Genomic DNA, 105,395 nt, shown 5'->3' on the forward strand with positions numbered 1-105,395 from the left:
AAAAGGTAAGCCAAGACAAGGTTACCCCTGATGGCTGCCACGGCCATCAGCCCTGGGGGGAGACCTCAAAGTCCGTCACTGTTGTCAGAGTCGCCGCCTTGTTGCCAGGTCAGCACCACAGGTTTGGCACGGCCAGTGGGAGCCCTGATCCCAGGGGAAGCGCCTGGCCCTCACCCCCAGCCAGCAAGCTGGTGCCTCTCGAGGTTTTCTTAACAGCAAAGTCAATAACAGACCCCAGGTCCTGAAAATCTTATTAGAATGAAAATTAGGGAATCATCTTAAAACCATGAGAAATTTATGTGTTTTTTAAATAGGACTTGTGCCCGGTTTTATGATTTCAAGGATAAACCCATACGTCAAAGGGCAGGCTTCCCAGGGGAGGATCCAGCAGTGGTTAGAAGCTCATGCTGGCTGTGGGCGCGAGCCCTGCCCACACCAGCTATGTGTCCTCCACCAACTACTTCACCTGAGTTCTGGGGGCATCACCTGACAAGTGGGACAGCCGTCAGGGCTGTGCATGCCCACAACCCCACTGGGAGGGCTCCACACTCAGTTCAACGCTATGGTGTCGCCGTGTTGAGGTTCCTAACAACTGTGAACAAGGGGCTCCATGTTTGCACTTTGACTGGCTCCTGCACAGGACAGCCGGCCCTGACCTCGATGCCCACCTCCAGGAGGGACGTGGGGCACAGCACAGCACAGCGTGGGGTCCAAGAACTGCCACTGTGCTTTCAGTCACTGTGCTGGGTCATGGGGAGAGGACATCTCTGTCCCATGAGCCCAAACCAGATGGGTGTCCAGACACTCAGTGCACCACCCTCCCGTAAGGAGGGCCCTCGCTGGGTGCCCACCAACAGTGAGCAGACAGGGCAGTTCCCAGCCCAGCCCAGGCACCCCCACCTAGTCAGCAGCCCTCCGAGGAGGCACAGAGCTGGCCAGAAGGCATCCCTCCTTCCTCTGGGGACAGTGGCTACCTTGGGCGCACAGGGTTATTTTAGCACCATTTGGATCTCGTCTCTGAAGGCTCTGTTGCCCCGCACTGTGGACGTGGATGGGCTGCGGGGGCTCTGTGACTGTGGGTCTCCCCCAACACTGCCCCAGCGCTCAGGACACCAGGTCACCTCCCACGATGGGAAGGCTGCGAGGACGGGGGCGGAAGAGCTGGGGCCTCCCAGGGCGTGTGGTTGAGAATGTACCTTAACCAAGGAGAAAACATACTTCCAGTCTTAAAAATGAGGAACGCTTCCGTGCCCAGTTTGTGGCATTTCATGTAGCTGCAGTCCAGCCCTCTTCCTGCCACAGCTGCCCTCTGCCCCGGTCAGGGTTGTCTTTGAGGCGAGCACCCAGGGTCCAGAGCCTGAGCAGCCAGGCAGGAGTGGGGGTGGGCTGGGCACAGGGACAGCAGCCCAGCTGGGGTCTGTGTGAGCCGGGCCCCCCACGTGTAGGAGCCGCCCTGCCCCTGACGCTCCCCACAAACCTCCCAGGAGGCAGGACGGGGCCCTCAGGGACGCAGAGACGTTTCCTGGTGAGCTGCTGTGGCTGCCAGGAGAGCCAGGAGGAGCAACTGGCCCGGGGTGAGAGCACCCGCAGCCCACGTCCACCCGGAACCTTGGGACGCGACTTCATCCGGGGGAAGGGTCTCTGCAGGTGTCACCAGGGACCTCGACATGTGATTATCCTGGGCTATCAGATGGGCCGAAAGTCCAGCGACAGCGTCCTTGTACGACCAAGAGGAGGCCACATGATGCTGGAGGCAGAGGGTGGAGGGATGCGGCCACAAGCCCAGGGACGCCTGGGGCCACCAGCAGCTGGAGGAGGCAGGGGGGACCCCAGAGCCTTTGGAGGGAGCCCTGCGGACACCGTGACTTGGGTTTCTGGCCCCAGCACTGTGAGAGGGTTCCTGTTGTTGAAGCCGACACCATGGGGTCCTTTGTTCCCGGGGCCCTGGGAAACAAGCACCTCATCCCACAAATGCAGATGATTCCGGCTCTCAGGCAAAGCCTCTGTGTGGCTGCCGTGTGGCTGTGTGGACCTACACCCACTCACTGTGCGTCAAGTTTCAATAACTGGAGGGTGGACGGAGGTTGCTCAGGCTTTGTTGGTGACCAAGAGTCGGGGTACAGCGTGATCCAGAACAAAGGGGTCTGGGCAGTGGCCACAGCCGGAGGAAGGCCCTCGCCTCCTGCCAGGAGATGTGTGAGGCTGCTGTGAGGGGCCCGCCCGGGGCGAGGAGAGCCCACATCTCTGTTTCCAGGATTTTCTACGTGTGGACTGGATGGACTCGGTGCTATGAACAGCACTCCGTGAACTCAGAACAAAATGTCTTCACAGACAACCAGTGACAGTCTTCATGAATAGGGCAGACGGTGACCCACCTCTGCCTCCAAGGGGCCCAGAGCAGAGTGCCAGCACCCGGTCCACAGGGCGGGGCCTCCGCGGTCGTGGCTCCACCTTCTTGTCCTGGCGCCTGCGTGCTGGGTCGCTCAGTGCCTGCGACAGGCCCTCTGTCCCCTCTGCCGCCCCCTGCTTTGGCTTCCCAATGACCCGGCTCCTTGAGCACGGCTGCTTCTGAAGCCTGGCCCTCACCTCCTGCTACAGTGTCACTATTGGCAAAACCACTGTGTTGAAGTCAGGTTTTGAAAGATGGACTAAACGGTCACCTTTAGGCTAACACAATGACGGGAACCTAACAATGAGCCACATTTCTCATTATCACTTGCACTGTTAGTAATAACTTTCAGGCACCCACAGGGGTGCTGGGGCCGTTTGGGACACAGAAGGCGCAGCTCAGCTCCTACCTGACAAAAGAGACGAATGAGTGACCAGAGCGGGCCTCAGGACGACCACAAAGGCCCCCTGTTCTTCCCACTCTGATTTCCTGGGCAGGCCTGGTCTCTGAGTGTGGAACTTTTCAGGAGAACCAAAATTAGACAGAAGCCCATCTCCGGACACTTTGGAGTGGAAGTAGAAGCCAGAGGGTGGAGACCCAGGACCACTGTGGGGACGGGGCGCAGGGAGAAACAGCCACAGCCTGCCTGTGCCGGCTCCCCAGTGTCAGAACCCAAGTCCTCTCACACATGAGCTGGCGGTCTGTGGATGGCCAGCACCCATTGCCCCTTCTCTGGTCCAGCACCCCAACTTCCCCTGCTGCCTCTGCAGGGCTCCCTGACCTGACTGAGATGTGAGGTGAAGCCCGACTCTGTGCTCCCACAGATTGCTGCCGGCACTTCTGATCCAGATGAGATGCTGAGAGCAGGACAGAGCCTGGGGGGCGGGTCCAACCACAGAGCCTGGAAGTATGCTTATGGCGGCGTTTCTGCAGCTGGGAGGGTGAGGACAGAGCCTGGGAGGGGGGGGTCTGTGGCTGGGAGGGTGAGGATAGAGTCTGGTGGGGGGTGGTGTGTGGCTGGGTGGGGGAGGATAGAGCCTGGGGGGGGGGGTCTGTGGCTGGGAGGGTGAGGGCAGAGCCTGGGGGGGTCTGTGGCTGGCAGAGTGAGGACAGAGCCTTGGGGAAGGGGTCTGTGGCTGGGTGGGTGAGGACAGAGCCTTAGGGGTGTCTGTCGGGGGAGAGTGAGGAGAGAGATGGAGTGCTGGGTTCTGCAGCCAGAAGGGGGGGACAGAGGCTGGAGTGGAGGGTCCCTTGGCCAGCCCCAAGAGAACCACAGCAATGAAGCTGGAAGTGACCTAAAGGCCACCGTCTCCCCGGAGGCTGTGCCTCTCAACGCCTGAGGACTCCTGCTCCACGGAGGGACCCTGGAGAATGGAGCGGGAGACCCTGCACCCCAAGTCCCAGCACTCTGCATGCAGTACCTCCAGGTCACCCCCGACCTCAGAACCTCCTGCTGAGTCACCTCCTGAGACGGCCGGGACCCGTCCTGCCTCCAGCACACCCGCTCGCCACCCACCGCAGCGCCGGCCTGGTGGGGACGGGGCAGCAGGTGTCCCCGAGAAAAGAGAAAGGAGGAGAAACTGGAGAGGCGCTCAGGATTGCTGCTTCTCAAAGGTGACCAGGGGCGGCCTCACCGTCCGCAGGAAGAACGAAGGCCTCAAGCGGGAGTTGGGGCCGGGCGGGGACGCAGTCGCTGCTTGTCCCCCGGGGAAGGAGGCCCAGCTGGGCCCGGTGCCCGGTGCCGGCACGGACCCGCCTCCCCGCCTCGGCCGACCCCGGGGCCCGGGCGCCCGCCGCGCGCTCCCGTGCTCCCAGACTCTCGGGCGCGGCCCCATCCCCGCCCGGGCCTGCGCGCCCCCGTGGAGCCCGAGCGTCTTTGCGGAGCTTCCCCCGCCGCCGCCATCGCATCCACCCGCGCCCTGCGGGGACCCTAGGGGACCGCGCCGGCCTTGCGGGGTCCGAGGGCCAGGTGCTGCCGCACAGGCGCCGCCCCCGGCGTTCCCACGCCCCTGCGCACGGGGCCGACAGCCGCGGGGCCTGCGCAGCGCTGGCCTTGTAAGGCAGAGGCGGCGCTCGGACCGGCCTCCGTGCGCCCGGCGCGCCCCCGACGGGAGAGGCCGGGGCGGGGCCGCCAGCGGGCGCGCGGGGCGGGCCGAGGGGGCCGGGGCGGGGCCGGGAGGGCCGGGACGCGGCGGGGGGGAGCGGGGCGGGGCCGGGCTCCGGAGGGCGGGGCCGGGCCGGGGGCGGCGGCGCGAGCGCACCGCTGGGCACCGGGTCGCGCGGCGGAATCGCGGAGGCGCCGCCGCTGCAGTCGCTGCATCTCCGAGGTAAGCGGCCGCAGGGCTCGTCCGGGCGCGGCGCGGAGAGCGCCCCCGCGGCGCAGGGTCCCCAGCCCCCGCTTGCCTGCCACCTGCGCCCGCGGCCAGGGACGCGCGACCCAGCTCCGGGCGCCCGCGAGCCCCTGCCAGGTCCGGGCCCGGCGCGTCCGTGCGCCCCGTGCCCCTGGGCTGCAGGGCGGTCGGCGCTGCGTCGATGCGCCGGTGTGGGGACGCGGGGTCCCTGGCGGGGTGGGGCGGTGCAAAGGACAGGTTTATAATTGGGCCCCAAATGAGGCGCTGTGGCCTTTCTTCGCGTCGGTGCTTAACGCGGCAGAGGACGCCCGGTCCCTCCGGGCGCCGCAACCCGGCCCCCCCCCCCCCCCCCCCCCCCCCCCCCGTCCAGCTACATAAACACTGTTACCGACGTCCGGGCCTGGGGTGGCGGCCGCCAGCGACGCGGTGGGAAATTAGGGCTTAGAAGATTTGATATGAAGCCACTGTTCTACAGCACGAATTTTAGGAGACCCAGGGCCACAGAAAGGGCCCAGAATGCGCGTGATCCTTCGGCAGGGACTTGGGGTCCCCAGCCTTTTAGGTCCGTCATAAACGTCACCATCGTCATCCCAGGTGAGAGTCAGGCCTCCGGTGTGCAAATTCAGGAGCTTCCCTGGAGGGGTCTTACGTTTTCTGGAGGGGTCTTACGTTTTCTTATCGCGTGTGAGCTATAACCCAGACATCAAGATAAAGAGGGTGGCTGCCAGTCTATTTTTTTCCACACACCTCTGAAGAGCAGAGCCCGCCTTCGAAGGAGGATCCAGAGAAACCCTTTATTCTGCGGCTTCAGTTATGTAAAGGGAGGCTTGAAATGAGGTGGGAAGAAAATCTGTTCCTCTGCCTTCCCAGTGGCTGCTGCTTTGATGGACGTTCTGTGTTCGCTGAAGATCAGACACCTTTTAGGATAAGCTGACTGTGCTGTCATCCATCTGTGTGTTTATTGGTTAATTTGCCTGGCATTTATTAGATACTTGCCGGGTCCCTGGGGGACGCTGATAAAAGGACCCTTGCAGCCTGCCTCCCAGACTCTCCAGGGCTGACCTCTCAGGGAGGGCAAGCTGGGGGTGGGGGTGCTCCCTAGAGCCTGGCCAGCCCCTGGCCCCTGACCTGAACTCCCTTTGCACTGGGACCACATCCGGGGATGGAGGGATAGGGCCGAGGAGGAGAGCTGGGAACAGGCAGGAAATGGGAGTTTGAGGGGGGCTGTGAGACAGACAGCTTGCCAGATTCCTTGAACTGGATTCCAAGAATGTGTGTTGGGTACCAGCCCCTGTTCCCATCACAGGGTCGGCATCGCAGGGCTTGGGGATGGGGGTTGTGGAGGTGGTGCTTGTGAACTTCCTGGGACCATCTGCAAAATGCGTGCCATGTGAGGGTGTGTGCCTTCTCCTGGGGAAAGGGTCTGTGGCTCTCAAGGTCCCCAAAGGGACCTGTCGTTCAGAAAGTCACCATAGTTTAAATGCTACATTAAAAAGCCCCTCCCAGCCATCGGACTGCCAGTGCTGGAGATTAGAGGAAGCTGCACTCGCGTATTCCTATCTCCCTGGCGTCTTTTGGCTGATCTTCCTGAATCCTTTGAAGTTGCAATAAATACTGTTTTAACCATATACAGTGCTCATTGTGGGAAATGTGCAAATCACAGGAGAATTTCATAGAGAAAATTAAAATCGTCATCACTGATTGAGGTTTAAGAGAAATCTTTGAGCAGCCAAACTATCCTCAGGGGCAGCGTCCACGTGGTTTTCCCTCCCCGGTGGGCAGTGGGGACACTCCCTGCAGCAGAAGCTGAGAATTAAAAGCTTCCTCGGGGAAAGGCTGTGCTGACTGAGAGCCAGGCCTATTTATAGCTGGTGATGTTGCTGGTGAGGCGGGAGGAGCATGGACGAGAGATGCCATCTGGGGATCTTGGGGCCTTGCTGCTCCTTGAAGTGTCAGGTCTTCCTCGAGCCATGTAGTCAGTGCCTGAGCCCAGCCTGGCGCCATCCAGAAACCGCCCTGGACCCAGGGTGCTGGGCACAGTGCCAAGTCCACCTGAGCCGGCAAACCCTGGACCAGGCAGACTCGGGGAGTAGGCAGGAGAGTCGACACACACCCAGCTCCGACTGCTTAAGCAACAGGTGTTTACTGGAAAGGAAAGAGTGGAGATGCCTGGGTGGGGCCCAGCTGCATTTGGGGCCCAGACGTGGTCTCCGCTCCCCAAGTGGGGTCTCCCCACTGTTCAGCCCCTCCCGGGGAGAACAGCTTCCTCTTTGGATGGGGAGGAAGCCACGGTGTCACCACCCACAGCATCCCAGACCACGGCATGCCTGCTCCACAGCCCCCACCCACCACATCCCGGCTCAGCAGCACCTCTTCAGAGAGGGACACTCCTGTGCAGCGTCTGCCTCTCAGGTCCTGGGCGTGGCTTTGAGTGGCCCTGCTGGGCTCGGGGGGAGGATGCAGGTTCTGTGATCAGCAGCCTCCGGAATTGCACGTGGGGGAAGGGCAGCTCCCCACAGGAACGCGGTATAGTCTCAGATCTCATTTCCTGATGGGAATTAAGGCTGTTTTCAGGTTCCAGGGCTGCCCCTTCACTGCACAGTGGCGTGCAGTGACTTCTCAACTGTGAGTTGTAATTCAGTGTCTAAACCTCCAAATACAGTCCCTTCTTTGGTGAAGAAATGCAAAAATCCTTTCACAGAGCACGAGGAAACCGCGGTGCTCTGACTTGCTCCCCACTCGACGTCTTGTCAGCCCCCATGTGCTGGGAGGCCTGAGCGGCTCTCCTTGGCCCTGGGCGCTCATTCCAGCTTTTTCCTTTTTTAATCGGCTTTGTGAAAGGGAAGGTGGGTCCTGACCACTTCTCAGGCCTAAACGGGGACCACCTGCAGCCCTTTCGCACACCTGCCTTCCTCTCGAGGCCAGCTTCTCCCCGTGTCCCCAGGGTGCCCGAGTCTCTGGTTTGCTTGGCCTGATAAGTGGGGCATCCCATGTGGGCTCAGCGTGGCGCCCCTGCCCTGGGCCACATTTCCCGGGGGCCCATCCTGTAACCCTGTCCCCCGATTTGTTCAACAAACGTCTGTTGAACAGCTGCCAGGTGCCAGGTGAGCCGGTGTGCCCTCCACCCTGGGAAGCTCTGGCTCCAGAGGAAAGGTCACAAAACAGCCAGCATCCTCCAGGTGACCTCGCTCAGGCCTCACACCCACTGCTGTCTCGTCTCCACTTGGGAAGGGACCAGCCAGGCCGGCGGGTTGAGCTCCACGGGGTGGAGGCTGCGGACATGAGTCCGGCCCCAGAGTTGGTCTTCACTCAGATGTCCCTTGTGTCTGCCTCCAGCAAGCTCCCGGCTCTGAGTTGCGAGCTGCCCATGGGAAATGTGTTCCACGCCCTCCTCACCAGTCAAGGTGGACGCGCTGTGCACGCCACTGCCTGCTCGCTGACCCTCAGCCCCACTCTGGCCATCTAAGGCTGTGTCACAGACCACCCCAAAACCTTGGGCTCAAGACAGTGACAGCGCTGGCTTTGCTCACGAATCTGCCACCCCGCAGGGCGTGGCAGGGACAGCCGTCTCTGATGCCCTGGCCCTCGCTGGGCGGGACCCTCCCAGGCTTCTCTGCTCCGTCACGTGCTAGGTTGACGCCCGGCCGGCCCTGCGGAGGCTCCTCTGTCTCTGGTGAGGTCTCTCCAGAAAGCAGGCTTCAGGGAACAGGACCCCTCACGTGTCAGTTCAGGGAGCCCCGGCTACAGGTCCCAGGAGAGAGCCGAGTGAGGGAAGTGTCACCTTGTGAGGTGAGCTCTGCAGTCAGGCGTCCCTCCTGCTGTGTCCGCGGTGGAGGCTGTTGCGCAAGTGCCCCAGGTTCAGAGGAGGGGGCATGTGGGGGCAGCAAGGCAGGGCCGCCGTTGCCCTGAAGTACAGCCTGCCCCTTCTCTGGATGCTTCTGAGGACCCCTCGTGGCAGACTCTGTGCTTTCCTGTGCCCTTGACCTGCACCCTTCGGTGGTCACCAGCGGCCTGCTCAGCAGTGCACCTCAAGTCCTTGAGTCCCGTCCTCTCCTCACACCCCACCCCGCTGGCCAGGCGCCGCCCAGTCCCTCCTGTCCCTGCTCCTCCCCAGGCCTTCTCTCCACAGCCAGCCGCTCTCGTTTCCTGGTGGCTGGGACCACCTCTTCCGGGAGATGCCCCATGGGCCAGCCTCCCCACTGCACCTGGTCCTGGCTGTCGCTGGCCAGGCTGCTCCACTTGGTGTCTGCCTGGTCCGAGGCTGCGTTATCCCTGGTGTCTGGGGGGTCACGGCCCTTGTCAGCACCCTGGCGGTCAGGTAGGTTCCCCTCTGCTGCGGTTGTCTCCACCCTAGCCGTTGTGTCTTCCAGCCGTCCTTGCTTTCTGCTTGAATTGCCGCAGCCGGCCTCCCCCCGCCAGGACCCCCCACCCCTCCCTGCACGTGGCGGAGGGTTCATCCTCGGGAAGCTTTCTCAAAGCAGCCCTACCCCTACTCCAGGCCCTGGGACCTGACCTCGCCCTCCTCCCACGCGCCCGCCGTGGGCACCACGGTGCGTCTGCCGAGTTCTCACGGGTGAGCCGTGGCACATGCTTGTCCTTCTCAAGGTCTGTCTCTCCTCTCTGCACACCTGGTCCCACTTCTCCACAGCCCACCACAGGTGTCTGCTCCCTGTGCCCCGGCGCCTCTGCCTCCTCTGCTCCCTCCTGCCTGCGGCCTGGCCCTGGCGCTCTCAGTGCGCCTGCCGATGCCTGCTGCCTCCGTGTCTGAGTGAAGAGCCAGCTGTGGACAGAGGCCGCGTGGGAGGATGGTGTTTCAGAAAGCTCACCTTGGCCTCATCTCCCACCTGGCAGGCTTGTCCCATCCCAGGCTTTGCTGGAATCCTTGGCCCCCAGAGGTCTCCAAGGCCACTGCTTCTTGTCCCTTTAGACGTCAGCACAGAGGTCGCCTCCCCGTGGGCGGTGCCTGCCCACCTGTCTCAGCCCAGGTGTGCGGCTGCTCTTGTCCCATTCCTGGGGGGACACCTGCTTTTGTTGTGGTCTTACCACCCAAGTGTGCTCCCCAGAACACTGGTTGAGTGCCTCACCTCATGTCTGTGGGATCACAGCGCACGTTCTCTTGTGCCGGCTTGTTCCGTCGCTGCTGTGTCTGCGCCGTCGTCCCTGCTACCTTGAGCAGCCGGTCCGTCCACGTCCACTCCAGAGCCCGCTGCCTTCTCTTTGTCCGCTGTGGGCGTGGGGTCGGTGGGGGTCGGGGTCACTTCTGTGTTTGGCTGTGGTGGGCGGCTGCGTGTCGTCCTGTGATGTCCTTTGGGGCATTGTGGAGGCTTTTCTGTCGGGTCCTTGGTCGTCCACATCTTCAGTCATCCATGACACCCAGCAGTTTTCCAAAGTGGCCGAGACCATTAGTCCCGGCAGCTCTCTGCTCCTGGGGCCTCGGGTAGCGCAGGCCCTCGTTCGGGGTGAGCCTGCTGGAGGGCGTGGGAGGGTCAGCCTCTGGCTTCGATTTGTGCGTCCGATTATGCTCATGGGCCCACACTGCCTGCACGCTCCTGGCGCTCGCATGTGCTGTTCCCGAAGAGCCTCCCGCTCTGTTCTGCAGCCACCTTTCTGGTCTTGGTCGATCTGCGGGTTCCCCACAGACTGGAGAGGGGCCAGTTGGTGTTTTGCGTGACAGGGGTCTCCTCCTACCTCGCAGCTTGCCTTTTCACTCCCTTAATGATATTTTTTGATGGACAGAAGTTCTTAATTTTAATCTGGTGCCATTTTAGAGTCTCTTCCTTTAGGAGGGCGATTTTTGCATCCTGTGTGGAGGCTCTTTCCCTGCTCCAGGGACATCAGATTCTCTGCTGCGTTGTCTTCCTGAGGCTTAGTTATTTTGTCTCTCCTGCTTCGGTCCGCCACATGCCTGGACTGGCAGTGTTGAGTCCGTTTTCTCTTTTTTGAGCACGTTCTCTTCCGCTTTCTTCTGCAGGGCCACCGCTGTTGCACGTGGCATCTGTGTGTGCTGGGGGCTGTGGGGCTGGGCGGCCCGCTGGCTCATCACTCTCCTCACACCGGCACCACACGCCACACCACGTTCATTCCCACGCTTTACGTCATCTCTGCGTCCAGTGGAGCAAATCTGGCTCTTTCCTGATCACTTGGTTATTCTGCGCCCTGTGCTCCTGCACATATGTGTTGTAGCCTCGGCTTGTCTGATACCCAGACATAAAAATTGTTGAGATTTTTCTTGGGATTAAATGAAAACTGTGGATGGATTTAGGGATAACTGACATCTTTGCATATTCGGATTTCAATCCATGTTTATAATATAATTCCTTACACTTTTCCTTTCAGTAATGCTTCATAGTTTTCTGTGTCAGTGGTCTTGACATCTTTTGTTAGATTTATTCCTGGGTAATGGATATTTCTTCATGCTATTTTATTATTTTATTTAAATTAAGCTGATATTTCTTTCCTCCCCAAAGCCCTGGTACGTAGAGGTATATTCTAGATGTAAGTCTTTCCATTTCTTCTATGTGAGCCACTGCCACAGCATGGGTTCTGACAGACGGGTGGTGTGGTTCCACACCCAGGAACCAAACCCGCCACCAAAGCCGACCACGCGGAACTTTAACTGCTGGGCCCTCAGGGCTGGTGCTCTCGGTGACATTTTCAATGGCATATTTCTAAATGCCTCATATTGTTTCTTTTTGCTGCTACATGGAAATAAAATAGATTTTTGTATGTTGACTATGTATCCAGAAAACTTGCTAAATCACTTATTGATTCTAATAATTTTCCTGGTATTTCTTTGGATTTTGTCTATGCACAGAGAAACTGCGAATAATGAGTGTTTCATTTCTTCCTTCCCAGTTTTTGTATCCTCACTTCCTCTTGTCTTACTGCACTGACACTGTGACTAGAGGCCAGGAGGGCAGGCCTGTGTCCTTGTCTTACCCCAGTTTGAAAAGAAAAGTTTTCAATATTTCAGGTGTGGAGATCTTTGTCATTTTTTGTAGGTACCTCTATCGAATTAAGGCATTTCCTTCTTTTTCTAATTTGCTAAAAATTCTTATGCTGAATCCCATCAAATGCTTTGTCTGCATTTGTTAAGATGATGTGATGGTTTTGGTCCTCTATTCTGTTAGTGTGTTGAATTTATTACATTGATTCATTTTCACGTTAAACCAACCTTGCATTCCTGGCATAAACCGGACTCAGTTGTAAAGTATTGACCCTATTTATCTATTACTGGATTCACTTGTTACTATTTTGTTTAGGACTTTTGCATCTGTGTTCAGCCCCACGGCCGCAGCCTGCCTGGGTGGAGCGAACTCCCGTTTCTCTCTAGGCTCAGGACCTGCCCTCGGCTGCTGTTCTTGTCTGTTTGGTCTTGGGCTTCTCCGTGCTGCACTCCATGGCTGCTCCAGCCCAGCCACCTTGCCCTAGGACAGGGCTGTGCAGGCTCATCTGAGACCCAGCCATCCCAACAGTGGAGCGGCCCCAGTCTGGAAGAGGCCATGTGGCATGTGCATGCAGTCCGACCTCTCCCTGAATTAACAGACTTCCTGTCGAGGGTCTTATGTGCTTCACCCTGTACCTTGTATGTGCACCCATTTTTTTCTCTGCCCAGTACTTCCTACTTGAGACCAGAACAGTTGTTTTTGAGGACAGGTGTCCTATGGCAGTCCCCTACTTAGAGCGCTTCCTAGCTTAGGGTCACCTCCAGGGGCCTCCAGAATCCAGCCCTGGCTGGCCCTCTGCCCACTCTTGCCCCCACTGGATGGCTCTCTGTGCCAGCATCAGATGGCTCCCCTCCTCTGGGCCTTTGCATGTGCTGTTCTCTGTGAGGGATGCTTCTCCTCAGGCCTTGCCTGCTGTGTGAGTCCTGGTGCTGCTGTGACAAAGGACCACAGATCGGTGGCTTAACAACAGAAATTTGTCCTCTCCCAATTCTGGGGCCAGCAGTCTGGAGTCAAGGGGTCAGCAGGGCCGTGCTCTCTCTGGAAACTCCAGGGGAGGGTCCTTCCTGCCTCTTCCAGCTCCCGGGGCTCCAGGTGCTCCCCGGCTTGTGGCCGCGTCACTCTGTCTCTCCCTCTCTTATCACATGCACTTGTCTGAGTCCCTCGTCTTCTGTCTCCTACAGAGACACTTGTCGTTGGATTCAGGGCCACCCGGAATCCAGGACGATCACATCCCGAGGTCCTTAGCTTGATCACATCTGCAAACACCCTTTTTCCAAACAAGGTCACATTCATAGGTTCCAAGGGTTAAGACGTTGACGTTCCTTTTCCGGGGCCACCATTCACCCCACTACACTTGCCCTCTGCATAGGGAGCCCGCTTGACCCCATAGGGAACTTGTGGGGGAGGGCGCCTGTGCTGACTGACTGAGGGGGCATCAGCCACCAGAAGGTTCCACCCGTGTCCTCATCGCATCACCGCACGACTCTGGCAGGAGGTGGGTGTCAGACCCCGGCGTGGTGGACGTCCGTCTGTTAGTGGAAGTTTCTCCGTCTGTCTGGGCGGCCGGATCATAAAACGTGGATCCTGGGACCATGTCCCTGCATCTTCATTGCAGTCCACTCTGTGGTGGGACGCATGCGAGTACTCTGTTGGTGGAACGTCCTGTGAGATGTTTTAGAAAAAGCGTTTGGCCCAGACGGTGAGCGGCAGGGATGTGAGTTAATTCTGAGGACCTTGAGGGTCCCTGAGTGGGGCCAGGCCTGTGAGCCGCAGGCAGTGGCCGAGCCTTGCTCCCGCATTTCTGTGGTTGCTCCGGGCCCCCTGACGCCGGTCCACCAGCATCGGTTGGGAGGCTCCTCTGGAACGGGGACGCCATTCTCCTGAAAGGCTCTCCCTTGGCCTCTGACCCTCACAGCTCTCATGCCGTAGATCCATGTGCAAACACACTCCACACGGCTGCTCCTGGCCGGTGGTGTGCTCAGATTTCATGCAGAACCCACTGAGGGAGACCAGCGCCGGCTCGGGGGTCCCAGGAGGCCGAGGGGCCCTGACTGGGCAGGTCCCCAAAATCCCTGGGTTCACAGTGACCCAGAGAAGTGTCTGCTGTTGACGCCAGTTCTTCCAAGGGGCAGGGGAGGGCGACGCTGGGGTCCTCACGGGTGGGTGGGGCTTGAAGATGCCCCCACCCCACTGCATCCCCTGCCCTCCTCGGTTTCCCTTCCTGGGAGGGCTCTGGGCCCACGAAGCCGTCTTCTGGAGAAAGCAAAGCCTGTCCCGGGCCTGCCCTCGGCCTGGCCGCTGCCACCCACTCCCAGCCTGTCCCCCTGTCCCGCAGCAGTTCCCTGGGTCCAGGCTTGGGGGAGGGTCCGTGCTGCGCTCACAGCGGGCGGTGGGGGACAGTCGCCGGGTGTGGGGGGAAGACACAGCTGCCCTCTGCTCCGCCTTCCCTCACATCTGGGAAGAGCTGCGTGGTGCCATCTTAGTCCCCAGGCTGCTCTGCGGGCGGTGACAGCCTGAGACCCTCAGGGACACCAGGCCTCAGGGCCAGAGTCCCAGCCCCTTGCACCTTTCTGGACCAGCGGCCTCAGGCTGCAGGACCAGGACCTGAGCGGCGGCCGAGGGGACAGGTGTGCCGCACGCCACCGGGAGGGCCCAGAGAGGGTGCTTCGTGGAGCCTGCGGGCCCAGAAGAGGCCGCCTGGTGGGGTCCGGCGCTCTCACCGCCTGGAACAGCCCTCAGCCTGGACGAGCAGTCATTCACATCAAGTGAATGTCATTCACATCGAGTGTCAGTCAGGGCAGCTGCCGCGCAGGGGCCGAGTTACAATTAAAAATGTGAACAGTTGCCAAAGGGCTGGGTTGTACTCAAATGGCCTCTGAAATCAAGAGCTGAAGATGCAGAGTAGGGGGAGGGCTGTGCCAGGCCAGCCCTGTGGCCCGGGGGCTCCTGATGGCCTTTGTTCCCTCAGGCGTTTACTCGGGGGTCTCCTCTCGGGCAGCGCCAAGGGCCGGGCTCTCCTAGACCCCACGGTGGGGCCTGCGTCTGTGCTGGGCCTGGGCGGCTGGCGCAGGTGAGAAGGGGGAGGCGAGGCAGGGGACACTGTCCCTGCCCCTGGGCTCTGGGCTGCCAGGGTCTTTTGAATTTACTGTCCACCGCCCGCCCCCAACATCACCTCAGCCACGAGTGTCTCGTGCACCGGAATGGCCTTGGTGGATGTCAAGGTGGGGCTGGCGGAGCTCAGGGCCCAGGCCTGGGACCCAGTGTGCGGAGCAGCCATGCTTGGGATCTGTTTGGGGCTGCGGCCATTATTCCCTCAACCCCCTCGGCCTCCTAAGTCTGCGTCTGGACCAGGCCCTAGTGGAGCCCCGGTCCCAGGGCCTGCCTGCCACGGGGCCTCGAGGGGCCGGGAGGCGCCCGGCTCCTGCCCTTCCCTTGACCTCTCTCCTCTGTACACTTTCTTCAGAGTCTCGGTTGCCTTTGAGAGTCTTCTGCTGTCTGGTAAGCATTCTCTACGCGGCCTGGCCCCCACGTGGGCCTCCTTCGCCGCTCTCCCGTCACCAGAGGTGCTCCCGGGCCACCAGTCAGCCCTGAGACTCCAGCACTCCGGCGAGGTCTGGACAGGAGCCAGCTCAGTCAGATCCCAGAGTGCGAGCATTTTCAGGCCCCAGAGCTTTCTTGCTCAGAAGCGGGATCTCAGTGCAGGCGCTGGGCCTCAGGCCACACCAGGGGACCCACGATGGTCCCTGGGCTCAGGTCCCTGCCCTGGTCGAGGGCGCCACCCGTGCATGCAGCCGGGGCATAAAGATTCAGAGGCCGCGGGTAGCACCACGCCCACCCTGAGCAGCTCAGCTGAGGCGTGGGTTGGGTGGTGCCCCGTGGGAGTGAGGATGGGAAACTGAGCGGGAGCTCCAGGACAGCCGGAGTGGCCCCACCCCTGGGCTTGCATCTCCAGAAGCTTCCTTCTGATGCCCTCTCTCCAGGGAGCCCTGTCCCGCCTGCAGGGCCTGTGGCAACATCTCGCTGGCCCAGACACCCCTCATTTCCACAGAGAGCCGCAGCCACCTGCCATTCTCCAGTCCAGCTTGCACCCCATGGGCTCTAAGGCCCCCGGACTCCGCGCTCTGCCTTTGGGGAAGGAGGTCAAGGACGAGAGTGCCAGCCAAGTGCCTGCCTGTAGTCAGCCCTCCAGCACCCGGGGTCACGGGCAGCTGCTCCCGGAGCTCGGGCAGGAGCAGCCCCACGTGACCCGCAGGCCTCAGTCACAGCTGGCCGCTCCCTTCAGATAGGGGCTGCTCCTGGGGGAAGTCCGCACCACATCCGCCACCAGAAGGTTCAGGAGTCGTGGCTGCAGCACTGGTCAGATGCCCGAGCTGGTTATCTGGCAGAGAACGTCTTGCCTCTCGGGCTCGTGGGGAATCCAGACGTCCGTGGTGCAGAGACTGGCCCTCATCACTCCTGCAAGACTTCCGAGGGGGACGCACGTCCCTTCATGCAGCGGCCCAGGTCGCTTGGGTGTGGGGGGTAATGGCTGGGCCCCCAGGAAGAGGACTGAGTGCCGGGAGGCTCAGAGTTGCCGGGTCAAGCAGGATGGCGCCTGAGGCCTGAGCAGCCACGCCACAGCGGGCGTCTCCCTGAGAATGAGCCCTGGGACTCAGCATGTCCCGCAGTAGGTGCCTCTCCTGAGGGTCTGAGCAGGGCCCTGGGCAGGGGGACCTGACAGAGAAGGCTCCTGGGGAGGAGAGGCTGGTGGGCCCAGTGTGTCCCAGAGGGGTCCCGGGGCGGCTGGTCTGCACTCCTGCTCTGGGCAGAGGTTCTCAGGGAGAGGGAGCAGTGGCAGGGAGCACACAGCTGCCAGGGAGGGCGATGGCAGGGTGAGTGGGGTGGGCGTCCTGTGTGAGTCCAGGATTCACCTGTGGCAGGTCCTGGCTCCCAGACACGTGGGTCCTGCTGGCCCCCACCCTGCCCCTCTCTGGTCGACAGCCCTGGCCCCTCACCCCAGTGTTAGCACAGCTTGTCAACGTGACCTCCTCCAGCGCGGCTTGGCCATCCCTATGTACCCAGTGCCCACGGGGAGGGCATGCTGTGGGCAGTGGCACCAGAGGACTCGGGAGAGGTAAGAGGGAGGACATGAGGGGCCTTGGGGGCTGAGTTCCAGATGTGGGTCCACTGGCCAGGGCAGATTTCAGGCAGTGCCTGCAGGTAGGGGTGTAAATGGGAGGCAGGATGTGGGAGCTGTGGGGCATCATCAATGAGCTGCTGAGGCCATGTTCTGAGTAGGCATGGGGGAGCCCAAGAGTGGCGGTGCATTCACACCTGCAAAAGCAGGTGCACACCCATCTTTACAATCTGGGCTTACCCATGTCCTGCCCCAGGAAGGTGGACCAAGAGAGCACAGAGCTCTTGTCAGTGCTGCCCTACTCACAGACACACCTGGATCTGCTCACAGACACACCTGACCTGCTCACAGACACACCTGACCTGCTCACAGACATACCTGCTGTGTTCACAGAGACACCTGCCCTGCTTATAGAGACTCCTGGCCTGCTCACAGACACACCTAACTCTGCTCACAGACACGCCTGGTCCTGCTCACAGACACCTGGTCCTGCTCACAACACACCTGGTCCTGCTCACAGACGCTGACTCTGGTCACAGATACACCTGGTCCTGCTCACAACAAACCTGGTCCTGCTCATAGACACCTGGCTCTGGTCATAGATACACCTGGTCCTGCTCACAGACAGACCTGGCCCCGCTCACAGACTGCCTGACTCTCACAGACACACCTGGTCCTGCTCACAGATGCACTTGGCCCTGGTCACAGACACACGTGGCCCTGTCGCAGGCCCACCACTAACATGGATTTCCATTCCTCCTGGTCAGGGTGCTGTGTGCTGAGGTAACCTGGTGGCTGTGACTATGGAATGTCAGGGTCTGTCCCGTGTCACCTTTTCTATAGGTTTTGCTTCTGGTAGTCGAGTCTTGAAGAGGTTGCCAGGAAGAATCATTCCAACATGGGGCCCCGTTCACTCTCATAAACTGGGCCTCGTCATGTCGCCTCTTTGGAGCCCGTGAGAGAGTTATGGTCCAGGACACCAGCACCACCTGATGTCTGGGAGGCAACCCCGCCCTGCTGCGGACACTCACGGGGCGGGTGTCCAGGTCTTGATGGGGCCGTGCAGCAGGGCTTCTGTTTGCTGCAGCTGCCCTGGGGCCACAGCCCTATCCTGCCTCTCCTCCCACTGGCCTGTAATTCCACCTGCCCGCCTGCCCCACCCTCCCCAAGTGTGACTACTGTCTCAGTTCCTCCTCCTGACCCTGAGGGGTCAGCGCGGGCCATCTCAGGCAGGACCTGGCCAAGGGCGCTGGCACCTGCTCAGCTCCCCCCACTTCGCCTGCCCTCCCACGCACTCTGGCAACCTCCCCTGGCCCTGGTTGCACACCTGAGCCTGAGCGGCTGCGGGCTCAGCAGTGGGTCTGGAGAGGGAGTGGTCTGTGGTGGGCTGTTGTGTCAGAGGTGGCCCAGAGGGGTTGGAAGCATCACTCGTCCCTCCTGCCTGAGGACCCCTGAGGCCAGCAGGAGTAGGTGTCCCAAGGGAGCCCAGCTCTGGGCTGAGGAGGCAGGTCCCACCTCCCTGTCCGCCGCAGGCCTGCTGCTGGCATTGCTGTTGCACTTCGCAGGTGCGTCCCTCAGCCTCGGCGGCCTCTGCACACCAGGGACCCCTTCTGCTCTGTGCGTCCCTCGCCCTCCACCCCCCAGATGTACACACATCCCAGAGGCTGGGGTCTTTCCAGGGAAGCAGGTGAGTGAGGCTCAGGAGAGAGACTCCAGGTTTTCACGGGGAGCTGGGCCTCCTGGGCATTGAGAGCTCCTGGACTCTAAAATACGTCCGAACTAGAGCCTCCTGGGGCTTTCGAGAGCTGTTGACAGTCCTCACCTTGAGGGAGGAGAACCAGGCCACGTGTCTGCTGTCAGCCGGGTCACACCCGTCATACCTGGTTATGCCTGAGTGACCTCGACTCCCAGCACACACTGCCCTGTGCCCTGTGGGGGGTCTTAGCCAGGGAGAAGTCAGCGCTCTTGGGAATGCTGGGCACCCCTGAGGGTGCAGGGCACACACCTGGGATGCAGGGTACACAGCTGAGGGTTTAAGGCACACACCTGGGGTACAGGGACACACCTGGGGTGCAGGACACACAGCTGAGGGTGTAAGGCACACTCCTGTGTTGCAGGGCACACAGCTGAAGGTGTAAGGCACACAGCTGGGGTGCAGGGCACACAGCCGAGGGTGTAAGGCACACTCCTGTGTTGCAGGGCACACAGCTGAGGGTGTAAGGCACACAGCTGGGGTGCAGGGCACACAGCTGAGGGTGTAAGGCACACAGCTGGGGTGCAGGCACACAGCTGAGGGTGTAAGGCACACTCCTGTGTTGCAGGGCACACAGCTGAGGGTATAAGGCACACAGCTGGAGTGCAGGGACACACCTGAGGGTGTAAGGCACACACCTGGGGTGTAGGCGCACAGCTGAGGTGTAGGGCACACAGCTGAGGGTGTAAGGCGCACAGCTGGGGTGCAGGGCACACAGCTGAGGGTGTAAGGCGCACAGCTGGGGTGCAGGGACACAGCTGAGGGTGTAAGGCACACAGCTGGGGTGCAGGCGGGCAGCTGGGAGGTCCTCCCTTTTACCCTGCGTGCTGTGGGGTGGCATTGTGTCTCCTGGGGCCTCTCTACTAAGCGAGTTTATTTTCTTACTGGTGGAGCAGCTGGCAGGGCAGGTGGGAAGGGCATGAGGGTCTGCCCCACCCAAGATTCAGACTCCCTGCAGCCCCAGAGCCATGGGGGCAGGAAGGTGGAGGGGAGCCCCGGCCTCCACGGGGAGAGGAGTTGGGCAGCCGGCCGTGTGTGCAGCTGTCTCTGCTGGCACAGAAGGGGCTCCAGACAGCCCCACGTTCTGGTGAGTCTCCACTGGAGCTCTCAGCTTTTTCTTAAATTAAATGTATCATTATTACATCATTTTGGCAGTAGCGCCTGGGTTTAATGAGGCAATTCAAAGAACTGAAAGAACCGAGAAGCATGTGCCACTCCCACCTCAGCCCGGCCTTCGGTCTGTCCTCTCTCCCCAGGGCTCCAGCCTGTGCAGCTCTTCCTTGCCCTTTTGCTGTTTTCCCAGAGCGGGGTGTGTATTTCTGCTGTTCACGTCCTGCTTCTCCACAATAATCTTGAGGATCTTTCCATGTCAGTACCCCTGGCTGACAGCAGGCTCTAATTCCTTCTGTTGTTTTTCTTAAAATAATTTAAAAATATATTTTATTAGGATAATACATGTTTGTAGAAAATCTCAGAAGGGAGAGCGTGGGCAGCCTCTGTGGACTGCCAGGTGGGGACCTTCCTCCCAGCTGGTTCTGGGTCTATGGCCACATCTCCTCTGTGGCATGGCCCAGCGACGGGCACAGCCTCGAGGGCAGGGGGCTCAGCGCCCCTCACCAACGCCCCCATTGCAGTCTTTCCTCCAGGCCCAAAAAGACGTCACGGACAGAGCCGCCCTGCACTCAGGGCCGGGGTTCCAGAGGAAATGTCGGATGTCACAGCTGCCCTGCCCTGCTGCCTGGTGGGAGGTTCCCAGGGCCGTGACCCCAGGTTGAGTTGATGGGGACCTTGCTTTTTCACACTTGCTGACCTTCTGTGTCATTCCCAGCACTGTGGGCTCCATCGTCACTCCTGTGTCCACACTTCCCTCCCCGGTGCCCCTCGGCCTGGGCCCTACCTGCAGTCCCGGCCTCCTGCGGCCCTCCCGCGACAGCCCAGATGCCTGCAGGAGCGTTGGCAGGGAGTGGGGTGGAGCTGAGAGCTTCTGCGGCCTCATCCTCCTCCCTCAGCCTGGGGCGGTGAGGTCGAAGCATTTTGCTCAGAACGTTTAGAGCACGGCTGGCCGCTCTCCCCTGGGGCCCAGAGGGCATCCAGTGGCAGGCCGCACCTGTGTACTTTCTGCTCTTTCCCACACAAACCTTCACGGCCCCTCTCCACCCGCCTGCCGTCTTGGTGGGGTTTCGGGGCTTGGAGGAACCTGAACTGCCCCACGGGCGCCAGAATGTCCCCTCGCCCAGTAACCCACACGCTGCCCGTCCTGTTGCTCGGATCTCCACTTTCCTTCCACCCAGTCCCGCCTTGCGTGCCTTGGCTTCCCCTCGGGTGCTTCCTGTCACCTGAAGTTGGAGCATCTCGTTTGTTTCCTGTGTCCACCTGGAAGGTCGGCCTCGGAAGGGCAGGACTTACTCAGTCCTTCTTGATTTTTAATTTACCTGGAGGCAGATCTGCCAGTTTGTTAGAACCATGTGCCCAGCACAATGGGCCCTGACGGCTCCTGCTGTGCATGGGCCGGTTGGTGCCCCTGCTCTCCTTGTCTGCTTTGTCCTCGGTGGGTCCCTGCTGAGGTTCCCAGGTGACCTGCTCTGCATGCTGAGTCGGTGTCCCTGTCCCCCAGTGTCCAGAGCACTCCTGGGAATTCTTTTCATCGGCAGCATCTGGGGCGCTTGGCCTGCCACATGCAGGCGGGCTTGCTGGGGCTCCCTGAATGCTGCCTCCCCCACGCAGGCTGGGCCCCACAGGCCCTAACTGTAAAATAGCACTTGTAGGAAATCTGCAAAACACAGAAAAGTACTTGTGCGTGGTCCCAGCACCCAGAGGCAGCCAGCCCCTGCCGTCACTTTGGTGCCATCCCTTCTCGGAACACAGTGTTCCTGGGCTGAGAACGTGCAGGATTTGAGCATCATGAGCAGTTTCTTCCTCGTTGACCAAGTTGAATACACGTGCTCCCATAAGTGGTTTGCACATTCTTACTAAACTGACTAATGCTTCTAGCAGTTTCTTAGCAGCTTTTCTTTCTTGGGCTGAGAGCTGAGAGATGCCGTGGTCAACACTGGGCCAGCCCATGGGAGGCTCCTGTTTCAGACAAAGAGACGGTGTCAGCGATAACACTGGAATGATTCCTGCTGACACCCGACCCGCCTGTCTCGCCTATGCCATCTGTCCTCTGGGATGGTCCTTTAGAGACAGCGCCACCCCCACCGGGCTCCCTGTCCACAACCTGGGTGAGGGGTAGGTGCCCGAGGGTAGTGCCTGCTGGAACATGGGAAGCCTGGAAGTTCTGATCTGACTTTTTCCCCCTCACGCATCTTGTCTGCTTCCTCCTGCCCCCGAGTAGTGCTCCATTGTCATGTGTCTTGGAGTTTTCTCACCAGCAATTGTACTTCTGGCTCCATCCTAGAGAAGAGGGGGTGAACGAGTGGGGGACCACGGCCCTTGAGAATATTCAGGCCAGTGGTCACGTGAGCTGCACTTGACTCTCTCATTTTTGGGGACCTGTGTGGTCTTGAGTTCACCTGTAGGGTCCTGAGTTCACCTGTAAGGTCTTGAGTTCACCTGTATGGTCCTGAGTTTACCTATAGGGTATGGTCTTGAGTTCACCTGTATGGTCCTGAGTTCACCTGTAGGGTCCTGAGTTCACCTGTAGGGTCTCGAGTTCACCTGTAGGGTCTCGAGTTCACCTATAGGGTCCTGAGTTCACCTGTAGGGTCTCGAGTTCACCTGTATGGTCTTGAGTTCACCTGTAGGGTCCTGAGTTCACCTGTAGGGTCCTGAGTTCACCTGTAGGGTCTCGAGTTCACCTGTATGTTCTCGACTTCACCAATAGGGTCCTGATTTCACCAGTAGGGTCCTGAGTTCACCTGTATGGTCCTGAGTTCACCTGTAGGGTCCTGAGTTCACCTGTACCGTCTTGAGTTCACCTGCAGGGTCCTGAGTTCACCTGTATGGTCTTGAGTTCACCTGTAGGGTCCTGAGTTCACCTGTATGGTCCTGAGTTCACCTGTACGGTCTTGAGTTCACCTGTAGGGTCCTGAGTTCACCTGTAGGATCCTGAGTTCACCTATATGGTCTTGAGTTCACCTGTATGTTCTCGAGTTCACCTGTAGGGTCCTGAGTTCACCTACATGGGTCTTGAGTTCACGTGTATGGTTCTTGAGTTCACCTGTAGGGTCTCGAGTTCAGCTGTAGGGTCCTGAGTTCACCTATAGGGTCTCGAGGTTCTTGAGTTCACCTGTAGGGTTCTTGAGTTCACCTGTATGGTCTCAAGTTCACCTGTACAGTCTCGAGTTCACCTGTAGTGTCTCGAGTTCACCTGTATGGTCCTGAGTTCACTGGTACGGTCCTGAGTTCACTGGTACGGTCCTGAGTTCACCTGTATGGTCTTGAGTTCAGCAGAGCCACACTCAGGACCCCTATGATGCCAGGTCACTATCTTCCTCTGGTCATAACTGCTGTTAAGAACTCACATTTGAGGGAGACTTTCAGTGAACTACAGAGTTCTGAATAAGCTTGCTGTTCGTGGCACTGACTGTCCACCCAGAGTTTGTTCTCAGCACTCGGTCTTGAGTCCCTCTCCTCTTACTAAACCCTGGTGTCGGTTCTCAGTGAGGCATAGACCGCTGCTCCTCTGGGAAGCCGCTCTGAGGGACCCACTGCCGATCTTTGCCAGGGGCTGGTGTTTCTGGTCCTGCCCTGGCTGCCAGCCAGTGGGGGAGGCATCCGTGCCCAGCCCCGTGCTCCCAAAGCCTGCTGGAGCAGCAGGGGCCCCATCTTCTGGGCCCCATGGGCCCCAGGCCCGGCTCTAGGGATTGGGCGCCTCCCAAAGGCAGAGACTCGTCGACAGGTTCAGGCAGGCTTTCCGAGCTCCTGACAAGCCCCACTGGCTGGTGGCTTCCCCTCTGCACACGTGGCCCCCACCCTGGTCCTGGAGTGCAGGTCGCTCAGCCCTGGCCCATGGGGAGACCCTCATACGTGCTCTTCGCATCTCTTTCCCACTGGCACCCGGTCGGCAGGCTCAGCCCTGAGGTAGGGCAGCAGCATGACCGGCTCTGGATCTCCCTCCCGAAGGATGGTGTCACCATGGACCCTGGAGGGGTGTCGTTTTGGGGGGTCCCAGAGCAGGTGTGGCTCAGGGTGGAGGCCATGGTGAGAGGAGTGATGGGGAAGGGGACTCTGAGCCCCCCGTCCCCCAGGAGACTGAGCTGGGTGCTCCCCCTGAGGTCCTGCCATTGCTGAGGGCTTTGACTGTTCAGGGAGGTGTCCTGGGCCCACCGACTCGGCGGTTGGCAGGGCACTGGCACTGGGCAGGGCAGTGCCGTGTCCAGCAACAGGACAAGCACTCACTGTCCTGCAGGTGCCACCTGGGCAGCAACTCTGCCGCCTCATGTCCAGGGCTTGGCTCCGAGGGGTCCAAGGGACCCTGCCACATCCTGGGTGCCTGCCGTGACACAGGCAGCCAGCCTCCTGTCCCAGGAGTGGGCCAGCAGAAGGGCCTTGAGTGGCAGCCCCAAAAAGGAAGACAACCTTTTTCTTCTCTCCTTTCCCCTCCAGAAACATGGCCGATAGCAAGGCCAAGCCCACCAAGGCCGCCAACAAGACGCCCCCCAAGTCCCCAGGGGAGCCCGCAAAGGACAAGGCAGCCAAGAGGCTGTCCCTGGAGTCAGAAGGTGCCAACGAGGGGGCGGCCGCCGCAGCCCCGGAGCTCAGCGCCCTGGAGGAGGCCTTCCGGCGGTTCGCGGTGCATGGGGACACCAGGGCCACGGGTAAGGAGATGCATGGCAAGAACTGGTCGAAGCTGTGCAAGGACTGCCAGGTGATCGATGGGAGGAACGTCACCGTCACCGACGTGGACATCGTCTTCAGCAAGATCAAGTGAGTGCCCCTGGGCTCACAGCAGAGCCAGACGCCCCGAGGTGTGCAGTTGGCTGGCCATGCGTTCTGGATCCCCTGGTGGGTCCTGTGTTTCCGCAGCCATGAGGAAGTATGATAATAAGGCTTCAAGGTCCCTCCCCTTGCAGAATAAGGCGCCTGTGTTAGGGCAGGCGGGGGAGTCCTGGTCGTGGAAACTGCCCAGCAGCCGACTGGAGCTTGGAGGGGCCAGCGGCCTCGGGTGAGAGAGCTGGCCCATGCCTGAGCAGCTCCCCAGCCTTTGGGAAGTGGTCCCACCTCAGGAAGACACCCACATCTCCACCTGTGGGCTCAGTGGCTTCGTCTTTGTGCGTGTGTGTACAGTACTCACGCACACCTTTTTCCCTGGACGCTGGGAAGCACGTCCAGGCATCGGTATGCACCACCCCCACCTCCCGTCCACCAGGCGTCTCTGAAGCGCGAGGATGCAGCTCAGGTGCCCGCACCCTCTGTTAGTGGCCTAGCTCCTCGTCCACCAGGCTCCAGCCCAGTGGCAGTGGGCAGTTCCCTCTTTGCATCCCCAGTGGCTGTGACTTCCTGTCACCACTTTGCTCCAGGGAGACATTGTCGGGGTATCTATGTTGTGGTGAGGTCTCCCTGACTCCCTGGGCTGAGAGTTGGTGCCTGTCCCAACAGTGACTCGAGCTGAAGGGGCCACTGTCACCACCAGAGCCAGGAGGTTATGCGGGGTGGCCTGGCTGGGGTGGGCGGAGGCAGCCCCCGAGAGCCAGCCATCAGGACCAGTAACGGGGCGCAGGAGACAGGCACCCACCAGGCGGAGGGTACTTAGCCTTTCTGCTCCCATGGGAAGAGGGGGGACCCGTCAGAGTTTACTACAGTCGGACCAGAGCCCCACGACACCACAGCTGCGGGCTCTGGGCTCCTGGTGGGCTCTTCATGTCGGCTTTGCCCATCCCTTCCCAAGGCCCAGAGTTAGAGGAGGAGAGGTGGGGTGCAGGTGAGGAGAAGAAGGGGTGCAGGTGAGGAGGGGTGCAGTTGAGAAGAAGGTGGGGTACAGGTGATGAAGGAGGGCTGCAGTTGAGAAGGAGGGGTGCAGGTGAGAAGAAGATGGGGTGCAGTTGAGAAGGAAGGGTGCAGGTGAGAAAGTGGGATGCAGTTGAGAAGGTCGGGTGCAGTTGAGAAGGAGGGGTTCAGGTGAGAATGAGGGGTGCAAGTGAGAAAGTGGGGAGCAGTTGAGAAGGAGGGGTACAGGTGAGAAAGTGGGTGCAGTTGAGAAGGAGGGGTGCAGGTGAGAAAGTGGGGTGCAGGGGAGGAGGAGGGGTGCAGGTGAGAAGGAGGGGTGCAGGTGAGAACATGGGGAGCAGGTGAGAACGTGGGGTGCAGGTGATGGAGGAAGGAGGGGTGCAGGTGAGAAGGTGGGGAGCAGTTGAGAAGGAGGGGTGCAGGGGAGAAGGTCGGGTGCAGTTGAGAAGGAGGGGTGCAGGTGAGAAAGTGGGGTGCAGTTGAGAAGGAGGGGTGCAGCTGAGAAAGTAGGGAGCAGTTGAGAAGGAGGTGTGCAGGTGAGAACGTGGGGAGCAGGTGAGAACGTGGGGTGCAGGTGGTGGAGGAAGAAGGGGTGCAGGTGAGGTGGGGAGCAGTTGAGAAGGAGGGGTGCAGGTGAGAAAGTGGGGTGCAGTTGAGGAGGGGTGCAGCTGAGAAAGTAGGGAGCAGTTGAGAAGGAGGTGTGCAGGTGAGAACGTGGGGAGCAGGTGAGAACGTGGGGTGCAGGTGGTGGAGGAAGAAGGGGTGCAGGTGAGAAGGTGGGGAGCAGTTGAGAAGGAGGGGTGCAGGTGAGAAAGTGGGGTGCAGTTGAGGAGCGGTGCAGGGGAGAAGGTCGGGTGCAGGTGAGAAGGAGGGCTGCAGGTGAGAAAGTAGGGTGCAGTTGAGAAGGAGGTGTGCAGGTGAGAACATGGGGAGCAGGTGAGAACATGGGTGCAGGTGATGGAGGAAGGAGGGGTGCAGGTGAGAAGGTGGGGAGCAGTTGAGAAGGAGGGGTGCAGGTGAGGAGGAGTGCAGTTGAGGAGGGGTGAAGTTGAGAAGGAGGGGTGCAGGGGAGAACGTGGGGAGCAGGTGAGAACATGGGTGCAGGTGATGGAGGAAGGAGGGGTGCAGGTGAGAAGGTGGGGAGCAGTTGAGAAGGAGGGGTGCAGGTGAGGAGGAGTGCAGTTGAGAAGGAGGGGTGCAAGGGAGAAGGAGGGTTGCAAGTCAGAAGGTGGGGTGCAGGTGAGGAGGGGTGCAGTTGAGAAGGAAGGTTGCAGGGGAGAAGGAGGGGTGCAGGTCAGAAAGTGGGGAGCAGGTTGGAAGGAGGGGAACAGGTGAGACAGAGGGACAGACCCAGGAGCAAAGGAACGCGAAGAGCTGTTTTGGTTGGGGAAGGTTCTAGAAAGGCTGGGAGGGAGGAGGGGAGAAGTGGCATGTCCAGGGCCAGGTCACTCAGCCAGGGAATGCTGCAGGTCCCCACACCCTGGGTGCTGGCCGAGGCATGCGCGGTGCCAGGGACAGATGCTGAGCAGGCCTTCCTTCCTGCACTCTTAATTCCTTCTGCAAGAAGTTGCTTTCACACTGCTGCATGGAGGCTGGTCCACACATACGTACACGCAAGCTCACAGCCCACACACGTGTGCACAGACATGCATGCACATACATGTGTGCACACGCACATGAGCTCACAATGCACATGCACACATGTGCATACACATGCACACACAATACATGCATGCACACTTGCATGCACATGGGGAGAACTCAGGCTCTCTACACCCTTGCTGGTGGGAAGGTGGCAAGTGTGGTCTTGGCTCATGTGGAGGACGGGTGCTCTGGACAAGCCCCGTGAGCAGGAGGCATGGGCACCCGCCGCCCAGGTGGAGGAAACAAGTCCTTCCTGCCTGTCTTCTCATCACATGAGCGAGCGAGCACCGAGAAGGGAGCCCCATCTGGTCCCAGTCCCTGTCCAGGAGGCAGGATGTCAGCTGCTTGGACACTGAGGGGCTGAGGCTTGGCTTCTGGCTCCCGGGTGTGGTGGGCTCCGCACTGAAGAGCCCCGGGCTGCTTGGGGACCCCTGGCATCTCTGCCTCAGCTCACTGTGGGGGACGCGGTCTCGGGGAACAGGCAGCTGTGGCCCAAGCCCAGCAAGGGGCCGTGGTCATAACAGTCCGGACCAGCCTGTGGCGGCCGCAGGGGCCTGGGCTGGTCACACTGTGGCTCCTAGAAGGGAGCAGCCCACATGCCCAGGTGGGCTTGCCAGTCACCATGGGGGTGCGTTGGGGAGGACTCACACCCTTGACCCTGGGAAAGGAGAGGTGGTCGGTGCCCCAGGCAGGGTTGTGGGGCCCTGCAGAGCAGGCTGGGGACCGGGGGACCACCGGAGGCCCTGCTGGGCAGTGGAAGAGGCTGTTTGGAATGATTTTATTTGGCATTGTGAGGAGCGTGGTGTCATTTGGGGACGTGCATGTCCTAGTTTATGGGGTCTTGGGAACACGGTTGCTCCACGTGGCAGCCACAGCAGAAGCACCTCACCTCGTGGGAGCCACAGACGAGGAGCCGCAGTCGCTGACTCGGGCAACCTACGGTGGAGAAGCCCACTATTTCTGTTTGCGGGCGGTTGCCGTGGCTCCGCGGGCGGTGACGCCAGCCGGGTATCTGCAGCCTCTGTTTGCATCCTGTCGCCATGGCAGCGCTTGTTTGTTTTGATGTTACTATGTGTTAAGTTTTAAACAAATTTCTCGCAGCTCTGTTCCAGGTCTCAAGTGAAGACTATTGTTACCTACACAGCCTCCTGCGCCCTCCCCCCACAGGCCTGACACAGTCGGTCTGAAAGGTTGACTCATCGAGGCTTAGTCTGCACAGCAGGGGTGCCACCCTGACAGCCCTGTTGGGGCCGTGAACGGGGCGACATCCCCTTCAGTGCTGCCTGCGATGTCTGCATGTGTCAGCACTGGGGTCCCCACCGCACAGGTGGAGAGGCCAGCCCGCGGGGGCTGTGTTCGCAGAGTAGACGGGTTTCCTGTGAGCCCTGTGCAGGGAGATGGTCCACACCGGTGCCGGGCGTCCAGGTCGCAGGTCAGGAGGGAGCAGGCTGTGGGGTCCCCTGCGGCCTGTTGGCCACCAACCTGAAAGCTGCCCTGTTCTTGCATACCTGCCGCGGCCACGGCCCGGAGACGGTGGGAACTGTGTGAGGCAGGGAGTGAAGAGTCGGCAGATGGACTCCGGGCTCTGTGGTAACAGACCTGACTGTCAGCATGCGCCACAGAAACTCAGCACAGACACACAGCCCTAGAGCCCAGCGCCATCCAGTGCCTTCCAGCGCCACCCAGCACCTGGGAGCAGGCCCGAGCCTGCAGGAGAGAGCCCCCAGGATAGCGTGATGTGGGCTCGGGGCACATAGTCCCCTGCGGGAGGGGCAGAACTCTGCGTGAGATGTGACGTCCCAGAAAGGCTGGCTGGCGACACAGTGACCCCGAAGGGGCCGGGAGGCCTGGTGGCAGGGGCGCCCCCACTCCCAGCTCTGCTCCTGGGCCTTGAGGCTGACACAGCCACACTCCTGGTGCCTACAGCACGGCCCAGGCCCCATGGATGGAAGGGTCATCGGTGTTCCCCACACTGGGCCTCTCCTGCTCCAGTCCCGCCCTCCAGGCTAGTGGGCGAGATCGGGGCAATTGGGGTCCCTGGATGCAGACCCGGGCTCCTCATAGAGTCAGGGTGGCCACAGCGGGCAGGCCCTTCTCTGCCCTCTCGTGGCCACCCGCGGCAGTGCAGGGCATCCCACGGCTTCTGCCCTGCCCTCGGTGGTAGGCCAGTGCGCCTCCTGGTGCACCTGCGGCCGAAGGTCAAGGCCTGGCAGGGCAGGAGTAGGGCGATTCCTCGCACATCGGCTCTTCGTTGAGTCAGTGTGGGCGTTGGATGCCAGCGCTTGCAGGTCTTTTAAGAGGATGACCTTCCCCAAACCCCTAGAAATGGTTTCAGTGACCTCAAGTGCGTCCATTCCCCTGCCGAGCCCACAGCAGAGATTAGGGGTAGCCGGGGGTGGCCCTATGCCTCTAGGGCCCCTGCCCTTCACAGGGTGGGAGCCCAGCCCCTCGTGCCCCCGTCCCCACGCCCATGCTACCCTGCAGAGGCAAACAGCAAGTTAGGAGGAAGGTAACAGCAGAAGAACTGTGTGTTGGGGTCACAGCTGCCCTGCAGGCAGGTTGGGGCCCATCAGCAGCCAGACCTGGGATTTGAGTGGCCTGTGCAGCCTGTTCCAGGTTCTCAGCTTCATCGTCGTCCATGGGGCTGGGCCCACACTCTGGGCACTCAGCCTGCTGGGGCAGGCGGGTAGGGGCTGTCAGCAGGAGGGGAGCCCTGGTCTGGAGCGAGGGGCCAGTGTCTGCCAGGAGAGCCTGCTCACAACAGCCGGGCCCTCCCTGAGCACAGCAAGAAAGCAGAGCCCCTGGTCCCGCTCGGGGCTGCTCGCAGGTCTGGGACCAGAGGTGCAGCCAGTTCCTGCGCTGTGTCCCCACTGCAGCTCCCCCGGAGGCCTTGTACCCAGTGGGCAGGGCTCCCCCAGAAGCCCCCAAGCCCCCACTGGTCCAGGGGCTGATGGGAGTGTCCCAGAGGCTCCCTGCTCTGACCCTCATCAGTCCTTAGGGCCCCTCAACACCCCACTTCCTGCCCACACTGGAGTCCTGGCCAGCCACTTTCTCCAACCCCCACCAGAAAGCTAACTGTGATGGTCCAGCATGCTAGCCGCCACCTCTCAGGGAGGGCCCCTGGGGGTGCCGCCATGTGCTCTGATTCACGAAGGGGCTGGCAAGGAGATGGGGGTCCTGTGCTCTGTGCTGGGACTCGTCAGCCCAAAGCCCAGGAGCCTTTGTGGTGTTGGCCCTGGAGGCACAGATGTCTGCCTCAGAGAGCTGTGCTGGCCCCCCGCCCGGCTCCTGGACGCCCCTGGCCAGTCCACAGTGTCCCTGGGTGACCTTTGGGATCAGACAGGCCCAGCCCTCCGCCTGCCCTGAGCTGGGCCTAGAAGCCCAGGGGATGCAGGGCCTGGGAAGCAAAGTGAAACGCCAGCTCACGGGGCCTAGTGTGTGACCGGTGACCCATTACTGTCCAGCAGAACAACAGCCTTCTGAGCAGGGCGCTGGCCACCCCGGCACAAGCCAGGAGAAGGGGGGTTTCAGTGTGGGGACACCCTCCTGTTCTGGGGACTCAGAACAGGCTGGCTCTGTGTCCAGGGAGCCGCGTAATGTGATCCAGTGTCTCCGAGGAAGAGACCAGCATTGTCATTCTAGAGCTCGCCAGGGACTGCTCTCAGCAGCGGGCGCCGGGTCCCCTGGGGAGAGCTCCCGGCCGGCCCAGACCCAGCTCCGAGACCCCCGCCTGGCGGTCACCGTGGGGATGCTCGGGGATACCCAGCCCAGCCAGGTGGAGCAGGCCGGTCAGGCCCCTGGGCCTGTGCATCCACCCAGATCTGAATGTGCTTGTGAGGAGAGCCCCCGCCAGCCACCCCCACCCCTGCATGAGTGACTCACACTGGTGGCGCCTGGTGCCACAGCACCCAGAGAGGGCCGCGTGCTCCAGGGGCTGGTCACCGGCCTGCCGTCAGGACTGGCGTCCACAAGCCAGCCCAGGCCGGGTGTGGACAGGAGACAGGAGCGCCTTTGACAGCCCAGAACAAACAAACAAGGCCCCTGGGCCATAGAGGGTTAAGGACCCACAGGGCCAGGAGGAGGAAAAGAGGCCTTGTGTGCCCCACCGGGCACCGTGGCTGCAGGGCACGGCGGGGTTCTCCTCACGTGGGCGTGCCTGAGCCGCACCGCCTGGGATGGCCCGGCCATGGGGTCCAGCCAACTTGCCCAGCCTAGCACCGAGTGCCTGAGAGTGGCCGTGGGTGTCGAGGCTGAGCGCTTCGAAGGGTGGTGCCCGCCACCCTACACAGTGGCTCTGAGGAACCCCTGCGGTCGCTGTCAGGACAGACATCTGAATGTGCTGGGGCAGCCGTGCCCAGCTGTCCAGCCCCATGGGGGTCAGGCTCCCCGGCTCCTCCTCCCCGAGCGAGGTGTGAGGTCCTGATGCTGGGGGGTCGGTCGGCACGCCCCCATCTGCAGATACACGTGCAAAGTGCCCTCGAAGCCCTGCGTGTGCTCCAGACGTGCTCCGGTGTGTCTGTCCGTTCACCCCTGAGGGACAGTGGGGCAGTTTCTGGGTTTGGGTGACGAGCACAGAGGTGACAAACATTCATGGTCAAGTTTACCTGTGAGCTCAGGTTCTCGCTTCTCTAGAGCGAGAGCCCAGGAGGGGACTCAGGGTGATGCTGTAGGCATGACCTTTATGAGAAACTGCCAAAGTACCTTCCAAAGTGGGCACCACAGGGCACCGCACTGGCTGCGTCTGAGCGCCCAGCCACCCACGTCCCCACAGCACTAGGGACTGCCATTTTATTCACTGTCTTGCTGCGGCCGGCCAGTGGGTGTGTGCTGGGATGTCATCGAGGTTTTAGTTTGTGCTGCTCGGATGACTGATGATTTGAGTGTCTCTTCTCATGCTTGTTTGCATCCCCAGGTCTTCTTTGATGAAGTGTCTGGCTCAGATATTTTGCCCAATTTTTTACATTTTTTCTTATTGTTGAGTTTTAAGAGTTCTTTGTATATTTCCAATACAAGTCTGTTATCAGAAATGTGTTTTGCAAGTATTTTCTCCCATTCTGTGGCTTGTCTTTTAGTTCTCTTAACAGTGTTTTTTGAAGAGCATGGTTTTAAAAATTTTGGTAAAGTCTAATTCATCCTCTTTTTTTCTTTTGTGGACTGTTTCAGTGTCGTTTCTAGGAAATCTTTGCCTAACCCAAGCTCACAAAGATTCCCCTCTTAGGTATTCTTCCAGAAGTGTCGTCGTTTTGTTTCAGAATAAATTTGGGACTGCAGTCCATTTTGCGTTAGTGTCTGTGTGTGGTGCAAGGCACAAAGTTTTGCGTGCACATCACCAGTTCTCCGCCTCCACTTGTTGGAAGGATGATCCTTTCTCTACTGAATGCCTTTGTGGAAAATCCTTACGCATAGGCTTTTTTCTGACTCTGTGGGCTGTGGTTGATCTGTTGGACTTCCCCACATCTTGTCCCTGCGGTTTTGCAGTAAGGCTTAAAGTTAGTGGTATCAGTGCTCTGACTGTGTTCTCGTTTTTCAAAATTGTCTCATGTTGTAAGGGCTGGCCCGCTGGCGTAGTGGTTGGGTTCATGCACTCCACTTCAGCAGCCTGGGGTTCGTGGGTTTGGATCCCAGGTGTGGACCTATACACTGCTCCAAGCCATGCCGCGGCAATGTCTCATATGTAGAATGGGGGAAGATGGGCACAGACGTTAGCTCAGGGCCAATCTTCCTCACTCCCCAAAAAAAAATGTTTGGTGTTGTAGACCCTCTGCTTGGTGATGTCTACAGAACACCAGCTGGGGTGGTCAGGTCAGCTGTCTCTCCAGTCACTGATGCTCAGGACTCTGCAGCAGGAATGGCCAGCCTGGCTGAGATGGCCTTTCTGCGGCTGTTGCCATAGTGTGTCCCTGTGGAGTATGGATCCTCCCACACACCACCTTTTATTCTGAAACCTCGAACACTCCCTGAGTGGACGAGCTGGGAAAGATCAGGTCAAAGGGCAGAGGAAGTTTCTGGTTAAAATTACAGAAGGTGAAGAGCCAGCCTGGGACGTTTTCCCCCGGGGGGTTCTTGTTGGGATGAGGAAGTGCTGGGCGGCAGCCCCTTGCCTCGTCCCGGCCCAGGCATGACCTGCCCCCAGGCCACCTGACGCTGCTCCTGTGGGCCAGCCCTAGTCAGGCCCTGGGTGGGTTTCAGGCAGGCGGCAGCGGAGGCTCCTGGGGAGGGTGGGGTGCCTTTCCGAGCCTTTGGGTCCCAGGTGGTGGGCCTGACATGTGGGACCATCCTGGGGAGGCCCCCAGTCTTGTCCCTTTGTGGCGATTGTGGCCCAGACACACAGACCTCGGCCTCCTCCTCCTCCGTGTGGTTTGGGTTGGACGAGCTTCTTCGCTAACTTTCCCTCTGAAAGTCCTCTGAGTGGAGGCCACACACACGCCCCGTTTTAGAACCAGACCACGGCTTTGTTTTAATGTCCAGTTGTTCATAAAGGATGTGCTTCCTTTAAGCTTTTTTCCAAGACAATTTATATTTGCTGCCGTTGCTGATGGCGACCAACTGTTGGGTGTAAACAGTGCAGACCATGCGGGGGAGGGGCATGCTCTGTGTTTCAACGTTAAACTGCCTTTTGGCTGTGGAAGAGAGGCGGGATGGGGTCCCCCAACGCCGGGTCCCAGTCCTGGCCCACGACTGCTCTTGGGGCCTCCAGCACGGAGGTGAGGGCCCCTGCCTGCCCTGAGCATGCTCTCCCCGCAGAGGGAAGGCCTGCCGCACCATCACCTTCGAGCAGTTCAAGGAAGCACTGGAGGAGCTCGCCAAGAAGAGGTTCAGAGACAAGAGCGGCGAGGAGGCCATCCGAGAGGTGCACAGACTCATTGAGGGCAAGGCCCCCATCATCTCTGGGGTGACGGTGAGCATGGCGACGGGTCGGGTCCCCTGGGAGGTGCAGCCGGGGGGTGTAGGGGAAGGATGGCGGCATCGAGACTAGGCAGAAGCGTTAACCCCCAGGTGTGGGTGGACTCAATCTGCCTCTGCGCCAGGTGCCAGGAGGGGGATCCCAGGACTGGTTAGCATCCTTACCCAGGGCCCTATCCCATTGGCTGGAGTCTCCCCCTTCCGGCTCACCCGGACACCCCTTCTCTCTCCTGTGGGACGACTGCCAGTTAACCCTTCACCCCCTACCTCTCTGCCTGCCCTGCTCTCCTCCTACAGAAAGCCATCTCGTCGCCCACTGTGTCACGGCTCACAGACACAACCAAGTTCACTGGCTCCCACAAGGAGCGCTTCGACCCGTCGGGCAGGGGCAAGGGCAAGGCGGGCCGCGTGGACCTTGTGGACGAGTCGGGCTACGTTCCGGGCTACAAGCATGCGGGCACCTACGACCAGAAGGTGCAGGGAGGCAAGTAGCCGGTTCCCAGGCAGGGCCTTCCTGCCATCACCGAGACCCTGCATCCTCGCACATCCTTACATTCCTGTGCTCCCTCGGGCTGAACTCAGACGCTGGGCCAGGGCAGCTGTGGGGTGATGCCCGGGCTCTGGCGTGCTTCTCTCCGACCCTCGGTTTGGCCCCTGACCTCACTGACCTTTTCTAACACACCTGCCTCGTTCCATGCTGGGAAGTCGACAAATGACTGTTTCCAGTGTCTCCCAGGACCAGACTACATCTGCCACCCAGTTTGCAGGCGAAAGGGGAGTCTTAAAAGGAGCTGGTGGGCCTTGGGGAAGAGAAAGACAGACCATGTCAGAGGTGGTGCTGACCTCCTGACCCACAGACCCTCCCAGGAGCCGTGAGGGCAGCATGCGCTACTGCACTAACCAACAGCACCAATAAAATGGAGTGAACCCCAAAAGAACACAGTGGTGTCTGCAAGGGCACCATGCAGGGGTGGGGATGGGACACGTGGGGACATGCTTGCACACGCACGTTCATGCACACACATGCTTAGAGGTGCTCTTGCACAGTCACACACATGCACACACACACTCGTACTCACACACGCATGCTTGCATATGCACATACGCATGCACACACGCGTACGCCTGCGGACCAGGTCTGTGCTGAGGGCAGTTGTGAAACGAAGCTGATGTGCAAAGGACGGTGAGCCAGTGAAAGGTGGCTCCTCAGTTGACCAAAGGAAAGTGATCTGAAGTGTGAAGTTAGAAGTTTTTAAAATGGAAACTAAGGACATTTCATTTCGTTTTTCTAAGAAGAAATAGGGAATGGTGACAGCACCATAAGCGTGTGCGTGTGCAAGTGTGTGTGTGTGTGACTGTGCACGAGCGTGTGTAGGGGGAGATTCACAACGTCCTGTTCCTGCCATCCAGAGTCTCCAGGTCAGGAGACCCGTCCGCTCTGAGGCCTCCCTCCCAGGCAGGGCAGGCGGAGCCATGCATCCCTGTGCCCGTACGCCCCCTGGGTGGCCCCTTCCTGGACACTCGGCCTGGGCCATAGCATAGGCGGCTGAAATAAAGGCTAGCACTGCCATGGCACGCACACCCCCACCTCCCTGAGCCCGGAGGGCACACTGGTCATTGCTGTAGCCAGGGAAAGTCTGCCCATGCAGAGAGGGGCTCAGGGCCAGTGCTCCCGCCAACACGGCCCCTCGCACACGGGCCTCCCCTGACCCCCCAAGGGAGGCCTCAACTTACAGATGGCAGTGGCCTCTGCGAGCAGCTTGGTTCTGAGGTTCTGGGACTTCAGTGTGTGGCATTAAAACTGAGGAAATGATGGACGGCAGGCTGCAAGTCACTGTTAGGAATGTAATGTCACTGCTGTCTCGGAAGTTTCTAGCTTGGGATACTAAGCTGCCTGGCCAGGCCTCCACTCCACCGTGGGGAAACCGAGGACTGAGGGCTGGGAGACAGGCAGGCAGGACGCGGACCCCTGCCCTGTGCACCTCTCTCCTCTCCCAGGCCGGACCTTCGTGTGAAATCCAGAGGCAAGAGTGATATGTGGGAGCCTGTCTGAAGATGCCTCTGAGCCTGCAGAAAGGTTCTTGACAGGAAGCTGATCACAAACTGGAAACCCTTATGGTCCAGTGCCGGCGAGGTTTTCACTGGTGGTCACAGAACAGGGCCCCAAGCTGTCTGCTCTGCCCCAGACCCTGCAAGGCCCCACTGTGGAGGAACCCCCACCACTGGAGGCTGCTTTGCTCCTTCTCCTGTGAACAGCCTGGTCCCCACTGTCACCACCGAGTCACATGGCACAGAGACTGGAATCCAGCAGGACCTCAGCCTCTAGAATGAGCCCTTTGGTGAGGGCCAAGCCCGTAGAGATACGTGCCACCTGGGCTGCCGTGGCAGGAGGGGACACAGGCCCTTCTTAGCCCTCCCTCGCCTGCAGAACACTGAAGAGAGGTACCTGAACACCAGGACACCGTGACCTGTCCCCGAGCGTCATCTTCAGGCAAGGGTGGCCTCCACACGAAGGTGCCGACTCCAGGCAAGGGCCAGCCTGCCCGGGAGTACGCTGGGGAACTGGGGATGAAGCAGAGCGAACAGCACCAGTGCCCGTCCTCGGGGACCCTGCACATGCCCATGGTGAGCACCTGTCTCCCATGGTGCCTCCACAGAATTGGAGCCCCCATCTCCCCGTGAGGCAGACCTGAGCTGCAGAGGCTCATGGAGACGGCTCCCTCCTGATGACAACTCCAAAGTGCATTCCTGGCTGTTGTAAGAGCGCCTTCTCTTTGGGTCTGTGAATGAGAATGAGGCGCACACAGCCCCCTTGGTGGCCCTCCCCCACCCCTCAGCCCAGTGCCCACGGGCTCCTGGAGGGAGAACCCCACGCCCTGGGCCCAGCTTCCCCACATGCTGGGGCCAGGGCGTCGGGGTCCCAGCGCGGCCCATCTGTCCCCAGCCAGCCAGGCTTCCTCAGGCACACACATGGCCAGAACGGCATCGTTCCCTGGTCAGAGTGTGGCTTCGGAAAGACCCCACCCCACTCACCTCTGTCCGGGAAGGAGGAAGAGGTGGTAAATTCGGTCATGAGGACTTAGTGGTCAGCATTCTGTCAGCTTAAAATCATCTAAGGAACTCATCATTGCTTGTGTGCGTAGCCTCTGAACACGGAACACACGCTAGGACTCCACCTTCACCGCACAAAACAGACACACGTGCATGCTCCTCCATCAGGTTCTGAATATCGTGAATATCCAGGCAGGGTGTGTGTCCTCGCTGCATGTTTTTATACAATGCCAATTAGCTTCTACTAACCATGGTTAAACAGAAACTCAATGTCTATCTGTGAATAAAAGAGACTGCACAGCATGGACCCCGGAGACAGGACACGTCCGTCAGGGAGGATGGTGCTGATGGTGTCCGAGCGTCAGGGAAGAACAGAAGGAGAAGGTTTGACAACACTGATCATATCAGAACACTTATTTATTTCTATTTAATGCTATAGGATAAGCAGTGGTCAGTAGCCCAGAGGTAACTTTACCAAAATTGAAGTTCAAATTACTTAAGTTTAAAATATTATAGCAAAAGATATATATTTATACTGGAGTATTTTTACACCTTTAATATCCTCAGTCTTAAGCGTTGAGGCAGATGAAAATAGCAGCAGAAGCCCGTCAGTCAGGAAAAGGCAGGTGGAGGGGTTCCACCGGCACCTCTTCCTGCCTGTGCGGCTCCATCCCCATGTCCCAGGGGCTGAGGGCTCAAGGCTGCCGTGGGGGCCCTGCAGCAGCCAGGGCAGAGGCTCACCCTGGGCATGCCACAGTCTCTGGCTTTTGTGAATAGTTTCATGGCACACGGCACGTGGCAGCGCCAGCACCAGTGTGCTCACACAGCACTCATTTACCTTGTGCTACACTGGTGGTGGGAAGGAGCTGAGACATAGACGCCACGGCCCAGGAGACCTAAAACATTCGCCATGCGGAGCCCAGTAAGGGAATGCATGCTGGCCCCGCCCTGAGCATCCAGTCCCACCCGTCTCCTCCTGCGGGGACTCCCACACAAGCTGGCCGCCCCGTCCCGCAGCACGCCTGTGGCGACACCCTGTCACCTGTTCATACAGCGCAGGCTGACGACTCAGCTGTACTGTGAAGTTGTCACTAGGCTAGAATGTCCTCACAACTCTCACCCTGAATAGCTTCCCTCCACTGATTTACTACTGAACACTCTGTGAAATCCGGTGGTTCGGGGCGTGGCTACGTGGAGAACACAGCCCGGGGGTGCCCCCAGGCGGTGCCGGGCAGGGGTCCCCCTGCACTTCGAGACGCTTTAGTTAACTCTCTTACTTTAGACTCTTGAAAAACCAAACGAAGCCAAACAACAAAGGAAACCCGCACAACTTAACAGAAACTTGAAAGGGATCATATACTACTAGTTTGTACCAAGTTCTTTTCCGGAAAGGGAAATAAATTTATATATATAGGCAATATATTTTTACACTGTTTATTAACGTTAGGGAGGACTGAGTGTATCACTTTATCACTGTGATGGGTAAAGTAATGTCGATGTCATGGGTGTTCTGACTCAGAAGGGCACTTCTGCTGACGTCTACACCGCACTCACCGGGAATGTCTGTGGGGTCAGGGTGGCCCTGCTCTCCCTCCTGCAGAGTGTGAGGCGTGGTGTCACCTCTCAGAGTCGCTGTCAAGGCCCGGCTTGAAAACCTTTAGTGAAATAGCTCATGTCTGTCTGCATCTCGCTCCTCATGTGTTCGCTGTTGTTAACATTGTGTGTCAACTTGGTAAAGTGATAAATAAAGGTGTTAAATCGTGGATCTCTGTTATCTTCAAAGTGTACTGTCTATACCAGCAGACCCATGCGCGTGCAAGAGTGCACACGGGACAGGCCCTGGGAGGGGCCGCAGGAGGGAGTCAGAGCCACAGCTCACCACGCTGAGAGCCACAGGTCGCTCCTCACTCATATGGGGCGACCACTGACGCAGCCCCGTGAGGAGCGGGGGCCGTCCATCTGCCAGGTTTGAGCCTGGTCAAGTTCTTAGTTCTGGTGCAGCCCTCGAGTGGGGTCTAGATCAGGGGGACTGGACAAAAACTGCAGTACAAACAACCACAGCAGCCCCAAAGACAGGAGCGACGTCGTCAAAAAGTGCCAATCGGAAATCCGACCCCAGGGAAATTGTTTTCAAAAATAAAGATAAAATAAAGGCCTTTTTTTAGACTAAGATTAAAAGGAATTCTCAGTGTAGAAGGAAAGTGATCACAGATGGAACATCTGAGATGTGAAGGAGGAGAGTGGAGCAAAGAATAGAGCAGCTAACTCACAAACAAACAGCGACCTTATAAATACTTTGTGGGATTAAAAACATTTCATGAAAATACTTGAACACCTTCACATGTGAGCCAGAGGCACAGAGGGAGTCCTACCGGTGGGCAGAGTCCTGATTCAGTAAGCGAGCGTGCTGGGTGACACCCCAGAGATGGAGCAGACCAGCAGAGGGCAAAGGTGGGGTGAGAACAAGTAGTCTAAAGTGGCAACAGTAGGAGAGGGAGAAAACTCAGGAGAGAGAACAGCACAAAATGGGAGGGCAGATTTAAACCACAATGTGTCCGTTCCATTAGCTGATGAAGCAAGGAAAGAAACACAGAACAGGAAAACTGATAGGACAAAACAACATTTCTAACCCAAATGTATCAGTAATTTCAGCATGGCTAAAAATAGAACAGAAATGGAAATGAAGACCAAGGTTAGTTCTCCGGAAGGACTGACCAGCCTGACAGCCTTCTGGTGAAGTTAACAAAGGCGGAAGTTCAAACGACCCACGTGAAGAATGGCCAGGGGGTCGGAGCCACCTGGAAGCAGGGCACGAAGCAGAGTCCGCTTTGTCATTGGCGAGTAACGCCACGAGGGACAGCGGAGGACTCGAGAGCAGGGAGGGTTCCAGACCACGGTGCAGACCTGACGGAGCGTCAGCAACAGGCTGTCAGAGGAACTCCTGGCGGGAAGGCCAGGCCCCAGGCCCCAACTGCTCGGTCACTGGCCAGGGTGTGTCCTTGGCTCGAAGGCTGAGGCAGAGCCTGACGCCATGAGCAGCTGGTGGTCGTCTCTGACCTGCGTCCCTTCCCCTGAACAGCAAGGTCTTGCTTGAAGGGACACAACTGCCCCCACATCTCTGCCACAGGGACACAACTGCAAGTGCTAAACCTACTAAAATGCCATTAAAAGATTGAGTGTTATGTCCAAAACTTTGAAAATTAGGCAATGTAAACAAATTCCTACAGATATATAACTTATGAAAACTAAGAAGAAATGGAAAGCCTGTAGATTTAGGGCAGCCACCAACACAGTGGAAACCCCCGAGACCTCAGTGCTGGTCACAACGCAATGACTTCCCACTCTGCACATGAAGTCCAACTGCAGTCAAGGAGGGGTCTCTTCCAACAGCACATAACAGGCTTCCAGAAGCTGCAACGGAGCTGGCAAGGTCACTGAGGGAAGGGGAGCCATCAGAGTGGACCCCCAGCTCTCCTCTGCCCCGACCCTCAGTGACCACCCTCAGTCCCCTCACAGACTGTTGCTCAGAACTAGTCACGTGGCCCCAAGCCACCTGTAGGGAGGCTGGTAAATGTAGAGAGGTGTATGAATGGTCTGTGAGAACAGGATCGGCCACAGCCTGGAACCCTTCAGTAAACTCTGTCAATAGTCAAAAGTCTCCCCACAAAGAAAATTCCAGGCTCAAATGACTTCATCAGCAAGTTCCACCGAACATTCAGGGAAGAAACAGTTACAATCTTATACAAATTCTCCTAGAGAATAGAGAAGGAATGCACAGCCAAACTCTTCTTACGAGGAGAGTGTAATGACGCAAACCCTGACAACAGCAGCATTATGCAGGCAGGTCCCAGCCTCTGTCACCCACGGAGTCAGAGCTAATTACTGTCTGACTGTCCTCAGAGCAGGCAGCCCCACAGGCTCACTGTGCAACAGATACTGTCCTGGAACTTCATTTATAATAACTCATTTCATCTTCACCACAACACTACAAGACAGACACTATTATGACCCCATTTTAAAAATGAGGAAATGGAGGCCCAGAGAATTTAAATAACTGCCCAAAGTTAGACATTAAGTGGTGTACCTGAAATACCAGATCGTAAACAAAATATTAACAAGCCAAATACAACAATATGTATATATAGGAAAATCCACCATTACTAAGTTGTGCTTATCCCAGAAATTTAAGGTTGATTTTACATTAGCAAATTATTGCAATTAACACATTAACAGAATAAAGAAGAAAAATCATATGCTCATCCCAATAGCTGTAGAAAAAGTGTCTGATAAAATTTATCCATTCATGATGAAAACTTCTTAGCAAATTAACAATTGAGGAGCTTCTTAAACCTGAGAAAGTCCATGTAAAAAAAACCTATCACAGATTTTGATGTAAAATGATGGAAGTCCCCTCTTATTTAAAATCCAGAAATAAGACAAAGACGCCCCACACTACCACTTACAATCAACATTGTACTAGAGGTGTGAGCCAGCACAGAAAAGCAAAGTGACAAATATAAAGTCAAACCCAGAGTAAAGGAATGGAAAAGAAAACAAGAAAACCCGTTACTCACAGGGAACAGGACTGTGTGCGCAGAGAGGCTAAAATCCCTACAGGTAAATTTCTAAAGTTAATAAGAGTTTAACAAGATTGCAGGATACAAAATTAATATACAAAAATCAGTTGGGTTTTCATATAACTGCAACAAATAATTAGAAAAATGAAATCCAAACAAACTTTTCAATACATATTTTAGAAATGGTATCACAAAATAAGAAAAACCTAGGAATATAACAAAAGATGTGTAAAACCTCTATGGAGAAAGTTATAAAACTATAATATGTACATTATAAAGGAGAGCTAAGAAATGGACAGAGATACTATATTCATGGTCTATAAGACCCAACACTACCTATATGTCAGTGCTTCCCAAATTGACCAATGCAACCCTAAACAAAGTCCCAACTTAACCAGCTAATCCTAAAATTTATGAAATGTAAAGGGTCAAAAATAGCCAAAACCCCCTGAACATGAGATGGGAGGTCTTGCCCTACAGACGGTGGTTCTGCACAGAGATGGACAGGGAGCCCAGTGGGAAGAAAAGAGATCCAAGAACAGATGCACAAATCACTGATGACAAAGGAATCTTGTCAATAAATGATGCTGGATAACTGGACCCACATAGGAAACCAGTGAAAGTGGATCCTTAACTCTTGCAACACACACAAAAATCAGTTCCAGGTAGAATATATATCTAAACCCCAAAAGAGACAAAACTATAAAATCTTTTGGAAGTTAACATAGCAGAATGTCTTCATGACCACAAACAGAGAAAGATTTTTAAAAGTTAGGATCTGATATTCTTTAATCAGAATGAAAAAGGCTGATCAAGTGGACCATATTAAAGTTTAAAATTTCTCTTCATCAAAGGACACTATTAAAAAGTGAAAAGACAGGAAAAAAGCTATTTACAAACGTAATCCACAAAGTACAACTATCCAGCATTATAAATAACTCCTAAAAATAAATACGAGACAGGCTATCCGATAGAAAAATAGGGAAAAGACTTGAAGAGGCACTTTACAAAAAGGAAATCCAGATGGCCATAGATGTAAAAAGGTGCTCACCCCCTACAACCGAAGAGAGGCCAACACAAAGCACAGGAGGTACATTGCTGTCTCCAGACACGAAACACTGACAGTGAGGCCACAAACACCGACCCACAGACATGCCCACACACCACAAGGAGCGTGAGGCGGTTGCAGCCACTCTGGAACAGTTTGAGATTGTCTACAGTCGAGCTATTAAGAAGATAGTTAGGAGTTAAATCAAATATGAACATAATGGGAAATAAAACCTTAATCAAAAAGAACCAAATGGAATTTTAGAACTAAAAAAATATATAATTTATGAAATTAAAAATTCACTGCACAGGCTTCATGGCAGATCGATCAGGCACGCAGAAGGAAAGACCAGTTCACTTTGGACAAAACGATCAGACAGAAGCCCTGCAAGAACCAGGTGCAGAAAAGGACACCCATCACTGACCTGTGGTACCACGCCAAGAAAGCTGGGATCAAATAGGAAACCTGAAGTAGTCGTGGTCACAACTTTTCCAAATTTGAGGAAACATATAAACGCAGGTCCAAGAAGATGGACGAAATCCAACAAGAGAAACATGATGTGTGGTGTGGTGCTCACTTTCTCCAGGCCCAGGACGGGCTGACACGACGTCTCTCAGGTGATGAGAAATCCCACCCCACACCCAAAAGCCACATGTGGTGTGACCCCCCTCCCCGCTAAGTCACAGGAGGGCTGCTGTCGGACACAAGCTGACCAGACGGAGGTCCCAGAGGACAGTCTGAAGCCCAGGGACACGCCCACTAGGGAGAGGCTGAGGACTCCGCTGGGATATCCCAGTGATAGAGCTGACACATGGCCTTTTCTTCTAGGCCTGCTGTTCCTAAATTAATTCAGATTTGTTTTAAAAAATTGCTTTGTTTTACCGCAGAAAACAAGGATTACATAAGATATGAAGTTTCCAAACTAAAAATCTAATTTTATGCCCTGTTATGAGATAATTTTCAGAAATGCACTGCAAGCAAAAGAGAGAGCTAGGGTTTGGGCAGATATTTTTATGGTGGGATTTTAATATCACAAAACAGTATTTTTTAATGTTTCCCACAACTGTAAGTGTTACTTTTATTAGGCCCTGGAACGTATTTGTTCCTGCTCACCAACCATGGTACATTGTTTTATAAAAGAATTCAATGAGAAACACAGCTATAATTTATAACAAGCTACTCTTTAGAACAATGTATTAGTTTATTAAATAAGAATTGCTTGTTACACAAAACGTTGTCTTTAACCAGCAGGAAAATACTGCATTTTCTTTATCTCAAGATATTTGACGAAAAATTAATGATCTGTTTGTCTCAAAACATGTGAAGGGCTTGGATTAATCCTGTCTTTTTAGGATGTTTTAGAAAACCAAGCTAGAGGCCCTGAATACATTTCAAAACTCACAAGATACTACAAACAGAAGACACCACTCTGACCAGCAAATACACCCGGTAAAGAAATACAGACGCGTGAGGCACAGAATCCGAAAGTGTAGGTTTAAGAGAAGCGGGGCTTCCTGGCAGGCGTCCAGAGGACTAGCAGCCGCCAAGGCTGATGCTGCCGTGCGCGAACAGGGCCATGGTCTTCTTGAGCTCTCTGTAGCTCCAGTGCAGCTGCTCCACCTCGGCCTTGTGCTGGGCCCGCGCCTGGTGCAGCTCCTGCAGGAGGTGCTCGTTGGTGCTGACCAGGGAGCTGGAGGACACAGGGAAGGCGCACCTCAGCTCTTCGCGTGGCGGCTCTGCTGCTGTTCCCCAGCAGCATCCTCCCCTCCCGGCACGCCTGCCCAGTGGCACAAAGCCACCCCAACTCCCCGCAAAGGCCAGGCTCCCCGCCACCCAGCCACGCCCAGGCCTGCACACCTGTCCCTGCAGTGGGTCCCCTCCCGCCTCCGCTGGCTACTGCTCATCTGGCCCTCACCTCCAGACCGGGTGGGCTGGGTCTGACTCAACCCCTTGGCCTGTCATGCCGCCCTGCAGGCCCTGCTCAGCACCCAGGACTGGATGGATGAACTGGACAAGTGAATGAACGGTTCCCTCCACACTCCCGCCATGCAAGGCTTTTTTGAGAACACCATCATAATCTTTATGGCTAGCAAAACAATGTTCTAATTCTAGAAAAGATCCAAAGACTGAAATATTTCTAATTCCCAGTCAAAAATAAGGACCCTCTTAATAATTCCCACATAGTACAGTATACTGTAATTGAAAGTCCTGACTTTTTAATATTGTTAACCATTTGTAATTTTAGAAAGAAAGTGGTATTGTATTTCGCCAACTTTGTCATCTCCAAATTGCCCTACTCACCCAGTCAGCAATGACTCATGGACACTTGTGGCATCACAAGAAATAGACGAAAGCAGGGCTGTTTTCTCTACAAAGATGGTCACCTCAGTGACAAATGTCCTGTGCGGGTGCCAGCCCTGTTTGCTCGGACTGCTGAAAGAGCCACTGGCCAGGCAGAGGCTCAGAGTGGAAAAAGTCCTGTGAACCTCCCACTGCCTCTGGAGGCTCTGCAGCCCCTGCCTCGTGCACAGAGCCAGGGTGCCAACACACGCTATGACCTGCCAGAGGGGGCCCCATCAGGAGCTGGGCATGGCCCTGCCTCGCCTGCCACACTCTGCACCATGACTGGCACGGCTCCCTTCCTGCTGCTCTCCGCCATGCATCCTTAGCTCAGTCTCATCTCTCAGGAGGCCCCTCCCCTCTGTAACTTGTGCCTGTGATGGCCGATGGGGTCTGTGGCCTGTAATCCCTGAAAGGTCACATCCTGCCTCCATCTATGACCTAGACTGTACCCAAACCCAGGGGGATGTGTGGTGGCCTCAGCCCCAGGAGAGAGAAAGGGGGGACAGAGGAAAAGGGAGAGGTGAGGGATGGGGACAAGAAGGGGCAAAAGCACTGGCCACAGGCCAGCCTCTCCGCCAAGGCCACAGGAGCCGGGGCTCACACAACTGCACCAAGTCCCGACAAAGCTGTCTCCACCTCACCCCACAACACACCTCCTCCCCACGACTGACTGCCTCTCTGTGCCAGCTGCCACCTGCCTTCCAGCACACAGTTCTTGGAATAAAAACGGAGGTTCTGCCTGGACATTTTCCACACTCCTAGTTCCCATCTCACACCCACTACACAGCCGGGAGTGAGGGCAGAAGCTCCACATGTCTAATTGAACAGACATGAACCAGGCTGAGGAGGAAGGAACAGGCCACAGGCCACGGCCCTGGGAACCAGCAAGCCACATTGCCTCTCACCATCCCTCACATGCCCCTCACCCCTTGGCTCCCCGGTCACACCTCGAGGCCACACCTCTCAGCTCACACCTCACAGAAAGCGCCAGCAGGAAAGGACTCGCTTTTCATTAAGATGTGGAAGCTCACAGAAGTCCTACACAAACATAATGACATGCGGGCCCGGAACAGCAACTGCCAGAGGCCTCACCAGCTGCTCCTGCGCCCTCCTGCGCCTCGACCCTCCCCACAGCTCCTCCCCCATGCCCCGCAGCACCTGTGGCTCTCCTGCAGCATCTGGGTGAGCTCCTGGATCTTGTCATAGTGCTCCAGATGCTGCTTTAGCTCCACAATCTCACCAGAGAGCCTCTTCACACTTGTCTGAAGTCCTGAAAGAGAAAAGAAGTAGCATCGTTTAGTGAAAGTTTTGAAAACTAACACAATTCTAGACTTTAAACTGGATCTGGGATATAAGAAAAAGAACATAGCTTGGAAAAGGTCAGTCTTTGTAAGCGACTCAAAGACAGAGATGAACACAGAAGGCCCTACTACACATCTACTCATTCCTGCTCCAGGCCCATCTCTGGCTCCCCTCCTTGGGGTCGAAGCCACAGGAACCTGTCCTCCAGACACCTGAGGAGCCACTCCCCTATGTGGAGGGCAGAGGGTGGTGGCAGAGGAGGCTGGCACCGGCTGGAGGCTCCTCCACTGGCCCTGCCTCCTGGCAGGGAAGGGCCTTCGGGTTTCTCTTCCTCTGAGCAGAGAGCTCTGCCTGAGGGGAGGGTCTGCGGCTCCGGGAGAAGCCCTAAGAAGCCCTGGGGCCACACGTCTCTGACGTGCCCCTGGTCCTGTGTCCATCACTGACAGAGCATGTGTCTGGATTCCATCTACACGACTCCTGTCTCTCTCTGGAGAGGGGAACTCGAGAGGGGAAGAAATATATTCTCGATTGACTCCCGAATCCAAAACCAGGACCCAAATAAATCCACATGCAGACACACCACTGCGGGACCACACAACACCAGAGACAATGAGGAAGCCAGGGTGGGAAGGCGATGGGCAAAGTGGTGACAGTGACGCTGACCGCAGGCTCTCTCACAATGAGCACACAGCAATGGCTAGGATGGGAAGACACTACTCAGAATCTATGTCCACCTAAACTTCCCTCCAGGGCGTGAATGAAAGGAATTCTGGGAAGAGGGCAGTGGCGGCATGGTTTTGGGATCCCCCAGAATTCCCACATTAGTCAACGCTAAGAGTAATTAGATGACAAAACCAAAGCCCCACAGACAACATCACAGCACCTGGTGATAAGGCAGCCTCAAGGCCCCAGACAACATCACAGCACCTGGTGATAAGGCAGCCTCAAGGCCCACAGACAACATCACAGCACCTGGTGATAAGGCAGCCTCAAGGCCCACAGACAACATCACAGCACCTGGTGATAAGGCAGCCTCAAGGCCCACAGACAACATCACAGCACCTGGTGATAAGGCAGGCTCAAGGCCCCAGATACGAGACAGCCACAAGTCCAGCAGGTGTCTGTACCTGCAGGGGAAGCAGCAGGCAGCAGTGGGCAGCGGACAGACCTGAGGGCAGCAGAGCCCCCAGTGTCTCCATCTTCCCAGGAAACCCTGGGGGCCAAGTAGGGAACCAGGGCTGACAGAGGGAGGCCTGGCCTTCTCCAAAGAGGGGAGACTGGGGGTCTGAGAAGCATGAGGGCTGGAGCAGCCTGTGACCCCTCGAGGTTGACCTACCCAGTCCCTTCCAGACCGCAGAGAAGTGGATGCTGAGGTATTCGGTCAGGCGGACACAACAGTAGGGGGCAGGATGAACAGGCACTAAAGCCCCGGAGGAGGCACCACATTTACCAGAGAAGTTAGCAAAGCGGCCTGACCTGCTCCTAAGAGCTCAGAACGAACTTCGTGTGTCAAAAGGAACAGATGAGCAGTGAGGTCAGACCCCACACAGAGCTACTGTGAGCACAAAGCACCTCCCTGTGGACACGAAAGCCACGCCCCAGAGCAGACCTCATCGCGCCCGTTTCAAAAAGAGCTGGAGACAAAAAGGAAACAACAGAGAAATGAAAGCACCACCTCAGTCAGAACTGAGAAGCTGAACTCATGCAAGATTTGCAACAAAGAAAAACTTAAGAAACGAAAGCTGTGCTGCGTGCGAGCGTGGTCAGTCCCTCCGCCTGCTTTGGTTGAGACTTCCATCAGGGCCTGTGGCCCTACCACTGCCCTTCTGTGACCACACACATGGCCACAGCATCAGCGTCTCACTCACACGACCGCCCGTGCCACACGACACAGTCTACACACACGGCCACAGCATCAGCGTCTCACTCACACGACCGCCCGCGCCACACAACACAGTCTACACACACGGCCACAGCATCAGCGTCTCACTCACACGACCGCCCGCGCCACACGACACAGTCTACACACACGGCCACAGCATCAGCGTCTCACTCACACGACTGCCCATGCCACATGACACAGACTACACATTTTTAAAATCCAAACCTTCAAGAGATCCCACTTCACCCCCAGAGAAGGTGGCAGCTTGGAGCACAGACACACCAACACCCCTTATCCAAAGTCCCAGTATCTGAACCTGAAATACTGAGGGTGCTGCTGTAAAAATGGCAAAACAGAATCCAAGTGAAGACAGGGCACGAACATGATCTGGGTCTGGAAGGAGCAGTGACCAGGGAGGACACGGTGCCTCCTTGGCAGAGACAGGCGGAGCAGAGGTGCGATCAGTCTGCACCCTCAGAGAGGCAGATGGACTAGGCACCTGCTGTCCAGGCGTCAGGACCACAGGACAATACCTGAGGTTTCCATGGAGTCGCAGATCCAAGCAGTGAGGGAGGACCTGCCCAGAGCTCACGTGGAAGCTGCTTCTCCCCTCTGGCTCAGCTCTCCTTCCACACACCTGGCCAGGCTTGCTCCAGGTAGGCAGGAGCATCACCCATGAGCCAAGACGACCCTCACAACAACCAGGATGACCCCATTTTACAGTATTTGCTGGTTCTGAATTCTGTGAATAATTTAAAACAAAGTCTACATATGAATATTCACCAAGTAATAGTACCAAATAAACTATAAACTTACCACTGATCTGCAAATTTAACGTAGCTGAAGCATCTGCATTTTTTACTTCTTTTTTCATGCTGAACAAGAGAGACTTTAAGCTGCTGTTCTCCTCCAAAGATTTGTCTAAATGTTGCTGCAAGTCATCCTAGGGACATAGAACACACTTAAAATAGGAAAGTCACATTCAGTAAGATGCATGTAGAAAATCACATGAAACCTACTGAAATCACCAGATCTCAGTTTCCTCTTGCACATCCTAATTGCTGGGGCACATGCAGGGTTTTTTCCTTTCTGACTTATTTCACTTAGTATGATGTCGTCGAAGTCCATCCACGTCATTGTGAATGAGAGGATTTCCTTCTTTTACGGCTGAATAACATTCCATTGTATACACACTACATGTTCTTTATCCGTCTGTGTGCCAATGGACACTTAGGTTGCTTCCATGTCTGGGCTACCTCAATGCTGCAATGAACGTGGACTGCAGATATCCCTTTGCGACACTGATTTCATTTCCTATGGGTATATACCCAGAAGGGGAATTGAATGGCTGGATCATGATAGCTGCATTTTAAATTTTTTGAGGAACTTCCATACTGTTGTTTGTAGTGGCTGCACCAGTTTACACTCCTACTAACAGTTCACCAAGGTTCCCTTTTCTCCACATGTTCTCCAACACTTGCTATTTCTTGTCTTTTTGATAATAGTCTTCCTAACAGGTGTGAGGTGATATCTCATTGTGGGTGGGTGTTTTCTTTTTTTTTTTTGGTGAGGAAGATGGGCCCTGAGCTAACATCTGTTGCCACTCTTTTCTTTTTGCTTGAGGAAGACTGGCCCTGAGCTAACATCTGTGCCAATCTTCCTCCATTTTGTATATGGGATGTTGCTACAGCATGGCTTGATGAGCAGTGTGTAGGTCTGTGCCCGGGATCCAAACCCGCAAACCCCGGGCTGCTGAAGCAGAGTGTGCAAACTTAACCACTACACTACCGGGCTGGCCCCTCACTGTGGTTTTGATTTGCATTTCCCTCATTAGTGATGTTGAGCATCTTTTCATGTACCTGCCAGCCATCTGTGTGTCTTCTTTGGAAAAATGTCTATTCAGATCCTCTGCCTTTTTTGTCTTTTTTTTTTTTGCTATTGAGTTGTATGAGTTCTTCATATAGTCTAGATATTAACCCCTTATCTGATGTATGATTTACAAATATTTTCTCCCACTCCCTAGGCTGCCTTTTCATTTTGTTGATGGTTTCCTTTGCTGTGCAGAAGCGTTCTAGTTTGTGTCATCCCACTTGTCTATTTTTACTTCTGTTGCCTTTGCTTTTGGTATCAAATACAAAAAATCATTGCCAAGGCCAAGTCAAGGAGACTTTTCTCTATGTTTTCTTTAAGGTTCCAGTCTTACATTTAAATCTTGTATCCATGGTGAGTTGATTTTTGCATATAGTGTAAGACAGGGGTCCAGTTTTCCCAACACCATTTCCTGAAGAGACCAGGTCCCTTCCCCATTGTAGATTCTTGATGTCCCTGTTGGAAATTAGCTGACCACACATGTGTGGGTCTATTTCTGGGCTCTCTCTTCTGTCCCATTGATATATAGTCTGTTTTTATGCCAGTAACATACTGCTTCTATAACTACAGCTTTGTAATACACTTTGAAATCAGGATGTGTGATGCCTACAACTCTGTTCTTCTTTCTCTAGATTGCTTTGGCTGTTCAGGATCTATTGTGGAACTAAAAAAAGAATACAAATTATAAGAAAAATAATTATACAAATTTTAGAATTCTTTTCTTCTATTTCTGTGAAGAATGCCATTGGAATATTTAAGGATTGCACTGACACTGTAGATGGCTTTGGGCAGTACAGACATTTTAACACAATTAATCTCCCAATCCATGAACACAGGATGTCCTTCCATTCATTTGTGTCTTCTTCAATTCCTTTCATCAACGTTTTATAGTTTCCAGTGTTAAGATCTTTAACCTCCTTGGTTAGATTTATTCCTAAATATTTTACTCTTTTTGATTTTATCATAAATGGGGTTGTTTCCCTGGTTTGCTTTCTGGATTAATCACTGGTGTAAAGAAACACAACTGATTTTTGTTACGCTGACTTTGTATCCTGCAACTTCACTGAATTTATTAGTTCTAAGAGTTTTTTCCTGGTGTCTTTGGGGTTTTCTACATACGTGGTCATGTCACCTGCAAACAGAGCTAATATACTTCTTCTTCCTTTCCGATCTGGATGCCTTTTCTTTCCTTCCCTGTCTGCTCCCTCTGGCTAGGACTGCCAGTCCTGTGCTGAACAGAAGTTGTGAGAGTGGACATCCTCATCTTGTACCGGATCTCAGAGGAAAAGTTTACAGTGTTCCCACTGATCACATTAGCTGTGGGCTTTTCATAAATGGCCTTTATTGCACTGAGGAAATTTTCTTTTATATTTATTTTGTTGAGAGTTTTTTTAATCACGAATAGACGTTGAGGTTTGTCAAATGCTGTTTCTGAATCTATTGAGATGATCATGTGGTATCTTTCAATCTGTTAATGTGGCATATTAATTTGCATATGTTAAACCAATTTTGCATTCCAAAAATCTCACCTGATCATGGTGTATAATCTCTCTGATGTGTTGTTGAAACACCAGTTTGCTAGTATTTTATTGAGAATTTTTATATCTATGTTCACCAGGGATACTGGCCTGTGGTTTTCTTCTCTTGTGGTGTCTTTGTCTGGCTTTAGTATTTTAACTTCATAAAATGAGTTTGAAAGTATTCCCTGTACTTCTATTTTTTGGAAGAGTTTAAGAAGGAGTGATATTAATTCTTCTTTGAATGTCTGGCATAATTCAGCTGTGAAGCCACCTGGTCCTGGGTTTTTCTGTTGAGAGGTTTTGATTACTGCTCAATCTCCTTATTTGTTATTGGTCTGTTCAGGCTTTATTTCTCTTCTTGATATAGTCTTGGTAGGTTGTATGTTTCTAGGAATTTACCCATTTCTTCTTGGCTACCCAATGTATTTGCATATAATCACTCATAATAGTCCCTCATGATTCTTTTTATTTCTGAGGCATCCATTGTAATGTCTCCTCTTTCGTTTCTTATTTTTAGTCTTCTCTTTTTTTCTTAGGTAGTCTAGCTAAGGGTTTGATGATTTTGTATATTTTTTCAAAAACTCAGCTCAGTTTTGTCGACTTTTTCTATCGTTTTTCTAGTCTCTATTTGATTTATTGATTGATTGATCTTTATTACTTCCTTCCTCCGGCTAACTTTGGATTTAGTTTGTTCTTCTACTTCTTTGAGGTGGAAAGTTAGGTTATTTGAGATCTTCCTTCCTTCCTTCTTTTTTTTTTAAAGATTGTCACTTGAGCTAACATGTGTTGCCAATCTTCTTTTTTTTCCTTCTTCTTCTTCTTCTCCTCTCCAAAGCTGCCCAGGACATAGCTGTATATTCCATTTGTAGGTCCTTCTGCCTCTGCCCTGTGGGATGCTGCCTCAGCATGGCCTGACAAGTGGTGCCATCTTGGCGCCCAGGATCCGAGCTGGTAAAACCCTGGGCCGCCAAAGCAGAGAGTGTGAACTTAACCACTCAGCCACGGGGCAAGCCCCTTTCTTCTTTTTTTAACGTAGGCATTTACGTGTGATGGTCTTATGGTGAGGTTACAAAGGACAGCGGCAGCCGTGTTCAGCCAGGAGTCTTAGGCTCTGCTGCCAGCCAGCTCCAAGCTGTGCTGGCTCTGGCTGTCCTTGGGTGCCACCTGGTGGCAGAAGGTCCCTCAAGTCCCAAAGGACATCTCAGGGCTGGCCGGCAAGGACCCCAGGATCACCTAGCTAACCACAACCTCTCTCCCCAGTGGTTTGGGGAGCCTGGGCCAGGGAACAGTGGGGCCACAAAAGCTCCACCCTCGCTCCGTCTCTCCTGCTCAGAAGAAGAGGTAGCCATCTGGGAGAGGCAGAGCTAGGACAAGCGGCAACGCTGCCATCTGAAAATCACTGTTGCCATGGGGTCTGGGAGTGACACAGCCAGGCAGTGCCCCTGGGGGGCAGGAGTCCCCGGTGGTGGGGAAAGCCTGGTGGGGGAGGGTGGCTATGGTTGTGGAGGGCAAGAGGGGAGCCCCAATGCTGTGGCCGAACAGCAGTTGAGGGGAAGTGCGGAGTCAAAAGGCCCTCCTCGTTCTGCAAAGTCCAAACATTTTCACCCCATCTGTGAACAAACAGAACTAACACAAGGGGCGCAGCTCACCATCTCCTTCCGCGTGCTGCTGAGTTCCGACTCTACCTCACTCATCTTCACACTATGCCGCTGCTGTTGCTCAGCAAGGTGCTTTTGCAGAGATTTATTTTCAAGAGTCAGGTAGCTAATCTCTTCATTCACAATTGTTGAGTTGTCCTGAGTTGCTGTAAATTCTTGAGCAGATGACAAAATATGTCTTGCCTGAGCTAGGAGCAAAAATCAAATACTATTATAGCACTTATGTTGAAAGGATAAAGCATAAACAAATTATGTTCACTATATTTTGAGTAACACAGACTACATGCCTCAAGAACACTGACCACTGAAGTGACCTCACTTGGGTTTCTTTATGTCCAGTAGTGGGTGGGAGGCGGAGAAGAGCAGAAAAAGTCTCCTTCTAGAGCAAAGGAACCTCTGAAGAGAAGGCCGTGACTAGGACGGTTTGGCTGCACGCCCTAGCAGACCACCATGCTCTCTTCCATAGCACTGCTTGCTCCTGGCCGGGGACCTGCTGTGCAGTCTGGCAGCTCCACCACTGGGGACAACAGCTGGGTCTCACAGACGAGTCCCGCTGCTAGCCCTATCAACAGGGTGTAGTTTACAGGGTCGGGATCCAGTGGCTCCAACTTCTCGGGGCATCTTGATTCCAGAGGAGAAGCTGAGGGGCCACGACACTGAGCAGAGTGCTCAGGAGCCTCTGGCAGTGGCTCAGACGGCAGCTCCAGGCAGAACCCCAGGTCTGCCAGGAAGGAAAGAGCTGGCAAGTTCCGCTCCCAGTGGGACCCTGAAGGCTGCACCCCAGGCTGCGGGAGAAAGAGAAGGTAGCCCTCGGGCATGCAGCATCTCCTCACCTCACACCAACTCTGGATGCAGGGGTCCCCAGTGTGCTCCTGCACCCAAGCACCAGGCAGAAGCAAACCCAAGTCCTCTCTGGGGAGGGGCCATCCTCCTGGGCCTCAAGTCATTTGTACCAAAGCTCAGCCAATCCAGGGCCTGCACCCAAGCAAACCTTCAGAGGGTTTGTTCGGAGCAGACAGCAGCAGCTTTTAATCTCTCCAATCCCCACATAAAAACAGCAAAGTGAAGCAAACACCCAAGAAAGCATTTCCAACAAAACCAGGCAACAAGGTGCACTCCATGAACCCCCAGTGCAGCAGGTGGGAAACCAGCAGCCACAGGCCTGCGTGGTGCTTGCCTGAGTCGCGCTTGCGTGTCACACCTCAGGGGCCCAGCCTGCAGCAAGCAGGGACAGTGACAGCTGATGAGGAGGGTCCAAAGGGAACAGAGCCCAGAACCCAGGAGAAGGAAAGCACCGCAAGCAGAACGCTGCCTGGAGGGTGGGCCCACACGTGGGTCTGCATCGACAAGCAACTGTCCCTTCCTGACTCACCCAGGAACGCCTCGTTGCCACGCAGGGACTTGCAGCCACTCCAGTACCTGTCCACCAGGTCCAGGAGCGCCTCCAGGAGCGCCGCCTCCAGGGCAGTCTTCTTCCCAGGTGGCACAGCAGAGCGTGATTCAGGAGATAGCTGCGATAGAGACAAAATCACGACACCAGTTTTCATTCCTGAAACCAGTGGGTTACTACGTGAACACAGCTTCTAAGCCTGGCACACTTGTGTACCCACCACGCACAATGCTGACACCCTCATCCCACGGAGACCTGCACGAGGGGGCCCTTCACACTTCACAAGTGGTAACAGGTATAGGGTTATGAGTGCACTTCCTCATGTAAATGTGGTTTAACATTAATAATATGTATATGTGCCTCGTTGTGTTATGATTAATATACAGAGGGAACACAGGGCATTAGTAACAATGAGGTTAATTCCTATTAGCATAATGGTAATGGCAGACCGTGACAATGATGACACTACTTCGGACAGTTCTCCGATTAGGTTAACTGTTGTGGGGTAAGGCCAGACGGCTGAGACTAAGAGTCATCAGGCTGCTATCAGCGGGAGGAGCGCACGTACTCCACAAGGTACACACAAGGTACTCCACAAGGTACCACCAGGTGCAAGCACTGTTCAGCCATGAATGTGTTCCTGCTTTGAATCTGCTCGACAGAATGATAAGAGGTGAGGCTGTAACTATCGGGGCTGTGGCTCCTCTTTACCTTCGTGGTGTCTGAATAAGAGTCACTACAGTTACTAGGGCTGTGTGGCTGACAGAGGGGTATGCCATGAGAGATTTTAAGTCTGTTTGACATAAACAAATAGAGCTGGTTGTAATTATTCCTCATAAGGATGATATGAGGAATGGATATGCCAGTTTGTTAAGGGATTTAATACTGTCAGAATTCGTGGTATTCCTTAACCACCTAGTTTTAATAGAACAGCTGCAAGTACTGTGGAGCCGGCAATGGGGCTTCTGTGGGTGCTCCTGGTAATGAGGGACGAAGGCTGGAGGGAGGTGTTTTTCACTGCGAATGCTATTCTGCATGCCAATCACAGGGAAATGCTGGACCAGGACCTGGGCGTTGTTTGGATTCAGTATCGGATTATTGGGAAATGTAATGAAGCTGTCAGGTCTGGGATGAAGATCAGTGCAACAAGAAGTGGAAGTGATCCTACTAACAAACAGACAGGAAACAGTCCTACGTCTAGTCGTTCTGTTTCATCTCCTCTGCGAGTAATAATTAGTGTTGGGACTAATGCTGCTTCAAACAATGTGGAAGAGAATTAGTTCTGCAGCAGTGGACGTTCTAATTACAAACGTTTATAGATGATCAGTACTGCACTACATAATTTTTTTCAGATTAAATGTTCTTTGGAGGGGCCGGCCTGGTGGCACAGCAGTTAAGCGCGCACATTCTGCTTCAGCGGCCCGGGGTTCGCCGGTTCAGATCCAGGGTGCGGACACAGCACCGCTTGGCAAGCCATGCTGTGGCAGGCGTCCCTCATATAAAGTAGAGGAAGACGGGCATAGATGTTAGCTCACGGCAAGTCATCCTCAGCAAAAAGAGGAGGATTGGCAGCAGATGTTAGCTCAGGGCTGATCTTCCTCCAAAAAAAATTGAAAAAAAAAAAGCTTCTTTGGATAGATGGTATTGAAGAAGCCATGTGTCAGTGCTAGCAGGGCAAGAGTTAGCGCCAATAGGGAAGTGGAGAAGAGTATCAGTGAAAAATTAAGGCTGTTATTCAGTTGATTTAACAGAGATAGGCTAATAAGCATAATAGACTATAAGTTGTGGTATTAATTCAGATTGTTATTTTTTGATAGTCATGTTAATGCTATTAATATAATAGTTGGAATAATAATTTTTAGTACTGGAGAAGGTTAAGGTTTTGTACATAATTAATACCCTAAGTACTGGATACTATAATTAGTAATGATCGTCCCTGTGTACTGCACAGCTTCGCAGGCTACAAATACTAATTAAATAATAGGTATCATGCTGGCTAATGTAAAATGGGCATTTAAGATTATTACACTTGCTATAATAAATAATGATAATATTACACCTTCTAAGCATAGTAATGATGATATTAAATGGGATCAATATATTAGTGATCCTATAAAAGATATTGTAAATGGTAAGATGATGTTAATATGGACTAGATGTTAATATGGACTAAATATTAAATGGGACATTTGATAATTATGAAATAAATCACAATTTAATGAGTCAAAATAATTTGTTTTAATTTAAACTAATCATCACACTCAGTTCATTCTAGCCTTTTTGAGCTCATCCATAAGATAAGCTAATGGTGAGTAATGAAATTGGAACTAGTGCTATGGTAAGCATGGTTCTTGATTATTTGTTTGGGATGCTCATGGTAGGGGTTGGAGGAGAGCAATTTCCAGATCAAATAACAGAAATGTGATGGCTACTAGAAAAAATGTTATAGAGAAGGGCAGGTGTGCTGATCCTATAGGGTCAAATCTGCACTCAGAAGGGAGAGATTTCTCTCTGCAGACATTTAGTTGGGGTAATCAGAATGCGATAAATACAAGTAATGAGGCTTACAGTGTACTGATAATGTCATATAAGGTTTTATTCTTCTTCTTTGGGTTGTACTGAAACTCATCGAAAGTCAATTGTACTATTTAATACTAAAAGAGTAGGATCCTCATCAATAAATAGAGACACATAGGAACAATCATACCACATCTACAAAATGTCAGTATCAGGTAGCTGCTTCAAATCCAAAAGGACTGTTAGATGTAAAATGAAATTTTAGTTGATGTAGAAAGCAGACGATAAGGGAAGTAGAGTCTACAGTTAAGTGTAGTTGGTGGAAGCCTGTAGTTCTGAAGAATCCTGACCCATAAAAGCCATCTGAAATGTAATGACGTTTTGTGGTACTCTGCGGCTTCTAAGAGAGTAAAGTAAACCCCTAGTGAGATTGTAATAAATACGGCTTGAAGTACATGCTTGCGATTTCCTTCTATTAAGCTATCATGTGCTCAGGTGATGGAAACTCCAGATGCTAACAGTACCGAGGTCTTGAGAAGAGGTACTTCTAAGAGATTTTGGGGGTGAATGCCTCAGGGTGGTCAGCAGCCACCTAATTCGGGTGTTGGGACTAAGCTTGAATGGTAAAAGGCTCAGAAAGAGCCAAAGAAGAAAGACTTCTAAAATAATAAAAAGAATTATACCATATGGGAGTCCTTTCTGCATGACTGGTGTGTGATGGCCTTGAAATGTACTTTCTCCAATGACGTGCTGTCAAAATTGATATATGGTTAATACATTCATTAATGAGCCTAGGAATAATAGGAATGTTGAGTTAAAGTGGAATCATATTACTAGTCCAGACGTTATGAGAGCTGAAAGAGCTCCTGTAAGTGGTCAAGGGCTGGGACTGACTATGTGATCTACATGGGTTTGGTGTGTCACACAGGTATCATCATGTAAACAGAGGCTCACCAAAAGAGTAAATGCATGGGCTTGAACTAGGGCCACTGCCAATTCAAGAACAGCAAGTGAGATAAGAATAATACAGGCAATGAAAGCTGTAGTGGGGCTGATATTTATCAGGGCTACGGTGGCTCCTCCAATTGGCCGAATTAGGAGGTATCCAGTAGTAATGTTAGCTGTTTGTTGTATAAACTAGCAGTTTCAATAATCACTAGTAGAGGAATGAGAAAAACAGGCGTTCCTTGAAGTAAATAAGGATGCTTTTTTGTTTCATGTCAGAACACTGTTATCACTGTTCCTGCTCCCAGGGAAGAGCAATTTCTAAATTGTTTGATAGTTGTGTAATGGCTGTGAATGAGCATGGTAAAAGGCCCAGTAGGTTTGCTGAGCTAATAAATAGGATGAGTGATGTAAGTATTAGGACTCAAGTTTGTCCTACATGGTTGTGAATAGATATCACTTGTTTTGATATAAGTTGAATTAATCATTGTTGAACAGAAATTAGATGGTTGTTAGTCAGCTGGAAGTAAGGAATATAACGGTTGGAAATACAATGATCAGAATAATAAGAGGTAATCCTATTGTTGGGGTAGCCAAAGAGGTAAATAAACTTTTGTTCATTTTGATTCTCAAGGGATAATATGCTTTAATGATTTGATTGTTTCTAGTTCTGGGTTTGAGGGATAAAAGTGCCTTGAAATTTTTAGTTGAAATCCAATAAGTGATGTTATAATTACTGATATAATAGTAGCAAATCATGCTGATGTGTCCAGCTGTGGTATATCATTAAGGAGAGATTTAAACTCCCAGTCTTCAACTTGAAAGGTTAATACTATACAGCTTCTTAATGATTTTATAGTATGGAAAACAGATCACTTTTCAAAATATTTTAGTGGGACTAACTGAAGAATAACAGGTATAAAGCAGTGATTTGATCTGCAGATTTCTGAGCACTGCCCACAGTGCACGCCTGGTCGTGCAGGTGAGAGGGTTGCTTGGTTAGGCGTACCCCTTGGTTAGGGGTAGCATCTGTGTTCAGGCCTAGACAAGAAACAGCTCACAAATGCAGGACATCTTCAGATGAAATAAATATTCAGATTGTTCTTTCTATAGGTAAAACCACTCAGTTATCAACTTCTACAAGTCACAGTTCTCCTGGTTTTAAATCTGATGTAGAAACTACAGAGGAGTCAAAATTTAAATCTTCATCATCTGTATCTTCACAGCTTCAGTGTCATCCGTGGCTTACAGTTCTAACAGTTAGGGAAAGATTATTAATTTCGTCTATTATATAGAAAATTCATAATGATGGTAGAGTAATTAGAATTGAACTACTAGCTGGTAAAATGGTTCAAATTGTTTCTACTTCTTGTGCATCTATAGTACTTGTGTGGGTTGATTTAGTTGTTAACATTAATGAAATAATGTATAATACTAAAGAGCTAATTAGGAAAACAATTATTAGCGTGCAGTCATAAAAGTGAAGAAGTTCTTCTCTAGCAGGGATGTCGCATCTTGAAAGCCCAGTTGAAATGGATATGCCACAGAGATATAAAGGGATTTAACCCGTAATTTAACTTAGACAAAGTTATGTAACTTCCACTAATACCCCATTTACTGAGAAAGACATCATGATTTTGGTTTTGGCTTGAAACCAGTTAGAGGAGGCTCGATTCCTCCTTTTTTATTTTAAATTTACGCAAGTAGGTTCATCAAATATATGCTATGGTGGGGAACATTCACACACTCACTCAAGGCTGGTAGTAGTTGATTCTATTGATACTTCTTGTTGGAATGTGAATTCTTCTCAAGTTATGAAAATTATTAATTTGTAAGTGAAATAAATGACCCAATAAATGAAATGGTGTTTCATGTTGTATATGCATCTGGACAGTCGGATAGCGTCATGGTATTCCCAAGAGGCCAAATCTGCAGGGGTATGGGCCCACAGGATTCACCTCCTGGCCCCCTGGACGTGTGGCCCCGCGCAGGTTACGAGAGCTGAGTGTCCACATCTGTGGGGTGGGGATGACACCCCACACCAGGAGGAATGGCTAAAGGAAGTATGGAGGAAACTAGACCACATGGTGCTACATGAAATCCACGCCACAGTCTGAGGGCTAAGGCTGTGGGACTCCAGTTCCCAAGGGACAGCTTCCTCTGGGCCCTCCGGAACCAGCCTGCAGTCTCTCCTGGAGGGTGGGGACCCTCAGAGGAAGTCTCAGCCTGAACGGTCCCCGGCACCCAGAAGGCCCCGAATGTAATGAAGTCACACACTGGACCAGACGGAGGTCAGGCCAGGATAGTGCAGGCAGGAGAGGCTGCCAGCAGAACCGTCAGGGCTACACCACCCAGTGCCTGACCACACCAGTGCCCCAGGGGCCTCAACACACAGCCAGCCGTCATTGGCACTCGCATCAGTGCTCTCTTTTCCTCCCTATAGAAACTCTTTTACCAATTTAAAAAATTTACGGAAGAAAGAGAGATGGCTCCTGCTCTTCTGCCCACTTTCTGAGTGTCTAGGGAACACTTACCGGGAGTTAAGGATTTGGAGAGGGGGAGGGAGTAAATGCCACACCTATCTCGGCCCCAAACAGCCAGGACTTGGCCAATAACTGACCACTTCCCTCATTTTTTTCCATTTCCAACTCAGGGCCAAAACACTTCCCTAACCCACCACACCGGCCGCCCCCTTCTAGTGAGCCGGCCCTGCCTCCCCAGGCCCACAGCCCCATCAGGGCACCTGCTCCCCGCTCCGGCCACTGTGACGCTCTCCCCTCCTCGGCCTGCCTGGGGGTCTCTGCCACACGCAGTGCCGTGGCCAGCCCTGCCTGGCTGCAGCAGTGGAGGTCTTCACTTACTACCACAACTTGGAGTATGTCTCCAAGTCTCCAACCGGGCCAGTGAGAAAGCAACAGAGGCATCATCCACGTGGCTTTGGGTCACTCTGAGGGTGGGAGAACCCTCACTCCCTAACCAGGATGAGTCTTTGGAAAACTATGAAATGCACGTCCAGGGACCCCTCACGACAAGGCCATTGATGGCTCCGGCTGGCCGAGACGACGGATTCCAACTCTGGAGACAAGTGCCCTTGTAAGCACAGGGCGAAACCACCTCTCCCCTCTGCAACGTGACCTCTGCCTCGAGGCGCGGCATTGCAGGAAGGGGCACGGAAGCACACTCCTAACGAAGCAGGGATGACAGGCGCTAAGGAAAATGCGTTCAACAGCCACACTCACCACGGGATCACAGTAATGCTGAAACAGCAGACGTGGCGTCACAAAAGACAGCAGGCCCTCGCTGTTGCCACCAGCCACTCAGCTCTCCCACTCACCTCTCTGTTGCTGCTCATGCCGCGGGGCCTCTGCTCTTCCACATGAGAAAAGGCCCTCTCGCTCCTGCCCTCTGAGATGTTCGGCCTGCCCAGACTCTCCTGGGGGCTCGAGGGCCCACTGGCCCTCTCCAGGCAGCTCAGACAAGCCTGGTCTGCAAGTGCCTGGAATTTCCCGCCAGGCATTCTTCGCTTCCTGTACTTTTCAGGAGCAGGCAAAGGATTAAACACTTTTTGTGTTAACAAGCTTGACTTCTGAGATGAGGAGGCTGAGTCCTCGATGTCTGCGGAGTCTGTAACAGAGGGAAGAACAGAGCCCTCCTCAGACCAAGTTCTCGGGGCTCAGGGACCAGTACTGTAATTTTAAAAGGTGTGTGGTGTGCACGCACACACAAATATGGAAAATCCGTCAAAAAGTGACGAGACTAAAGTAATAACTTTAATAAATGAATCAGCCAATTACTGCTTCCTTGCCAAAATTATGTATCACAAAGATGGGTCAAGTGAGCAAAAACTTAAAATTTGGAAATTACAGAGGATTTAACAATCTTTCCTATGGGAGATTCTTTTAACATACTGACACCTAAGACCGTCCCCCAGCCACTGAGCTACTCCCCCAGGGTGGGTGTCCAGCGAGCGCTGCCCAGCAGCAGGACGAGGCGAGGGCTCTCCAAAGGCAGGCATTGTCTGGGCCTCGAGGGCCCAGCCCGCCCTGCTCGCCTGCTGAAGCTCCCCAGCGCTGAGTCCTGGGACCCCCCTCTGCCTGGACTCTGCTCTCTGGACTCTGCCCAGCCTCACTCCCTACGCCCCAGGCTCAGATCCACCTCACAACACTGGCCGCCAGCCCAGGCCCCTCCTCTGGGCTATCACTGCTGGGCTCTCACACTGAACAATGTCCCCATGCCCTCAGGCTCACCTCGAGTAGAGCCCGGCCCAGGAGGTCCCCAGCTGACCCCGGCCTCGAGTGCCCGCGACCCGAGTGGACGACACCAAAGTCGTCTGGCTGCCTGGGTCAGAGATCACTTGGACAGCGCCCCCTCCACCCTGAGCTCCACATCCATCACCAAACTTCACCAAGTCCATCGACCACCACCAGCAGGGCCAGGCCATCCCCCTCACCTTGCTGGGACTGGTCTACCACATCCACTTAGATGGACCCTCCACTGCCCACAACAACCCAAACACACGTTGGTCACTCTGTGCCACCCTCCCAGGGACAGATATAGCTCGTTGCAGCCCATGCACTGCCACGCCGTGTCACCTCCACCTGCAACCTGCGCTTCTCTTCCTTCTCCCCGCTCCGGCCTCACAGCCTCTGAGTAAACCCACCCACCAAAACCCATGGCTAAGTCTAGCCACCAGGAACCAGCAGACAAGCTATACTGGGGGTCACCCCACAAAAGTGAAGTGTGAATGCTTCAAAATCCCCAAGGTTACAGAAGACAGAAAGATTGAGAAATTGTTCTGGGTCCCAGGAGTCTGACAAGACATGACAATTAGATATGCTGTGGGCACCTGGATGGGATCCTGGACCAGAAAGAAAAGGAAGTCGTTGGAACATCTAGTGAAATGTGAACAGGGCCTGTGGGTTAAGTGGCCGGTCTGCGGCAAAGTTCATTTCCTATTCTAGAGAGTTAAAGTGCTAGTTACTCAGGGGAGTGCCCTTGCTTTTAGGAAACTACACTGGAATGTGTAGGAGTGACAGGACATCCTGCTCCAAGAAGGTTCTGAAAAAGACCAATGACAGAATGTGTGTGTGCATGCATATGTATGTATGGACACACACACAAACGTTCACAAGTACACGCACACACCCAGATGTACATACATGCACATGTGTGCATATACTCACGTGTACATTTGCATGTAGGGATATACACACACACTTGCGGGCATGCATATACACGTGCACACCCACATGCAGGGACACAATACACACGTGCAAATACATGTGTGCACACACACATGTACAAGCAATGCTATTCGTGCATGCACAGGGACGCGTATGCACATGTGTACATACACATGTGTGCATGTACGCCCACGTGTACATCCATGTGTAGGGACATGTACACACGCATACACATGTGTACGTGTATATATGTATGCACCCACACAGACACACACACATACAGAGAGGGGGAAGGAGGGCAGGGGAAGGGGCACAACAGAGCCGACGTGGTAAACGTGAGCTCCAGGGGAGTCTGGATGAGGCAGGCATGAAGCTTGGTTGTTCTGTGATGGTAGCTTTTCTACGTTCACTCTGAAAAGTCACAGGGCCCACATTTCAATGAAGAGGTCTAAACATCAAGCACGTGTGTGTCCATGAGCAGAGGGGAAATGATGAATTCTGACATTCAATGGAAATGGGGATCCTGTGCACCCCACACACCACAGCACCAGGGTAAGGTCTCAGGATACGGGATAAAAGCGACCGGTCTGGGAGACAATGAGAGCAGAGGGGATGTAACAGGAGTGTGACCCCTGGCCTCAACACCATGCCCTGCTCTGCAGCAGCAACAGGCAACCTAGGCAGGTCTCCACCACAGCCCGTCCCGCCTCTAAAGCCCCCATGAACTCAGCTCAGTGAGCCTCAGGAAAGTGTTAGGTTCACTCACACTGGGAGGTTTTCTGACACGCTTACCACATGCATGCGTACGACACTCTCAATTAACTTACTCAATTTTCCTCATCTTTAATTTTTAAAATGCAGCTGCTGTCATAACTTGGGCCAAGATTATATATTTAGAAGAAAAAGTGTGTGTGCAGAGAAAAACAGCAAAGTACTTACAGACCAGGAATCTAAAATACTGAATATAGTATAGATTTCAGTGAATGAGATTCTTTCCTGAGACATTTTAGAGTTCCACAAACAAATAAATAAAATACAGAGAACAGGAGAAATTTCACAGCATCAGCAAACACGGTGAAAAAGACTGACCTGCTTAGGAGAGCGTTACGGGGGTTGTGTGAGACTACCTGGGTGTGGGGCCAAGTGTGGGCACTGCCCAGAGGGGCGGTGGGCCTCAGACTCGTCCCCGCGCTGCAGCAGGAGCTCTCCACAGCACTGGCTCTGAACCCTCTTCTCTGGACAACACCCTCTGGGGCTGCTTTTCCTCTTCTCATGGCCCTTCTGTACGGAGTCCCCACACTGGAGCTGGACTGACTGAGGACTCAACAGATGTCTGGATTCTATTTTATTAAAAAACATATTTAAAGTTTTAGTTCATTAAAAATTACATTTTAAGCTTCTGACAGTAAATGCTATCTCCTAAGTCTATTCCTTAAGTTGATTAAATAAGAAAAAGATGACTGAGTGAGTTAATAATGCAACGGCCAACCCTGTAGTGAACCTGCAGCCATCACTGCGCACAGCACTACAGGCAGGGGGACTGGCACTGCCCGACTTCAGAGTTACTGCACAGCTGGGAATCAAGACAGTGTAGGAGGAACTGGGACAAAGACAGACACGACAACAGAACAGAATCCAGAATCCAGAAGGAGGCTCAGGCCCATCAATTGATTTAACAAATGCGACACGGTTATTAAATGAGAAAAAAAGACAGTCTTTTCAACAAATGGCATTAACACAACTGGACATACATGGGGGCCATGGACAGCCTGACCTATTATCTCACATCACACTCACAAATTCACTCGAAAGAGTGGATCACTGACCTAAACACCGAAACCATAGGATGTCTCTACCTCTATAGGAGAAAATCTTCATAAGCATGGGGCAGACAAAAATTTCTTTACAGGGTACAAAAAAGCACAAACCATTAAAGGAAACATTTGATAAATGCACTTTGTTGAAATTAAAACTTCTGCTCTTCGAAGCACTATTAAGAAAACGAAAGGCAAGCCACAGAATGGAAGGAGATTTGCAGTACTGTTATCTGAGAAAGGGCTTACATTGAAAAACCATAAAGAACTTGTATAACTCAATACCAAGAAGAGAAAAAGGAGAGGAACAGACTTGAATAGAAACATCACAGAAGACAGACAGACCAATGGCCCATGAAGAGATTTTCGTGACAAGTATTCGGGAAAATGCAAATTAAAACCGGAATGAGATACGACTATATACATAGGAGAAGAGCCAGAACTTAAAAGACTGACATTACCAAGAGGTGGCAAGGACACCCAAAGGGCAGATGTCCTCATGCCAGCAGTAAATCCTGGGATTTCAGACCAAATTTATGCCTCAACCTGTTGTTGTCTTCATGGCAAGCTCTCAGAAACTCATAATGGAGGAAGAAATGAAGCTAAAGCTTATACCCAAGTCCTAGTAGAAAGCAGAGTCCCCAGCTGACCACGTGAAGAAGTCCATCCACGGGGAAGACTGCACAACATCCTCGTCAGGTTTAAAGTTCTAAACATGGCAGCCTGAGCTCCAAGTGCTTCGTAAAGCTGAGTGAACACCCCTTGCGGCTGACAAGGACGTCAGTTCCACTAGCCACAGGACACCTTACCTTCTTGTGTGCTTTGACATTTCACCTCTGCCCTGCAATTTTAATTGATCTGAGGAAGAATATAAGTTAAACCACCATACAGTATGACTATACTCAACTTAAATACATTGACTTTTTCTTTTAAAATTCTATAATCCAAATTACTGATATTTACAAGTACATAAAGACTTCATGAAGATTCTATATTTAAAGGTAAGTTTTCTAAAAACAGCAACTGTGCATCTTGAAGCCAGCGATGACTGACATCCAGAACAAGCTGGATCCACCACCCGGCCCTCACAGTGGAGTGGCAGCATACCTTGGGAACTAGGCAAGTCAGTCTCTCGCTCCTTCTGGCTGGAACTTTTGCTCCCAGGAGGGTTGCTCAAGCCCCACTCACACTCGGCAATGAGGTTCAAGACCGCCTCGTCATCTGCGTCCATAACCAAGCACTTCTTGGCCGAGGAGTCGGTACATCTGGCTCTGGAGTGGCACGGTCTGCAAAGAAAAGCCAACCCATTGCTGTCACTTCAGCCAGCAGCACATTCCAATGCGCGCAGACCCCGCAAAGGGAGGCGCTCCAGCTCATGCAGGCCCTAGCGAAGGGAGGCGCTCCAGCTCACACAGACCCCACAAAGGGAGGCGCCACAGCATGCGCAGGCCCCACAAAGGGAGGCACCGCAGCTCGCACAGGCCCCACAAAGGGAGATGCTGTTCTGCCAGCACCGACATAAGGGCTCTGCAGAGGAGGAGCTGGTGCAACCACAGAACAATGGCTCTCGGCACCTTGACAAAAGTGAAGTCAAAGCAGGACTCAGCAAGGACGAGTGGTGATGGAAAGGAAGGTCACATAATGTTACCACGCCATCCCAGCATGTGAAGAACCCCACCAGGATCTGTTCAAGAATGAGAATTCCAGAAAGCTGCTGTGTTCTGCGATCTTCTAACGTGCTCTTTTCCCAGCATATCCACGACGCGATACACGTGATCAAGAAAGTGAAAGGAGGGGCCAGCCCTGTGGCACAGTGGTTAAGTTCGAGCACTCCACTTCAGTGGCCCAGGGTTCACGGGTTCAGATCCTGGGCGTGGACCCAACACCGCTCGTCAAGCCACACTGTGGCAGTGTCCCACATAAAATAGACGAAGATTGGCACAGATGTCAGCTTAGTGACAATCTTCCTCAAGCAAAAACAGGAAGGTTGACAAGAGATGTTAGCTCAGAGCCAAGCTTCCTCACAAAAGAAAAAAAGAAAGTTAAAGGATGTGTGTTCCAAATTTCTATTTTTATGTTAAGTGAAAATGTTTCCACACTGACTGAAATGTGAGGTGCTTTAGAATATGACATCCCTCCCAAGGATGACCCTCCACATGAGGATGAACACACTCAAAGGAGACCTCATTTCCAACAAAGGCAGCTTAAAATACCACTCTCCAAAATAATACTCAACCCACACACTACGAACATACTCTAAGAGATTTATTTTCTGCACTGCCAGTGTCCCCGATCCCTGCAGGAAGGGACTGGGTTCTCCTTCCGGGTCCACCCACAGGAGCCTGACAGCTGACACATTTCGGCTCTTGTGGATCTCTGCTGTCACCAGCGGATCATAATGAGGTTGCACCAGATCCATAAAGATCTATTAGGTCCTTTGAACTCTAAACTCAGTGATGATTCGGTCTTGAGATTATCATGGACAGGTAAACTACTAAACATTGCTAAAAGAAATTAGAGAAGACATAAATAAAAGGAAACGCATTCCACGTTCATAGATGGGGAGACTTAACATGGTTAAAAATGTCAGTACTACCCAAAGCAATCTACAGAATCAGTGCAATCCCTATTAAAATCCCAACGACATTTCTTGCAGAAATAGAAAAACCCACCCTAAAATTCATCTGGAATCTCACGAGACTCCGTATAGCCAAAACAATCTTGAAAAAGAAAATCAAGTATTAGAACTAGACTCAGACATGGCAGAAATGCTGGAACGACCAGACCAGGATTTACAACAACTATGATTAATACGCTAAGGGCTACTGTGTAAAAAGCAAACAGCCAGGGCCGGCCCAGTGGCACAACGGTTAAGTGCGCACGTTCCACTTTGGCGGCCTGGGGTTCACCAGTTGGGATCCCAGCTGCGGACATGGCACTGCTTGGCACGCCATGCTGTGGTAGGCGTCCCACATATAAAGTAGAGGAAGATGGGCACGGATGTTAGCTCAGGGCCAGGCTTCCTGAGTGAAAAGAGGAGGATTAGCAGCAGTTAGCTCAGGACTAATCTTCCTCAAACAAACAAAAAAAAAGCAGATGGCCATGCAAGAGCAAGTGGGAAACATAAGGAGAGAGATGGGAATTCTAAGAAGGAATCAAAAAGAAATCCTAGCACTCAAAAACACTAACAGAAAGGAAGAATGAATGCCTTTGATGGGCTCATTAGTAGACAGGCCATGGCTGAGGAAAGAAATCTCTGAGTTTGAGGCTATCTCAATAGAAACCAAAAAAAGTGAAAAGTAAGGAGGAAAAAAAGGCTGAAAAAAGAGAAAGAAAACCAGAATAGAATACCCAAGAATCAAGGGACAACTACAAAAGGTGTAATATACACGTAATGAGAATATCAGAAGAGAGAAAGAAAGGAACAGAAAAAACTATTTGAAGAAGCAAAGACTGAAAATTTCCTCAAATTAACATCAGATCCCAAACCACAGGTGCAGGAAGCTGTGAGAACATCAGCAGGACAAACATCCAAAAATTACATCAAGGAACATCGTCTTCAAACTGGAGAAAATCAAAGACAAAGGAAAAAATTTTGAAATAAGCCAGAGGAAAAAAAATGCCTTACCTACAGAGGAAGAAATCTGACTTCTCCTCAGAAACCAAGCAAGCAAGAGAGAGTGGAGCGAAATATTTAAAGTGTCAAGAGAAAAAAAGCTATCAACGTAGAATTTGACATCCTGAAAATTATCATTCAACAGTGAGGGAGACATAAAGACTTTCTTAGATAAACAAAAATTGAGGGAATTTATGGCCAGTAGACCTGCCTTGTAAGAAATGTTAAAAGAAGTTATTCAGAGAGAAGGAAAATGATACAAGTCAGAACCTTGGGTCTACATAAAGAAAAGAAGAGTACTAGAAAAGGAATAAGAGAAGGTAAAATAAAAACTTTTTTCTTATTCATAGTTGATCTAACATAAAAGTTTGTTTAAAATAATAACAACAACAATGTATTCAACTATGTATGCTCATGTTTTACGTGCATGATTATAGCTTAGATTTAAATGAAATAAACGACAGCAATGATATAAGGGACAGGAGAGAGGAATTATGAATATTTTGTCAGTGTAAGGTATTTGCACTGTGTGTGAATCAGTATAGTGGTATTTGAAAGTGGACCTGGATTGGGTGTAAATGTACACTGCGTACTCTAGAGCAACCACTTAAAAAAGAAAAAATATAACTATATGCTAAGAAAGGAGAGAAAATGGAGTCTTACAAAATGCTCATTTAAAACTACAAAGGGAAGAAAAAGAGCAGAAGACAAGAATAGTAACACAGAACAAGGGCAATGAGTAGAAAACAGTAACAAATATTGTAAATATTAATCCAACCATATCAGTAATCACTTTAAATATCAATGATCTAAATACACCAACTAAAAGACATAGATTGTCAGAGTGGATCAAAAAACAAGACCCAACTACACGGTGTCTACAAGAAACGCACATATAAAGACACATAGATTAACAGTAAAGAAATAGAGATAAATATACCAGGCTGACACTAATCAAAAGAAAGCTGGAGTAGGGGCTGGCCCCGTGGCCGAGTGGTTAAGTTTGTGCACTCCGCTGCAGGCGGCCCAGTGTTTCGTTGGTTCAAATCCTGGGCGCGGACATGGCACTGCTCATCAGACCACGCTGAGGCAGCGTCTCACATGCCACAACTAGAAGGACCCACAACGAAGAATATACAACTATGTACCGGGGGGCTTTGGGGAGAAAAAGGAAAAAATAAAAAAAAAAATCTTTAAAAAAAAAAAAAAAAGAAAGCTGGAGTAGTCATATTAATTTCAGACAGAGCTGACTCCAAAGCAAGGAAGGTTATCAAGAATAAAGAGAGGCATTACATAATGATAAGGGGTCAATTCTCCAAAAGACACTACAATCCTTAATGCATATGCACCTAACAACAGAGCATCAAAATACGTGAGGCAAAAAACTGATACAACTACAGGAGAGACAGACGCATCCACTATTACAGGGAGAGATTTCAACACCCCTCTAATAGAAAGAGACCAATCCAGCAGGCAGAAAACCAGTAAGGACACAGTGAACTCAACAACACCATCAATGAATTGGATGTGGTGACAACTACAGACCACGTCATCCAATGACTGCAGATTACACATTCTTCTCAGGCTCACATGGAACCTTCACCAAGACAGGGGATGTCCTGAGTCATAAAACACACCTTTACAAATTTAAAAGAAGAGAAATCACACAATGTCTGCTCTCAGACCACAACGGAATTAAACCAGTAATCAATAACAGAAGGATAACTGGAAAATCCCAAAATACTTGGGGATTAAAAAACACATTTCTAAATAACGTGTCAAAAAAGAAATCTTATGAGAAATTAAAAAACATTTTGAACTATATGAAAAAGAAAATACATCTTACTAAAATTTGTGGGATGCGGTGGAATCAATGCTTAGAGGGAAATTTACAGCATTGAATGCATGTGTTAGGAAAACAGTAAGATCTAAAAAGTAATAATCCAAGCTTCCACCTTAGGAAACTAGAAAAAGAAGAGCAAATAAAATCCAAAGTAAGCAGAAGAAAAAACCTAACAAAAATTAGAGCAGAAATAATGAAAGCCGGCCCCATGGCCGAATGGTTAAGTTCACACGCTCTGTTTCAGCAGCCCAGGGTTTCGCCAGTTCGAATCCCGGGCACGGACATGGCGCTGCTCATCTAGGCCATGCTGAGGCAGCATCCCACGTGCCACAACTGGAAGGACCCACAACTAAAAATATACAACTATGTACTGGGGGGTTTTGGAGAGAAAAAGAAAAAATAAAATCCTAAAAAAGAAAAAAATTAGAGCAGAAATCAATGAAATTGAAAACAGGAAATCAATAGAGAAAAACCAACAAATCCAAAAACCAGTTTATTACAAAGATAAATAAAATCAAAAAATCTCTATATTGGGTTAATTAAGAAAAGAAGAGAGAAATTATGAACATCAGAAATGAAAAAGGGGTACAACTACAGATCCCACAGACATTAGAAGACTAATAAAGGAACACTATAAACAACTCTATGCCCACAAGTCTGATAATCTAGATGTAACGGAGCAGTTCTTAGAAAGACACAATCTACCAAAACTCACTTGAGGAGAAATGGATAATCTGACTAGACATATTTATTAAAGATATTGAATCAATAATTAATAGCCTTCCAAAACACCAGGTCCAGATGGGTTCACTGGTGAATTCTACCAAACATTTAAAGAAGAAATTACATCAATTCTCTAATCTCTTACAAAAGATAGAAGCAAAGGGAATACTTTCATTCTATGAGGCCAGCATTAGCCTAATACGAGAAGCAGCAAAAACAATACAAGAAAGCTATAGACCAATATCTCTTATGAACATAGATGCAAAAATCCTCAACAAAATATTAGCAATTTGAATCCAACAATGTATAAAAAGAATTATACACCATGACCAAGTGGGATTTATTCCAAGGGTATGCAAGGGTGACTCAACACTGGAAAATTAATTAATGTAATCCACCACATCAACAGACAAAAGAAAAGAAAAATCACATGATCCTATTAATAGATGCAGAAAAACCATTTGGCAAAATCCAACATCCATTCATGATAAAAACGGTCAGTAAACTAGGAACAGAGGGAAACTTCCTCAACTTGATAAAGAACACCTACAAAAACCTACAGCTAACCTCACTCTTGGTGGTGAGAAACGTGAAGCTTTCCTGCTAAAATCAGGAACAAGGCAAAGACGTCCACTCTCACCACTGCTTTTCAACATCATACTGCAAGTCTCAGCAAATGCAATAAGACAAGAAAAGAAATAAAAGGTATACAGATTGGGAAGGAATAAATAAAACTGTCCTTGTTCACAGATGACATGATCCTCTACGTAGAAAATCCCAAAGAATCAACTGGGAAGAAAAAACAAAACTCCAGGAGCTAAGAAGTGATTATGGCAAGGTTGCAAAATACAAGGTGTTATGGGTCACACTGTGTCCCCCAATGCCTGGGACCGCTGAATGTGCCCTTATTTGGAAATAGGGTCTTTTTTTTTTTCTTGCTGGGAAAGATTTGCTCTGAGCTAACATCTGTTGCCAATCTTCCTCTCTTGTTTTTTTCCTCCCCAAAGCCCCAGTACATAGTTGTATATTGTAGTTGTGAATCCTTCTAGTTCTTTTATGTGAGCCATCGCCACAGCACAGCTACTGACAGATGAGTGGTGTGGTTCCATGCCTGGGAACTGAACCTGGGCCGCTGAAGCAGAGCGTGCCAAACTTTAACCACTAGGCCATCAGGGCTGGCTCTGGAAAAACGGTCTTTACAGAGGTAATCAAGTCAACATGAGGACATTCTGGTGGGCCCTAATCTACTATGACTGGTATCTTATAAAAATGGGAAATTGGAGACAGAAATACACATGCATAAAGGGAAGATTCTGTGAAAAGACACAGAGAGGGGCTGGCCCCGTGGCCCAGTGGTTAAGTTCGTGCGCTCTGCTGCAGGTGGCCCAGTGTTTCATTGGTTCGAATCCTGGGCGCGGACATGGCACTGCTCATCAAATCACGCTGAGGCGGCGTCCCACATGCCACAACTAGAAGGACCCACAATGAAGAACATACAACTATGTACTGGGGGGCTTTGGGGAGACAAAGGAAAAAAATAAAATCTTTAAAAAAAAAAAAAGACACAGAGAGAAGACAGCCACATGAAGATAGAGGATTAAAACGAGGCATCTACAAGGCAAGGAACACCAAAGACTGCCAGCAAACTACAAGAAGCGAGGAGTCATGGAATGGATTCTCCCTCAAGGCCTCCAGAAGAAACAACCCAACCCTGTCGACACCTTGACTTCAGACTTCCAACCTTAAGAACTGTGAGACATTTCTGTTACGTTAAGCTGCCCAGTTTGTGGTACTTTGCTCCATCAGCCCTAGGAAACTAATACACAAGGTGAGTATACAAAAGTCAAATGCTTTCTTATATACCAGCAATGAGTAATTTGAAATTAAAATCTCAATTAAATTTGAAATTAAAAAACAGTAACATTTACATGAGCATCAAAAAATGACATAGTAAGGTATAAATCTAAAAAAACACATACAAGACCTATATGAGGAAAACTACAAACCTCTGATAAATGAAATCAAAGAACTAAATGAATGGGGAGATGGTCCATGTTCATATACAGGAAGATTCAATAGTGTCAAGATGTCAGTTCCTCCCAATACAATGTGTAGATGCAAAGCAATCCCAACCAAAATCCCAGTAAGGTATTTTGTGGATACTGTCAAATTGACTCTAAAGTTTATATGGAGAGACAGAAGACCTAATATTGGCAACTCAATACCGAAAGAGAAGAACAAAGTCAGAGGACTGGCACCATCGACGCATGACCTCATATAAAGAAAGGGGCTGGGAAGCTCTTTGGGGCCTCTTTTATAAGAGCACCAACCCCACTCATGAGGGCTCTACCTTCATGACCTCATCACCTCCCAAAGGCCCTATCTCCTAACACCATCACATCGGGGGTTACAATTTCAACATATGAATTTTGGGGGGCAAGAAAACTTTCAGAACATTGCACATGGTAGCAGGTGCAGCTGTCTACACAGCAATTAGTGTGGTCCGAAATGGGGAAGTAAGGGGGCGGGGGCTCCAGGGGAGGCATCTGAGGAAATAGGAGAGCCCAAGGATTTAGAACTGATCTTGAGACATTAGAGCAGAAGTTGGCAAGTATGGTCCACAGGTCAAGTCTGGCCCACTGCTTATTTTTATGAAGTTTTACTGGAACACAGTCATTCGTCTAGGTATTGCCTATGGCTACACAGATACAGTTCATAAATTGAGCAGAGATCATATGGCCTACAGAGCTAAAAATATTGCCTCTCCAGCCCTTTAAAAAAAAAGTTGGCCAACTCCTACATTAGAGGAATTTACAGATGAGTTAAGGCATATAATGCGAGAAAAAGATAACTATTTAAAGCTTCAGACAAAACAAAATAGTGTACAAGAAGAGTACATAATTGTAGCACATTACAAGCAATGTAAACACAGTTTATTGACTTTTGCCCTTTATAATCAACCCATACACACAGCACAAAGACTCTTTATGGTTTCAGAACACATTTAAATGCCATCAACCCTGACAACCTAAGCTTAAACTTAAAGACGCAGATGGCAGGAGACAGGAGGACAGGAGGTGGCGTGGAAGTGATGCACAGGCAGCACATGCTCCCACGGCCCAACCAGAGCCGAGCCAGGAGCACTGGCCACAGGGCACTGGGAGGAGACTGCAGGAGGAGCATATCCCCCGAGCTGTCACCACGGGGAGGGGAAAGAAGGGCCATGGCAGCAGTCAGATCACACCCACAAACGGCACTGTGGTTGTACCATTGGGAGATGAGAGAGCAGCTCCGTCAGAAGCTGGAAGCAGGGAGAAGCAGAGGTGGCTGCCACTGAGCAGTGGGCCAAGGAGTGGGACAAGGGACTGCTGTTTCTCATCACAAATCCTTGTGCTATTTGATTTTACACGTATTACCGTAATAAACATCTTAAATATTAAAAATAGCTTGCAGAAGATGTGGACACCAGGAAGAGAGAAACTCGGTGCCACCACCTCCTTGAGCCCCAGGTGGCATCGGTGCCTGTCCCTCCCTCTTCTCTTGTGTGTGTGCCCTTTAGGTGGCCATCAGCACCCAAAGTAGTTTACATCCTTTAGTCAAACATTCTACCAACAGGCAAGTCTGAACAACCTCTCTCAAAGTTCAGACAGCACTTTTGCTCATACCTTCCGACGCTGGAAACATCTAGGAAGCTCTGCTTTGAGCTGAGTGACTCCTCCGAAGCAAAATGCAGCCAGGATGCTTTCCGCTCGCTCTCTCGCACAGGGCGATCGTCTAGGGAGAAAACGCCACAGAGGAACGAGCAAGCAACAGGCCCCTACACCCAATCCCGCAGGTGCACCTTCCAGCATCCCTGGAGCACACACCTTCCCCTTGGGAGGCAGCAAGGGCGCCCCCGTCACCTGCCCTGCTGCACACTGCACATGAACAGGACTGCCATTGCTTGTTCTAGGAGCTTCCACCCCTTGGGGCTGACACTGCCACAGCATCTCCCCAGAAGCACTAGGGAGACCCAGTAAAGGAATGCCGGGCTCTGGTGGCTCCACATGGTCTCCCAGAGATGCTGAGCGACGGTTCTAAGAGGGCCGGCCTGCTCGTACAAAGCTCACCCCCTGACACTGCTCTGGAGGCAGGCTGCTGCCGCAGAAGAAGAAACACACACGCGAGTTCACACACAAGCACATCCTTCTCATCTCCTTTCTTTTAGCGCACACACTGGGTGCTGGATGAGGTTCTCAAACCACACAGAGCACATCTGAAGAGTCTCCACAGATGAGAATCCTGGACATGTGAAAGACAGAGGATGTCCCAGCTGTGTGTTTATGCCTGGGGTGTGCATCCTCAGATCTTCAGGAACACAGACGAGAAGCTTACACTGTCCCCATATGTGAGCCCTGGGCCTTGGACGGCCTCAACAACTCCTGCTCCTTCCCCAGTAAATGCCTGAAGTGGGATGATTCCCCAACGCTAGAAGTCAGTGCACTGGAACTTGCAACACATTTTACCACAGAATTACTGTTATAAATGGTGGTTAACTTCTGAAGCTGCCTCCAAAAAGAGTATTCAACCTATGGCACACCCCAAAAAGTACATGCACTCATGCGTCACTTAACAATGGGGACACGTTCTGAGAAACACGTGGTTAGGCAATTTCACCGTTGTGCGAACATCACAGAGTGACTCACACAAACCTAGACGGTACAGCCTACTATAGCCCAGGCTGTATGGTACTAATCTTATGGGACTACTATCGTCTACGCGGTCCATCGTTGATGTGACATTGTTATAGGGCGCAAGACTATATTACAATAAGAAATGAGTAAAAGAGGAATAGCAACAATAAACACTTTCAAAGCAGAAAAACAAAGCAGTTGTGAAAATCATACAGACAGAGAAGTGCCTCTGCATGTGGGACACCCCCCAGGAGCTCCTCCTTGAGACACAACCACCTTCTAATCCTGCTCTGTCGTCTGCTCGGTGACCCTGGGCCATCTTACACCGTCTGGGATCTCCTGACCTCTGTTGTTCCCACTTCCCTCAAACACAGCAGCTGCTCTCACAGCCTGGACACTCCTTTGTGTAACACCACACAAGTCTATTCACTGGGCCGTGACTTCCTTTTGAGTCAGTTCTAAATCCCTACTCTAAAAACATTTCTCTTCACTGCTCCACTATAAATTCAAACTCAACATGGCTAAAATCAAATGCAAACTCACATACTCCCCAAAACTAAGCCTTCTCCTGACTGCAACATTCTCCCAGACCGCACAACCCCTAGACCCATATGGGGTGCCCCCTTTCTTCCCTGACCCTGCTTCCACCCCACAGCCCTTCCCAGGCCAACCCCAACACCTCCTCACTGTCCTCCTCCACAATCCTCCAGGGCCTTCCAGTTACTCACTGGAACCCAGGGCTGAGCTCCAAGCTGGCTGGGCACCCTGCTGGGCGGCCCTTCGGAGAGTTCCATGACTCCTGCAATGACCTTGATTTTCGAGTACGTTCCTTTTGCATGTCTGAAAATACCTTTCACATGTGGAAAGACTCTCATATCCCTTCTCTATACAAGCACTATAAGATTCTGAATCTAAAACTTTTATGACAAAGGGAAAGTAATGATTTAAGACTGATGACTGCAAAAATTCCCCATAAGGACTGAAATGCCTCCAAAAAAGAACCAAAGTCAACTGTTTAACAGTCAAAAATAAGTTGGAACACAGGCATTTATTCGTGCCAAATATCTAAAATTTAAAATTAAACATGAAAATTCTAAGTAGGTTTGAAACTAAAGAGTGCTTTTGGGGGTCAGTCATAATACTCACAGCCCACGCCCGTGCCCAGGCCCACTGGTGTGGCCCAGCAGAGCAGCCAGGCTGCCCAGAGCCACGGCCCACCGGCGCAGGGGCACCAGGAGGGAAGCCAACACACACACATGGCTGAGGTGTTCATGCGAGAATCTGCTGGCAGCTGAGACGCAGAACATGAGGTTTCTGTAGATCCTGAGAGGACAGTGGCTGTGCTTTGCTCACAGGTCAGCTTGTACCACACGGACGCTGGTGATAAGCGCTGCCACGATCTGGGACTCACTCTGGTTTTGTTAGGCCAGCGCTCAAGAGACGGAGACACCCCTGACTGCCCCCTCGCCTTGCCAGGCAGCGAACGGGCCCTCGGGATTGAGGACACACAGGGATCGCCAGAGACACAGAAGGACCACTATCTTTCAACCAGACAGTCCTGCACCACCGTTCCTCGGCTCTCATCACCCCCTCAACAGGAGGACAGAGGGTATGAGAGCCCAAGCCCTCTCCTTCTCCTCACTCCACAGTCAGCCTGCCCTCGGGCCTAAGCTCCAGCTCCCTCCCCTGGAAGCAAAACACAGGGGAGCACTGGCAGTGCCACTAGCCACATGCTCAAGGCAAAAACAACTCCTGGTAGTCAGTGAAGCAGGTGGGAAGGTGCCACTGTGGCTTCCTCAAGTGCAACCCTCCCACCTGGGCATGTCCAGTGCGCAGCCTTGAAGCTCTGCCTGCGAGCCTGTCAGAAATTCATTTCTTTTAGGGACACAGACTACTAAGCCAAGCTGGTGGCTGCACCCACCCACAGAACCTGTCTCCCTCCTGTCACCTGGAAGAGGGTGAGGCACAATGAACTTCTCGTCCTATATCCTTCCAGGTGGATGCGAAACTAGGTAGAGTCCAGCTGTCTACCTGAGCCTGAGGTGACGCCCAGGAGGCCTTGGAAGGAAACAGCGCACCAGAAGTTCAGGAACGCACCCAAGTCAACAGCTAGAAAGTGGAGAGCCAGAAAGTGACCAAGCAGCGTGGCCCACACCTTGCTCCTGGCCTCCCTGGCAGTTATCTGTGCCCACAGGGATCCCTGCCACCTTCCCAGACAGCTCCCCTACAAGACCCATCGTGCGAGACACAGCGTCTCACACCATCAGAGTAGAAAATCAACTTCCCTTTTCAGAGAAACCAACAGCATGACTGCTCTGGGAGCACAAACACCCTTACGGCTCCACTGAGCAAGCACGGCCAAGGCGCCTACCCAGTTGCCTGAGCTTCGGGAGCATGTGCACAACAAAGAGGCGGTAATCAGACTCATTCTTCACCACAGGGTTCAGCCGGAAGTCCACGTCCAAGAGTTCAGGCAAGCAGTGAAGCCGGAACACTTCAGCTAGCGAGGAGACGCAGTTGTAGTAGAGACTGAGGCTCTCCAGCGTAGTGAGGTACTCAATGCCCTGTGCAGAGGACAAAACGCCCATTAGTTCACACTGTCAGAAATAAACACACAGTAAAATGGGGCATCAACAGGAACCGACCACACAAATTAACACACGCACTTGCAACGAACAGGTGCCGTTATCAGGAACAGCGTGCAGATAAAACGGGTTCTACAGAGGAGGTTCTCTGTCTTCACACACGGTGAAGCGACTGTGCAGGGAAGTTTGAAACGCCATGTTTCCAACAGTCATAAAAGTACTGAGGACCACTGATGGCTACTGAGTTCTCGTCATGCGCCAAGCTAAGGGACTGACACAATTTCATTCAATCTGCACACACCCTATAGGGCAAGAACTATTATTGCTGCCATTTTACAGATTTGAAAACTGAGTCTTGAGGAGGTTGAGAGATGAGTCAGCCCCGAAAACAGCCTGGACTGAAACTCAAAAGGGACTCTGAGCAGACCCCTAACCCCCACGTCAGGGATACTGGGAGCATCATGTTACAGGGCAGTGAAGCCCAGCCTCTCTTTCAAGGTAAGAAGCCCCTCTCTATATCAAGCCATGAGCAGTGTTTACACAACCTTCCCACCTGCCATCACCTGAGTCATGTCCCAGTCACTCACTAGGAGCGAGCACCTGCACGTCAAGCACACTGCAGCGAGCACCACACTCAGGTGCTGCCACGCAAGGGCCCGAGGCCACCAAGAGTCAGGCTGCAAACAGACTCGAGTACAGAAAGGGGGAGAGGAAACACAGCTGACAGAGGGCTGGAGAGTGATGGGCACCGCCCTCGGGTGCCGCCATGCAAGGGCTGAGAGTCAGGCCGCAAACAGACTCGAGTACAGAAAGGGGGAGAGGAAACACAGCTGACAGAGGGCTGGAGAGTGATGGGCACCGCCCTCGGGTGCCGCCATGCAAGGGCTGAGAGTCAGGCCGCAAACAGATTCAAGTACAGAAAGTGGGAGAGGAAACACAGCTGACAGAGGGCTGCAGAGTGATGGGCACCGCCCTCGGGTGCCGCCATGCAAGGGCTGAGAGTCAGGCCGCAAACAGACTCAAGTACAGAAAGGGGGAGAGGAAACACAGCTGACAGAGGGCTGGAGAGTGATGGGCACCGCCCTCGGGTGCCGCCATGCAAGGGCTGAGAGTCAGGCCGCAAACAGACTCGAGTACAGAAAGTGGGAGAGGAAACACAGCTGACAGAGGGCTGGAGAGTGATGGGCACCGCCCTCGGGTGCCGCCATGCAAGGGCTGAGAGTCAGGCCGCAAACAGATTCAAGTACAGAAAGTGGGAGAGGAAACACAGCTGACAGAGGGCTGCAGAGTGATGGGCACCGCCCTCGGGTGCCGCCATGCAAGGGCTGAGAGTCAGGCCGCAAACAGACTCAAGTACAGAAAGGGGGAGAGGAAACACAGCTGACAGAGGGCTGGAGAGTGATGGGCACCGCCCTCGGGTGCCGCCATGCAAGGGCTGAGAGTCAGGCCGCAAACAGACTCGAGTACAGAAAGTGGGAGAGGAAACACAGCTGACAAGAGGGACGCAGAGCAATGGCCATACACATGTTAGTCATTTTGGCCTTGTTTTATTGCCTTTGAAGATACAACCATCTTCATCAGAGAGCTATGACTTTTGGTTGTCAAAGTAATTTAAAGATGCAAAGTGATGTGTAAGAAATCCAGCTTACAGTAAACACAAGAAAAATACCACCACACTTATAATCATTGTTCCATGTACTATTTACAATTATTATAAGCATAGTTATAAAACAGATTGCATTTTTTACTATAAATCTACTTTCCACTGCTGTGGATAGCAATAAATTTTCTTTTAAGAAACAAATCTAAAACTTACCTCTAGACTAACCAGCGAGTTGCGTGACAGATCTAAAGATTTTAGACCTGTTAAACTCATCAAAGAATTTCCTAGGTGAGTAATCTTTTCTTGGTAAGTCCCAGGAATAGATAATGATCGAAGTTCAGCTAAGAATAGAAAATTATGAGATTTTTAACCTTTGTTTTTATTCAAAATAAATTATTCTGATAAAAGCAAGATATAAACTCACAATCTGAAAAAGCCACAAAAATAATGCAACTCACTCAAAGTTTGAACATCAATATTAAAGAACAAGAATTGCATTTAAAGTTTTAGCTTATGTTTACCTTCAAAATTTCTCCAAGCCCACGCCCTGGCCCCACTCCCACTGCTTCTCCCTCCAAAACTCTCTCTCACCAGAAATACCCTCCTAACTGGGCGTCCACGTCCACTCCTGGCTGCTCATCCCCAGCATCTAAGCAGCCTCCATGCAGGGATCACAACACGAAACCTGCAAGTTAGCAACCGACCGCTCCACGCCATTACACGTGAGAGCTGACCACGTGCCTGTGCGCCATGTGCCTCTGCAGGGCACCCAGTAAGCAGCCACAAATAAGCGTCACCACAAAAGCGGGTTTCTGCCATCCAAAGACAGGCTGGGCCTGGACACACCAACACTTTCCCAGGAATATTTATGTTTTAAGACACGTCTTGATTAAATTTAAAATCGGGCTTTCAGTTCCAGACAAGACGGAGTAGACACATTTCACCCTACTCCTCCCCACTTACTGTACCTAAAAGCCCTGCACAACAATAAAGGAAACCAGCACCAGACGACTCTGAAGGGCGAGGAACAGAAGGCCAACTGCCTAGGGACCTTGAGAAAACAGCTAGGCCGTGAGTGCCCTGGGTTGGCTTTGGGGTTTTCTGTTTGTTTCGTCTCCTATACATCCCAACCTGAGGGCAAAAGAAGCTGGCAACCCAGAAACAGCAACGGACACTGACCAGAAAATAAGGGTAAACCTGCTGCCCATGGTCCAAGGACCAGGAGGGGAGTCTTGCAGAACAGAGCAACAGTGGCCCCACTCCAGCCCAACACCAAGGAAAAAGCACACTTCGTACACCTGCATTGTGCAGTGGCCAGCACCAGGACCCTGTGAGTGGACCCTGACTACTCACAGGGTACTGGCCTGGGTGTCACGAGGTGCTGCCCTTCCCCTCCCGGCCCACAGAGGTCTGCAGCGGCTGTGTGTGTGACAGGAGCCCAGCAACCACCTCAGCAGCAAAGCAGCACCCCGTGAGTGCCAGTGATAAGCAATGAGATTTAAATAGGAAACAGAGTCCTACAATACCCAAAACGTCCACAATACAATAAAAAATAACCAAGAACTAGGAAAACTTCATTTGAATGAGGAAAAAAAATCAACAGATACCAACACTGAGATGACAGAAGTCAGAATTATCTAACAAGAATTTTAAAGCAACAGTTATAAAAATACTTCAATGAGCAGTTATAAACACTCTTGAAACAAATGAATAAATAGGAAGTCTTGGCAAAGAAACAGAAGATATAAAAAAGAAACAAGCAGAAATTTAAGAAATGAAAAATACAATAACTGAAACAAAAAACAAATCTCAGGAGCAGCTCAATAACAGAATGGAAATGACACAGGGAAAAATTTTAAAAAGAAGTAACATAAAGAGAGACTGATCAAAATTGTCTTATCTGACCAAGAGAGAGAAAACAGAGTTAAAAAGAAATGAACAGTGCCCCAGGGACCTGTGGAAGAAGAAAAGGAGATCTAACATTCACATCATTGGGGTCCCGGTGGAGTTCCAATCACAGTTCCAAGAAGAGAAAGACAGAATGGCTAAAAACAAAAAATCTTAAAAATTAAAGAAACACTGGCTGACAGCATCCCAAATCTGGCAAAAGACATAATTTTGGCAAAAGACATTCAAGAAGTTGAGAAATCCCTAAACAGAATAAAAGTAAAAAATGCCATGCCCAAACATAAGACTGCAACTACTGAAAACTAAAGACAATGAGAGAATCTTGAAAGCAACCAGGGAGAAAAGGCATTACCCACAGGGAAAAACGACTCACATGGCAGAGGATTACTCTTGAGAAGCCACAGAGGCCTGAAGGAAGTAGTGTCGCAGACATCAAGTGATTTAAGAAAAGAAATTTCAACCCAGAAGTCTATATCTACCGAAAACATCCTTCAAGACTGAAAGCAAAATAAAGACACAGATCTTCCTCAACTTATGATGCGGTTCCAGCCCAATTAACCCATCGCAGGTTGAAAATAGCAAAGCCAGAAGTGTATGTAACAGACCTAAACTAGCAAATATCATAGCTTAGCCTTGCCTACTTTAAGCACGCTCACAACACTCACACTCGGCTACAGGTGGTCAGAATCATCTAACACCAAGCCTATTCTATAACACAGTGCTGAACACCTCATGTAATTTATTGAATACTCTACTGAAAGTGAACAACAAAATAGTTGTATGGGTACAGAATGGCTGTAGGTGTATCGGCTGTTTATCCTCATGACGCGTGGCTGATGGGAGCTGCAGCTCACTGCTGCCAGCATCACGAGCGGGGACCATCCCACACAGCACCGGCCTGGGAAAAGATCACAATTCAACATTCGAAGTACCATTTCTAGTGAATGCGTATTGCCTTCACACTTTCATAAACTGAAAATCTGTAAGTTGAACTATCGTAAGTCAGGGACCATCTGTATTCTCAAATGAAGAAACACTAAGACAATATGTCACCAGCAACACCTGCCTTAAGATAACTGCTAAAGAAAGCTTTTCAACCATAAAAGAAAAAATAAAAGAAGGAAACCAGGAACATCTGGAATGAGTGGAGAATAACAGAACAGGTAAACATGTGGGTAAATATGTTTCCTCTTGAGTTATTTAAAATGTTAGAGGACTCTGAAAATCCTATCATTCATGTAGTTCTCAAGGTATGCAGAGGAGACATTTCAAACAACTAAATTACGAAGGGGGAGGATAATGAAACCTCTACTTCACCTGAAGCAGGAAAACATCCACATAAGTAGACTGTGCTACATTACATAAATACACCACGATTTGTAGAGCAACCACTGGAAAACCCATACAGACACATGCTCATAAATACAATAAACAAATCAAAATGAAACACTAAAAAATACTCAAGTAAACCACAGGAAGCCAGGAAAAAGGAAACAAAAGGAGAAATAACAAAGGGAACAAATAGAAAACAAATGATAAAATAGCACATATCTACTGTATCAATAATTACATTAAATGTAAATGGTCTAAATACACTATAAAAGAGAAAGATTGGCAGGGTGGATAAAAATAATGGACAACCACACACTGTCTACAAGAAACTCACATCACACATGATACAGGTGGGTTAAAAGATTAAACAGTAAACCGATGGGAAAAGATATGCTCTGCAAACACCAGCCAAAAGAAAGCTGGAGGGGTGACACTAACATCAGATAAAGCGGACAGCTCAAGAAAGACAATTATCAGGGACAAAAACGAACACTACACATGCTACAAGGATCACCCCAACAAAAGGACATAAAAATCCTAAATAAGTATGCACCAAACAGAACACCTTCAAAACACACGAAGTGAAAAGAGAAACAAACAAATCCACAATTAGAGTCACGTGTTCAATACCCCTCTCCCAGTAACTAACAGAATCACTAGACAGAAAATCAGCAAGGATACAGTAGAATGGAACGACATCACCAGCCAATAGGATCTAACTGACAATTACATAATTCCACTCAACGACAGAGTGCACCTTCTCTTCACGTGCATTTGGGACATTCACCAATATAGACCCGATCATGAGCCATAAAAGAAACCTCAACAAGTTTTAAAAACTAAAATCATACAGATTATGTTCTCTGACCATAATGAAATCACCCTAGAATTGATAAAAGAAAGAGAAAAAAACAAGGAAAATCTCCAAACACATGAAAATGAAAAAAACACACTCCTAAACAATCCATAGGTCAAAGAGGAATCTCAAGGGAGATAAAAGAAATACATTGAACTGAATGAAAATGAAAACACAACAACAAAACTTGTGGCTGCAGCTAAAGCTGTGCTTAGAGGGAAATTCGTAGCACTAAAATATTTATATCAGAAAATTTAAGTCTCAAATCAATGATCTAAATCTTTACCTCAGGAATCTAGAAAACAAAGAGTAAAATAAATGCTAAGTAAGCAGAAGGAAGGAAATAATAAAGGACAGAATCAATGAAAAATGAAGCATAAAAACAATGGAGGAAAACCTATCAAACCAAAAACTGGCCCGCTGAAAAGATTAATAAAATTCATAGACCTCGAGCAACACTAAAAAGAGAGAGAAGACAAAAATGGCCAACAGCAGGCATGGAAGAAGGGTATCACTACAGACCCCACACATTCACAGGCCAATAAAGGAATACCACGAGCAGCTCTGTACACACAACTTCAACAACTTAGCTGAAATCAATCAACGTCACAGAACCCCACACAACCACAACTCCCCCAAGATGAAACATGACAGGAATAGTTCCATAGCTACTACAGAAGCTGAGTTTTTAGTTTAAAAGCTTCACATACAGAAGTCTCCAGGCCCACACGGTTTCACCGGAAAATTCCATCAAACAATAATTAGCACCAGTTCTACACAACCTGTTGTAGACAAAGAGGAGGAGGCCACACTTCCCAACCCATCTTACGAGCCCAGCACCAGCCTGACGCCAACCAGGCAAACCGGGACAGAGACAACCGCAGCAACCAAGCCCTCCGAGCAAGATCCGGAAGTCCTCCGCGGACGGCGGACCCAGGCCAGGAGCCCAGGGAAGGCTCGCCCCGCCAAGGCGAGCGCCGGCCTCCAGGACGAGGCCGCCCCAGGGCCCGGGGCTGTGGGCGCGGACCTGCCCGCGGCCCGCACACCAGACACGCGACGGCACAGACGTCAGCTCAGCCGCCAAACAGCGGCCAAGCGGCCCACCTTCGCCATCCTCCCAATTAGGGCCGAGCGCGGCAACAACCGCTCAGCAGCCCGGGCCGCGGGGGCTGCGGAGGGCGGGCGGGCGGGCGGCCTCCCCGCCCCTCCCCTGCTCTGCGGCCCACTCCCTCCACTTCCAGGCCCCATACCCTCCCCTCCCCCTCTCACCCCCAACCCTCCCCTAGCCCTCCTCACCCCTCCCCAAACCCTCGCCTCCCTGGCCTCGACCCCTCCCCACACCCTACAACGGCCCGCCCCCTCCCCGCCCCGCCCCTCCCCGCCCCGCCCCGCCCCCCAACGGCCCGGCCCCTCCCCACAGCCTCCCGCTCCCCACCCCCCCAACGGCCCGCCCCCTCCCCTTCCTCGGCCCCTCCCCACAGCCTCCCGCTCCCCACCACCCCCAACGGCCCCTCCCTGCACCCTCCCCTACCCCCTCCCCACCCCTTACCCCCCCCCGCACCCCCGCAACGGCCCGCGCCCTCCGACCCCCTCGGCACCCCACACATCCCGGCCTGCGACAGTTCGGCCCCGACTCTGGGTGCCGGCGCCCCTGCCGAGGCCGCGGGGGACGCCTGGGCCCTCAGCCCGCGCCGCCCGCCCCCGCCGCCGCTGCCGCGCACCCAGATCGCGGTGAGGCGCCAGGCCGCTCTTCTCCCGGATCTTCTCCTCACACAGCACCAGCCGCGGGCCCGCCGGCGCCATGCTTTCAAAAGGCACGCACCTGCCCGGCGCCTGCGTGCTGGGGCCCCGAGGGCGGCGGGGCGGAGCCAAGGATCCCCGTCGGGGTGGCCGCGGCGGCCCAGAGAGGGGAGCTGGACGGGAGGGGCCCCGGGCGGCAGGCTGGGCGTGAGGCCCAGTCGCTCCAAAGTACCGGGCGGCGACCCTGGCCGCAGCCCCCGTCTGCTGTGCGCATGCTCTCCTCGGGGCGGTGCTGCCTCCTGGGCACGGTGCTCTCCTGGGCAAAGCCTGCGTGCCTGGGAGACCCGGCCCCAGCTGGACCTCCGCCCCAGCTGGAGACCCCTCCCGCCCCCAGCCTTGCTGATTATGTTGCGGACACCAAGTGCCCATGGTTCTCCCCAGGACCCCTGCTTGTGGGATCGCAGCGATCTCCCACCGCAGTCGCTCGGTGAGGCTGGTCCTCCTCTGTCCTTGTCCTCAAATCCCCCGGGCCGATCTTGTGGCTCACCACTGACCGGGAGGTTCACGGCCTGTCAGTCCCTCTAGGCCCGTTATGGAGCGTCGTGAGGAGCATTTAAGATCTGCGGGGTTTGGAGAAGTCCTCGTTCCGAATCCAAATCTGCCCCACCCAGCAGGAGCCCTGGGGTGCTCCCTCCCTTCCCCGACTCCTGCTGTTTGGGACTCCCTGCTACCCCTCAGCCCAGATTTGAGCAGCTTGGTGGGAACTTCCCCCATGGTATGTCATAGCCTGTGTGGTGGTAGCATGAGGGGTGTGTGGACTGGATGTAGACAGGGGATATAGGGCAGGGGCCATAAGATGGGGGGTTTGTGGATGGGGTGTAAGGGAGGTGTAGACGGGGTATAGGGGAGGTGTAGACAGGGGGTGTAGGGGAGGGGTATGGGGGTGTACACAGGGTGGTGGGGTGCAGGATGGAGCATGCAGGGTACCCGAATCTCTCCTGAGCAGAGCAGAGCTTCAAACCTGAGGCGTCAGGCCTCCCTGGGCCCTGGGCCAAGTCGTTTACTGAGGCAGGTGCCCACTCAGTAATACTTTGAGTCAGGGTTGCTGTGTAACTGACCAAGCTTCCAGTCCAGTTCTGCCCAGCGTTCCCCTCCTTGAGACGGTGGGGGCTTCGGGTGCATCCCAGGCAGGCAGGTGGGCGCCACATCTGGTGTCTCCACCGGTTAGAACATGTACAGCCAGGAGACTTGGAGGCAGACAACAAATACCCTGGCTTCTCAGAAGCAAACAACTGCAAACAAAGGCTTCTGTCGGCCCCACCCAAGAAAAGGAGCTCATCAGGGCACAGCCCATGCTCCAAACACCCACTGCTTCCCCCTGCCTGCCAGTCACTTGAGGTCAGGTGGCCCAGTCTTGAGGCCGCAGCATGGAAGGTGGGTCTCTGCACATGTCCTGTGGGACAGCTCCACGCAGAGTCAGCACTTCTGTGTAATGGAAGTGCCAACAAAAGCTTTGGAATCGTGGTTTCTGCTTACTCAAGAATTGCACATTCGTGGTGGAAGAGACGCAAGACAGAAGAACCAAGATTAAATGCTCCACCGTGCAGAGTTCGCCAATGTTAGCATTTTCACATGAGTCCTGCAAGTACGTTTTCCAAGCCTGGAGATATTTTACAATAATGAGAGTATGCTGGGCATTCTCATATGTATACATACTTTTTTTACCTTTGTCGACGAAAATAATCCATAACCAATCTATAAATGAAAATTTGGGTGAGTTTATTCTGAGCTGAAATCTGAGGACCATGACCTGGGGCCTTTCTTCCCAAAGGAAGAAAGGGCACCAAAGAAGTGAGGTATACAGAGTGGTTATATACCCCCAAACAGGACGTTTCACATATGATTGAAATGTCCCTCCCACAATAGTCACAAGATTGCCCTGTCAGCACAGCGCTTGATGGACACAGCAGGTAGTGGGTCTGCTATCTCAGAGGGCATAGCAGGAGGCAAGTCTATTGTCGAGCTGGGTGGTCACAGGTGAGCGCAGCAATGAGTTTCTGGCCTAAGGAAAGATGCTTAATCCTTAAGGAGATGCCAGCGTTGGGAGGGTGAGGGAAGTTGCACCTTTATCTCAAGGGCCTTTGTTCTTGCCATAGGGAATATCTAAAGCAGATATACCATGCATACTCAACAGCCACATCAGGCCCTTTTGGAAAGACAAGGTGAGGCCAAATTAGGTTTATACCAAATGGCTTCCTCATATTCTCCAATATATCCTATTGCTTGCCATTTTTATTTGTCACCTTTTATGAACATTTTCTTATGTTACTGAATATTCAGCATCATTTATTGAACCTCATTTTTCATAGTCACATTAGGTCATGAACTAAACCCAGATTTATTTAGCCCATCTTCTGTTGCTGCACCTTCCATCTGTTCCCACTTTTTTATGGTGATGAGTCTAGTTGGGTATTGTTCTGAAGTTCCTTTGGAGAGAGCAAGGAGTGTCTGAGCCTGGAGCTGGGGCCAGGAAGCCCAGAGCAGGAAGGATTGACATGAAGTGGAGGCAGGGAGTGGGGGCCCTGGGCTGGGCCCCAAGAGGGGCAGTGCCAGTCCCTCGACTCACAGGGGCCCCACCGGGGAGACAGCAGCAACTTCGTGGGCGTCCTCTCTGGAGTCCGGTCACATCTGACTGTGTTGGGTTGGGCTTCACTGAGTCGGTTATCGGACAGGTATGTGACAGGGATCGATGAGACCCACTGAGATCCATAGCTATCCAGCCTCAGCACCCCACCTGTCGGCTAACCCCAGGAGTGCCTGTGGCCAGCTCCTTGCACAGTTCCAACCACCCAGGAAGATTAAGACCTGCAGAGGCACTATGGGGCCATCAGGGGGAGGAGGGGGCTTTACTGGAGAAGCTTTGGGGGAGTCTGGGTGACTGTGCACTGGACACAGGGGTGGGAGGCCACCTGTGCACTGAGCCCCCCACTGTGGCAGCCCTCCACAGAGTTCTAGAACATTCCAGGAAGGCTTCCAGGTCCCTCAGCCTCGATCCCCAAACCTGTGGGAGGCAAACCACAGGGTCAGTCCATCCCTAAAGACAAGGCCAGGGAACACAGAGCCACCTGAGGGCTGGCCCATGTCCTGGGCGCTGGTGGCCTGGGATATCTCTGGACTTTTCCTAAACTGTGACTGTCCTTGGCCAGGAAGGGGTGGGGGTGGGAGGAGACCTGCAATGTGCTCAGAAGGAAAACGGGCAGTTGCCCAAATGCACACTCACTCTCACATCTACACACAAACTCACACATACTCACAACACTCTCACTCACGCTTGCTCACTCTCACCCTGGCGCAAACCCCCAGTGCCAGCGCACAGCCACAGCTCTAGCTCACACTGCCTTTCCCGACCAGCGGCAGGAGCCCACCCCTGGTCACGTGGGAGGCACTGCTGGGCAGCCAGGTGCTGGGTGGCTCAGCCCCTATGCTGGACGAAGTGGATGTTGTGCAAACTGGTCGAGGATGCTGCTAGCTTTGCTGTGGTTACGTCTCCTTCTTGTGTTTGTTCACTCAAAAACGTCCAAGGGCAAAGCCCTTTCCCCAGCCGTACTTCTAACAGAACATCACCATCAATACAGTGGTCCCCCCTTATCTGCAGTTTTGCTTTCCGCAGTTTCAGTTACCCAAGGCAACCTCTGTCTGAAAATTAAATGGAAAATTCCAGAAAGAAACAATTCATAAGTTTTAAATTGTGTGCCATTCTGAGCAGCGTGATGAAATCTCAAGCCGTCCCACTCTGTCCCACCCAGTACGTGAAGCATCCCTTTGTTCAGTGCATCCACGCTTTATACACTCCCCACTGTGAGTCACTTCGTAGCTTTCTAGGTTATCAGATCGACTATCGCCATATCGCAGTGCTTGTGTTCACCTCACCCTTACTTTCCTTAATAATGGTCCCAAAGCACAAGAGTAATGATGCTGGCAATTTGGATGTGCCAAAGAGAAGCCATGAAGTGCCTCCTTTAAGTGAAAAGATGAAGGTTCTCAAGTTAAGGAAAGGAAAAAAATAATATGCTGAGGTTGCTAAGATCTACAGTAACTTTTATTATAGTATATTGTTATAATTGTTCTATTTCATTATTAGTTATTGTTGTTAATTTCTTACCGTGCCTAATTTATAAATTTAATTTTATTATAGGTATGCATGTATAGGAAAAAACATAGCGTATACAGGGTTCAGTACTATCCATGGTTTCTGGCACACACGGGGGTCGTGGAACAGATTCCCCTCGGCTACCGGGAGATGACTGTATTTGTGAATTGTCAGTATGTCATTTTGCCAACTAACCTCTTTCCAAAGTGTGAAATTGATGGAGTGCAAGTCTCCTTCTGCAGCTGCTTTAGGTGAACACTATGGAGGGGGGGTTTGGGGTCTCTTGTTAACATCGTAACATCGTAACCAGTCTTAACAGGGAGCACGGGGTCAGGCTTTCTCTGCCTTGTCCAGAATAACCCGGCATCTTGTGCAGCTCAGTTAGCAACGAGGACGAGGAGGTGGGAGTTCTTAAGGCAAGCTGGCGGGTCAGGCTGTGGGGTGGCTGGCCTGTGGCCGGGAGGAAGCCTGCGCTGGGTGGACTCCGAGTGCCTTTGCTTCTGCCGGAAGCACGTGCATCATGTCTTGGATAAGCACTCCCTGTGCGTGACGCTGCTCCTCATTCTGGGAAGGTGAGATTCCAGAACGAGTGGGGCGAGGCCTCCACTTGCGGGACCCGCAGCTCCAGCAGCTTTCCTGCGAGATGGGGCCCTGGTGCCCGTAGGCTGGAGTTCCCTGGTGACGGAAGTCACAGCGCTCAGCCTGGAGACGCACCCTCGTGGGCGATCAGTACAGTGGGTTTACAGTGGGTGTCTCCAAACCCGGGGCCGTGGCAGGATCACAGCGTTGGTGTGAAAAAGAGAAGTAGGAAGGAAGGGGCAGGAGGCCCATCTGTGGAGTACTCGGGGGGAGTTGTTTCTCCTGCGAGTGTTTGCAGACATTTTTATCTGGTTGAGGGATCAGGTAAGATGCAAGCAAGCCCAGCTGGGACGGGCTTGATGTGAGGACACAAGCAGAGTCCCCGAGGCAGGGTGGGCTCAGCCTCGCTGATCTGCAGCCAGACCTCTGTGTTGTTTCGGCCGCTCAGTCTGGCGGTCTGTTACAGCAGCCCCAGGAAACTGACACAGATTCCAAATTCAACACCACGTCCAAGCACAGAAAGACCTGAGCAGTTGTCTTGACACAGAAGCTGATGTCTTACCAGAACTCTGAAGACAGTCAGTTGTTTTATTTGCCAGGACCGCTGCTCACAGGGCTCTTGTCCAGGGTGCTGGGCCGTATGGAGACAGTGAGCCTAAGCCTGAGTCGCTGACTAGATAGTTCCACAGGGTCCTGCACCCCCCGACATCTCAGGGTCCCGTCCCTCCCCAGGCCCAGCAGCATTCTGCCTCCCACCCACACCCCCAGGGGAGCATCCAGGACACTGGGCAGCAGGACCCCCTGCAGGACGGGGCGCAGTCTTCCTAAAGAAAGACCTCGTCCACATTGCTGAGAAGCAGGCCCTGCCAGGTGTGGGTTCTGCCTTGCTGAGCCACGGCAGGCAGGCACGTTGCAGCCGTCGTCTGTCAACAGCCACAAGGACCCCACAGGAGAGGGGCATCCCTCTCTCACGCCCATTTTACAGGGGAGAGAACTGAGGCTGGAAGGAGCCGCACAACCTGCCAGGACCCACACCCAGTCCTGCCTCCAGACCTCAGCTCTTCACCACCAGTGGAGACCGCCTCCCAAAGAGACACAAGCCTGAAGTGCACAGAGAGACCCCAGGACCCCTGAAGTGGAGGGGGAGGGTCCTGTTGTCACCTGCCTGCAGCAGCTGGCCCACAGTGGGCTTCCTCGTGGTGTATTCTGCCCCTGGATGCATTCCTCCATGGGGCGTCCACCTTCCCAGCACCCAAGGAAAAGACCGGATTGTCTCTTGTGGGTTCTATGCTATTTTCTGAACTTATTTAACCTCCAATAAGCATTTTAGGAACTAATCCCTGTAAATGACTTTTTTCAAGGGTGGCTTTTCAGTCTCAAGGAGCAGGAAGCAATATCCTTTTAAAAAGCAATTAGCCACACATTTTTGTTCATTAAATAAATATTTTTACTTTGGACCCAATTGATTTTTCAGATTCGAGGAACAATGAGACTGACTCACTGTTTGCAGCTCTGCATCCCCTCTCCTCCTGGCCTTTGAAGTCCCTGCAACGTGGCCACACTGGCACGCGGGCAGGGCCTGGCCCCATCCCACAGGTGCACACTGAATTCTCGCCAACGTCATGGATGTCTAGAACTTAATCTGCTGACATATCCCTCTCCTAGGAACCCCCAGGAGGGACGCACAGCAGGACATGCCCTGCAGAGAAAAATCCCAAAAGGATGAAAATGAGCAGGCAAGAGCACCAGGAAGGCCCACATGGAGCGCCTCACACAACCGCCCGCCTTGCTGGCTCGCTCCCAGCAGCCTCGCAGCAGGCAGGCAAGTGAGGCAAGGACTCGGCCCTTGTTCACTCGTAGAAGGAGCCTTCGTGCAGTCATCTGACAAATGTTTGTTGAGTGCCTGCTTATTCCAGGTCCTGTTCTAGCTGCTGGGCGTGGAGGGGACTTTGGTTTCCAGAGAGGGGAAGAACATAGGCATCAGTAAATGCTACAGTGCGCCAGCAGCAAAAAATGCTACGGAAACCAGAGTGGAGCAGGCAGGACGTGAGCACCGGACAGGCTAGACCTAATCAGGGAGGCGGCGGCAAGCAAAGACCTGATGGAGCTGAGGGTCAGCTGTCCACACTGGGCTCCTCCTTCTGGGCCGGGGAGAGAGCCGGGTGAGGTCCTGACGCAGGAGCTGCAGGGTTAGGTGGGTGGTGACCATGGCGGCCGTGCCATGCAGGAAGGGGTGGCACCTGCAGTCTCCTCGGCAAGGACACCGCCTACCCCTCTCGAGGCCGAGATGCCAAATCAGCAGTGGTTTGGACCCTCTCTGCTGTTCACTTCTCACCTGGAATTATTTTTCTGCTGATCTCCGTTCAGTCCACTTCCCCACTTAATGTTTGTGCGTTTGGTCTCTCTCCAGTTTTGTATGGACCAACAGGACGCCAAATCAAATGGCAAGTTTTAAACAAAAACGTGTTTCATTTAGTTTTTTAAAATAAATGTCATATCCATTATTTAAATAGTCAAATGGTTGGTTTAACACCCTTGAATAGAAACAGCTGTAGGTATCACAAGAATAACTAAAGATGTGGAGTAAAAGTCCAAAGAAGCAGAATAGACAAACAACCGAAATATGTAAACAGGTGTCTTTCAATTTTTAGTACTTTTCAATTTTGTCGTTTACACATTTATAAGTCGATTTATTATTTTGGGTGAATGTTAATTGGATTAACTTAAGTGGTTCATTTTCTAATTCTTGAAGTGAACTTAGAACTGGTTTATGGGATAATTTTAACCCACACTGAAGGCTGTGTGTCACTAACTTCTGCAAGCACATCAGAAGGCTATCCTTGAAAACAGATGAAAGCCGTAACTTGATATTGCAAAAGGAGCTAAAAAGAAATAAAATAATAGAAGCTATGAAAGAACAACATAAGTTAGAATTAGGACAACTCAGAAGTGAAGCAATGGAGAAAATGGACATTTGAAAAAAAACAGATGACTGAATTCAGGAAAGAATTTAAAATATTTTAAACATTTAGAGAAAAGAAAACTAGGAGGAAAACAACTGAAAAACCACAATGGTTATTGCCTTAAGAGAAATAAAAGAAGTGAAGGATATTTCTCAAACTGAGAAATGTAGGAAGAGGAGAAAAGTGTTCACAAGGGAGCAGCACAGACACACGTCCCCAAAGGAGGCCTGGAAGCCTGTCAGTATAAAGAATATTCGAGAACTTTCCTGGGAGAAGGAAAATCACTTGAAAACGTATGTTGAGAGAGTTCATCAAGTACGGGGAAAAACTCCCCAGAGTGACCGGCACTGAAGCGTTTATCATCGCAGCTAGTGAGCTTCACAGAAAAAGAAATCATTTGGTCACCAAGACAAAAAGACCAAGTCACTTATGAGGTAAAGGAAGTGAGTGTCACCTTTTAGCCCGAAGATAATGGATGACATATTTAAGATAATCAAGGAAAGATAATGTAGGCCGGGGACTTATATCCCACCAGACCGACCTCAAAGTGTTCGTAGGAGGCTGCAGACAGAAACTGTGAGCTCCCAGAGCTCAGGGGCCGTCGTTCTCAGGGGCCCATCCGAGGAGCCACTACGGCTGTCCTCAGTGAACAGCTCCCTAAGGGCCAGAGAGGAAATACTTTAAGCTCTGGGGGCCAAGAGGCAAATGGAGGACTGATGTAGGGCCTTATATAACCACCTAAAACATGAAAACCGGCCTGGCCGGTGATGTAGTGGTTAAGTGCACACTCCACTCTGGTGGCCTGGGGTTCGCAGGTTCAGATCCCCGGCACAGACGTGGCAGCATCCCACACAAAATAGAGGAGGATGGGCACAGATGTTAGCTCAGGGGCAATCTTCCCTAAGCAAAAAGAGGAAGATTGGCAACAGATGTTAGCTCATGGCCAAACTTCCTCACAAAAAAATTTTAAGGGGCGCTGCCCTGTGGCCGAGTGGTTAAGTTTGCGTGCTCTGCTGCAGCGGCCGAGGGTTCGGATCCTGGGCGTGGACATGGCACCACTCATTAGGCCATGTTGAGGCAGCGTCCCACATGCCACAACTAGAAGGATCCACACTAGAATATACAACTATGTACTGGGGGGATTTGGGGAGAAAAAAGCAGAAAAAAAAATTTTTTAAGAAATAATAAAATACAGAAAGCCATTCTTACTTGGGGACCCCCAAAAACAGGCAGTAGGCTCAATTTTGCCCGTGAGTCGGTTTGCTGACCTCTGTCCTCAGACAACCAAAATGACTAGGGAGCGTCAACATCAGGCTCCTGAGCTCGGAATTAACATCTAGAATTTGGAATCTGGTTTTGGATTCAAGATTCTAAACACAGAACTTGGAATCTGGAATCTGAATCCAGAACCTAAACGAATAACTTAGGAACAGGATCCAGAATAAGGACTTGAAAGTGTAGACTGAGCAGTTAGTTGCCAATATTGAGAATATGTCTTAAACTTTTTAAATTAATCTCCATGCACATCATAAAATTTACTTTTTCCTTATAATGGCCACCATGATCAGTACACAAAACAGTTCCATCACCCAGGAACGTCCTCCAGGCCTCCCTTTCATGGTCATGCCCCTCCTCTACCCCAAACTCCTGGAAAACGCTCATCTGTTTCTCTAGCACTAAAATTTTGTCTTTTGCAGAATGTCGTATAAATTTAACCTTTGAGACTGGTGCCTTTCATTCAGCGGATATCTTTGGATTCATCCAAGTTGTTATGTGTATCAAGTTTATTCCTTCTCATTACTGAGGAGTTCCCATTGTGTGGATGTACACACTTTGTCTATCCATCCACCTGCTGAGAGCAAGTTGTTTCCAGCTTGGGTGGAACAGTCGTGTGCAGACTTTCTGAGAAATAAGTTTTCCTTTCTCTAGGGTAAATGTCTAGGGATGCGATTGCTGGATCATATGGTAAGTGAATGTTTGACCTGAAAAGAGACTGCCACGCTGTTTTCCAGAGTGGCTATACCCCTGGCATTCCCAGCAGCAGTGGAAGAGAGCTCGGAGGCCTGCGTCCTCCCGGGCACGGGATATTGTCAAGTGTTTTCCTTTTTCTTTTTGTACTGTTTAACAGATGTAGAGCAATATCCCACTGTGGTTTTAATTTGCATTTCTCTCATGATTAACAGTATTGAACATCTTTTTAGGTGCTTATCTGCCATCCAAAATTCTTTGATGAAGTGTCTGTTCAAATCTTCCGCCTTTATTTATCAGGTTGTTTGTTTGAGAGTTCTTCATCTGTTCTGATACAAGTTCTTTATCAGAAATGTGGCTCACAAATATTTTCTTTTAGACTGTACCTTGTCTTTTCATTGTCTTAACAGTATGTTTTGCAAATAAAAAGTTTTGATTTTCATCATGTCCAATTTACCCATTTTTTTTTATGGTTTGTGCTCTTGGTGTTACATCTAGGAACTCATTTTCTAACCCCAAGTCAAAACCATTTTCTCCTGCGTTTTTTTCTTTTTCCTGCTTTTACTCTCCAAATCCCCCCAATACATAGCTATATATTTCAGTTGTGGATCCTTCTGGTTGTGGCATGTGGGACGCCGCCTCAACATGGCCTGACGAGCTGTGACATGTCCGCGCCCAGGATCCTAACCAGGGAAACCCTGGGCCGCCGCAGCAGAGCACGCAAACTTAACCACTCAGCCATGGGGCCAGCCCCTCTTCTACAAGTTTTATAGTTTTACGTTTTGCGTTTAGATTTATGATCTATTTTGAGTTAATTTTTATAGATCAATGTAGTATGTATACCAATGTTCTTTTTTTTGTATATGGATGTCCAATTGTTTCAACACCATTTGTTGAAAAGAAATCCTTTCTCCGTTGAATTGCCTTTGCATCCATTATAAAAATCAATTGACCATATTTGTGTGGGTCTATTTCTGGACCTTCTGTTTTTTCCTACCGATATATGTCCTGTCTTCCTGCCAACGTCACACCGTCTTTATCACTCCACCTTCACAGTAAGTCTCACAGTCAGATGACGTGAGTCCTCCATACTCACTATTCTTTTTCAAAACTGATTTGGCTAATCCGTCCTTTGCCTTTCCAATAAGTTCTAGAACTCACTTCTTCTCTTTATCTAGAAAAAAACCTTGCTAGGATTTTTATTCAAATTGCATTAAACCTATAGACCAATTTGGGGAGAACTGATGGTTTTACTATGTTGAATCTTCCAATCCAGGAATGCATTATGTCTCTCCATTTGTCTTTTTTGATTTCTTTCATCAGCAGATTGTAATTTTCAACATGTCAATCCTGTTCACGTTCTGTTAAGTGCATATGTGTTTCATTTTCTTTGGAGCAATGGTGAATGGCACTCAGTTGTAAATTTGGTCTCCACATGTCCATTGTTAGTGTATGAAAATATGGCTGATCTTTGTGTGTTGACCTTGTATTCTGTGAGCTTGCCAACTTGTTTATTAGCTCTTGGTGTTTTGTTTTATTTATGAATTCCTTGGGATTTTCTACACAAACAATTATGACATCTGCCAATAGAGGTGGTTTTATTCCTTCCTTTCCAGTCTGTGTGTCTTTATCTTATTTTATTGCACTAGTCAGGGCTTCCAGCACGATGCCGGGGGTGTGGGGGGAGGGCAGGCATCCTTTCCTTAATCCAGATCTTAGGGAGAAGGTAATCAATTTTTCACCATTAAGTATCATGTTAGCTGTAGATTTTTTAATAGATGACCCTTATCAGGTTGCTGAACTCCCTTCTATTCCCAGGTTACTGGCAATTTTTGTCACTAAAGAATCTTGAATATTTCCCTCTTTTCCTGCATCATTTGAAATGATCATGTGGTTTTTTTCTTTCGTCTGTTAATATGATAGGTTGTCTGATTGAATTTCAAGTGTTTAACCAGCTCTCCATCCCCCTTGTCACAATGCATATTGCTTTTACCTGTTGTTTAGGTTGACTTGCTAATATGTAGAATATTTTTGCACCTGAGTTATGGGGGGTGTTTCTGTATAGTTTTATTTCTTGTGCTGTCATTTGCCTGGATTTGCTCTCAGGGAATGCTAGTCTCTTCTGTTTTCTGAAAAGGACCATAGAATTGGTGGTATTGCTTCTTAAACTATTTGTAAAATTCGCTAATGAAATAGTCTGTATCTGGAGTTTTTATTTGCAGGTTTTTCACTGTGACCTCAATTACTTTAGTAAAAAAAAATGTTTAGGTTAACTATTTCTTCTTGAGTGAGTTTTGGCAGTTTGTGGCTTTCAAATAATTGGTCCATTTCAACTAAGTTGTCAAGTGTATGTGTATAGAGAAGCTCATAATGTTCCCTCACTGTCCTTTTAATGTCTGTGGGGTCAATAATGGTATCTCTTATTTCATTACTGATATTGGTCATTTATATCTTCTCTCTCTCTTTAATCAGTCTGGTTAAAGGTTCATCAATTTTATTGATCTTTTCAAAGAACCAGCCTTTAGTTTCATTGATTTTTTCCTTTATTGTCTTTCTGTTTTTAATTTCATTAATTTCTCTTATCTTTATATTTCTTTCCTTCTGCTTGCTTTCAGTTTAATGTGCTCTTCATTTTCTAATTTCTTAAAGTGGAAGCTTAGATTGTTGATTTCTAGTTTTCTTCTGTTTTAAATATAACCATTTCTTTACTCTTCCTAGTTAAATGCTTCTAATCTAAGCAGTTAATTCCATAAATTTCCCTCTAAACACTGTTTAGCTTTGCTTTGTTGTATCTTTATTTTCATTCAGTTAAAATAATTTTCAATTTTCATGAGACATCTTTCTTGGCACGTGGATTCTCTAGAAGTGTGCTATTTAATTTCCACATACTTGGGGAATTTTCCAGATATTTTTCTTCTATTGATTTCCAGTTTAATTTCATTGTGGGGTTTTTTTTCATTTTAAGTTTGTTAAGTGTGCTTTATGACCCAAGATACAGTCTATCTTGGTGAATGTTGCATTAGTGCTTAAAAAGAAGGGGTATTTCGATGTCATTTAGTGCAGTATTCTGTGCACGTCCAGTTTAGTTCATGGTGCCGGTCAGTTCTGTAACCTCACTAATTCTCTGTCATCTTTTCTATCAATTACTGAGAGAGAGGGTGTTAAGGACTGAATTGTGTCTTCTCAAAATTCGCATGCTGAAGCCATAGTGCCCAATGTGACTGTATTTGTCGATGGGGCCTCTAAGGAGGTGATTAAGGTTAAATGACACCACAAGGATGGGGCCTTGATCCGATAGGACTGTTTTTACAAGAAGAAGAGGACACCGGAGATCAGTACACCTCTGGCTCTCTCCCTGTCTCTACTCACACACGGAGGAAAGGCCATGTGAGGACACAGCAAGGAGACGGCCATCTACACACCAAGAAGAGAGATCTCATGGAGACCAGCCCTGCTGGCGCCTTGACCTGGGACGTCCAGCCTTGAAGGTGAGAGACGATGCATGTCCGCTGTGGCAGCTGCCCCGTGTGCGGTGTTCCGTCAGAGCAGCCGGGCTCAGTTCTGGCAGTGTTTGCTTCTTGGACTTTGAAGCCCTGTTGCCAGGTGCATACTCATTTAGGATTGCGAGTCTTCTTAATGAATTAATTATTTGATCATTATGTAATATTCCGCTTTATTTCTAGTAATTTTCTGGCTCTAAAGACTGCTTTGTCACTTCACTTTTTTAATTGGTGTCTCCTGGGTGTATGTTGTTCTGTCCTTTTATTTTTAATCTTCCTGCATGCTTTATTTACAGCAGGTTTTGTGGACAGCACATACATAGGTCTTGCTGCTTTTGTCCACTCTGACAATTCCTGTCTTTTTATTGGTATGTTTAGACCATTTGCCTGTATTTTAATTATTTATCCGCTAGAATTCAAATCTTTCTTTTTACTGTATGTTCTCTGTTTGTCTCCTCTGCTTCTTCCCTTTTACCCCCTTTCCTGCCTTCCTTTGTGTTACTGAAATGTTCTTTAATATTTCATTTTGATTTACCTATTGGGTTTTATTTACCATATCTCTTTGCATAGTTTCTTTAGTGGTTCCTCTAGGGATTGCAATACACACATTAACTTCTCACTCCACTTTTCAGTCTACTTAGAATTACTGTTTTACCACCCTGAGATAGACCACCCAGCTAGAGCACTCCTGGATTCCTCACCCACAGACACCATGAGTAACAAATGCTTGTCGTTTCAAGCTGCTCAGTCTGAGGGTAATCTGGTATGCAGCAGTAGCTAACTCCTCTCCTCTCCTCTCCGTGGGATGGCTCAGGTGGAGCCAGGCGGTGGCTGAGTTATGTGGATGCTTGCCCTGTCCTCCGTCTCTTGCATACGAGTGATGACGGGAGTTGTCTTTCTTTAGAACCAAAATAATGAGTTTCTAGTTGCATATTTATGACTTAGCAAAGCAATGACATGGCTGCAAAACAAGGATATAGATCAGAGTGTCCTCAGGAGGAGTTGTGAAAGCGCTGGCTCAAAATGTGGTTAGAAAAGAGCATCCTGCTCAGCCTGATGTTTCTGAAGACGCCTTCCTGAAGGCTCAGGACCAGGTGATGTGGAGTCACTCTTTCTCTTCCTGGAGGTGGAAACCTTCTGAGCTGGTGAACCACAAGGTGAACCCCTAACCTGTTGACTGCTGTGGGGGCGAGGTGGGTGCCAAGAACAATGCTTGTGCTCTCCATTCTGACCTGGATGGGCTGTGGTCCACTGCTGCTCCTGCAGCTGCTGACGACAGAGTGAGCCACAGGCTGGCTCAGCCCAGCGCCTCCTCTGGCGAGCTGCCCGGTGACATTTTGTGGACTGGAGGATGGGTGTCAGTCTCACTCTTTTTTATCTCAGGGTTATAGACTGAAAGCATCATCATTATATTTAAATCTAATATCCACAAACGTTTCATGGCATTTCTAAAGTAAATAGTCACAGAGGAGTGGTAGTGTTCTCCACTCTTTGTCTACAAAGCTGAGAGGGATGACAGGCGGGAATCCTTCAAAACAGAAGAGACGAGACGGGGAGGCCCTGCTGCAGTGCAGTGTGGGGAGCTGGACACCAGGGCTCCTTCTGGAAAAAGTGCAGCAGTCACCCAAGAACCCCTGAGCAAAGAACCTTGCTCGGCTTTGCTCAGTCTATGCCCAGCCGATGCAGAACTTCTCGCCCCAAATGCCCCAGACCATGAATTACAGAGAAAAAAATTGAGAATAATTTCTAGAAGAAAGGTGGCCATAAAAATGACTCTGTGCCCATTTTTTTCCTGACATCTAGTTAATCAGGTTAGAGAAAGAAGCTTGAATAGCTTCTCTTGGTGGGAAAAAATAAAGACAGAGATAGATGGAAAGACTCCCATGGAAAGAAGTGTGTCTGGGCTTCAGGCTGACGAGGGATCGTCCTAACTCTGTCTTTTTCTTTCATCTTTTCCTCTTGGAGACCAGAGGCATCGAGGCCCGCTGGAACCTCAGGTCATCCCGGGTCGGTTTCGGCTTCCATTACCGTCCAGGGTGAGTTTCAGGACTGAGGCTTGGGGGTCATTGTGGACCAGGCTGGACAGATCAGGCGGCATCAGCGGAGAGGACAGCATCTGGTGTCTGCCATATGGCCCTCGGCAATTTCTGGGTGGCCCACTGCCGCTGGGCTGCCCGCCTCTTGGCGGCCTGTCCTCTGGGGCCTCTGTATTCTCTGGGCTTTGTAGGGAGTGACAAGGTGACACGTGGAGCTCTGAGAGTGCCTGGCACAGAAAAGCAACATGTGAGCTGTCGTGTGTGTTTCATTAAATTTTCTCCTGTTGACATCTTCTCTTCAAAAACAAGAATCAAGCATGCACACTATAATCAAGATCACTCAGAGAAGACTGGTGCGGCCCGTGCAGGGCGGCCAGCATGTCGTGAGAGCCCCACGTCGCATCTCCTCTCCAGCCACGTCCCTCTCAGGCCTGTGGGATAACATCCACTCCATGGGGGTGAACGCAAGCAGGGCGAGCCTTGGTGCCCTGGAAGTTACACCTTCCCTGTGCATCTGTTCACTGCGCAAGTGACCGCTCACGACACCCTCAGATGGTCACCAGATACACGGTGCCAACATGCCTGATGGTTGTCTTCAGATGCAAGCTAAGGAATAAAAAGGAAAAGTGTCAGAGCAGGTTGTCCCAGGGACCAGAACTGCGGGCAGGACGGGAGTGACCACACGTGCAGATGTGTGAGTGTGTGTGCGATTGTGCTTTGAAAGTATAAAACATCCAATATAAAGTGCCAAATGCCACGTGTTTCCTCCCAGTGCGCTGAGAGGGGGCTGCGAAGCCCTGGCTCCGTCCACAGTTGGTCACTCCTCGGAGCAACCCCTGCGTCACATGGAGTGAGTCCACTTTCCGAAATGGCAGAAGCTGTCAGCAGCGCACTGGGGAGCCCTGGACAGAGGCAGGATGCCCCTCATCCATGCACATGCGAGCAAGTTTCAGGGTGTCCACCACCTCGGCCATCCAGCGAGTGAAGGAAAGACGGTCCTAGATGCCTCTTTGTTTTCTCCACGCTGGAGTTGCTGCTTTTACACAAAGGTATTAATTTTAGAACGTTCACAGAAACCATGATTACCCTTAGGAGGCATGAGAAGGCCGTGGGGAAGACCTCATGCCTGTGTGTCAGCTGCCCACACCCGCAGCTTGACCTTGGGCAGATCACTGAAACATGTGATGCTCACACAGCGCTGAGCCCCGCTCTCTGCAGACCTGGGATTAGACAAGGTCGCTGCAGGGAGACAGTCTTCCTCGTCCTTCACAGGACTGGCCGTGAGCTGCCTGTTGTGGGTTCGAGAAACACAGGCAGACACAGGCCAGCGGTCTGACCCTCAGCTCCATGTCCCACTTCCACGTCCGGGTGATGTCCGAGCACCCTTTGTGTGATCCAATCTCTACAGGAACAGAGTCCCTGCCCCCCACGCAGGAGAGTGGCCTCTGAATGCTGACCCGTCCACTGGGCAGAGGACGGCCCAGGAGGGTGTCCACACAGGCTGGCCCCTCCACCCGCTGCCCTTTGCCCCCATGGCCCATTCGCTTCACTGAGCTCTCACCTCCCCAGCCCCCCAGAGCGCTGGGTGAGAGCTGAGGTCTGGGTCCTGTGTGGACGGCCACCCTGGCACTGCCCTGAGTACCCGCAGGCCTTGTCCGGCTCTCCTGTCATCCACCTGCCCCTCAGCCCAGGCCGTCCTCCCCAGGTCGAGGATCACCTCGGCCAGACACAGCCTGCAGATCTGGGGCAGGTAGGCTGTGACCTCTGGCCCCAGGGCTGGGCAAGAGGCTTTTCAGCTGTCACTTGACAACATGTGTCTCCACGAGGCGGCCGGGCGATCCCACTGGGCTCACCACACAGACTAAGTAAACTGAGGCCTTTGACCAAAAGACACTGCCACGCTCAGCCATCCCAGTCAGCAGAGAAAAACAGAGCTGAAAAAATGAATCTGAGGTAAGTTTAAGGCAAAGGGAAGAAAAGGTGATAAAACCGGGGAGACAAGAGTGCAGGTGACGAGCTGGCCGGGGGGCTGCGCCGGCTGAGCACCCGCCTCCCTGGGGCACGGGGTGTGGGGGTGTTGGAACGAGCCGGCGGAGGGACAGAAGCTGAAACACTCTCCTCTCTGGGGGTTTCCCCTCCTCTACTCTCCGGGGAACCAATGGGAATGCCAACAATGGCGTCCCCATCAGGTCGAATCCAACAGTTGATGAGGGTCCTTTCTGGAATGCGCCCCCTCCAACACAGCGACACAGGGTAGAGGAGGGGTGACAAAACTGACACTTCAGCGCCTCCCGCCGGCCACCCCTGTGCTGATGGAAGGGGCAGCCCTTTGGCCAGGGTCTCGCCCTTGTAGGTTCGAAAGTGCAGTGTGCCCAGACACTCCAATGCTTTTTAAAATAAGAAGCTTTAATTATGGAAGATTTTCAACACACATGAAGACGGAGAGAAGAGTTCACAGACACTTGTCGCCTTAACTCAACCCTGTAACGGTTCCTCGCATCTGCTTCATCTGTTTCTTTGGTGGAAGGGTGTGGCTCAGCTGAGAAGTCACAGCATCTTACCCTCCATCCTTCAGCAGCATTTCTGAAGAACTGGGCCAGTTTCCCGTGTAACCCGACATCAAATCCACTCAGTCCCCTCTGGGCATCCCGCATCCAGTCCACATCACATTTCCCTGTTGTCCAAGAACCATTTCGTGTACCAGTTCCTCCACCATCCAGCAGAGGCGCATGTCACATCGGCCATTGGTGAGGACGGTGGTTCAGTCGGCTTTACCGAGAGAAGCACAGAGAGAAAACACAAGGAAGCCACACTCTCCTGGTCCAGAAGCCTTGTCGTACTTCCAGAAAGTGACGGAGGTGACCTGTGTGTAAGAAGAGGAGATTCAAACCACAGGGCAGGGCAGTGACGTGGACCCCTCCAGTGCCCCGGCCACCCGACCCCCTCGCAAGGCCAGCCCCGCAGAGCAGGTCCTGTCGCCCTCCCTCTGGGATACACAAGTGCGAGATGCACACAGCTCTGCACACTTGATTTTCTCTTCCTTTCACACCAGGTTACACTTCCTGTCTGTGGCTTTCCTCACAAACGGAAAATGGCCCAGAGTTCAATCCTGGAATGGCTTCAACAGCAAAGTGTCGAAGTTTAGTCAGCAACTTGAAAACTTGCTTGAACAACAACATGTCATTCCCAGAGGAAACACAACAGCGTTAATTTACACAGTGACTTTGAGTTGTAAATCTGCTAAAAAGTTGCAATTATAAATGGTGCACGTATTTGGCTTTCCTCAAATCCCATCCGTTTATCCATCCACCCAGCTTCTTCTGTAGTTTCAAAATGCCTGGAAGTTTTCTACCGCCCGCCCCTGTGCAGGTGGCTCGACACCCAAGGCAGCTTCCACAGCTGGGAGAGGCACCACTTCATTCATTCTCTTCCTGCTTTTTAATTCTGTAGCAAACAAGAGCATAATACCCGTGTGAAGGTTCAGGACTTGAAAATATTAAGTATCAGCAGAAATTGAAGAATTAAGAACAAAGAAGGGAACGCCTTATTCTTGGTGTCGTGTGAAGGCACTAATAGGGCAGAGCAAATGTAAAGTCCTTAAAATGCACGTAACGAGACTGGTTGAAATTCAAAACGAGGCAGAGCTCATCAGAGGAGGAAACTCTGCCTCAGTCTGAGGATCACAATGAAAAGATGCGATGTTCGCCCAGGAGCTCAGTGAACGCTTGTGTTTGCTCCGATGCCCACCCGCAAAATCCCTGGCCAGCCCTCTCAGCCACTCTTCAGGTCCAAAGTGAAGGGTCCAAGGGCAGGACTGACTCAGGGGTCCTGGATCAGATGTACTCACTGCAGCCTGGGCACCGTGGTGTCCCCGACAGGGTGGGCCCTGCTGGAGCTCACAGGAGGCTGGGCCAAGCCCACATAGGCAGAAAGAGGGCTGAGCGTGCCCAGGAGCCCACCCAGCACTGAGCTGAGCATGACCCTGACCCCAGGGAACCCCACTTTGGGGGCTGGACTGTCTCAGACACCGCCACAAATCACACCCCCAAATCCCAGATCTTTAGACGACAGCACAGGCGGGATCAACTGGTCTTTCTCGAACCTGAGAGTTCATAGAGAAATCCCCAAAATAGTTGTCTACAGGTAATATCTAAGGCCCCCTTAAATCCTTTGAGGTACAAGATGATGACAAGGAGATAAAAATACAACAGTGGACAGCACTCAAGCATG

General features: G+C 51.8%; 2 protein-coding genes across 17 annotated transcripts; one reads left to right on the plus strand and one right to left on the minus strand.

The window, feature by feature from the left end:
* The first annotated feature begins 3,264 nt into the window (after nucleotides 1-3,264).
* On the plus strand, nucleotides 3,265-38,805 carry TPPP (tubulin polymerization promoting protein). 3 transcript variants are annotated; one of them, XM_070587301.1, is made up of 4 exons: nucleotides 3,265-3,330; nucleotides 24,104-24,424; nucleotides 33,833-33,986; nucleotides 34,289-38,805. In XM_070587301.1, exons 1-4 carry the CDS (start codon nucleotides 3,299-3,301, stop codon nucleotides 34,481-34,483), a joined length of 702 nt encoding a protein of 233 aa, XP_070443402.1. In that variant the 5' UTR covers nucleotides 3,265-3,298; the 3' UTR covers nucleotides 34,484-38,805. The 3 variants fall into 3 exon arrangements, with proteins under 3 accessions (XP_070443402.1, XP_070443403.1, XP_070443404.1); XM_070587302.1 differs by lacking the exon at nucleotides 3,265-3,330 and adding an exon at nucleotides 3,487-4,003; XM_070587303.1 differs by lacking the exon at nucleotides 3,265-3,330 and adding an exon at nucleotides 4,634-4,716.
* Nucleotides 38,806-43,849: 5,044 nt separating this feature from the next.
* CEP72 (centrosomal protein 72) lies at nucleotides 43,850-86,593 on the minus strand. Of its 14 annotated transcripts, none has more exons than XR_011530501.1 (13): nucleotides 85,951-86,229; nucleotides 80,347-80,474; nucleotides 78,317-78,509; nucleotides 74,938-75,046; nucleotides 66,198-66,376; nucleotides 64,404-64,616; nucleotides 61,428-61,717; nucleotides 54,614-54,752; nucleotides 53,233-53,429; nucleotides 49,011-49,137; nucleotides 48,728-48,936; nucleotides 46,169-46,280; nucleotides 43,850-44,357 (listed from the first exon to the last, which is right to left on the minus strand). XR_011530501.1 is itself a non-coding variant. In XM_070587281.1 (12 exons), the coding sequence occupies exons 2-12, from the start codon at nucleotides 80,404-80,406 to the stop codon at nucleotides 44,201-44,203; spliced, it is 1,776 nt and encodes a 591-aa protein (XP_070443382.1). In that variant the 5' UTR covers nucleotides 80,407-80,474; nucleotides 86,052-86,593; the 3' UTR covers nucleotides 43,850-44,200. The 14 variants fall into 14 exon arrangements, 11 of the variants coding, with proteins under 11 accessions (XP_070443382.1, XP_008522425.2, XP_070443383.1 ...); XR_011530502.1 differs by lacking the exon at nucleotides 85,951-86,229 and adding an exon at nucleotides 85,334-85,484; XR_011530500.1 differs by lacking the exon at nucleotides 85,951-86,229 and adding an exon at nucleotides 82,415-82,638.
* Between the last annotated feature and the right edge of the window lie 18,802 nt (nucleotides 86,594-105,395).

This window comes from Equus przewalskii, chromosome 20, assembly GCF_037783145.1.
Source record: "Equus przewalskii isolate Varuska chromosome 20, EquPr2, whole genome shotgun sequence".
NCBI lineage: Eukaryota > Metazoa > Chordata > Mammalia > Perissodactyla > Equidae > Equus > Equus przewalskii.

What these genes read in the sequence shown, in the direction of transcription:
- TPPP (XM_070587301.1), top strand. Translation starts at nt 3,299, where the DNA reads ATGCTTATGGCGGCGTTTCTGCAGCTGGGAGG. An exon ending in GCGTTTCTGCAGCTGGGAGG is followed by an intron (nt 3,331 to 24,103) that starts GTGAGGACAGAG and finishes TTTCCCCTCCAG; the next exon opens with AAACATGGCCGATAGCAAGG. An exon ending in CCATCATCTCTGGGGTGACG is followed by an intron (nt 33,987 to 34,288) that starts GTGAGCATGGCG and finishes CTCCTCCTACAG; the next exon opens with AAAGCCATCTCGTCGCCCAC.
- CEP72 (XM_008524201.2), bottom strand. Translation starts at nt 82,529, where the DNA reads ATGTTTTCGGTAGATATAGACTTCTGGGTTGAAATTTCTTTTCTTAAA. An exon ending in GCATGAGCAGCAACAGAGAG is followed by an intron (nt 54,753 to 61,427) that starts GTGAGTGGGAGA and finishes TCTCTATCGCAG; the next exon opens with CTATCTCCTGAATCACGCTC. An exon ending in GCAGCACGCGGAAGGAGATG is followed by an intron (nt 49,138 to 53,232) that starts GTGAGCTGCGCC and finishes CTATGTCCCTAG; the next exon opens with GATGACTTGCAGCAACATTT.